Below are 144,179 nucleotides of genomic sequence, written 5' to 3' on the forward strand. Positions count from 1 at the left end.
TAGAACTGGTTCTATGTCTGCTGCTCTTCAGATCTACTGGTTGTACAGAGGTGGACTGTCTGTGGACTACTGTCACTGAAGGATAAATATTGAGTAAGTCCAAAGCTACAAAGGATGCATTTTAATCCTAGGAGGGCACAGTTCAGATGAGATGCCCAAGGCTGTAGCAACATGTCACCTTGAGTAATATAGATGAAAGCCCTGGCCTATCAGCTTTAGCCCCTCAAAGGTTAGCTGAGTCATAATGAAAATGAAGGGTATACTTACTATTGAAAAGAAAAAACTGTTTATGGTGGCCCCGGGGTATTACCTAGCATTATGAGAAGAAAATGAATAAAGGAAAATGAAGGCTGCATATCAGGAAACAATTTCTCTAAGTGAGCATTAAAAGGCTGCCAAATAGCTTCCCAAGAGACAAAATAGAGATAATTTAAAACTCATTAAAGTTATTTAGAATAGAGTTGGACATGATGACCTAATGGTATACATGATCAAGACCCATAGTTCCATAAAATACCATCACTTAATCTTTCAAAATGGTAACAAGACTCTATTTACTTAGAAACTTAAGGAATCAATATGTAGGATCTACTTTCATCACTAAAGATAGTTACTATGGTAGAACAATTAAAGTAGACCAGTTTATCAGTGTAACAGCTCTAGGGAAACAGAATTGCATGTTGCCCATGATATAAAACTTTTTTAAATGAACCAAACATAAAACAAAGGCAGATGGCGGAGATGGGAACTGCAGTTTTGAATTTCAAATATTGATAAGGAATACCTATATGAAATTACAAATCTTAATGCAACAGAGAGCTATATGATAGGATTTCTGATCACACAATGCACGCCAACAGTTTCTTTTCAGATTTTGGTAGTAATTGCATGGATTCAAAGACAGATATCTTCATCTGTCTGCACTTGTTTATACCATTTTCAGAATTCTAAAGGGGATTAGCTGAAAATGAGTTCTTCCTGTTGGTAACACTTATCCTGTGTTATGAGACTATCATCCTGTGTCTTTTCCTGCTTGCTATGCTGAAGTGAGAAAACTCATGATAGAGTGACAATTCAACAAAATGCAAACTTCTTGTAAAATGAAAAACCTAAAAGTTCAAGAGTGAAGATTCCCCCCCCCCAATGCTCAGAAAAACCATTCTGGTCAGGGGGTGGAGTATTACATTGGGATATAGAAAAGATCCTGTTCAGTAGTAAATGTTATCCTGGAGTTGATGATTATTTTGGGGGGTCTGTACATTTAGTAATAATTAAATGAAATTAAATGAAATTATCCTTGTTAGAATCCTATGAATTGTCTTAATTCTCAACTGCTTTTCAATTTACCTATACCATCCCCATGCTCTATGAATAACTGTTTCTGATAGCTAATCACTCTTTTTGAATACCTACCCTGTAAACCTTTCCCAGTTCTTCTGTCAGCTTCTCTATTTAATTTTGTTATTTACACCTTATGTTTACATAGTGGGCTGGCAAGAAATAACAGAATAAGAGAATAACTGAGTTGGAAGGGATCTTGGAGATCACCTAATTCAAGCAGGGGACCCTACATCATTTCTGAAAAGTGGTTGTCCAGTCTCTTAAAAGCTTCCAGTGATGGAACACCCACAACTTCTGAGGTTGTGAGATGAGTTCAGTCAATGGCTTATTCTACCACATCCTCATATACATTTCCAAATGCATAAAAGTAGCACCATGGATTATTATCCTATTTTCAGAACAAATAGATTTATCTTGGTGACGTTTCGGCGAGGTCCCACTCGCCATGCTCAAGCTGGTGCTTTCAGCTTCAGGCTTGCACTGGCACAAAGCTTGCACTGGCACAAAGCTGAAAGCACTAGCTTGAGGATGGCGAGTGGGACCTCGCCGAAACGTCGCCAAGATGGTCTTAATCTTACACAGGAAAAGACCCGAACACACTTAGACCTACACACACACACACACACACACACACACACACATGTATATGTATATGTATATGTATATGTATATGTATATGTATATGTATATGTATATGTATATGTATATGTATATGTATATATTCTTAAGTTTTCCCGGGTACTTACATGTATGTTATTCAGCTTTGTTCGGGTATTTTCCCACGTCATTATAGTTGTGCTTTTAAAGTTGTAGCAACATTTCGGCAGAATCTCATCTGCCATCATCAGACTTCTGTATTGTGTTTCAATACAGCTTCTGTATTGAAGCTTCTGTACAACTTCTGTACAACTTCTGTACAGTTGTTTCAGTTTTAAATTTGGGGCTAGCCTACTGCTGTGCCAGAATGGTTTTTTCTTCATCCTGATTGGTTGGGAGTCTTGTTCTGTGTTTATTGGTCTTGGAGTTTGCTGTGTTCTGCTTGATTGGTGTTTTTAATATCTTCTGTCTGTTTTGTGGCTTTTGTGTGTGTGTGTGTGTGTCTTGATTGGCTGGCAACATTGTGTTCCTGTATTGGACGCTTTTAGTGCAGCTTGGCTCCGAGTGAATGGACAGCTATCATTTGTTAGGAAGCTAGGTTTCATCTGGGTGCCTGGTTGGGGTGAGTTTGAGCTGGAGTATCAGGGGGGATCTGTTTGTGCCCAGGTGTTTACCTGGGGTTAGGGTTAGGATTAGGGTTATAATACCTCCGGCCTACCAGCCATTTGGAAACCCACCCTCATGAACAAATGAGTACCTAACATGAAGAATGACACCAGACCCACATGAACGAGGGCCACACAAGATGCTACCACCACATTTCCATGTAGAAAGCAGACTCACACCCACACAGAAGATGAGACATGACCACGGACCAGAAGCCGTACCGCAGCTGCATCACTACCCGCTTCAAATCCCTCGGACCCACACATGAAGCGAACTGATACCCAGCATGAAGATGTCGCACGACCACGAATGCGAAGCCAAACAGCAGGATCACAGCTCACCAGCACAAATCCCCCAGCAACTAAGACTAACCTGAGCACAACCAAGCCCCCACCTGAACAGAACACACCCCCCGCCAATCAGAACACAGCCAAACCCCCAACCAATAAGAACACACCCCCACCCAATCAGAACACAGCCAAGCCCCCACCCAATCAAGTCACAACCCGACTAGCAGTTAAAAGGAAGAAGCAGCTGCAAGCTCACATTACTCTGAGAAGCACAAAGCTGAAGACACAAGCCTGAAGATGATGAATGAGACTTCATCGAAACGTCACCTAGATACTTCCAATTTTACGCAGGAGAAAACCTGAATAACGAAAGATCCACATACAAATACCCGCAAAAACCTAAGAATATATATATATATATATATATATATATATATATATATATATGATGATGGCAGATGAGATTCTGCTGAAACGTTGCTACAACTTTAAAAGAACAACTACAATGAAATGGGAAAATACCTGAACAAAGTCGAATGCCATATATGTAAGTACCTGCGAAAACTTAAGAAAACAAATATATATATATATATATATATATATATATATATATATATATATATATATATATATATATATATATATATATATGGTGTTCGGCTTGGTTCGGGTATTTTCCCACGTCATTGTAGTTGTTCTTTTAAAGTTGTAGCAACGTTTCAGCAGAATCTCATCTGCCATCATCAGGCTTCTGTATTGTGTCCGTCTGTGAGTCAGACTTTTACAGTGGTTTCAGATTTGAATTTGGGGCAGCCTATTGCTGTGCCAGAATGGTTTTTTCTTCATCCTGATTGGTTGGGAGTCTTGGTCTGTGTTTATTGGTCTCGGAGTTTTCTGTGTTCTGCTTGATTGGTGTCTCTAATATCTTCTGTCTGTTTTTGGCTCTTTTTGTATCTTGATTGGCTGGCAGCATTGTGTTGCTTTAATGGAGGCCTTTAGTGCAGCTTGGCTTCGGGTAAATGGACGGCTATCATTAGTTAGGAAGCTGGGTTTCATCTGGGTGCCTGGTTGGGATGTGTTTGAGCTGGAGGTATCAGGGGGATCTGTTTGTGCCCAGGTGTTTGCCTGGCTTGTGGTGTGGAGATTTTTTGTTTGTGAGTGCAGGCTTCCAAATGATTGACAGCCTGGTGGAATCATCTCTTCTATTCATGCTTTCTGGTCTTTTTTTCAATCTCTATGGCTTCTCTGATGATTCTGTGATTAGGGTTTTCTATAGTGGCCAGGGTTTTGGTGCCATTGAAGTTGATGCTATGACCTGTGGCTTCCATGTGTTGGACTAGTGAGGAAGTGTGTTCCAGCTTTTTGACTGCATTTTTGTGTTCATCCAGGCGGGTGCTTATTCTTCTATTGGTCTGTCCAATGTATGTGGCCGGGCATGATGCACAGGGGACTTCGTATATGCCTTGGTTTTCCAGGTCAATTTTATCTTTGGGGTTGCTAAGGATGGCTGCTATTTTTCTGTCTGTTTTGAAGGCAGTCCTGATGTGATGTCTGTGTAGTACCTTACTAATTTTGTCTGTAGTACCTCTTATGTAGGGCAGGACAGCTGTTCCATAGGTCTGTTCATCTTCTGGGTCTCTATTATGTTTCAGTGTGTTTTTGTGGATCAAGCTGGTGATTTTGCTTTTGTGGAAGCCGTTGGCTGTCAGTACTTTAGTCAGGGTGCATAGTTCAGTCTTAATGTGTGTCTTGTCTGCCAGGCGTTTGGTTCTGGTAATTAGTGTTTTAGCCACGGAGTTTATCTGTGCTGGGTGGTGGTGGGATTGGGCGTTGAGGTAGCGGTTGGTGTGGGTTTTCTTCTGGTATATGGTGTGTCCTAGTGTGCCATCTGTTTTTTGTAGATTAGTACATCTAGGAATGGTAGTTGTTTGTTTGTTTCTGTTTCCATGGTGAACTTGATTTTGGGGTGTGCGCTGTTTAGGTGTGTTAGGAAATTGTTTAGGTTTTTCTTGTCCATGGGGCCAAATCACGAATGTGTCATCGATGTATCTTAACCATAGTTTGGGTTTGAGGATGGCATTGGCCAGGGCTCTGGATTCGAATTCTTCCATGAACAGGTTTGCAATGACAGGTGACAGTGGTGATCCCATGGGAGCTCCTTCTATTTGTTTGTATCTTTGTCCTTTGTATATGAAATATGTGTTGGTTAAGCAGTGTTCTGTTAGTTCCATGAGGTGTTTAGCTGGTTGGTATTTATTTTTGATGATTTCAAGGGTCTCTTTTATCGGGACTTGAGTGAATAGTGAAACCACGTCAAAACTTACAAGCAGATCTTCTTGCTCCACGTGTAGATCTTTGATCATTTCCAAGAAGTGGTATGAGTTTTTTACATGAGAAGCTGCTGTTTCAGCATGGGGCTGTAGCTCTTTTGCTAGGTGTTTAGCTAGTCCTCACTAGTCCAACACATGGAAGCCACAGGTCATAGCATCAACTTCAATGGCACCAAAACCCTGGCCACTATAGAAAACCCTAATCACAGAATCATCAGAGAAGCCATAGAGATTGAAAAAGACCAGAAAGCATGAATAGAAGAGATGATTCCACCAGGCTGTCAATCATTTGGAAGCCTGCACTCACAAACAAAAAATCTCCACACCACAAGCCAGGCAAACACCTGGGCACAAACAGATCCCCCTGATACCTCCAGCTCAAACACATCCCAACCAGGCACCCAGATGAAACCCAGCTTCCTAACTAATGATAGCCGTCCATTTACCCGAAGCCAAGCTGCACTAAAGGCCTCCATTAAAGCAACACAATGCTGCCAGCCAATCAAGATACAAAAAGAGCCAAAAACAGACAGAAGATATTAGAGACACCAATCAAGCAGAACACAGCAAACTCCGAGACCAATAAACACAGACCAAGACTCCCAACCAATCAGGATGAAGAAAAACCATTCTGGCACAGCAATAGGCTGCCCCAAATTCAAATCTGAAACCACTGTAAAAGTCTGACTCACAGACGGACACAATACAGAAGCCTGATGATGGCAGATGAGATTCTGCTGAAACGTTGCTACAACTTTAAAAGAACAACTACAATGACGTGGGAAAATACCCGAACCAAGCCGAACACCATACATGTAAGTACCGCGAAAACTTAAGAAAACAAATATCAAACCTCTACGGGAGGAAATAAACAGCCAGATCAAAACCTACGAGAAACTGGAAATTAAAAGAGCAGGAATACTATGTGACCTCCAATTCCTATGCAGCTGCAGAGACAACAATACTACACCAACCTGCTTCAAATTAACATTTCATCAAAGCACAGCAGCCACTAAACGTATCCTGAAAAGAACTGAAATGGCTTTACTAAGGAACGAGCTCCACAATAAGAGATTCCGATTAGATCAGTTAAACAAAGATTTGCTAGCACTACACCTGGAACTGAGCAGCAAAATCCACCCTCTACTTTGGGACAAGATAAAACAACTTACAACTTGGAGAGCTGATTCTGAAGGCATTTACAAACAAGAAAAATTATTGAAAAAACTAAAGAAATTAGAACATGACAAGAAAACCCCAACAACTCACAACAACACCTGAAACAATTAGTGCACAACGTTTCCAACAGAGAACTCACCAAAACAGAAACAGATGTCCTAACCAAAGGATTCAATTATGCTATAGCACCCCAAAAATCCCCACAGAATCCATCATATGTGCAGTAGAATCCAGCCTAACTAAATTAAATACAGATGAAGCTGATAAAATAAGACACCAAGTTACCAACATCTTATGCACAAGCAAACCACCAAAAAGCAACTTACAGAAAAATGAAATCAAAGCACTACAAACCCTGAAAAGAGATAGCAGCATAATCATCCTCCCAGCAGACAAAGGGAATGCCACTGTAGTAATGGACAGAAAAGACTACGAAACAAAATTGACAGACCTACTCCAAGACTCCACATACAAACCCATAAACACAGACCCAACCACATATCTGGAAAAATTAACCAAGAAGAAAATTATAACCAGCCACATAAGCAAAGAGATCCAACACGCGATCATACCCAGAGAGAAATCTTCCAGATGCCCCAAACTATACGGCCTCCCAAAAATACACAAAGAAGGCATACCTCTCAGACCCATAGTCAGCTCCAGAGGAGCACCACTACAAAACCTAGCTAAACACCTAGCAAAAGAGCTACAGCCCCATGCTGAAACAGCAGCTTCTCATGTAAAAACTCATACCACTTCTTGGAAATGATCAAAGATCTACACGTGGAGCAAGAAGATCTGCTTGTAAGTTTTGACGTGGTTTCACTATTCACTCAAGTCCCGATAAAAGAGACCCTTGAAATCATCAAAAATAAATACCAACCAGCTAAACACCTCATGGAACTAACAGAACACTGCTTAACCAACACATATTTCATATACAAAGGACAAAGATACAAACAAATAGAAGGAGCTCCCATGGGATCACCACTGTCACCTGTCATTGCAAACCTGTTCATGGAAGAATTCGAATCCAGAGCCCTGGCCAATGCCATCCTCAAACCCAAACTATGGTTAAGATACATCGATGACACATTCGTGATTTGGCCCCATGGACAAGAAAACCTAAACAATTTCCTAACACACCTAAACAGCGCACACCCCAAAATCAAGTTCACCATGGAAACAGAAACAAACAAACAACTACCATTCCTAGATGTACTAATCTACAAAAAAACAGATGGCACACTAGGACACACCATATACCAGAAGAAAACCCACACCAACCGCTACCTCAACGCCCAATCCCACCACCACCCAGCACAGATAAACTCCGTGGCTAAAACACTAATTACCAGAACCAAACGCCTGGCAGACAAGACACACATTAAGACTGAACTATGCACCCTGACTAAAGTACTGACAGCCAACGGCTTCCACAAAAGCAAAATCACCAGCTTGATCCACAAAAACACACTGAAACATAATAGAGACCCAGAAGATGAACAGACCTATGGAACAGCTGTCCTGCCCTACATAAGAGGTACTACAGACAAAATTAGTAAGGTACTACACAGACATCACATCAGGACTGCCTTCAAAACAGACAGAAAAATAGCAGCCATCCTTAGCAACCCCAAAGATAAAATTGACCTGGAAAACCAAGGCATATACGAAGTCCCCTGTGCATCATGCCCGGCCACATACATTGGACAGACCAATAGAAGAATAAGCACCCGCCTGGATGAACACAAAAATGCAGTCAAAAAGCTGGAACACACTTCCTCACTAGTCCAACACATGGAAGCCACAGGTCATAGCATCAACTTCAATGGCACCAAAACCCTGGCCACTATAGAAAACCCTAATCACAGAATCATCAGAGAAGCCATAGAGATTGAAAAAGACCAGAAAGCATGAATAGAAGAGATGATTCCACCAGGCTGTCAATCATTTGGAAGCCTGCACTCACAAAAAAAAAAATCTCCACACCACAAGCCAGGCAAACACCTGGGCACAAACAGATCCCCCTGATACCTCCAGCTCAAACACATCCCAACCAGGCACCCAGATGAAACCCAGCTTCTAACTAATGATAGCCGTCCATTTACCCGAAGCCAAGCTGCACTAAAGGCCTCCATTAAAGCAACACAATGCTGCCAGCCAATCAAGATACAAAAAGAGCCAAAAAACAGACAGAAGATATTAGAGACACCAATCAAGCAGAACACAGCAAACTCCGAGACCAATAAACACAGACCAAGACTCCCAACCAATCAGGATGAAGAAAAAACCATTCTGGCACAGCAATAGGACGTCATTGTAGTTGTGCTTTTAAAGTTGTAGCAACGTTTCAGCAGAATCTCATCTGCCATCATTAGGCTTCTGTATTGTGTTCATCTGTGAGTCAGACTTTTACAATGGTTTCAGATTTAAATTTGGGGCAGCCTATTGCTGTGCCAGAATGGTTTTTTCTTCATCCTGATTGGTTGGGAGTCTTGTTCTGTGTTTATTGGTCTTGGAGTTTGCTGTGTTCTGCTTGATTGGTGTTTCTAATATCTTCTGTCTGTTTTGTGGCTCTTTTTGTATCTTGATTGGCTGGCAACATTGTGTTCCTTTATTGAAGGCCTTTAGTGCAACTTGGCTCCGGGTAAATGGACGGCTATCATTTGTTAGGAAGCTAGGTTTCATCTGGGTGCCTGGTTGGGGTGTGTTTGAGCTGGAGGTGTGTTTGAGCTGGAAAAAAACCATTCTGGCACAGCAATAGGCTGCCCCAAATTTAAATCTGAAACCATTGTAAAAGTCTGACTCACAGCTGAACACAATACAGAAGCCTGATGATGGCAGCTGAGATTCTGCCGAAACGTTGCTACAACTTTAAAAGCACAACTACAATGATGTGGGAAAATACCCGAACAAAGCTGAATGCCATATATGTATATATATGTGTATGTATGTGTGTGTGTGTGTGTGTGTCTATATATATATATATATATATATATATATATATATATATATATATATATATATATATATTCATTCATTCATTCATTCATTCTTGGTATTAATCTCTACTCATCTGGTATTAATTAATAGTATTAATCTCTACTCATCTCTACTCATCTGGGAAACAAAAGGAAATTTTATTTATTTATTTGATTTTATTTATTTGATTTGTCAATTGCTTACAAGATAATAGGTATAAGTTTAAACATGAGTAAGAATACAGGAAATAGGTAAGAATAAATAGGACAGGGATGGTAGGCATGCCCCTTACAGACCTCTTAGGAATGGGGTGAGGTCAATAGTGGATAGTTTGAGGTTAAAGGAGTGGGGATTAGAGGATGTAACAATAAAGTCAGACAATGTATTCCAGCATTGACCACTCTGTTGCTGAAGTCATACTTTCTGCAATCAAGTTTGAAGCAGTTTACATTGAGTTTGTATCTGTTGTGTGCTCTTGTATTGTTGTGGTTGAAGCTGAAGTAGTCATTGACTGGTAGAACATTGTAGCAGATAATTTTGTGTGCTACGCTTAAGTCTAACTATAGGTGATGTAGTTCAAGGTTGTCCAAGCCCAAAATCTCAAGCCTGGTGATATAGGATATTCTGTTGCAAGCAGAGGAGTGTAGTACTCTTCTAGTGAAATACTTCTGGACTCACTCAATTGTATTAATGCCCGATATACAGTGTGGATTCCAGACTGAAGAGCTGTATTCGAATATTGGTCTAGCAAAAGTTTTGTATGCTCTAGTTAGCAATTTGATATTTCCGGAGGAGAAGCGTCGTAAGATTAGATTTACAGGTCATTTGATTTGAGAACTCCAAGGTCCTTGACAGAGTGAGGATTGTCAATGAGGTCATATCCGCCTAGTTTGTATTTGGTGTACTGATATTTTTTACCAATGTGTAGGACAGAGCATTTGTTGGTTGAGATTTGGAGTTGCCAATTGTTTGACCATTCAGGCACATAATCAAGGTCACTTTGAAGGACAGTATCATTGTTGGTGATGTTGAATAGTTTTATGTCATCTGCAATGAGGATGCAGTTGCTTATAAGGTCGTCGCAAAGGTCATTTATATAGAGTATAAAGAGTGTGGGTCCTAGAACGCTGCCTTGGGGGACACCACTGTTAACTGGAGCAGGGTTTGATATAGCACTCCCTATTTTTACTATTTGTTGCCTGTTTGACAGGAATGCAGTCATCCATTTATGAAAGGATCCAGAAATGCCGTAAGAGTTTAGTTTTAACAGTAGTTTGTCATGTACCACTGAACCAAAGGCTTTGCAGAAATCTATGTAAATTGCATCTATAGCTTTACCCTGGTCAAGTAGAGTAGTCCATATTCTTTTGCAGTGTAGGAGTTGAAGATTGCAGGACAATTTTTTCCTGAAACCAAATTGTTTTTGGGAGAGTAGGTTGTTTGACTCTAAGCGGAGGGTGATGAATTGGTTAATGATTGATTTCATGACTTTGCATGTGACACAACACAGTGAGATTGGTCTGTAGTTTTCAACCAGGCTTGGATCACCTTTTTTGAAGATAGGGATGACTGAAGCTAAGGACCACAGGTTTGATAAGGAGCTGGTTCTGAATGATATCTCATATATAATGCTTAGGGGTTCTGCTATGGCAGAGGAGAGCTTTTTTAAGAAGTATGCACATAATCCATCAGGGCCAATAGATAGTGATGGTTATATAGATGTCCTGGACATAGCATATAACTGATGCTTGAGCAGGGTCCACAGTATTGTTGGGTCACTACATATTCTCTTCATGACCTATTACCTTCTGGGAGGAGGCTTCATGGTATCTGAAGCAGACCATCTCAATTCAGTCACAGTTTCATTCCATATAGTAGCAACCTCGTGAATTCTCAAATTTCATCTATCTATCTATCTATCTATCTATCTATCTATCTATCTATCTATCTATCTATCTATCTATCTATCATCTATCTATCTGCAAGAAAACAATCATTCAAATAGCATCAAAGATCTCAGTTCAATCCTGAGCTACATACAATCCATTTGCTATTAGATTTCACCTAGTTCCCTCTCCCTCCCTCCCTCCCTCCCTCCCCCCTCTCCCCCTTCTTTCTTGCAAAATTTTTGTTCAAGCTCAATTAGCTTATTGACATTTTCTCAGAGCTGAGAGTTTCAGAATGGTGTAAATGCACTGAATGAATGATGATGAATGTTTGGCCTTTTCTGTTGCAACAGTATGATTGGTATGTCTGCTATTCTTTGTCCACACAAGGGAAAGGGAAAGGAAAGGCAGGAGGGAGGGAGGGAGGGAAGGAAAAAGAAAGAAATTCTATGCAATGTGCTTTTTAAGTTTTTTATTTGCACTTGTCTGTTTCTTTTGTGATGAATACATTATTGTCCCTCTACACCTAAAGAAAAATTTCCTCTGTAAGCTTCTGAGATTCAAAAAAACTCAGAATTATGTGTGTTATTTGTTAGAAAATCTTTTCAAGTGTTTCCCTTCAACAATGTATTGAGTGAAGCATCTCTTGGAAGCCACTTTGAAAAAAATGAAACGAGAATCTGGATTACACAGCATTGTGATACTTTGGCAGCCTCCTCTGGCACTTCTAGTAGCTAGAAAAGATTTCTATATAATATATATTGAAATCCCTTCGCACAACACTTATGACAGAACTGAAAAAAAGTGTAAAAAGTGCCTCAAAAAGCAAATAGTATTATGCCTCAACAATGAAAGCTACATCAACCTTGTACACCAAATTGTTTCTTTGTGATACAGAATGGAAGAGGGATCAGTAGGTGTCCTATTTTATACCAGTTTTGTATATAAAAAGATTAAAACTAGAATACCCAAATGTCACTCCCTTGGAAATAATTCATGCTAATTATTTATAATATAATTTTTAGGTGCTCTTTTGTATGTTTGGTAGTTATGAAGAAGACGCAAAGTGTTCCCTGATTTATTTCCTTGTTTTTTCTTTGCATTTTGTCCCATTTTATCAGTTAACTTTAAATATTTAAAACTTTAAATGTTTTAAATATTTGCTGATGTTCAATAAATAAACAAACCTCAAACTATTTTTTTCACTAGCTGTGATTTGCGTGCTCTGTATCTGGAAATAGGGATGGACTGGGAATATTCTGAGTGCAAACTTAAATGGAAATTAAGTGCCCCCTTTTATGTGTGTTGCACATAAAAAATAGATGGCGATTTAATTGTGCTGTTTTGGACCTCATCTTAAATTTTCAACCAGATGCTGCAGACATCCTTGTAAATTCAAAATTCAAAATTTGTTCTAGTACGTCAATGGAATGGAATAAAAAAATCCAATCTGGCATTCTCTTGACTGAGGGCAGTTGGAATCTTGTAGTGTTTTGCCCTTCCAGAGTTTCAATGTTTTTTCAAACAGCTTTAGATTGCTCAGGAACTTCTATCAGGTCTGTATCAGGTTCAAATAATATTCTTCTTTCAGTATTGGGAAAACTGGCCAGTTTTCTACCAAATAGGAAAAGCATTCGGTTTCCACAATGATCCAACAGAGGCTTATGGAACTTGTGCAAATAAGATAGACAATAACAACCTTTCACTTTTCTTTATGTGGAATTGAGCCACCTTTCAAATCATTTTAATAGTTTTACTTTCTTCTTTCTTGACCTATACCTTTTTATTCCTGCAATAATCAAGAATAGGGTGGGTTGACGTGACTAAGACTAGAAATACACTAAAACTTTAGCATACCTAATAGTTTTGTGTGAATGTGTATGTTTCATTTTCATCTATCACAAACCCCAGTTTTCTTTCTGATTCAGTCAACTCAGACCTCATTAGTACAACTGTTGTCACGATTATCCCAACCCAATGCATTATTTGACAACCAGAAGCATTATTGTAAAAAAATTGTTATTTCAATATGCATAGTATTCTGCATCAAATCTGGTAATATTTTGAAGTTTACTCTGAATCTGTCATTTAATTTGAAAGTAAAGATGAAGTCCTCACTGACTGATTAGAAATAGAACGATGAATCAAAGTATTGGGAATGAAATGCCAACGAACAATACTATGGGTTTCTTTTGTGAGGTAAATTTTGTCCTCTCACTGTCCGCATAACATTTTGCATTGCCAAGTATTTCATTTCACTGCCTGTGGTTAATGCATTTTAAGTATCCAATTTTTTCCCAGTAGTTTAGAAAATATTTTCTGCAGTTGACAGAAAAACCAACAAAAGAAAATCAACATCTCTCTCTCTCTCTCTCTCTCACACACACACACACACACTATCAAATCAATGGCAGGAAGCATTCAGGGACCTCAAACTGTTTTCTTGAATCAAATATAAGTTCCTAAAGGGCCTAATTAGAAAGGCAATAAATCATTCAGTTTCTTCATTTGTGAAATTCTACTCATGGCAAAAGCCTTGTTTGTTTCTATCTGAGTAGCTTGTCTAGAATGAGGGCACTGAAGTCTCAAGGTGGAAATTTGTATGCACCATTTGCTCGGCAAGTCACAGAACAGACTGTGAATCCCATATGCAGTGGTAACCCTCTCTTTCTTCCTCTTTCCCTTTAGGGAAGGCAAGCATCTTGGATGGTAGCCCTATGGAAAATGCACAGAACAGAATCAGCAAAATAAAACTAGTAAAGAATTACAGAAATATGCAATTGTTCGTGGGTGAAAACACTTTTTCGATAAAGGGGGAAGGAACTATTTGCTCAAAGATAGTAACCTTGATTTGCTCTTCTCTTTGAAGTTAAGAAATGGGCTGGGCCTTGGGGGATTGGTTCAGACTTGCATATAAATTCACAGAAGTTGCAAGCCCTCACCAACTGTGAGTAGGGAGAGGAGGAAGGATCGCTCCAGGGACACTAAGGTAGGTTTTCTTGAGGCCAGCAAGTTTTAAATTGATTTCTTTAGGGTCCCTGGTAAGCACTACTGAGTCTGGTCTGTATTCCCCAAACCGTATTTTTAAATCATTCTAAAGGCTGAATTGGCTTGTGCTAAAATGCCCTGTTGAATTCAGTTCAGACCTTCTCAGCAAATGTATAAAGTTAGATATATTTTTACCCCACCTCTCCAAATGGATCTCTTTACACATACAGATATTGAATTACATTTGCAGTTCCAGTCCTTTTCACTGTTCCTTCTGCTTTTAAATAATCAGGGGAAAATAGTGTTGCCAGCAAACCTGACTTCACTATTCACATCTAACAGGTGGCTAAGGCTTAGGATAAGATTAGTCCATGTATGAATCATTGAAGTTTCTTATTTCTTCTTTGGATGTCTCAGACTCATGAGCAACCTGACCATTTTGTCAAATACCATAATAGCATCTTACTACTACCTGAGGAGTTTGATTTCATATACAGTGGAGGGAGCGGCATGTCTAACCTTTGATCAAAATTATTAAAAGAATTGGGGTTGTAATTTCTATCCATTTTGTGGCAGGAAACATGAAAAACTATACTGAAATTTTGGAAGGAAGGAAGGAAGGAAGGAAGGAAGGAAGGAAGGAAGGAAGGAAGGAAGGAAGGCCTCAAGGGGAAAGAAAGGAAAACCTTGGCTACCTTATTATTTCTAAGAGAGTGACACTCACTTAATTTCATGTGAAGAAATCTCCTGGCTTTTCTATTGTGATATCAAGAGAAATTGTCTGCAATCTACAGTACTTTCTTCTCTATATCATATAAACTAGTGTATCTAGTCTCTCTCTCTCTCTCTCCCCACCCCCTCTCTCTCCTTACATTTTCTCAATACCTTCTGGTATTTTTTTTTCTTGTAGTTTTTTTTAATGGTTTAGCTTTCTCTTCGTTACTCTCTTTTTCTCACCATATACTCTCTTCTGTTTTACATACCTGTAAATCATTCTTATATTACATGTTAAAGGATATATAAACTTATATATTTAGCAATATAATGTTTTAATCACTTGTACTGTAATGATTAATGATCTGTATAATCTTACTTGGGACTAAATAGTCCTAAATTCCAAGTAGACAACTATAGAAAGAATGAATGAATGAATTTATGTATTTATGTACTTATTTATTTATTTGTTTGTTTAATCTAATAATATACATATAGATGTATATGTACATATATATCTGCCAACTCACACATAGTGACTCTGTATTTGGCGTTTTGTTTGGGAAGGAAGTTTAATAATGCTGTCATAGAAAACCAAAGTAAGATATAAAGGAGGGAGGGAAGAATGGAGATGTGAAGAGAGAAAGAAGCTGAATGTGGCCAAGGAGCAAGCAATAATTTATCAACTAGTTATAAAGTTCATAATATTTTCCATTTTTTTAAATAGTTCAGAAATAATCCAGATGGCTATGTAATGGTTAGAGTGTGCATGAAAGCAAAGATTCTCATGAAATCCTCTGAAATTCACAGCTTGATGTTGGATCGTCAATACTTCTGATCCTAACTTCACAGGTTGCCTTTAGTTTCTTGGAAATATGTAGAGTTTATAAATTTAAGAAAAACAGAGAAATATAGATAACCCTGTTTTATGGCCACAGCAGATCTAGGTGGGATATGTATTTTGATTCCCAGTGCATGTTATGCTGCATTAATGAAAATTAAATGCACAGAAGACTTTACAAGAAAACTGACAGATCAGTATTTTTTTCTATTCATAGAGATAGCCTCACATTACTTTTCACTAGAACATGATGATACTTCGTCAGCTTTTTTTTTCCACCTACTTTTTACATTTTAAAAATTCTCTTGTGCTATAAACATTTTGGATACAAGAATGTAATTTGTTTAAAACTTTGATGGCTTGCCAAATCACTGTGAAAAACATTTTTGTTTAATGACTACTAGTGGGTGCCTAAACATTTTACAGCTGAAAGTACCCCAACACTCCAATTAAAGTCATTATTTAGATGTGTGAGATAGCATGGAATGCTTATCCCACAACTAAGGATGTGTCTGTGTTTAAATAGGTGTTGAATAATATCTAAGTGCTCTTTAGCTGTGGATACTTTATGTTTTAAATCCAGTTGAGGCTTGGAATAGGAAAATAAATGAAAGGTTTTAATTGAATGTAAACACATAGCTAGTGATTGAATAAAAAGTTAAAACTTAGAAAAGTTTCAGCAGAAAATTTAAAAATCATTAGCACTACAGAAAAGTTTATTTAAAAAACAAATGAACACCATTTCACACTACTAATAATAATGGCTGATCACCCTGAAATTGTGTTTTCCCAAAAATAGCCCTAGTGCTTATTTTGGAGCCCCCCCAAAAAAAAAAAAAGATTGGTCTTATTTTGGGGAAAACATGGTAATGCAGCTTCACTCATGTACTCACACATTTCCCCCTAGTCCCTCTGCCACTATCACACCCATGAACTCCCTCATTGGCTTTACCCCCTTGAATCCTTTCTCAGTCCCTTACATCTTTGCATACCCACCCCAACCTGAAACCTTTATGCTTCCCATGCAACCCCATGTAGCTTCAGATACCCTCCAGGATTCATATCATACCACTCACACATCTTCTCAACACCACATGCACCTTCTCTGACCCATACCATACTTCTTATGCACCCCTAATACTCTTTTACACCCTCCCTGATTCACATTGCTCTCCCTGCAACCTTGCAAATCGTCCCCAATATGTGCCACACTTCTTGTGCATCTTATTACATGCCCTCCCTGACTTGCATTGCACCATTCCACCAGTGTCCTTGACCTGTAACACATCTCATGCATCTTTTGGGAATCCCCTTGCTCTCTTTTCTACTCAACAGAAGCCACTTACTTGCCTGCTAGCATAGGGCTTGCAAACTCCATCCAGTTCCTCCATTGACTTTAGTTGTGGGAAGCTGGCACAAAGTGTGCTTACCTAATGATTACCGGATTCAGTTAGCAAGAGTTACCAGGGCTGGAAGGATGTGTGTGTGTGTGTGTGTGTGTGTGTGTGTGTGTGTGTGTGTGTGTTGAAATGTCTAAATGTGTTGAGACTACAATACATACATCAAAGCACAGTTTAAATGATGGGCAAATTAATGATGGGGAAATTAATTGTGTATAATGAAATATTTATTAAGTGACTCATCATCTAGGAAGAGACATTTCATTCTAAAAGTTAGAGTTCATGCACTTTTCATTGTCTACTGTTATGTGGATTGGAAAACAAGGTTTTCTTCTTAGTGTAGTTGTATCAGATGAAAATCAGTTAGCTAATAGACACAATTTAATTTAAAGTGCACTCTGAAAACAACAAAAGATATTAGCAAACAGCTTTAGCAATGTGCATTTTTCATTCTTCCAGCTATTAAAGAATATGTACATGGCATACATCTGAATTTAAAGGTCAAAGCTTGAAGAGCAGGTCTTCAAGAGTGGAGGATACATTTTTCCATCCAATAATCATTTTTCCATCCAAACAACCCACAATTGTACAGTCTGAAGAAACCAATTTCTTTTTGGCATGCAAGGTGTGCAGATTTCCTCTGAACATCCTCTTTATGCATGTTAAAGTTATATTGCAATGAATCCAACATGTTAAGCTGCATTAGTTAATCCTGAAATGCATACTTGGAAGGCAGTTTATATGAAATCCATAAGAGATTTAGTACACACTGTACTTTTCATCCTGAAAAGCAATATGAGATGTTTGTTGATTAACAATAAAAGTATGTCCAAACATGCTAAATTCTCTGAACCTCCTCTGAAAGTGAGTGAGAGCGAGAGAGACACTATCAACTGGATCTCATTCACATTTAGAAAATATCTCACATATATCCTAACATGCAGGCACATACACACAAACATACACGCACATATACGCAGATACTTTGTTTTCTTTCCTGCAGTTCAAAGTGAGTCTGTACCCATACATGTTCTTATTACAGCCAATCTGATTTTTATTTTGAGGAAAATGCTAGAGAGATAAACCACATATTTTTTTCATTGGTTGGATGAATTATTGATTGATGAACCAAAAAAAAAAGCATTAGAAAGTTTATTTCACTAAAGTTGAAATATGCAGGCATGTCACTCATATGGCAATCTTAAAAAATAATAGTTCTGCTGTGTAGGCAGAAAGATAGCTATGAATTGGGAAGAGTTTTATTAAAGTTCATAGGAGTGTCAATATCACGAAATCTCCTTCCCATCTGTACTTTTATTACTCTCTGAAATTTCAGTGGATTCTTTAGAACCAGTTTTCAGATTTAATTAAAAAAAAGATGACAAAGTAATATTGAAAATATTCCAATCACTACATCCAATTATAAAGAAGATGAAATCAATAGATACAATTTAAAGCATGCCTCAAGTATAATAAAAGAAAATAATTGGCAACCCATAGTATAAGGAGGAGGCTCACTGTTGGTATGAAACAGTTAGGGAGCTGGACAAGTGCTAAATGAATATATTCACCAATAGGGTTTTCAACAGAAGCTGACCTGATTTGTGATTTCATTTATTCACTTCTTGTGGCCTTTGTGCATTCAAATTCTGTTTGGCAGCAAGGACTATTGAGAAAGAAAAATATTTTGAATAGATATGCAGAAGTGAATTCAAGTTTTAAGCCTTCTCAGGCTTGGAGGCTTTTATAACTTGCAAATATTTTTTCTACCAAAGCTCAGCAAACCAGGTCAACCAATTCAGGATTTTTGTGTTTTCAACTGGTTGTGAAGATGAGAGCATGATCAGTGTACATAAACATCAACACCCATCAAACTAACCAAACTAAAATTGCATTAGACATCTAGAAGGAACCTTAGCTATGGTTTTGTGTTGAGCATAATGGCAAATTTTGCATTAGCAGTTAACAAAATTAAGCACAGAATCATACACATGAAAACATAAATACTAACATTCCCATACAAATATTTTTGAGAGGAATAAGGTATCAGGAAAGCTGACAGAGATAGTATAGCGAGTAGTTTTCCTTTATCTAGTCATGTATTTAACAGTTTGTTTCCTCTCAACATTTCATCCTTATATCATCATGTGAAATCTAAACTAATCACATCAGAATCATTTTTGGTTACATGGGAAAAATTAGAAGGAACCATTCTTATCACAAGATGCAAACTGAGCTTGAAATGGAAGACTTGAAGCTATGTCACTTGATCTGGAAGGTTCAGTTTCAAGGTCAGAACAAAGCCAAATGTTTTATTCTGACTTATGTCAAAACTCTTGAAATGTGAGTCTGATTTTGATTTCATGAAATTACAAGTGTTTTAGAGATCAAAAAGTGTTGCCCACTCCAATAAAACAGGATTGCAGCATGTCATTAAACTTTAAGGTTAATTATTAAGACAGTTCCAGTTTTACAATTTAAAAATTGATATTATATATTTCCAAATTATGTACAATTTTGTCTTTCTTGTGGAGCTTATAGGACAACAGATCTCTATTTCTCTATTTTTAATTAACCTAAGGGAGAAATTATTTCAAAATAGTATAATTTCTAAAAAGCATAACTCGTTCCACCCCAATACTCATCAACCAATAATTAATACAAGATATAGTTTCTTATTGCCATTTATTTTCTTTCAAATCTCATGGCTGTCAATTATAAGTAACAGTTCAGTTAATATTCTTTTCACTTTCTTTTCAGTTGAGAATATCTATCTGACCTTACTTTAATAAAACACAATGAAAATCCTTTGATTAAATTTATCATGTGTAAAATTTGAATGCTGACAATGGTGTGTCTCACAAATATGTTGTTTGATAGATGGTGCTGTCCTCTTTTTGCACATATTCATGAGCAGTTTTGGATGTTTAAGTGTTTTGCAAATTGTTGACAATTAAAGAACAAGTGTTACAATAGACTTTATTCTGGAGGGACAAAACTCTTCATGCAGTTTAATTTCTGAGTTAGAAATATAATTGCTTAATTGTATTTTGACTCAGATTATATTGTTATCAAAAGCAGCTTGACTAGTGTTTTGATATCTCTATAATGAAAGAGTGTGTAACACAATGTGGAAATCTGAGATATAAGTGCACATGATTTGCATTGAATGTGTTTGTTCATTCAAGATTATTCAATTATCCAATTAAGAAATAGCTATATATCAGGGATGGTGCAGTGAGCGTGTATGCGTTCATACATGCAGTATGAAGCATGATGGTTTTCATGACTTCTTAAGTGCCTTCCAGCTTTTTGGTTCTATGAATTACCCAGGAATCAGTTTAGTGACAAAAAGATAGCATATTATCTTTTGCTATGTTAATAATAAGGCAACCTAATATTTATTCATTTATATTTATTTATTATCAATCACATTTATTTGCCACCATCTCACAGTTCTGGTGACTCTGAGAGGCTTACATAAAGATTAAAAAATATTCTGCAATTATAAATATAAAAGTTGATTAAAATTTCAAAAATTAAAACAAGTTTAAAAAAAATAAGAGTTTGGAGATGAGAGGTTGGTTGCCTTCTCTGTTATTGTACCAATCACCTCCAGGCCAGCAACTTCTCCTTCAGGACCCCATGCTAGCCAGCATAACCAGGTTTTAAGGACTTTTTCATAGAAGTAGATCTTACCTCCTGTGGCAAGATTTTCCAAAGGGCTGGAACAGTGGAAGAGAAGGCTTTTTTTCCTGGATCCCACCAGCCAAAATTCCTTGATTGCTGGGATCCATAGTAGCCTCCTCTGCCAGCATTAGTAGGGCAGGCCAATCTCATTGGGGAAGGATGGTTCCATAGATATGTGTGACTTAAGATGGAAGAAATATCTGAAGGAGGCGAGGTGGGACAGAGGGACATTGAGAGTGCTGATCCAAAGAATAGCCAACAGTTGTACATGACTGAATGGCTGATGATGAAGATGATTGTGTGTAGCTTTTTGTTGTTGATTAGGATGTTGGTGGCTGGCTATTAAGTTATGCCTTGTGTTGCTTCAACCTACGGCTCAAAGTACCTGATAAACTGGTGGCAAATCAGCACTCCTGCTGATTGACAAGAAGCCCATTTCCCAGGCTTTCTTTGTTACACCTACATGGAAATTGAAACAGCTATATACAACTGTTGAAAAAAAAAACCCAGCAACCTCAAAAACAATGAACAAATTACAAATAAAACACTGTGAAATGTTTTATTAAAAGCATAAAACATAATCAGTGGCAGAATATAATGTACATTCTGCACCAGTTTAAACTTTATGGCTATTCTCCAGAACTGAATTCTCCACTATTTGCCAGGACAAAAGCAAACAGTTTAATAGCTAACTGTTAACTCTAAAGTGAAAAATGCCCATTATTTCAAGCAAGTTCACAAGCCAAAAAATAGCAGGGAAACAGCAAAAGAAGCAGATTATGGAGACATATGGCTTGAGGTCATTTCATCAGATTTGGAACAGTTAAGTCCTGATTTGCCAGCTACTGCTCACAAGTAGAGTTTTCAGAACTGAAAATTTACTGACCCTGAAGTGCCTGTAAGAGATTCCTAGCCAATTAGGTCCTAGGAGAGAGAAAGCAATAGAGGAAACTGAATTGTACACACAGATAGCAAGGTTTCTTTATCTCCTTAAAGCTTTCAGTTGACAGGGAGCAAGACATAAAAAGTGAGGTACATGTTTGAGACACAGAATGCTTTGCCAAGCAATTTAATTCCTTCACAGATTGTCACAGATTGCCTCTTCAAAAACAGAAAGAGGTCAACATATTCCAAACTTAGAGATACAGTGATAGCCATGGGAACTGGGAAATAGGATTTGAGGCTGTCAGAAACAGGTGTCCTACCTGGATCCATATGCAACATGTTAATAGAAAGGTTTGAAATTTGTGAGAAATATTCTTAACTGTGCTGCTCTTCTGGTGAAATAAACCCATTTCTACTTCAAAACTTAGTGATATTTCAAATATCAGTGATAGTTCTTTCTGTGTGGGTGGAGAAAGGGTACACATGGAGGGGGAAAAAACATAAACATTATCTGCTAAGAAATTGTCTTTTACATATTATCCCAAATCTCTGCTTCCCTCTCAAAAGTCATATTGTAAATCAGGTTTCAAAGAAAAGAGAGGAAGGGGAGGGGAAGAAGGAAAAACAGGAAGGAAGGAAAAATGGTCTTTCCAGGGAAGATATTTTTTGGGGGTAATTGTCACCATTTAAATATGAATAGCTTAATAATGTCCATATGTCTGCCTCATACATTTTCCTTTAAGTATGAGGCTACATATATGGGAGAGAAAGAAATTTTTGGCTTGCCTCCTGATATCAAGCACCCGCTAGCTACCTAAACTGAGAACAACTGAAGGAAACTAAAGGAAAGCTTAGACATAGGTATTATTTATATAGCAAAAGGTTTTGAAATGAATGAGAACCTTGAATTGATGAAAAAAATGCATGACTTTTTGACCTACAAGAAAAAAACCTTACAAAATAAAGAATAAGGTTGCAATTACTGTAGTGATGAAACTTCCCTGAATTACATAATTATTCCACTATATGAATGTTAAAATATGTGCTTCTTTGGTTCAGGAGTGGGAGGGAAATTGGAAAAAGAAATCTGCAATGCAAAATACTTTATAGAGTGAGATGACAAAATAAATTGAATAAATAAATAAATACTTTACCTCCAAGGATAAAAACTGATTAGGTATATTTCAAAACCTTAGCACTATTTCACAATTATATTAGTTATACATGTGTCTAAAAGACATTTAATATATAAAGCTTTTAGCAAGCAATCTGGAAGAGGAAAATGATGTATCTCCCACATCATTCCCGAACATGCTTGGCAAATTGTCTGAAAGAGGCCTCATTTTCATCTTCAGGCTACCCCTCTTCAGCGTATGATATGTAGCATATAATCCTACAGAACTTGTCAAAGCCACCTAGTCTAAAAGATCTAAAAGTACAGAGAAGAGCAACCAGGATGATTAGGGGACTGGAGACTAAAACATATGAAGAACGGTTACAGGAACTGGGCTTGGCTAGTCTAGTAAAGAGAAGGACTAGGGGAGACATATAGCAGTCTTCCAATATTTGAGGGGTTGCCACAGAGAGGAAGGGGGCAAGCTATTTTCTAAAGCACTTGTAGGCCAGACAAGGAATAAAGGATGGAAACTGAACCAGGAGAGATTTAACCTGGAAATAAGGAGAAACTTTCTGACAGTGAGAACAATCAACCAATGGAACAGCTTGCCCTCGGAAGTTGTGGGAGCACCATCACTTGAGACTTTCAAGAAGAGATTAGACTGCCATTTGTCAGAAATGGTGTAGGGTCTCCTGCTTGGGCGGGGAGTTGGACTAGATGACCTACAAGGTACCTACCAACTCTGATTATCTGTTATCTTTAAACCTTCAGTATATTCTGAAAGGGCTGGTTGCCTTCAGTATGTACTGAAGCATTGACCACCAGATTTCAGTGGTTGGAAAGAAACATTTATTGTGAATGAGAAACATTCCCGATTGGCCTCCTTTAGTGCATGCTACCAGCAATGTTGTAGTACATGCCAAAGCCACACAGTACTGTCAAGGAAAGCTTCTGCTCAGCCTTCTTTTGCAACTTGCCAATAAGATTGTTGGACTTGGTTGGTTTGGTTCTTTCTCTTATCAAAAACAAACAAACATGGTGAGAGAATCAAGAAAGAGGGAAGACATAAAATATCTTCCATTTTTAACATTATTTAATGGAATTGGCAGTTGGAGGGACCAATGCCCAGTTAATGCAGGAGGCTGGAGGCGCAAACTACTGCAAGCTACTGACCTTGCTTGAAGTTTGGACAAAGTCAACTCCCGTTGATGTTAAGAGGAAACAGAGGGAAGGTAGAACAACTTTCTAATCCAATTAGGCATGCATAAGTGCACAATCGTGCCTACTGTCCCTGTCCTATTGTCCCCATTTATTCGTACCTATTTCCTGTATTCATACTCATTTTTATTCTTATATCTATTTTCTTGTAAGCAATTGACAAATCAAATAAAGAAATAAATACATAAATTTCACATTTGTCATAGAGTGAAAAGTTCTGGAACTTTGCTAAACAGTTCTTAATATGGTGAATATTTTCATACAAGGTATAACAGGGACCAAGGGCTTTGTAGAAAGGATGCTCTCAGAACTGGACCATGTTAAAAGAAAAACCCATGTATTAATGAACACAAATTAAACTGTCAGACATCACTTACAGCAAGGAGAGATATATCACTGAACAGTCAAGAGACATGAGAATAGTAACTCAAGAGATTAGCTGCAGTTGGGGAAAATTTAGTCCATGGTCAGTGGCTGCAACATTCAAAGGTGGATGTTCTTTGGCATCAGAATGTCTCAAAGATGCTTTTTTCAAGAGGCAACTGGATTTCTGATTTTTCTTTGAAAATGTTTAGCTTCTCGTCCAAGAGAAACAACCATGACCTGAATGACTGAGAATCTCCATAGACATTTGGCATCTGAAGCAAAAACTCTTATGTATGTTGCTTAATTGGAGAAAAAAAATTGGGGTGGTGGAGCAAAAGGATAAGGAAGAAGATATTTTTACTTGTAGAAAGATTGATTTTTCTCCCAAACAGTTTATTTCTTTACAACAGTGGTTGTCTTTAGATTTACGGAGAATATGGTAAAGGATTTTTCCTCTTAAACTTTCGTTTGTGGTGGGAATTGTCTTAAATTCAAGTATTTTCTTTTCAAATAGATAGGCTTATTAATTTAAATAAATAATTATTTGCTATATTTCATGACCAATAGAATTAGCTTCCTGAAATGACCATTTTACTAACCTTATACACATACATGAATGACATAAATACATACATACATAAATTTGTATATATGTGTGTGTGTATGTGCTAGCTTATAATTAAATGCAGATAGAATGTTGCTATATAGCATTTATACCTGATTTAGAGTACAGATTTCAGAGTAGACTTGTCTTAAGAATAACAATCTTATTGTTTTTAATCATCTTCCTTTCAAATGAATGAATAAACGCCTTCTCTATGGTACTTTTTAAATATCCTTCATTAACTTCTAAAAAATACAAGACAATTGTGAATGTTAATGATCCATCACATGCAAGAAAAGTGCTTGCCAAATTGATGATGACATACCAAATCTAAGATTTTTATTGAAAGATAATTTGAAAGGAACGTATTTGATATAAACTCCCAACATTGTACGTTTTACATTAGACAGTTTAATGGGCTCTGGCATTGAAGAGAATATATATATGCACAACCCATAGAAGTCAGCACATGGCTACAATTTTCCTATTCTTTTAAATTTAATCAGAATATGCAATTAGCCTAACTCCTTTGTTACAATTTTTAAAGATCTGGAAATAATTTATTGCCAAAATCTCAAAATTACACTTGTTTCTTTGGTGCTGGGCATCAGATAAATATGTAATGTAGTTTAAATTGATGTTTTTAAAAACAAAGCAAGCTTAATTACTGTTCATAGAAACTGATATTTATGAAGTAAAATATGTGAATGTTCTCATCAAAATGGCAGTGTTGAGTCTCCCTGACTAGTATAGCAATGGCCTACCAAATTAAATGAAAATTTATTAGAAATATAGTTTCTGTTAGAAGAAAATTCATATGGGAAACTGGCTTTTGCGAGACTTTCATTCTCAATTTAATCTTTATTTTGAAAATGTAATTGATGTGTGGCATAGAATACCAGTCTAAATATAAGTATTCCTTTGCTAACAATTAATAGTCTACAAACAACCTATTGATTAAAAAAATGTTCACTGAATAACTGAAATTTTCTGTTTTGAAGGACATCAGCATGAAAGATTGTATAAAGTCAATGTGTACAAACTTCTGAGTTTTCCTGACCTGATACTTCTGATTTTCTTTCTCCTCCTCTTAGTTTGGGGTTTTAGTCTCCTTTATTTCAACCTTATTTACTATCACTTCATTTTCCTAATATGTTTGATGCAGAGGTGATATTCAGCAGGTTCTGACCAGTTCTGGAGAACTGGTAGTAGACATTTTGAGTAGTTCGGAAAATCAGCAAATACCACCTCTGACTGGCCCTGCCCCCATCTATTCTCTGCCTCCCAAGTCCCAGCTGATCAGCTGGGTCTTCTTTTGTTGCCCTGCACAGAAAAATGGACATGGAAAGCATATTAGTGGAAGGGGAAGGGAATGGGATTTTGCAGTATCCTTTCCCTGCCATGCTCACCCAGTCATGCCACACCCACCAAACCATGCCCACAGAACCGGTAGTAAAAATTTTGAATCCCACCACTGGTTTGATGTTGGTTTATTTAAATAAATATAATTTCAGCAATCCATAATTATATCAAGTAAGTGAATAGTATCCTATGCTATTCAGATGACACCACTATTCAAGCCTCAGTTTGTAATTTCAGCAATTACAAAGGCAGGTGGAAGTTATTTCAAAGTTCTAGTAGTTTGTGATAGATAAGGATATATCACTATGAGGATTAAAGCAAAAACTACATACACTTTATCCACAAGGACATACAAAAACAGTCATCAATTCATTTTCAATGGAAGCAAGGCCTCTGAGTTTTATGGCTACATGTTGGACTCCTAAACTTATCCATTTAAATGGCAACTCTTAACCATATCATTAATTAAGTGGCATTAATTAAGGAGAAGTTATTACATGTGAATGATGACTGTTCTAGACCTCTTTGGAACTACCCATACCATAATTTGAATCACATTGATTAAATTGTCAGGTCTTGCACACACCTAGTTATTTAAAGATCTGAATATAATTTGTGTGAGTGCAACCCAGAAGTGGTATTCAGCAGGTTCTGACCAGTTCTGGAAAACCGGTAATGGAAATTTTAAGTAGTTTGGAGAACTGGCAAATACCACCTCTGACTGGAGATTTTACATTATCCTTCCTCTGCCATGCCCACCAAGCCACGCCCATGGAACTGGTAATAAAAAAAATTGAATCCCACCACTGGTGCAACCAAACTGTGAATGCAATATAAAAGTGAGTTCAACCCAGAGTTCACAAATACCTTTGTGTACTAAAATAACCACATCACAGTTCATTGCTTCCCTCTCATTTAACACAAGTTATGCAGAATCATCTGCCAAAAGAATTATGCCTGGAGTCTGATATAGACCATGTAAAATGTTTCCTTTTTAATTGACTTTTGTGAAGCTGCCTTAAGGATAATTTTTATGCAGAAAAATATTGTTACTTATATACAGGTTTTAATGTTTGTTTTAAATGTTATGGGCTATTCAAGGTACTGAGTTCTATAATGTACTTGTCATTTTACAGTGGATTGTAGTGAGTTATTTTATCATCTTTTGTTTTTGCATTTAATAATGTCACACTCCACCTGGTTATAGATCATCAAAAATAAAACAATAACAGGAGAAAATACAAAAAGAGCAGTTTATAAGAATTGCCCATTGTTATGTTAAAACTTGTGTGCACAAAATTGGAGTAAGTCCTTCGGGACTGAGGTAAGCTATTCTTTCTAAAAATGGACGATATTGTGCTGCATGTTAATTTGGATTAATTTTCAAATAACATGTTTTCTGAAGAACTATTATCATTAGTATATTTTTAAACTATCTGGTTAGTTTCCATATGATGAAATTTAGATCTAGACTAGGATGAAAAATGGCTGTATTTCTATGCACTTTTGACTGCAAAGAAAAGTTCAGAAGTGACTTACTGTGGATTATACAAAGAGTCTCACAGGAATAAAGTGGTGTCTACATTTAAAAGTAATGTACTAATCTCACTCTTCATTCAGACTTTAAACCAGAATTCCCAAATGAGTTTAAAAATAGATCACAAATGTTCGAGATCAGGTCTCAGTAAAGTGGTAGAAGACGAAAAACCTGAACTATGAATAAAATATGAACTGAGACCCTCAAAGTTCATAGTATGTGATACAGTATTGAAAACATAAAATATTTGAGGATTAGGCCTCACCATTGTATTTTATTATCATTATCTGGCTCATAGCACACCAGATTGAACTATGGTTACAAAGAATAAAGTGTGGATAACTGACATGGCAATTCTAGGAGACAGTCTAATAGAAGGCAAAGAATTATTTATTTATTTATTTATTTATTTATTTATTTGATTTGCCAATTGTTTACAAGATAATAAGTATAAGTGTATACATAATTGTGAATACATGAAATGGGTATATATAAGAAAAATAAAAGAATAGAGAAACAATAGGACAGGGACGGTAGGCACGTTGGTGCGCTATGCACGCCCTACAGACCTCTTAGGAAAGGGGTGAGGTCAATGGTAGACAGTCTAAGGTTAAAGTTTTTGGGGTTTGGGGAAGAGACTACAGAGTCGGGTAGAGTATTCCAGACATTGACCACTCTATTGCTGAAGTCGTATTTCCTGCAATCAAGTTTGGTGCAGTTTACTTTGAGTTTGTACATATTGTATATATAGTAGTAGTAATAGTAATAGTAATGGAACAACGTATAACTGGACAAAATATTTATTTACTAAGCAGTTAAGTTGTGCACATTGGAAAATGAAAGAAATGCTTCTGGTTTTTATGCTAGGATAGCACTTCTTTGATAATGCAGCCATATCTTTTTAAGAATTTATTATAAATACAAAAAAGTATCATTGTTAAATGTATTTTAGGTTGCTATGTTTTATTGATATTGTATTTTTGTTTGATTGCTATATGCCACCCAGACTATATTATTTATTATTATAATGTTTCTAAGCTCTTTTCCTTTCACAGAGATACAAATCTTTTCCTCTAGTTTCCCATCAACTACACATTTTATTTCTTATAGCCCTAAAGGTTTAGCCACCAGAAAGCTCATAGAAACTAAGTGCACTTTAAAAACTAATGAGAAACACTTGGTAATAATCCAGAACTTCAGAAAGCAGTAATAATAATGATATACACCTCCAAGTGGTGTCCCTGGATCATTACAAAAGGTCACATATACTATGCTGATATTCTGTAACATACTAGAGTCTAGAGAAGCATTTGATACATATGAAACCAACACCAGCTAAAGAACTGGCAGTTGTGATTTCACATATTGTATATATAGTAGTAGTAATAGTAATAGTAATGGAACAACGTACTAACTGGACAAAATATTTAGTTACTAAGCAGTTAAGTTGTGCATTGGAAAAATGAAAGAAATGCTTCTGGTTTATGCTAAGGGTAGCACTTCTTTGATAATGCAGCCACATCTTTTAAGAATTTATTATAAATACAAAAAAGTATCATTGTTATTAAATGTATTTTGAAGTTGCTATGTTTTATTGATATTGTATTTTTGTTTGATTACTATATGCCACCCAGACTATATTATTTATTATTATAATGTTTCTAAGCTCTTCTTTCCTTTCACAGAGATACAAATCTTTTCACTCTGAGTTTCCCATCAACTACACATTTTATTTCTTATAGCCTAAAGGTTTAGCCAGCCAGAAAGCTCATAGAAACTAAGTGCACTTAAAAACTAATGAGAAACACTTGGTAATAATCCCAGAACTTCAGAAAGCAGTAATAATAATGATACTCATGCAACTTCAACAGAAAGATCTTTCCATGCAAACAATCACAGCATAATTGTCAGGATTCCGGTAGTTACCCCAATTAAATCATAAGTCTTGAGCCAAACTTCCAAAACTACACAGGATTTATTGGGAGTTAACAAGTTGGCATGACCTGGGTGTAGCCGACTCTGAGACACGTAATTCACTGTCACCCTTGACCCTGGTTTTCCCCCACCCCTCTGGGTGTATCATAATTCATATTCTCCAATGAAACATGTCCATAGCCAAGAGTCATCAATCATGTTCTCCAATTAGATTTTTGCACAGCAGAAACTTCAGTCACCTAGTTTCAATCTCTGAAAAACTATGAATGGAATGTACTTTTGATTGCAAGCTGCTGCACTGCACTTTCAAACCACTCCCCCCATTTCTGTTGGTAACTATAAAACGGCTATAGAAATGTTTTATGAGTTGACAATAATCTGTACAACCAGTGAGAAAGTTAATTTTGCCCTACATCAAAAACACATCAGAAAATACCAACAGGTTACTTACTACAAGCCCTTGGCATCATGGTAACCTATAAACCAACAAAATATATCCATAGAATCTTATGCATAGACAAAGACTCAAAAGCTAAAGAAGACAAAACAGAAGGCATTAATAACATACAATGTAAGGGTCATGAAAACCATTATGTAGGACAAACAGATAGAAGATTGACAGAATATATCCATGAAACTCAACTGACAGTCAAAAGACATGATGAAAAGTCTTAAATGTTACACCATTCTGACAAGTTCAATTTTAATTGGGGAATGTCTGCAAGGAAGGAAAGCAAGCTTAGAGAACATGAAGAACCTAAAAAAAAAAAAAAATAGACCAAGCTAACTCCCAAAATGCAGAAAGTCCCCTATAGTCTTGGCATTCTAGCAAATCGCATATTAGCAGACCCTCCATCGCTAAATCATTTTGAGCTGTGGTTGCGCAGTGCTTAGAATGCAGTACTGCAGGCTACTTCTGCTGACTGCCAGCTGCCTGCAATTTGGCAGATCGAATCTCACCAGGCTCAAGGCTGACTCAGCCTTCCATCCTTCCAAGGTCAATAAAATCAGAACCCAGACTGTTAGGGGCAATAACTTGGTAAAACCACTTAGAGAGAGCTGTAAAATCACTGTGAAGCAGTATATAAGTCTAAGTGCTATTGTTATTTTTTAAAAAAGAAAGAAGCCATCAGAGATCAAGGGAATACTAACTGGCCCTAAGTATATCCTTCTTCATCACACACCTATTAATTAAGTGATAAATACCTGGTTAACCAGATAAACAGAAAACAAGAAACAATTCCACATTCAAAATTGGTATGACAAACTTCCAAACATAAAGCCAGAAATCTCTGCTCACCATGACTTGATAATTCTACGTAGCCAGGAATTGAAATGCCTTGAAGTAGAAAAACAAGTTCAGAAAATACTGGAAACCCAGTCTTAGCTACCTCAGAATTTTAGATATTTGTCTTGATTTAAATATAATATTTAAAATATAGACTAAAGACCACCTCCAAAGCACAAATATTAAATGTACATAATGTATATAAACTATGAAACAAGATTAACCCTTAAGATAACATAACACTTCTTTTAAAATATAAAATTGAGGAAATAATCACAGTTTACACCATTTAATTTGAGCAGTGCAGACAATCTGGCTTTGAGAATACTATGGAAAACAAAGATATTTTTGAATCTGGACTCCTGACTTATACAAACTGGCAATGATTTCACAAAAATGGATCCAAAGTACCTTAAATTTCGATGAACCCCTTCCACCCTTGTGTTGGTCAAATTATTTTTAGAAGCTAATTGGCCAAGCAAATAAAAACAATCTTTATTAATATTTCTTCTATCAAACAGGAATTATATTAAAAATAACCTTGGCACACAATTTAACAAGTTATAAATACTAAGAGCCTTAGTCTTCTATATGAGCAATTGCTATTCCCTTAACATCTAACTGCAGTAGAATGAGAGATTGAATTCTTCAGATACTATTAACAAACATTCAAAGTAGCATGCAATCTGATCTACAGTAAACAATCACAACCAAAGCACCAATAATTTCTAGTGATGCATGCATGTTAATGGTTCTACTGCATAATCAAGTGATGCAATTAAAATTTTAAAAGGCTATGTTGGCTCACACTCTTCATGGAGTGACACAGATGGAAAGTGGGCTATTTGCTAAATGAACATGGAAAAAGTTGGTGAGCCATGAAAGTGTGTAAAGGGCCTATTACTAACAGTGTTGGGCATAAGCATTCCACTGTTATATGTAAAGCAATTTGACAGGGTGCCTTTTGAAGCATTTGAAATATTGTTCAGTTGAAGGCAACAACAATTTTAATACACTAATATTTTTCAAAAGGGAATCACCATTATAGACAGCAACACTCTGTTCAGTTCAGTAGAACTGAAGAACTGTATAGCCTCTTAAATCTCTCTTTGTGGAAGAAAAAATGCAATGTAATCAGCTGTATGAAGCCCAGGAATTACATTTTAATGTTGCATATAATTACCTTACTACTGTTTATGCAAAGCAGAAGAAGAATGCATTGCATTTGATTAGCTACTGAAAAAAGTTTACCAGAAAGATTTTTTTTAAATTTTTAGTAAAGAAAATTGTGTTTAATTTAATTCAAAAGAATGTTGGACAAAGAACACTGAACTTTTGAATGAAAATGTTAAAACCAGTAAAAACTTTCTTACAACTTTCCTTCCTGTTCATGTTTGGTCATTGTAAGTTCTGCAACCTCTTATAAGCAGTTCAATCACCAATGTAGCTTGATTAGCTGTTTCTTATTCTATTTTGTAGAATAAGAGAAAAATTGTATAAAGAATATAGATCAGAACATTTCTAGATCTTTAAATTCCTATTAAGGCATTGCCAAAAGAAAAGCCATTCAGATAGAGTGGAAAGTCATATTTTAGGATTTCACACAATTTTAATATCATGAACCTCTTTTCTGACTGTTCACATCTTTATTGTGAGGTTTTGCATGATGGTACCTCTCTAACTGGTTCTAGAATGCTGGTTTCCAAGGTTCATTGTTCAATTTTTAACATTTATTTTAATCATTATATAAATTTAAGGATAAACTGCTATACACAGTATTGAAATCTGTAAGGTTCCAAATGTTGTGATGCAACTGATATTGCCTATCTAAATTATCTCATACAAAGATGATTAGGGGACTGGAGGCTAAAACATATGAAGAACAGTTTCAGGAATTGGGTATATCTAATTTAATGAAAAGGCGTTGTATAGGTGCAACATGGGTGTGGTATGATAGCAGTATTCCAACATTTAAGGGCAGTCACAAAGAAGAGGGGGTCAACCTATTGTCCAAAGCATCTGAGGGCAGCACAAGAAGCAATGGATGGAAAAACTAAGCAAGGAAAGAAGCAACCTAGAACTAAGGAGAGATTTCCTGACAGTGAGAACAATTAACCAGTGGAATGGCTAGCCTTCAGAAATTATGGATGCTCCATTACTGAAGACTTTTAAGAAGAGATTGGACAGCAGGGGTTTGGACTAGAAGGCCTTCAAGGTCTCTTCCAAGTCTTATTATTGTTATTGTCTCTCTTCTCTGTGAATGTAATCATCTTGCATACACACACTTTCAAGAATGCTTACATAGTTTCATGTTAAAATTTTCAATTTTAGAAGGAAAAAATAAATGAAACCAAACTTTAAAAAATAGCCAGTTACAAAGAATACCTATTTTGTATTCATCTTACATTATTATTTTTTCCCTCTGAGAAGAATATATTACTGGCAAGAAACATAGATGATTAAGATCATGATCCCATAAAATTACTAAAAGACAGTTGCAAACCAATTCAAACTTTTTCATTTAAATTACTATATTTTGATTAGCAAATGAACAGTCATATTCAAAGTAAAATATTTTTGCTTACCATTATCTGTTTCATTCTTCATTTTTGCATGTCAGCATAAGAATTGAATTTCATATCATAACAAAGCAGTTAAAGTAGAAGACACCTTAACTGCTTGATTAACATGTTCTTCATTGTATGCTTGAAAAACGTCATGTTTGATGAATCCTATGAAGGAATTAATGTCTAGATTACGAAAAATCAAGTGAGTCACTGTGAATACTTCATGGCTTGAGAACATCTGATCATAAGAAACAGTTTCTATTTATTTATTTATTTATTTTTATTTATTTATTTATTTTTGTCAATTGCTTACAAGATAATAGGTATAAGTAAAAACATAGTTATGAATACATGGATACATATAAGAAAAATAAAAAAAAAATAAAAGAAACAATAGGACAGGGACGGTAGGCACGTTGGTGCGCTTATGCATGCCCCCTACAGACCTCTTAGAAAAGGGGTGAGGTCAATACCCTGTTTCTCCAACAATATGGCCTCCCCCAATAGAAAGTCCCAGCATGTTTTATAGGCATGAAATGAAATTAAGCCCCTCCCCCAAATTAAGGCCTATATTAAAACATGCGAAATGGGGGGGGAATGGTGGGGGGCTTGCCGTTAGGAAGTACTTTTGTTGCACACACGGATATGGTGCTGCCTGCGTTGACCCTGATACTAAGTGCCTCACCAACGCCGAGGACAACATCCAAGCCGTCGCTGCCCACCCAAAGATGCAAGGGGGGGGGAATTAAGTCACCCCCGAAAAGACGGCCTAGCCATTTTTTCGGGGCTCAAAAAAAAATAAGACCCGGCCTTATTATATGAGAAACATGATAGTAGACAGTCTAAGGTCAACGTTTTTGGGGTTTGGGGAAGAAACCACAAAGTCAGGTAGAGTATTCCAGACATTGACCATTCTGTTGCTGAAGTCGTATTTCCTGCAATCAAGTTTGGTGCGATTAACCTTGAGTTTGTTTCTACTGTTTGCTCTTTTGTTGTTATGGTTGAAGCTGAAGTATTCATTGACAGGTAGGACATTGCAATGTATGATTTTATATACTATACTTAGATCGGACCAAAGGTGGCATAGTTCTAGGTTTTCTAGGTCTAGAATTTCGAGTCTGGTGGCATAAGGTATTCTGCAATGAGTAGAGGAGTGGAGAACTCTTCTTGTGAAATATTTCTGGACTTCTGTTTCTGTTTTTGGTAGTAGCAGTAAAAGCCTGTGAAATCTTTGATGATAAGTCAGCCATGACATAGCCAAATGCCATGTAAATTTGTGGCCAAAACTGAATGAACATCAATACCCTCTAGTGGTTTCTGTGCAATAAAATAAATTATAAATTAGTCTATATATTGTTATGAAAGTTAAAATTCAAGACACTATATCCAAGATTAACATTATTGATTAACATGTGTTTATATATTTCCTTTCTCTTTAGTTTTTTTCTTCATGTTAATGTCTTTGCTGCTACTGAAATGTAAATGTTAAATGATCTTTTACTTTGTTTATGTTACTGTAATAATTACCTTGTATTATTATTATGATTAGTAATAATAATATTTGTCTTGCTTGGTGGAAGGAAAAAAAAAGAAGACAAGAGGCCAGAATCAAGGTGGATGGATGGATTTTGTTACAGTGGTAATGGATGCACCATGTGAAATTCTGAAGGACTAAGTAGGAACAGATTATGTTGTAGGAGGTCTGACTATGTGATTGCTAATAATCAACACTGATAAGATAATCAGTTAATCTCACTCAACAGCAGGATCTGGCTGGTTACATTATGCATGTCTGTTCTATGCCTAAAGGCGTGGGATTAGAACCTGGAATTCCTCATGCCTAACCTAGGACCTTAACCATTACACTGCACTCACTCTATCAATCATCTAACAGATATAAATAAATAATAAAATTGTATAAACCTTCCTTCCATATTCAGTACAAGTAATTCAAACATTCACAAAGAGAATTCCGATATTTTAATGTGTACTTTGAAGTCTGACATTATACAGATATCATAGTTCAAGATATAAATTATGTTTGTGTTTTATTTTTTTCTATAGCTATCTCATGTGGGAAAGGCCTCAAAAATTTCCAGGAATAAAAGACGTTGATTGATTTCATTTGTGTAACTCTATGCATAACTAAATTAAGGGGAGGTACCGCCATTCGTCTACTGATTAAATTCAGGGTTTTTCCCCCTCATATCTAATTTAAAACTGCTGTCTTGCCAATAAACATTAGGGATGGGCAAATTGTATTTAATTTGCATCAAATGTTTGAACCGATTCAGAAAATCTAGCCAATTTGGGTCAGACAGAATCTTTGAAAATGGATGTGTGCATAGACAAAGAACATTCAAATTGGCCCAGATGTTCTCTTTTGAAACCAAACTCCCCAAGTCATCTTGAAGTAGAGGCTTCTAGGATTATTACAGCCACATGCATGCATTATGTCCTTCTTGATATGATTTTAAGGCATATGTTATAGAGCTGGCAATATATATGTGTAACTAACCATACATGTTGGGAACTGATTTATGTATATTTATAATATGCTGGATAACTTTGGGGGATTTTTAGCCTATGGTTAGATTGATTTCTAGCCTCAAATCTTCTGAAATATTGATTCAAGACATTTTTCTCATTTATTTAATAAAATAGAAAAAGAAAAAATAACAAAAGAAAAAGAAAATAGAAAAAAGAAAGCCGTAGAGTTGGGGTGACTGAATGGAGCTGAGTGTTTACTCAACAGATGCTCTTCTTAACACCACATGGAGTTTGCAGCATTTTTTTTTCTCTTTGCGCCCTAGGAGAGAAACACCTGTTGCTACCTAGGATTGGATTCTCAAACCTCTGAGTGGGAGGTGAGTATCTTCACCACTAGGCCATCTATCTATCTATCTATCTATCTATCTATCTATCTATCTATCTATCTATCTATCTATCTATCATCCTATCATATCTCTCTCTCTCTCTCGTAATTCTTTACTGACAATGATACACCCCACCATCCATCTCTCTCTCTCTCTCCTTCCCTCCCTCCCTCCGTCCCCCCTTGCTCTGTATGGGTGTGTGGGTGTGGGTGTAGGTCTCAACCTTCCAAGTGTGAGGTCAGCATCTTCACCACTAGGCCATCACACCATTCATTATATATACCACTTAGAAGGTTGAAAGTGAATACATATACACACACACTCACACATACAGATGTGGAAGAATATATCACTTTCGGTAAAGAATTACCAAATTTCATTGTAATCATCCATACATAACCTATATATGCCAGAAAGTCATTCCTAAATTGCAAGTAATATTGAGTCTTCAATGTACTCAGTTAATTGGGGCATATATTTATTTTCTAATGCTAAAAAACCCAATATTTTAGCAGTGTACTTCATTTCAAGGATATATAAACAGAGAAACATTTTTAAATGTCAGTGTGAAGTAGGATGGATTAGCTCTTTACAATATTCATGTTTTTCCCCTTGCCATTCAATGTTCCAAGATTCATTATGTAAATAAGATCATAGTTTTTGACAAAAGAAAAACCTTGTGCACTTGCCATCCCTTGGCATGGGGCAGAAAATATTAATAAAAGCTATTATAGTTTTATTGTGTTATTCAACCAATTCTTAACAATCAAAGTGCAAATTTAATTATTAATTAAATTTATATGCCACCCCCCCTCACTATTCAAAGTGACTCTGGGTGACCTCTAAATCACACAGAATAAGGAAAAAAATAACAAGTAGATACAGGATTTTAGATCCCATTGTTCTTTCAGCACCTAGAAATGTATCTATTACATTCACATTCCAATTCATAGAATTGGCAAGAGTCAATCACAATGTGAAGAATATGATGTTCTGAATAGAAGAGGAGAAACTGTGACTTATTTTAAGGCAGGTTGATGGCAGTTTGTACTATTGCAATTATCAAAATCTAGACTATAGAACCTGCACATAGAAAATAAAATATTACCTCCCTTTTCACCAACTTATTTTTTAATAGCAAATTGAAGACAGAAATTTAGTCTTGTTAACAAGAAAATCTTTTGAGGGCATCTGTTTTATTTTACAGGTAACAGTTGGAAAGGTTGGGAAATTCACTTCCCACTGAATCAAATAAATTTTGCAGCAATGGAGGTTTAACAGTATCTAAGATCTTGAAACCATGTGCCAAGATATCTCTCATTTCTAAAATGTTCACTTCAAATTGGAAAGGTTGGGAAATTCACTTCCCACTGAATCAAATAAATTTTGCAGCAATGGAGGTTTAACAGCATCTAAGATATTGAAACCATGTGCCAAGATATCTCTCATTTCTAAAATGTTCACTTCAAATTGGAAAGGTTGGGAAATTCACTTCCCACTGAATCAAATAAATTTTGCAGCAATGGAGGTTTAACAGCATCTAAGATATTGAAACCATGTGCCAAGATATCTCTCACTCTAAAATATTCTTGGTAGGAAAACCTTTCTTATGAAATATATCTCAAACAATTCAAATTATCCCTATTGCCATTGTAGTTAGCATACTAAACCTCTCCCCTACATCTTCCTAGTGCTATATTAACATTACTCATCTATTCCTTTTTTGGCAATCTTCTTGCTGTCTTTGGCTGTGGAGAAGTTGAGAAAGATATGTTATCGTAACTATTAGGCAGCAAGCCCCCCCTCTAAAAATTTATTTTTAAATTACCATTTTTAGCCCATCTTGCTGATGTTTTAATGACAGGGAAGTAATTAAGTATAAGGCCATCATATCCTATTCTTAATAAAAATCAAGGAAAAATCATTATAATCCTTAACTGCTTATGAACGAATCCTTCTTCTCCTAGTGTGTAGGCTGCCTCTTTTATAGTGAGGCAAACAATTTAGAAAAACGAGGTAGAGATATAATTCCTACATTCTCTGATTCTTTCTTTTTCTTCTTAAGCTCACATGCAAACTCTGAGGTTCTATATTGAAAACAAGTGAGGTTTGCAAAGGAAAACATACTTCCCAAAGAATTATGATCCTTCTCTTTAGGGTTTCAGCCAACTAGTGCTGAATATACTTGAGGTAAAAGTATAATTACTTTACTAAGTTAGAATGCAGTATTGCAGGCTAATACAACTCACTGCTAGGAGTTTGATCCTCACCAGCTCAAGGGTGACTCAGCCTTCCATCCTTCCAAGGTCAATAAAATGAGTACCCAAACTGTTCGGGACAATATGCTGACTCTGTAAACCACTTAGGAAGGGCTGTAAAGCACCAAGAGGCAGTATATAAATCTAAGTGCTATTGCTATATTCAAAATTAGTTTAATATAAGTGTTAGCCTTCATTTGAACATGTAGAAATTCTAGCAATAAACTACATTACTCACAGGATTTGTTGTGAATAGGTACGTTTATTTTCGCTCATTTTCCTTCAAACACGGCAACAATGGATATACCGGATAAAGTCAGCGCTGAGATCATTCATCTCTCAGTGCAATTTATCATGCAGCCCCACCCCATGCAGCTAACTAACATCTGCCCTCCCCATTAGTCCTACACGCCTCCACCCCGCAATTCTAAATGCAACTAATTACCAAACAGAATGTGATTTCAATTCCCGAGTTGTGCCGTAACTTCCCCAATGATTGTTTGCATTTCGTTTCGGGTAAAGAGAGGAGTTGGAGTGATAAACGTTCTCCCACCCCATCCTTGTCACATGTTCATGCCGATATGAGATGGGTCAAACCGGGATGGGATCTTCAAAAGTAGGAGACACTTTCCAATCAAGTTAATATATTATAAACAGCAGGATCGGATGTTCATTCCCCAACCAAGATAATGTGTTGGGCTTCACTCCAGGAGATAAACTAGTAGACTCTTTGAAGCCCGACAATAAGCTTTTTTTTTTTATAAAAAAAAAACAATTTTCATGGAATGGATGAAATTGTGTTTTTGTCCTATTTTTCACTGATTTTCAGATAGTCTCCATGGTTTATACCTTCCTGGACTTCAGTTAAGGCCAGAAGCACATCTGGGCTTTTAGTTTTTGGTTTGTTTGTTTTTAGATCAACAAATTTAGACAGCCAAAGAAGCTTAGAGTACCAAAGAGACTGGAAAAGTAAAGAAGAAACCTAGCATTCTTGGTGCCTCTTTGTAGGAATAAAACTTTTAGGAAAATTGGACAGAGTTTGCCACAAACTTAATAGAAGCAGGTAGAGAACTGGAGAAGTTTGGAACATATAGATGCAGAGAGGATCAAAAAAAAAAAAAAAAAAGAAGAAGAAGATATAGGAATTTTGAAATAATGCATCAGTCTGTCATATTTCCTAATCCATCATTCCATTTACATGATTCACAGTCCTAAATTGAAATATACTAGTTGTTAATACACCTGAGAGATTTTAAGGCTCCCTTTAGGCATACAATTGTCATAATTTGTGCTTCTTGGATCCTTGTTCTACTAGATCCATCAGACTGCAAATCTTCAAATTCCAGCTGTCATAGGAACTATAATAAGAAGCCATCAAGTCAGGAGGAATGGGAAGAGATAATATTTACCAGAATCTAGTAGAATATATGAAGGTAACATACACCTCATTACATCAACATGCAAACTATGCAATTCAGATCATTTGAGTCACACAACTGATGCAAATTATATGTTATTTTGCTGTTTATATAATGATATCACCAACCTCTATGGATATTCATGACCATACTTGGTTAGGTGAGTACAATATTTAATTTATTTTGTATGTTCAAAGTCTACCGTTCTAATTCTGAGAGATAGCCAAATCTTTGGAAGACAATAAAACCACTGGTCAGATGGTAGGTGGGAGTCATCATTGGAAAAAAAAAAGAATGTGAACTGTGATTGCCATAATTTGTACATGTAATAAGAGGATTGATAATGGAAATTGTGATTAAGAGGCTACAGTTTATGATAGAAATCAGTAAGAGGACCTCTATGGCAGGGGAGATTGACCTACTTGCTATTGAACAGAGCTTTGGTTATGCTTGGTTATAGAATTGAAAGAAAGTTCTCCCAGAGGATAAATTCACCATCAGATTCAGATTGGGACACCAGAAATCATGGCCAAGTATAGCCAAAAACTGCAGTAGGCCAGAAGGAAAGAAGAATTCAGCACAATGAATTGGATTTGCAAGATGGTATTCTCTAGGTTAAAACTGATGAGGTTGAAATTTTCCTTTTCCTACCCCACCCCCCTCCATCATCAGGGAATAGGAAGGCAGGAGAGGTATAGATAAGAAGGATCCTCATGTGTGCTGACTCTTGTAGGTCTTTTGAGACAGTGAACAATGTTGGTGGATCTTATATTGTTTGATTACTAAGGTCATTTCAAGTGCTAGATATCTTGTTTTGCAGAATGAGTGACTACCAGACTAAACGCTTCATGGCCCTACATGTAATGTGTTATCCTGGTGAGAGCAATGGGATAGAGTTTGTGGGGATACAATAGGATTGATACTGCAATTGTCTTATGGGGATGAGGCACTGGAGAACAAATTGAAATATACAAGACATGAAAGGGTACTGGGTGGGCCATTACAGGTAAAAGGGAATCTGCATATTGCTTCAGGATACTTCTGAACTGGAGGCTCAGGCCTTAGCTTAGGCAGAGAAATTGTTCAGTATCTTTATCTCCAGAATGTGTAGAACAAATCTATATCCACCCATGACATGGTGATGGTAATGGATTTGGCATGTATTAATACAATTAACATTTTCAAAAATATGCTTCTTCCCCATCTCATATTTTGCAGGCACTGGGATCTCTAGCAAAGACTCTGGTGGTAATGCATAGTATTGTCCCAGAAGTGACTGAATAAGAATATTCATGTGTGGAACTGGTCCAGAGAAGCAAGCTAGAGATGCTACTGTTTTAATAACTTCTTAGCTGCTATGGGTTGTTTTTGGACATTCTGAAACTTTCAGTTGGTAACCCTTATTGTTTTGTGCAACTCCATACTAATTGAAGAGAATATTTAATCTCCATACTCTTGGGAAGGATCTGATGCAGTTTATAGCTATATAATGACCATAAGATTGTCACAAACAATCATGGCCAACACACATTAGCGTGTCCTTTATTATCTGCATATCCTATATTATCTGCCACTCATGGTCCTAATGACATAATCATTCCTTAGATTCATTTTGTGTTACACTCTTTATTTTCTAGTAAAATTATTTTTTGTTTGATCTTTACCAACCTAGGAAACAATAAATCTTTGCTAAAGAGAAACCATTATTTATTTCTTTGTGCCTTTATAAATTTAGTTGTTCCCATTTCTGCATTAATCTGTGAATTAAAAAAAAATTCTCAAACTGTATATAATAATAAACATACATTTAATTTAAGTACCCCAGTGGATAATTTTAAATCTGTTTTCTCTCAAGACATATATATAAACTTTAAATATTTGCATATTAAAAGATAGTTCAATATTTTTGAGCCACATTTTGTAGGAGAATATTAGTGAGGTTTACATCTGCACATTAATCTAGAAGGTTCAGATTAAGGTTATTTTGTATCAGAATGCACAATGATCAGATCACTTGAGAACTTAAACCTAATCTTCAATACAGAGATAATAATTCTGATTAATTTCCAGTTGTTGTAAGGATTATAACAAAATAAACTTTGTGACTTATGTGATTGTTCTATAGCTTTATATTCATACCAAGGTTGTAGATGTTCAGATACTGTGAAATGTGTCCGTTGCATATCATCAATGTCTAAAATTTGGATTTTATCCAAATCCTGATCCTAAGCAACCTTATTGTAACAGATTTGGGATATATCTAAACTGAAGCAGGTTTTACCCAATGGGGACTGAATTCAAAAGTTAAATTTTCTGAAAGTGTGCATGTGTGTATCCAAATCCTGATCCTAATCAACCTTATTGTAACAGATTTTGGATATATCTAAACTGAAGCAGGTTTTACCCAATGGGGACTGAATTCAAAAGTTAAATTTTCTGAAAGTGTGCATGTATGCATGTGTGTGTAAACCTCTTTGGAGGGATAAAGGAGGAAATGCGAAGAGGGATATATAAAAGCACAGTAAACGTATTTAGAATGGCTTTCCAATAGTAGTAATTTTGTAGAGAGATTTTGAAGTTTTAATGTTGCAATTGTTCCAGAATTCACTGTATTTTGCTTAGTGTTCTCTCTGTGGAACAGCCATGTTAAAATGTACATTGAAGTCTGTACATTTGAGAGGATATAGTATTAGGGTATATACTTAGGGGAATGATGGATATTCAAACTATCTTCTATGATTTCTTTCACATATTATTACATTTTAAATCTGCCTTTCCCCTAGGAATGCAAGGTGGTTTACACGGAGATTTCCCTTCACTTTGTCCTGTCTTGTTACTGTAATAGCAACAGTTGTTGAATTGGATTTGCCTCAGGAGACGACTGACACAACATCACTGTGGCTTCAAATGATTAAGGAGGGTTTGAACATGGTCTCTCCAGACCTACACCATTCATCACAATCTTCAATTGCTTCTGTACTTTTGTATTTTCTGGTGCAAAATAAAAAGCAAACCTTCAAACTCTTGGTATCATAATGCTTTACTTACCTCTCCTTCTGCCATCTTTCAATTTGTTGTCTTAAGACCATTCCACAGTGTATGTCACATTGTCAAATAGGCATTTATACAGAAGGTATCAGAGAAAGGAATAGGAAGCAAATTGTTTTTTCCCAACATTTCACAATCTCTTTTTTACAAGAACCTCTATTATTAGTAGTCTTAAATTTTGCACCAGAATGGAATGGAATGGAATAGAATAGAATAGAATAGAATAGAATAGAATAGAATAGAATAGAATAGAATAGAATAGAATAGAATAGAATAGAATAGAATAGAATAGAATAGAATAGAATTCTTTATTGGCCAAGTAGGAATTTGTTTGGTGCAAATGCTCTCAGTGTAATAAAAGAAAAGATACATTTATCAAGAATCAAGAATCATAAGGTACAACACTTAATAATAGTCATAGGGTACAATAAGCAATCAAATCATACTAGGAAACAGTCAATATAAATCATAAGGATACAAGCAACAAAGTCATACAGTCACAAGTGGGAGGGGAATGGTGGAATTATTTGTTTAGCAGAGTGATGGTGTTTGGGGAAAAACTGTCCTTGTGTCTAGTCGTTTTGGTGTGCAGTGCTCTATAGCGTCATTTTGAGGGTATGAGCTGAAACAATTTATGTCCGGGATGTGAGGGATCTGTAAATATTTTCACAGCCATCTTTTTGACTCGTGCAGTATACAGGTTCTCGATTGAAGGCAAGTTGGTAGTAATTGTTTTTTCTGCAGTCCTAATTACTCTTTGAAGTCTGTGTCTCTTGTTGGGTTGCAGAACTAAACCAGACAGTTATAGAGGTGCAGATGACAGACTCAATAATTCCTTTGTAGAACTGTATCAGCAGCTCCTTGGGCAGTTTGAGTTTTCTGACTTGGTGCAGAAAGAACATTCTTTGTTGTGCTTTTTTGATGACATTTTTGATGTTAGTTGTCCATTTTAGGTCTTGTGATATGATAGAACCTAGAAATTTGAAGGTCTCTACTGTTGATATTGTGTTGTCTAGTATTGTAAGAGATGGTAGTATGATAGGATTTCTCCTAAAGTCTACCATCATTTCTATGGTTTTGAGTGTGTTCAGTTCCAGATTGTTCCACTACACCATGAGACAAGTTGTACAAACTGCTGTCTGTATGCGGATTCACTGTTATCTCAAATGAGACCAATCACTGTAAACCAATGACCAATGACCAATCACTCATCTGCAAACTTCAGTATTTTAACACAGGGGTCCCCAACCACCGGTCCGCGGAAGAAGTCCTACCAGGCCGCTGGTTGCTGGGCGCTATATCTTTTGATGAAAAAAAGTGCTTCCGGTGAGCTTTTCCGGTAGAAAGCTCACCGGAAGCACTTTTTCATCAAAAAGATGGCGGCGCCCAGCTGATGCCGTAGTACCCGGTCGCGGTGCCCAGCTAATGCCGGTACTGGGCGCGGCATAAAAAAGGTTGGGGATCACTGTTTTAACAGATGGATCATTTGAGATGCAGTCATTGGTATATAGGGAGAAGTGGAGAAAGCACGCAGCCCTGGGGGCGGGGCGGCTGTGCTAATTGTACAAGTATCAGATGTGATTCTGCTTAGCTTCACCTGCTGCTTCCTGTCTGTTAGGAAGCTTATGATCAACTTACAAGTGTGTTCAAGTACTGCTAGTTGTTTTAATTTACTTAGAAGAATGTCTGGAATGATGGTATTGAATGCTGAACTGAAGTATACAAAGAGAATCCTTGTGTAGGCATTTGGAGATTCAAAGCCATATTAAGAGCATGATCTCTCGATCTATTTGCTCAGTATGCAAACTGCATGGGATTTAGCAGTGGATCTGTGATGGTTTTCAGGTGGGACAGCACAAGCCTTTCAAAGATTTTCATAACTACAGATGTTAGAGCAACTGGTCTGTAGTCATTCAGTTCCCTGATGGAGGGCTTCTCTGGCACTGGGATGATAGTAGAGCATTTGAAGCAAGAAGGAACATAGCACATCTCTAGTGATCTATTGAAGATTCGGGTGAAGATGGGGGTCAATTGGTCAGCACAGACTTTTAAGCAAGGAGTTACCTTGTCTGGCCCTGGTGCTTTTCCTGGCTTTTGTCTGTGTAATAGATCTTCCACTTAATTAATTAATATAGCAACAGATATTCTGTATGCCTGTCAAGCTTCCAAGTAATACATCCCCAGTAACAAAAAGTTCAATGCAGGTCATTCCTTCAAAGACCATTTTATTAGGAAAAAATCAAATTGGCATGGTTTTGGTGTAAATCCACCTCTGACCGTACCCCAGATTTCCACCCAGTAAAAAGCAAACTTTCAAAACTACCCCCCAAAGTCACATTCCCCAATTAGCTCTCAGTCCATCTGATATGGTGCCTCCAAACTCCACCTCCACTCACCTGCAGTCACATTCTCAGTTGCCTTGGGAAAAAATATTATTTAGACACCATCCCCCTTATCTCTACAACCCTGCTTCCTGCTACCAGTCTGTAGCGAGCCTGAAGCAGTGTTAAGCCCCTAAATAGAATGCCTAGAAAAGCAAATAATAAGAATAAGAAATGGCTACACTAAAACATGACTATATTTATGTCAGCTCTAGGGTTGACAATGCCATTTTTATAATAGCAATAGCACTTAGACTTATATACTATTTTATAGTGCTTTACAGCCCTCTCTAAGTGGTTTACAGAGTCAGCATATTGCCCCAACAATTTGGGTCCTCATTTTACCCACCTCGGAAGGATGGAAGGCTAAGTCAACCTTAATAGCAATAAAATAATGCAAAATTATGCCATTTTTTATCATAACAAACTATAAAACATTGGTTCTGCCCATTTAGTTTGGCAAGCTTCACTCAAATGGTATAGCTTTTCAATTAAATATGTTTACACACTCTCATACCCATGCAGTTACTGATGGAGGAAAGGGGGAAAAATCCAAATACATACTTGATAATTTGTAATGTTTGTCCCAGTTAAATAATTATTTCAATTTATATAGGAGAAGTCATACAGAAGAAAATATCAGATTTTCAGTATCACTTTCTTTTATATTATTACATGGCTCTGAGCAGCTTCTTGAGGTAACTGTCTCAAATGGTAACATGGATTTGTTTATTCCTCTACCACAAGTTGAAATTTAGCTGAAGTCATGTTTTGGATCTAAAATTTCATTACCATCTAACAAGATCCCCTTAGTGGCCTCTATGCTACGTGATGTTGATTGTAACCCAATTCCTGTTGGATTGGCCTGGAATGGTATTCAAGTCAAAACACACATCATTCTAATTGATATTAAGTGTTGCCTTCATTAGTGAGCTGAAAGAAAGGTCAGAGTTTGAATGGAGCAGTAGAAGAGATGTGATTCCTTTCTTAATCCCAGAGCAGCTCCTCAGAGAAGATGCCTTAAAGGGGCAGAAGGCTGGCCCCTTAATAATTGTCAACCAATGCTGTGGTTGAAAAGGGGGGATTTGATAAAAAATGGTGGTAAAAATGCATGCCAACTAAGTTTGAAAGAGATTTAATATAGATGATTGATGGCATTAAAATCTACTAAATGGCTTGGGCTTGAGATGGGCCCACTTGCTTCCACTTCCAAGACTTGATATCCCCTTCTGTTTGATCTATGATCTGATAACCTGCCTTGATTTGGGGATTCTTGCCTGGCCATGCAGAAAGTGAATGTGTAATTCAAGTTCATCACTGATCTTAAAAAAACCAAAAACTTAAATAGGGCGATTTTTAAATTTTTAAATGTATGCTAATACTTCTAAATGTACGTAATATTGACCAAGAACTATAAAATATTCAAAACCTTAAAGCAAATGACAAATTGAGAAACATTATTTAAATAGCACATCAAAAGTTAAAACTATGTATTTCCTTATATTGCTTAAGAGAAATTCATCTTTGGCTATTCCTACTCTTTAAATATATATTGAAAAAAACAAACAGAAGTCAGTGTTAATTTTCTATATGCCATGACTTTTGTGATCCATTGTAATTCTGGACTTGCCTGGAATATTTAAATATAATCAGGTGTTCAAAAAACAAAAAAGCAGAAAAGTATCCTGGTATCTCAGTCAAGTGGGCTGAGTTTAAAGTTTGTTTTACCCCCCAATGCCTTGGTGTACCTTTTGTTACTTGAGTTGGTTTTAGTTCCTCCAAAACAAGAACTCAACAGAAGAACTGCAACAATGCATTATCTCTTGAAATGTTTCCTGCTGCTGCTGCCTTTTTAAAATAAATTTGAACATAAGGGATCATTGGCAAGAAAGGATTATACAGCACTGGTACGTTTTTCAACAAGGGTGATCCATAATTTGCCTAGTTGATCATGAGGCTGATTTCTGTCACTATAGAAAAGATCAATTTAAAAAGAGTTTTTGCTTGTAGTTATCCAGTCTTTCTGCCCACACCTTATAAGACAATATAAGACAATTAAGATAAAATTATCTTAATTGTCTTATATGTTTAGATGTGTCCACCAGTGGTGAGATTCAAATATTTTTACCACCAGTTCGGTGGGCATGGCTTGGTGAGTGAACTTTGTAAGTGTGCACACACTTTGTGTTCACGTGTGTGCCAAATGTGCACTTTGTGCAGGCACAGAGGTGTTTGCACAGGCGCAAAGACATTCCAACTCACCTCCTGCAAGCCTGCCCTCTCGTGGTCGCTTCAGCAGCTGCTGCGTGGCACTCTGTTGTGCTGCCCAAAGCAGCTACGCTTCAAATTCAGAGGATAAAGATAAGAATGGAAGCCCAGGTGGGTGGGCAGGCCCAACAGCAGAATGGCAGAGAGAACCAGTTTGGTCCCTGCTGCTCATCACCCCTACTGGATTAGCAGAATCGGGCCAAACCGGTAGAATACCACCACTGGTGTCCACTGCTTTTCACTAGGGTGATTGTTATGGTAATTCCGTTACTTCTGTTCCCAAATGTATTTATTTATTAAAATTATATAGTAACCTATCTTAGATACCATAAATCTGGGTAGCTCACAAAGCAACAGTAAAAAACATAAAAACAATAAAAATGCAACAAAGGGTCAGGACATTCCAAAGGCCATTCACCACCATTCTTCCAGCTGTATTGGGTTCCAGTGTCATTCTACCCAAGGCTTTCTTCAAGCCTTTCTGGAATGAATCAACTTTTATCTTGTTTCCTCAGAATTAGAACATTAGTCTCCATTAGAAAATTAGGTTCATTTACAGAATATCCTTGAAACAGACATGAAGAATATATGTTTTAGAAACTATGGACTCATGCCTATAGAGCATTTACCCTTAAATTAATGTAAGTTAATAAATCCACCTATATGCACACACAAAAAGGTTCTCTCTGCATAAGATAATCTAGTGTTTAATTTTTATGTGTGGAATATAATGCTATCATATCTTCTTTGAAGACTCCAGCTACGTTTAAATCACCGAACATTCTCACTGGCTATAAATCCTATTTATTTTACTGAGGGAGCTGTAAATCATTCTATTAAATACATGAACACAGATTTCACACCTGTTTAGCTTTTACTGATACTTTGTAATGCAGATTTAATTTATGGTCACGTGTCCTTTCTTAGTGGCACCTATTCATTCTTTCTTGCAATACCAATAAACTCAAGAGAGATTAGCAGTCCAGAAATAAATTAACAGAATATTTTCATCCAAAACTTCTAACGTTGGATTCATAATATGTTAAGGTTCTGATAGAGTCAATCTGTCCATTGCTGGTTGGGAGTTACATCCATTTCTATAATGAATGTGTTTCTGTTTCAGTTATTGTGAAGATTGATGTATCTTCTTTTACTTCTTTCTGAAACTGGGATGGCCTCTTGTCAATGTCAAATCTGAGCCCAAATCTGAACTAAGATTGAAGAAAAACTTCCTATATAAACAAAATCAGAATATTTTGACTAGAAATTTTAAGGCTGCTGTTGTAGTACCTGTTCTGTACAGGATGAAAGTTGGGTGTGGTAGTGAAGCAGTTGCCTTTAAGACTCTGTTTTTAACTGTAGGGAAATTTTGTCTAAATTGTTTACTGAGTAATTAGCACATATTTCCTCTTGCATCGTCATGCTTTCTCCCTTTTTAATGGTAACTAAAAGACTGATCTTGCCATCAGAATCATTTCACAATCCTGGTTTGTCATACAGTTACCGATGTATCACCTTTCATGTCTGAAGTATCATCAGGTTTCAAATCAAATTCTGATACTTGGAAGCACTTGAATACTTGCCTTTGAAGCAAGGAAGGCTGTAAGTGTGGATTTGGGTGTTTTTGTTTTTAATGGCAACCAATAAAGGGAATTTAATGACAACCAATAAAGGGACTGCTGTGGTTCCTTGCTGGGGGAATTTGCATGAATTATGCTCTGTCTTTCTGAATAGTCATGTGGAACCTGAATGTGAAGAAATCTCTCTATTTCCCACACTTTGGTACAATTTGAAATGGAATTCTGATCCTGGCCTGCTCTGTTCTTAATAAATTCTCTTGTTATTTCTAGCCAATTGTTGCAATTATGTTTTTGTTGGCCCTCCAAATTATATTTCATCTCCAGATGGTCTTCAGTTTGATTTGTTGGCTTTTTTCCCCCAAATGCAAAAATAGAATGAATATTATACAATTTCCAATCTAACCCCAACCCTCATCTACATATATTTCTCCATGGATAGATTTTAAGATTCTAACCCAAGGGACATATGATATCTCAATTACTTCATTGTGCCATAAAATCCCCAGGGAGTTCTTATTTTTCACTGTACACTTAGAATTTGCTAACAGTAGAAGAGCTTATTCATTGGGAGACTGACATTATTTTCTAAAATGCTTGACATTGCAGACTTGTTTTTCCCCCCTAGTATGTAATGAAAGGTGTTGGATGATTTATGCTACAGTCTGAAGCCTGATAATATTCCGGCCTCTCTAAAATTCCTCTTCATGGTGTCATTATTTAAAATGGGCTAATAAAAAGAATCATAGGCAATGTAATAAGGCAATGTAATAAGGCAAGAATTGGGGATCTGTGGCTCTACAAAAATTGCCAAACTATTATTCCCAGCATTTCTCAACACATGGCTGGGAAGGATTTTTTTCTAATAATAATAATACTGTCACATAATTCACCTCAGACTTAACAATTGTCAATAAAAAAGAAACAATGGATGTGGGAGTACCTGGAGATAGCAGAATAGAAGATATAGAACTGGAGAAGAGGACAAAATACAAAGACCTGAAAATAGAAATAGAATGACCATGGCAAAAGAAAGCAAAGGTAGTATCTATTATGTGCAATCCCAAAAGAACCGGAGCACCACTTTGACACCACTGCCATTGACAAAATCACCATCAATCAGTTGCCGCTTTATTCAGAACAGCTTACTCCTGTAAGGATACCTTTAACACCATCAAATATCAACACTTGCCTATCCCAGATCCTTGGGAAGGATAGTTTATAAAAATGTCTCAACTTCTGGCTGTGTGATGAACCATAACAGTTTTTGAATAGCCATAGTTTTTCCTGTTCTTTGATAAACTCATGGATGTGATGCAAGAACATTAAAGGAACCAAAAAATAGATAAAGTGGTCATGAATGAAGGCTTGGTTATAATAGCTAGCAGAGAATCAGCTAGGATTCCTGTTAGAATTATAGCTGGTTACCTTGTTCTGGATCAGATCATTATATGATATAACACAGCATTGTCTATGGTGACTGGCAGCTGCTCTTCACGGTTTCAGACAAGGAACTTAATCAGCTCTACCTAGAGATCCCAGCAACTGAATGTGAAACTTTCTTAATACAAAGCACATAAACTTTCAGCCTTCCTCATTTAAAATAACCTTTTTAATCCCCCCCTTCTTTTGGTGGGGCTCAGACAATAACAGCTAATGACTAATTGGGTCTTTGGATGTTTGAATGCTGCCCATTTTTGTCTTTTGATGCAAATTGCTTTAAAGTGAACTTTTCAGTGACTCATATCATAGCCACCTGGCTGACCAATACCAGAGTGCTAAAAATGGCACTCAAACCATTTCCTGACCCAATTGCACTGATTGCCTGTTGCTCACTTTTAATAAACCTCAGGCTTGCAGTGATGGAGAGATGACAATCTATCAAGGCACTCTCTCTCTGAAGTGTCAAAGTGGCTGAGAGGCACCGGCAGTGATATTTGCTCATTTATCATAAAGCAAGAGGCAGGAAAAGGACCAGGAGGCATGACAAGGCCAGAATTTTCGCCAGTGTAAATTGTTCACCCAAATAGTAATGAAGAATTGTGATTCATGTCATTCTGAAGCTGAAGCAGAAATAAAGCAATTAGCTGTCCAATGTGGGTGGGTATGGGAATGTGGGGGCAGAGCCAAGAATATATTCCTTCTAGTCTCCTCGACTGCTGATCCTTCCCTGCTTTCAATTTATCTGTCAGGCCTGCCATCTTCAGTACACCTCACTTCACTATCATCCTGCCATAAAACACAGGAGAGAGAAGAGGCTGGGGAAGTAAGAAATGGGTTGGGGAGGAAGGGAGGGAATGACAGGGTTTCAGGAACCAGAGGTGTCAATCTGGAATGAATCAGCCAATCAAGGAAAGAGCCATGAGAATGGAATGTAACACTCCACCAACACGGCGCCAAACCTCAAATCCATTCCCAAAACATCTAAAACAAATATTATTGGATACTTATTTTATTTATTTATTTATTTGATTTGTCAATTGTTTCCAAGATAATAAGTATAAGTGTATACATAGTTGTGAATACATGAAATGGGTATATATAAGAAAAATAAAAGAATAGAGAAACAATAGGACAGGGACGGTAGGCACGTTGGTGCGCTTATGCACGCCCCCTACAGACCTCTTAGGAAAGGGGTGAGGTCAATGGTAGACAGTCTAAGGTTAAAGTTTTTGGGGTTTGGGGAAGAGACTACAGAGTCGGGTAGAGTATTCCAGACATTGACCACTCTATTGCTGAAGTCGTATTTCCTGCAATCAAGTTTGGTGCGGTTTACTTTGAGTTTGTATCTATTGTGTGCTCTTGTGTTGTTATGGTTGAAGCTGAAGTATTCATTGACAGGTAGGACATTGCAATGTATGATTTTATATACCATGCTTAAGTCAGACCGAAGCGGCGTAATTCAAGGTTTTCTAGTTCTAGAATTTCAAGTCTGGTGGCATAAGGTATTCTACAACGAGTAGAAGAGTGGAGAACTCTTCTTGTGAAATATTTCTGGACTTTCTCAATTGTGCTAATATCAGATACGTAATGAGGGTTCCAGACTGATGAACTGTATTCAAGCATTGGTCTAGCAAATGTTTTGTATGCTCTGGTTAGTAGTGTGATATTACCAGAGAAAAAGCTACGTAGGATTAGGTTAACAACTCTTAATGCCTTTTGGCTATGTAGTTGCAGTGGGCTCTAGCACTCAGATCATTAGAGGTGAGTATTCCAAGGTCCTTTACAGAGCTTGGGTCATCAACAAGGTCTTGACTATTCAGCTTGTATTTTATTTTCTGATTTTTTGCCAATATGTAAGACAGAGCATTTATTTGTTGAGATTTGAAGTTGCCATTTGTTTGACCATTCGGATACATAGTCAAGATCTTTTGTAGGGTAGCAGTATTGTCTGTGGTATTGAACAGCTTTACATCATCAGCAGAGAACGCAATTGCTCTTAATAAGATCACAGAGGTCGTTTATGTAGAGTATGAAGAGTTGGTCCTAGAACACTGCCCTGAGGGACACCACTATTGACAGGTACTGGATTTGATAGGACGCTCCCGATTTTGACCATTTGTTGTCTGTTTGACAGGAATGCTTCTATCCAGTTATTCAGTTGTCCAGATATACCATAGGATTTTATTTTTAGGAGTAGTTTGTCGTATACCACTGAATCAAAGGCTTTACAGAAGTCTATGTAGATTGCATCTATTGCTGGTCGAGTTGTGTCGTCCATATGTTTTTGCAGTGTAAGAGTTGCAGATTACAGGATAGTTTTTTGAAACCAAATTGTTTATTGGAGAGTAGGTTGTTTGTCTCTAAGTGGAGGATGATGGATTGGTTAATAATTGATTCCATGACTTTGCAAGTGACGCAGCATAAGGAGATTGGCCTGTAATTTCGACTAGGCTTGGGTCTCCTTTTTGAAGATGGGGATGACTGTGGCTTGTGACCATAGGATAGGCAAGGAGCTGGTCCTGAAAGATTTTTCAAAGATTATGCTTAGAGGTTTGGCTATGGCAGTGGATAGCTTTCTTAAGAAGTAGGCACATATTCCATCTGGTCCAATAGATAGAGATGGTTTTAGATTGTGTAGTGATTTTTCAACATTGTCTTCTGTGAAATCGATATGTATTAGGTCATTGTTGTTATCTGTGAGTACGGCTAGGAAATACTGGGCATGATCCATTGCTGTTTAGAAATACTGAGCGAAGAATGTGTTAAAGATGTTGGCTTTAATGGTGTCGTCGTTGCAGTCTTTACCATCAGGTCCTATCAAGGGAGGGATGGACCTTGAGTCTTTTAGTTTGTTGTTTACAAAATTGTAAAAAGCACGGGTGGAATTGGTGCTTAGAAGGTTTTCTTCTTGTTTAATGTGATAATTGGTGCATTCGGTCTTTATCTGGTATCTACTGATGGACTGATCATGAGGGGGAGGGCCAGGGAAGTGGGGAAAATGCAGGCTTTGTGCGGGAATATTCAGATCCAACTTTGCTTATGTTGTAACCACTTAAACTTAGTAAAAGTGAACCTTCAACCTCACCAATGGAATCTAGGATCTTTCTTTCCTAAGTTCCCAAGTCGGACTATGCCTGACATTATCTTTTTTTCTCTGAAGCTCAGCAATGCTTCACAGGAGTTGTATTCTTCTTCCATTTTTATTTTCAGTGAACATTTTGGGGGTCCTTTCATATATTCTAGAGGCATTCTTAGAAATGCAAATATTACAGGAAATTGGTATTTCACTTGGTTATGCCAGTTTTGTAAAAAAAAAAAAATACATTGTTAAATAACATCTGTCTTAAATTGTATTGAAGCAAATGAATAAAGCAAAATCAGAAAGTTCACAGAACTTGGCACATACAATTGTAGGTATTCATTGGCTTATTATTCATCCTCCCATGAAATTTCCTCCAAGGAGATATTAGAGAAGTAAAAGAAAGAGAAAAAGGCAAAGAAGTTTGGTCCAAGAAGCCACCGACTAGCTCAGAAAATGTAGTAAAACCAATTTCCCCTGGAATCTGATCCTAACCCAATAACAAGCTTTTGAAGACCATGGCAGTGTTGTGCTATCAAATCCAGAGCTAAAGTGTAAAAAGGTAAATATATGCCAGTCTGCTTCAAACAACACCTGGAGAAGAGTTGTATATTTGGATATACCATCTACTAGAAAGAGTTTATAGTCCTTCATATCCCTCTTCCTGCAATCAGCTTCAATGGGTAGCGTTCTCTGCAAGCAAAGAGTTTCTTCTATATTTACCTTTGTCTGAGTTAAATGAGATATTGGGGCAATCTGTTCTGGAATAACTGTGTACATTGTATTTTAAGCTTGATGTGAATAGCCATAATTTTTGACCATTGCTAGCACATTTTATTCATCTAATATTGGCCCTGTACCTTATATTGATTTTGACTTCAGATTGTCAAACCATATCTTCTCCCTACTGAGGCTTATGGCTCCTATAGTGGAAATTCCAGAGATTCTGGGATAAATAATGGATTGTTTCAAACACTAGGGAAGTTCAGTCTTATTGAAATATGCTTATAAATCCCCGCAACAATAAACTGAATATTTTAGGAAAATCTCCAGCAGGGTTGTGGGAATAATAAACTTTGGCCTGGGCTTGAGTAATGATTAAAATAATGATTTATACATACATGCCTGTTTAAAGGTCACTAAGGTAATGCAAAGAAAAGAGAACAATAAGGACAAATACAAACAAGGAGGCAGCTTAAACAACTGCAAACAAGCCTGTACTATATCTAATTATTAATCCACAATGTAATTTTGCTTACTATGCACTAAATCTCAATAAAAGGAAGCACTAGAATTTATTCTGGGCTCCCATCCCGAGTATACACGCTTGTGTCTCATTCTTTCCATGGGAGACCACCACAAGTGGTGACCCCGACGTGATCCACTGCAGGTGGTACGTGTCCGGACCTCCGTGTTTCCTCACCTGGAATAGGTAAAGTACGTACTTAACTATTGCTAGACAATAGGAGTTTTTTCAGGGAACATGGGGGGAAAACTCTCTCAGCCACAGGAACGTCATGTTAGTGAGCTGCTGAAGTTAGTCAGGACAAATTTCTTTATCTTTAAACCCTCTGGGGGGGGAGCAAATAATTCTTTCAAAAGGTAATGTGAAAGAGCTGCTGCCAGAGATCTGGCGGCAATGTCCCTGGTATTCAGAGAAGGGATCTTTAAAGTTAGACACATGGAGGAAAATTGGAACTATCCTTCATGAAGAGCCACGAGCAACAGCTGAAATTTTGATATATTGGAAGGTTGTTATGACTGCTTTAGAGACCCAGCAACAGCCTCTTTTAAAACCTTTAGCAGAACCTCCTCCTTATGAAGGAGTTGTGTTGCACCCCCCAACTTCTAAACTGGAATATGCCTTCTCAGCCCCAACAGCGCCTAAGCTTGTAGAGGAGAAAATCCAATCACAAATGGGGAAAGTTCAAGCAATGATGCATCAGGCTTTCAATGAAGGGAAATTAGAGCCTGATGAGATTCCCCAGATGAATTTGTTTCCAGTTAATAGGCAAATGAATGCTCAAGGCAATCTGCAGGCTGAATGGGTTCCGATTCCTTTGACAGTACTTAGGGAAATCAAGAAAGCCGTTAAAGATTATGGTATTCAAAGTCCTTTTACAAAGGGGCTCCTGACAAGTTTGGCTACCTCACCCATGATTCCTAATGACTGGAAAGATTTAATGAGAATGATATTGAGTTCTACTCAGTATGTGGTTTTTGATTCAGAATATCAAAGAGAAGCTATCAGTAGGGGATGGAATTCAGGAGGGCTGTATACGCCAGACCAAATCTATGGGGCAGGCTTGTTTGAATCCACTGCTGATCAAGCTGCTAATTTGCCTGATCACGTATTTCCAGTGGTTATGGCAGCTGTCCTTGGGGCGTTGTCCCGCATCCAGGATGTGGGAACCCCGGCACAGTCTTTTTCTCAAATTAAGCAAACAGCATCTGAGTCTTACAACGATTTTGTGGAAAGGCTACAATTGGCTATTACCAGACAAATTTCTAATGAGGAATCAGCAAAGGAACTTTTGCTGAGATTAGCAGTCGAAAATGCAAACACTGACTGCAAGCGTATTTTACAGCCTTTGGTGGCTAGAGGTGAGGTTACTCTGGCTGATCTGTTAAAGGCATGTGCAGTGGTGGGTTCTCAGGCTTACAACATGGAGACTTTGGCTATGGCATTACAAAAAGGGATGAAACCTACAGGGAATTGTTTTAATTGTGGGAAGCCTGGCCATTTTAAAGCCCAGTGCCGTGCCCCTGGGGCGGGGGGGAATGGCATTTAACAAAAACAAAAATAAGGACGTCCACCCAAAATCGGTCTGTCAAAAATGCAAAAAAGGGTTTCATTGGGCAAATCAATGTCGCTCTGATCAGAACCAAAATTCAGGAAACTAAATTTGGGGCATGCAGCTAGCCCCGCTCCCAAGGCTGTCACAAAAGCATCGCCTGCAATTACTGGGAGTGCAGGTTTGAGTTTAAAAATGTTGAACTCAATTAATGTGACTTTTCCTAATCAAGTGTACGTTGAGGACACTCATTTGCATGGGCCACTGCCAGAAAAAACAGTGGGATTGGTACTTCCCAGGTCTTCTGCATCAAAAAAAGGGTTTTTTGTTATTCCAGGAGTTATTGATCAAGATTATAGAGGGGTCATTAAGATACAATTGTACACTGATACTCCTACATCATTAATGGCCGGTGAATTTATTGCCCAGTTATTATTGCTTCCATACATTCCTATGAATCCTTTAATTGGGATCCCACGAACTGGCGGTTTTGGGTCCACTGAAATGGCCAGTTCTCCAGTTGCTGCAGAATTGCTAGCGCTGACAAAAAATTTGACTACAGACCAACCAAAAATGACAATTGAAATTCAGGGAAAATCATTTTCTGGCCTTATAGATTCCGGAGCAGATGTCTCTGTGATATGCCAAAAGGAGTGGCCAAATGAATGGGCGCTTGAGGACTCTCCGGCTGTTCGTGGAGTGGGTGGTATGCAGTTTGCAAGAAGTAGTGTAAATTGGTTGAAGGCATTGCATAGAGAAACTGGTGAGACTGCAAGGATTCAACCTCTTGTGTTTCCCCTGCATATAAACTTGTGGGGTAGAGATTTGCTATCACAATTTCACACAAAAATTGTTATTGGATAATGGAAAAATTACAATTGTTAACCTCTCAGCCAGTCTGGATTGACCAATGGCCACTTCCAAAGGAAAAGCTTATAGCTTTACATCAATTGGTAGCTGAGCAACTACAATTAGGCCACACTGAGCCAACTTCTAGTCCGTATAACATTCCTTCACATAAAAACAAAAACAGGGGAAGTGGATGGATATGGTTTGCCTTACATACAAAACATTCTTAATATTACTTTATATACTTTAAATTTTTTAAACATGACAGGATTTCCTGCTGCTACGGCAGCCAGTAGGCATTTTGCTTCCTCTCCTTCTGCAGGTACGCCAAGACCGAAAGTTCGGTATAGGAGACTGCCAGATCCAACGTGGAGAGGACCTGTCCCGCTGATAACTTGGGGCCGAGGATACGCTGCCGTTGAAGATGAGGGGACAGTTTTTTGGGTTCCTGCTCGCTGTGTGCATCCTTATCATCAGCCAAAAGGGCAAGGGGATGGATTTGGGGGAATGAAAAAAAAACACGTTGATCCAGGACATGGAGAAGCTAGCAAACCTTCATAATAAAACTGATTGTTGGGTATGTATGCACATGCCAACTCACAAAACATCAGGGCTTCCAATGGTTGCAGTACCTCTGGCCGAAGGTGACTGGTATAAGGGACAATGCTATGGTTGTTCAGGGATGTGGTCTAACAGTTGGACTACAAATAACATAAATACCTTACACCTTGGAAGCCGAATCCAAGAGGTGGCGGGTATCTGCTGGACCCACAATGAGACAGTAAAAAATATGACTTACTTGGGAACATATCCGTTTTGCAACAAAACAATTGTTATTAGCAATGGAAGTCGGGTTTATTCGGGTGACATGAAAACTAAAAATCTCACTTACTTTGTACATAACATTTCTCGATATGATATCACATCTTTGATCAATGAAAATAGGTGTCCATATATTCCTGCCACATGTTGTCCCACCACGAGAGAAAAGCAGTTGTATAAATGTGCGAATGAGAAATACGCACCATCTTCCACTTATTTGGCTATGTTAATGCAGTCCTTTGCAAAACTAATCTATGCTGAGCCAAATAAGGTTGGTCATCTCCTGGGAGCAAATTTATGGTTGCTGTGTGGATGGATGGCCTATGATCGCATGCCAGCACGATGGAAAGGAGTCTGCACCTTTGGGAAAGTAATCCCATCTCATTTCATTCAAAAATCATTGGGGACTGCTCATATCCGCAATGCGCGTTCCGCAACGGAAGTAAACTCAGTTTTGACTCATGACTACTGGACACAGATATCAAGGGGAGTTATTCCTCCTTTAGGAGTCATGATGAACTATGGAGATTTACATCGTTTAAACAATTGGACAGTCACTATGTTTAAAGACACCATTAAAACGCTAAAGCTGCTTGAAGAAGAGCAAGGAAAAATCCTTGACTTTGTCCTGCAAACCAGATATGCGGTGGACACTATTTTGGCTGCGCAAGGGGGAGTTTGCGCTGTGATTCATACGCATTGTTGCATGTATATCTCTGATTATTCTCCAAACATTACAGCTACTATACAGCATATGGAACAAACCCTGAAGGAGAATCCATTACAATCGGAGGGTGAGGGACTGGACATGTGGTCTGCACTTTGGTCCTGGTTGCCAGATGGTTCATGGATTCATCACCTAATTGTTGGAGCGATATTGCTTATTATATTTTCTCTCTGTGTATGCTGTTGTATTCAATGTCTCCCTGGACTTTTAGGAATGTGTCAGGTGAAGCCTACGGAAGGAGAATTGCTGTTGCAGATGGCGAAAAGCTACCGAGGCATCCGTGATCATCAAAAAACTAAAACAGGGGAGATGTGGGAATAATAAACTTTGGCCTGGGCTTGAGTAATGATTAAAATAATGCTTTATACATACATGCCTGTTTAAAGGTCACTAAGGTAATGCAAAGAAAAGAGAACAATAAGGACAAATACAAACAAGGAGACAGCTTAAACAACTGCAAACAAGCCTGTACTATATCTAATTATTAATCCACAATGTAATTTTGCTTACTATGCACTAAATCTCAATAAAAGGAAGCACTAGAATTTATTCTGGGCTCCCATCCCGAGTATACACGCTTGTGTCTCATTCTTTCCATGGGAGACCACCACACAGGGTAGTAAACTAAAGAGGATCTTCAATAGGCATTTGGACTCAGATCCTCAAATCATTTATAAGTGCATGCTTTCCATCAATTATCCCATTGCTTTTACATGTATTTCAAGGGCAGGACAGCAGCTTCAAATTGCCAGTTTATGTAATTAGTTAAAGCTTGAGTAATCCTGAACAAATTTCTCTTTAAGAATAGTTTATGCCATATTCTGCTTAATAAAATTTTCCATTTACTTTCTACTTTGCATTTGCTAAGTTCTGCCATGAACTCCTGGTTTTCATCATTTCTCTCAATTTCAGGGGTGTGTGCAAGTAAAAACCAAGATTACTGAATGTAAAGAAGAGTCTCTCCCCCTCCCAAAAGGTCAAGATAGCAACTGTGACAATGTGCTTAAAGGTTTGCCCCTTTTCTTTGTGTATTACATGTAAAAATGGGCAGGACTTTAGTCATACAGTTGTGGATTCCATGTTGTCTTTCTTTAGCCCTGCCCTGAAGATGAACCCTTGTCTTTCAAGGATCAATGTATCAAAATAGCCACAGGCAACTCATTTTGCTATAAGTTTTATTTTGGTCTGATGGAAACCACCATTATAAATATTACTAAGTCTACATGTTCTGAAAATAGTTCCTAATCATGGTAGCACTCAAAAATATGAATAGTTGAGAAAATGGAGTGTTACATCATTTCATATGAGGACATCTCACTTTAGTTGGTAGTCCATTCACTATCTGCTTTAGAATTGTGTTTTTTTATATGCCACAATCTTTGGAATGAGTAAATTCACACTATGAAATGATGAGTTTCACTTATCAGTCCTCACAATGAGAAGAAAATGGGATAATATCTTACCCAATTCTACCCTGATTTTATGAAAAGAGCTTGATTGTAGTTTAAGCTGGTACATGTCTGGGCACCAGTTTTGTATTCTTGGGAGCACACACAGTATGTTGAAGGGATAATACAACTTTATCTGTGCAACATTTACACACAAGCTGAGCTTTTTCAATGCATCTACAGTATGTGGCCTTTGACAACTACATCTGATTTAATATGGCTGAGATTTAAGCAACTGGATCAGATAATACCTATATTATGCTAGTCACACAAATGATATATTGCATTTCTGAACATCTCATTTAAAGTCCTAGTTTTAGCTTTAAAATCTATGCATGACTTTAGTAATGCTAAGTTACTCCAAGGACCACTTCCACCTGCCCTCACTTCAAAATCTGCAACGGATGGTTATTTGTTTGCCCACCACTGAAAACAGCCAGATTGACAATCATAAGGGTCAGACACTTTTTGGTAAGGTACCCATATTGATAAAAAAAATAGCAGTCAATCTTCCATAATTCCCACCCCAGTAGGACTTTATGAAAGCTTGAAAGATGTATGTGCTTCCAATTGTCTTTTTTCAAGTTGAATTTTTATACGAACTTAATAGTATCTAGATTTAACATTTTTTTGGGGGGAGGAAATTTGTTTGTCATTAGTAAATTTTTATTTCAGTTAAATATATTTTGAAAGAAATATATTTCTTTCTTTCAATATATTTTGGCTTTACTGCCTAGAGGAGTTTTGTATGCTGAAAAGTCATTTTTACATTGCATTTATCAATTAATGTAAAACATCTGCTCCCAGCAACTTCAATAAGTTATATGAAATTGTCCTTTCAGTTTAAGGAATTTGATATGGTGAGGTTGGGGAGGGAAAATAGTGTCCGTGCCAAAAGCCTCCCATATTAAAACACAGTAGATCTAGCTTCTCTTGTGAAATAATTGCAGTGAATGGATAGTGATTAAGATCAAGGACCAAGCACAGAAAAGGTACTTAATCTAGGAAAAAGAAGCAGAGAACCCTTCATAGTGACAGACCCATGAATATGATCAGGAACTATGAGGCTAAATTGTAGTTTAAGCTTGAGAAGTTATAAGTTAATTTCTGTCTGATTAGCTAGAATATCTGTCTATGAAATATGCTGTGTAGAAAAAACAGCATTTTGAAAAATGGGCTCTTGTCTTTTTGTGAGAGAAAAGGGTTCTGTAAGAAACTCTAGAACTTGTTCCAACCTATGGGACTTTGTGGGAACTTGGAAAGGCTTGGCTAGTACTTGAAGTGGAAAAATAACCCTGACTTTATTAGGACTGCAATGCTGGCAGGAAAATGAAAGTGGGCAGCAATGCACTGCGATGTTACTGGACTGACCTTAAATAAGCTTCACTGTGACTGCACAGTCCAAATAATATTTTATGCAAACAGAATCTATAGTGTAAGCAAATATGTTTTTATGCTGGGTTGTCACAGGATTGTGGTTGCTCATGCAGTGCTGAGAAAGAATGAATTAGGCAAAAGCAAGAAAAGAGTGTTGGAACTGACTATATAAATCACATCATTAGTTTGGGCCTATTTTCTGACAGATGCAAGTAGAGCAAAGTACAACTAATGACTTTTCTCCCTTAGAGGGCTAAAAATCTTTTTCCTGAGATATTGCTGATTAAATCTGCAAAGCCAAAAAGTGCTGGGCCTTGACAAATGAAGTGCAAGGGAACCAATCTCAACATAAATATTGATTTAAGCTTCTCAAAGTAAGATATGGAAAACTGTCCATAATTCTAATTACAAAAATGGTACAAGTGTATCACATAAACTCACTAGGTGACCCAGTCAGTAGAAATTGTGTGGCATGAAAAACATTAAAGTGAGACTTCTATGTACTGATTTTAATACTAGATCCAAACAAGATCTAATTGTGAAAGTGCAGTATTTATATATACTTGTATATATAGAATTAGGATATTCTTGTCAGTTACTATTATCCTTCTCATCTTTTCTCTTACCTATTTCCTTATCTTCTTATGACTATAATTTTGTTGCTTGTTTCTTACAATTTATATTAATTGTTTTATTTAGTATCCTAGTATAATTTATGTTGATTGCTTATTTAGTATCTCATGACTATCACTGAGTATTGTGTCTTATAATTTATGATGAATGTATTTTATGATGATGATCATGATTTAATCACTTGTTGCTTGTATCCACACTTAGCTTATGAGCTTATGTACTGGAGACAAATTCCTTGTGTGTCCAATCATATTTTGCCAATAAAGAATTCTAATATAACTTTGAAAAAAAATCAGGTATGTTCATATACAAGGAAGTTGCATGAGAAGTGGAAATTGTATCCTATTTTTGAAACCACAAGCTGAAATAGAAAACGAAATATGTAACAAGAATCACATGGTCATGATAAGAGGCAGCCTTTGACTTTGATAATTTTTATTTGGTTTTGTTTTGTATAAACTTAATTTTGGTTTCTGAAACCAGTTTTTAAAATTAATGTTTTGAAGGTCTGTTTATTTTGTTATGCTGAAAGAGAATGGAGGAAAAATATCATAAAATATATATTCTACTGCCATATTAATTTAATTCAGTTATTTTTTTTCTGGTGGAAAAAAACCCAAACATATAAAGCTATTAGAATTTCCAGACAGAATAATTTAAAAACCTTAAATAATATCCAGGCATTAGTATTATTATTTTCTGCTTGCATACTTCAAGCCACTTTATATTAGATGTGCATAGCCTTTTTTGAGTTGAAGTCACATTTTAATGTGTATTTATGTATGTATGTGGGAAAGAGAAGATGATAGTAGTAAGGTAGATGGATTCCATTATAGGTTAGGAAAAGATTGTCATGGAGTTATGGTAGCGGGGACCCACAATGGGTCACCCTAGAGTTTTTTTTGCAAAGACCAAGTCGCCTACCTTGAAAGCACGACACTTGCTGCTGGACCCCAAGGGCTTTTCTGGCGTGTAGGTAAGGTGTAGGCGATCAAGGTGTGAGCAAAGTTTCCGGCCCGTCAGGAGTTCGGCCGGGGTTCTGTTTGTGGTGCTGTGTGGGGTGATGTGTTGGAGGAGAAGCATTCTGGTTATCTTGTCATCAATGTCCCCATGTTCCATCTTGTGTAAGGTCTTCTTTATGAATTGGACCATTCGCTCAGCCCTGCCGTTGGCCGCAGGATGAGTCGGCGATGTTAAAGCATGGCGGATGCCCTGGTCTGCTAGGTACTGTTCAAATGCCAGGGCAGTGAATTGGGGGCCATTATCTGAGACTAAAACGTCTGGCAACCCGTGTGTAGTGAATAGTCTATTCAATTTTTTAACGACTGCTTCTGTGGTGGTACTTTTCATTTTGTGGACTTTGAGCCAGTTGGAATAGGCATCCACTGTTATAAGAAAAGTGTGTCCTTTGGTGGGTCCCGCAAAATCGATGTGGATAAGGGACCAGGGACCACGAGGTGCTTCCCATTCAGTTGGAGTTGCCTTTGGTGGGGCAGCACGAATTTCCTGGCACTTGTTGCATGTGGCCACCCAGGCTTCTATCTGCTTATTCATACCTGGCCACCACGCGTAGCTTCATGCTAGTGCCTTCATTCGCACTATGCCTGGATGACCATCGTGCAACAGTTTTAAGACTTTATGTTGTAGCTTCTCAGGGATGACGACTCTGTCTCCCCACAAAATGCAGCCCTTTTGAGAGAACAGTTCAGTCTGTCGGTTTTTGAAGGGCGCAAAGGTGTTGTTGGGTTCGTTGTCAGGCCAACCTCGTTCCACCCAGGTGAGGACTCGTGCCAAAACAAGATCCTTCTTTGTTTCTGCGGCGATGTCTCTGGCAGTCAGTGGTGGTGAAGGAAGAGTTTCAATTTGGAGTGCAGTTAGGGTTGGAGCTGGATCATCTATGGCTTCTGGTAGCAGAGAACGACTCAAGGCGTCAGCGTGGGGAATGGCTTTCCCCAGGCGGTGTTGCAGTTGATAATCATATGCGGCTAGAAACTCTGACCAACGTGTCATTCTTGGTGATAAGATGTGGGGAGTTGGTTTGTCTCCCGCTAAAATGCCAAGTAATGGTTTGTGATCGGTGATTATGGCAAAAGGTCTACCATATACATATTCATGGAAACGCTTGATAGCAGACACAATAGCGAGAGCCTCTTTATCGAGTTGGCTATAGTTTCTTTAAGTCTTTGATAAAGTCCTTGAAAAAAAAGCAATAGGTGCCTCATTTCCATTTGGCAGGACGTGGCTCAAAATAGCTCCCACCCCAAATGGTGAGGCATCGCAGGTGACAGTTAAAGGTAAAGTTTCATTATACTGCATCAATACAGCGTCTGAGGTTAAGAGATCTTTTACTTGCTGGAATGCTCGTTCTTCCCGATGTCCCCAGACCCAGGAAGCCTTCTTGTCGAGTAGTCTGTGTAGGGGCTCAGCTACTGTCGTCTTCTGGGACAAGAAAATGTTGTAAAAGTTAATGAGTCCCAGGAAGGCTTGGAGGTCTGTTTTGTTCCTAGGTCTTGGGGCGTTTTTTATTGCGGTTAGTTTTTTTTCAGTAGGGTGGATCCCCTTTTTGTCAAGAAGGTACCCAAGGAATTCAACCCTCTCAGTACAAAGTTGACACTTGTCTTTCTTTACTTTCAGGCCGGTGTCTTTAAATTTCTGGAGAACCATTCTGAGTCGTTTTTCTAATATGTCTTTAGTGGGGGCGGCTATTAAGACATCATCGAAATAAGGCACGACCCCTTTTATGCCTTGTAATAGTCTCTCCATCAGGCTTTGGAAGATGCCCGGTGCTACACTCACTCCGAACTGGAGTCTATTACACTTAAACGCACCTCTGTGCGTGACTATAGTCTGGGCCTCTGCAGTCTCGGCATCTATGGGTAGTTGTTGGTATGCCTGGGCTAGGTCCAATTTTGCAAATATTTTCCCGCCGCCCAGGGAGTGAAAGAAGATGTTGGACCACGGGTACAGGATAAGCGCTCTGCTGAAGCGTGTGATTTAGGGTGGCTCGGTAATCCCCACAAATTCTTAACAATCTGTCAGGCTTTATGGGTGTTACAATCGGGGTTTCCCATCGGGCGTGGTCAATCAGTTCTAACACGCCTTGGGCTATTAATTTATCCAATTGTTCATCAATCTTTGGCTTGAGTGCAAAGGGCACTCGATGAGGCTTAAGGCGTATGGGCGCAACATCGGGGCTGAGGCTAAACGATACGGGGGATCCCTTGTACTTGCCTAGCTTCTCGGTGAACACGTCCTGGAACTCCTGGACGAGGCCCGCTTCCCAGTCGTTGCTTCCGGTCTGGTGGATGCCAGCTAGTTCAATTCCCAGTGGGGTGAACCACTGCAAACCCAACAAGCTGGGCCGGTCTCAATCGACGATGGTAAGAGGTAGAGTTGCGGTGTGGTCTTTGAAGGACACTTGGACGTGGGTGGACCCGACAACGGGAATTCTGTTTCCTTGGTAGTCCTTTAATATGATTCTTTGAGTGCTGAGGTCCTGGCGATGGATGGTTCCATTGGTGGCTCAGGCGGTCCCGATTTACAGGTGGGCTGCCTGTTGTCTGGCGGAAGTTGCTTTCTCTTCGGATTGGACTAGACCCTCGCTTGCTTCTGCAGACCTTTGCGATGTGGCCCCGCTTCCCACAGGAACGGCAGAGTGCGTCGAGGAATTTGCAGTCAGATCGCGGGTGATTGGCTCCGCAACCTGTGCATTGACGTGAAGGTTTCTGGCTCCGCTGGTCTCGCTGGTCGCGTTCTGACCTGAGTCGGTTGACCTCCTCTTCCTTGCTATCAGACGAGGATTCGAGGTCTTCGTGGTGAGCAGTTGTTGTGTGTCTCTCGGAGAAAGGCATAGTATCACTGGCGAGTTGGCGGTGCGTTGCGTTTGTGCAGCGCATTCGGGCGGCCGACTTCCTGGTTGCTTCTGCTGCAGTAGCATCGGCAATGACATCTGCGAGGGCGATGTCCCCTTTAGCCATGATCTTGCTCCGGGTCGTGGGGTCTCTTAGACCCAGAACAATTCGATCCCTCATGGCTTCCTCGAGGTTTGCGAAGCCACAGAGTCCCCCTAGGTTCCTCAGGTCAGTGATGAAGTTTCCAACACTTTCGCTCTCCTGTTGGTCCCTCTGGTAAAACTCGTGTCTCCGGATGAGTGTTGGCACCGCGGGTGCATAATGGGCCCGAAGAATAGGCGCGAGGTTATCCCAATCCATTGTTTTGACTTCCGCTGGTTTTGCAAGTGCCTTAGCCATTTTAAAAATGGCAGGCCCGCAATGGGTTAGGAATACAGCTCATTTCTTGCCAGGCGTAGCATCTTTCAGATTGTTGGTCTCCAGGAACATCTGGAACCTGTCCATATACGAGTCCCAGTCTTCGTTAGCCGGGTCAAATGGAGCGAGTGGTATAGCGCTGCTGGTCATTCTGCCACTGTTGGTGCACTCTTAGCCACGTGCTCTGTTTGGTGCTTCATCTAGTGCTCAGTCAGCTCTATCGTCTCCGCATCCCACCCTCGTCGCCAGTGTTAGCTCTGGAAGAGTGGCCGCAAGGAACAGAGACGAGACATCGAATAGTGACTCAACTCTTTAATAGTGACTTCAGAACAGAGCAAAGAGCTAGGGCAGCACCAGCTCTTTTATAGAGCTGGCTGCTGTCACAACAACCAATGATTTGAGTTTACCACTCTAAAAAGCATCCAATCGGAGGCGACCCACTGCCAGCCAATCAGATCAGCCAGAAACGACCAATCATGATTCGCTATTCGCGGGCCAATCAGAAGTGCAGGATTACGAGCCTGCTGTGGAAGTAAAACTATTCGGATTTTAAAACGAACACATTTCCTTAGTTCGTAACACTTAGGTTCTATTGTTTCAAGAAATTTGGGACATAACCATTCTGTCCAATCTTATTTGATAGATAGCAATGTTTGGAGGTGGGCAATATGATTATATTGTATTAATTAACTAAATAATATGATTGAGCAAAGTCAAGTCTTTTCTGATTTAATCTTAAATCTAGGCAGGTTTTTGGGGATGCCTAAGCAGTTTCTCATCCTCAGTGCAGAAGTGGTTTTCCATTTATTTCTTCCAGTATGAAGGACCTGGTCCTACCTAGCTTCTGAGCTCAGACAAGTCCACCCAGGGCTGCTGCTTCCTGAAGCTACCAATATGATTAGTTAGGATGTATTTCATAATTTTTGTCTTTGAAAAGATAATTTAAGAAGAGCTTTCAGCCATATCCAAGGCTTTGAGGACCACAGTTAATGTTACCTTGCAGCAAGGAGATCAGATACATTTCACAGAGGAGAAGAGTCAAGTTTTAAAGTTGTAGAAAATGTTCTTTAAGATGGCACTATCAATATTATCTTTCAGAAGTTAATGTTAAGTTTAGTTCAGTTAGGCAATCTAAATACAAGTATTAATAAAGTTCATGCCAGTAAATTATTTGAGAAATGTATCTGCCTATTAACTACATGTGAATTCTTTAAAATCCACAGAAATGGAAAATAATAGTTGGCTTATATCTGTCTGTTATCTACAGCTGTCCGCATTCAGCATACCTGGACCTCCTGCCAACCATTTGGCCCTACTTGGGTGACACCTAAGATACCTCTACTGATTGGACTTTCTTTAGTGGTGCTGCATTTGTTATTCATTTCTCTTGGAGATGTTACCCAGATGGTAGCAATGATAAAGGTAAGGAGAGAGAACTTAGCTGGAATGCAAGATATCAAATCATCAGAGTCTCTGTATTAAAAATAAAATTGCATTGAAATAATATCTATATTAGGTAATGTTTAAGATGAAAATCTACATGCTGTATTTGAAGAGATAGTGAAAAAGAGAGTTAATGCCTGGAAATCTTCCTTTTAATTTTATTGCAATGTTTGTTAGGTTTCAATCTTGTCATGGACATCTACTACAGCTATGGCAAGACCATGCCTCAAATCTGACAAGTATCAAAAGCCTACAGTTAAAGCTTAACACCAATTTACTTTTTAGATGCCAATAAATTAGTCCTAGAAATCATCATCCCCCAAAAAAATTCCTGCACCACAGAGTTTATTAAAATACTGTGCAAAACTTTTAATTAGGGCATTCAATTCATTATTCAAAATACATAATTCCTACTAACTACATAATGATTGCTTTATACACACAGTGGAGGAAATATAATGATAGGAAGATAAAAATTCACTGTTTAATTGAGTGCTGGTTGAGTAAAAAGTGTATAACGTTATGTTTTAGCTGCTTTTTTGTCACTTTGGACTAAATTTTAATTATAGGCAGTTTGACTTTGAAGAAAGATAGGTTAAATACAATAATTATTTATTTGTTATATTTACATCTTTATTATAATGTATTCTTGCTTTTTTCATGTAGTTACTACTTTGCAGATAGCAAGCGTGGGGTCACCACTTACTTTATGAGGTCAGAGCATCAATTCTGCAAGGGTGCTGGCCAAAGAGACAATAAGTTGCCCTAATTCACTAAATGAGCTTTATGGTCAAGTGGAGATTTGCACATTGATTTTCCAAGTTTATTCTAGTCACAATGCATAATTGCTTTTCCTGTAAACTCTTCTTCCTGTGAATAGTATTTTTTAAATGTTTGTAGGACTCATCGCTACTGAACTATGAAAATAAGTGTAAAAATAACTTAAAATTTCAGGAGCCAAGCTAGGTAATTAAAACATACAGGAATTAATCTAAAGCTTCAGTGCTTCAATTACTTTTCCTGTGTGGTTCCCCCCCCCCCCCATAATCACATAACATTCTATTAAAAAAAGAATAGTTACAGCTTCTTTAAACCCACAAGTTAATGGTGAGAGGAAAACATTTTGTTCTTTAAAAAACCTTGGTCTTCTTTTCTTGATTTCATTCCTCCTAAGAGCAGCAAAGTGGAGGGACTCAATTGTAGCAACAATGGGGATTCACTTAGAAAATTTGAAGAACGAGGCTGAGGGCAGATCATTCTGGAGAAAATCTATGAAGTTGTTAAGAGTCTGTACCAACTTAATGGTAAATTGCCATCATTCTGAATCTCATTTTAAAAGTTAACAAAAGCCCTGTAGCCAGGTACAGTAGACCAGTGGTCACCAACCAGTGGGCTGGGGACCACTGGTGGTCCATGAGAAAATTTTGGTGGTCCACAGAGAAATGTCCCTCCCCAAAGCACTCCCCCCAAAGCAATTAATCCAGGCTGCACAGAAACACAAGGTTGTGCCGCCCACATGGTCTGCTCATCTGCTGGCCCCCACCCTTTAGATGAGCACAAACCTTATCTTATGTCATGCCCCTGATGGAGACTGACTCTGAGGAAGAGGAGGAACAACCAACAGGGAGTGGTAGTGTGGTTCCAGAGCTGGTGGAGGAGGCTGGGGAAGGGCAGAGGCCAGCTGAGCAGTCAGAGGAGGATCCAGGCCCATCCCCTATCCATCCTAGGTCATGCAGGGAGGAGAAGATCAGGGAAAAGTGAGGTCTACTCAAGAGGAGATTACCATGATCCTCCTCGTGGCTTGCAGGTGGGAGCTATGTATATAAGTTTGCAACTGCATAGTTAGAATTTGCAGGAGTCAATTTTAGTGTTCACCTTGAAAGAGGTTTATCTTTGTTGGCGTTCTTCCCATGGACTTTTCTTGGTTATTTCCCTGGAGTTTATGATTAGTTCTCTTGGCTTGCTTTGGAACTCTCATCAATGAGGTTTGTTTTGGTTTTCTGTTTGCCTCATTAGTTACTTTTGTGACTTTAAACTGTGCCAAATAAAACAGTGAAGTTAAGTTGAAGGCCTTACCGGACTTTAATATATATTTTGGGTTTTGGGTTATTTTGAGAGACTATGGGCCATCACATCTTGAGTAGAACCATGTGAGCTGGAACTGAAAGGTAAGACCAATGGCGGGGGAGGGAAATCCACCCTGGGGTGGCTTGCTGATGTTGGTGGGAAAGTCAGTCCCATATTCCAGAGCTGCAGTAGTCACAAGACTGGCGCTTTGGTCATCCTGGAGCAGCTCTTCCAGTCCATGGCAGGCCAGTGCACCCAGATGCAGGAGCAGTTGATCTGGGATGACCACAGGGCCAGTCCTGTGACTACTGTAGCTCTGGAATATGGAGCCGACTTTCCCACCAATGTCAGCAAGCCACCATCAGTCAAAATTCATATTAGGGGTCCACGGGATTTAAAATTATGAGTTTGGTAGTCCCTGAGGTCCAAAAGGTTGGCGACCCCTGTAACAGATGACATGGAAAAAAATGAATTTCCTCCCATTCCAGCCACATAGGTGATCTACTGCTTTTTCAAATTTATTTCAAGACAGGGGAAGAAGAAACAAAAATGGGCAAATAAAAAGCTATATTGTAGAGATCTTCTGAAATCCTTGTAGGAAATGAACTGGGAAAAATGGTTGCTTGCTAATTGAGGTTGGATGTGGAGTATTTCATTGATTCATCATGGAAATCAAATCTGTATATAAAACAGAATTCAGGAGACAATGGTCAGAAATGAATTCTTGTCAAGAAGTCATCCAAGAAGGAAATCCTCAGAATGTGTGGCTGTTCCAAGTGGACCTTCATCAAATCTCAAAAGAGACAGGAGCTCCTTCATAACAGACAATGAAATGAACAATAAACGAAGCAACGTTGTCATTCCATCCATTGCAGGAACATTGGAAAAGCTCAGGAGGATCTTCAGCCAACACAATATATGTGCTCACTTCAAACCCAAGACTACACTAAGGCTTTAAGGATTTAAAAATCCCTATCCCAGTTGTTGTACTATTGAGTTTTTGAATCTCAGCGTCTCACCCAACTTCTGTATATCTTTCAGTTTTGCTTTGACAAACATAGAGAATCCAGGGTCTTGGAATCCACTATTCAATTCAGCTTGTCCATCCCAAGGATAAAACACAATCTGTGTCAAAATTGAACAGCCCTCTCTCAACAGAGCAGGAGGGATATAACATCATCTATCTCCAGTCTACAACAGTCCTTTCAACAGTTCCAAGAAAGCTCCACACCCGTTTGCACTACTCAGGTGACCCTGGTGACACAGATAAACCTCCAGGTGGCCTTAATGACTTGCTAAAATAATGCAAATGACCAGCTGTCCACAAGAAGTATAAATCCTTCCATTCCCCACTGTTCAGTCAGAGGTGAAGGAGCTTCTTGAATGAGAAATGAAATGTCTTCAAAGAAAAACCAGAAAATCCAGTTGCCTCTTGAAAAAAGGACATTCGGGACAAGAAGTCATACCTATTCTTGGTATTTTCCTGAGGTTTTGTATTTCAATTTCCATTAGCCATAGCCAATATAGTCAATGCCAAGGAATTATAGGAATTGCGCAGGACATTAAATTGTTCATCTCAGTTTTGAGTGCTTTAGTTTAAAAATCCCTATCCCAGTTGTTGTACTATTGAGTTTTTGAATCTCAGCGTCTCACCCAACTTCTGTATATCTTTCAGTTTTGCTTTGACAAACATAGAGAATCCAGGGTCTTGGAATCCACTATTCAATTCAGCATTTTTGCTGAAAACTACATAGCAGCATTAGGGATGAATGAACACTTCTTGTGTTTTATTGTTTGAACTGTTATTTCAGTATCATAGAATATTTAGTGTACTAATTAAATAATGTTTTGTTGTCTAAAAAAAGGACATGGAATCTCTTTAAAAGTAGAATCTAATGTCTTAGCCAGAAAGACTAAATGTCCCATTTTTCAGACTGATTTGTTGATGAATTGGTTAAGCAATTTGTTTATGCTTTCATTCCCACAATTCTTAGAGCTCATTATAGTGAAAAATAAGCACTGTATGTTCACTAATTAAGATTTCCAGGAGACTAAATACAGTCCATTAAAATTTAGCCATATCCTGGAGTCTCTTTAGTGATATTCAGTAAACATGCTTAGAAAAATTTTGCATAATAGGAAAATAACTGTAGCCTACCTGCAAACCTTCTTTGGATTGAGTACTGTAAGTAAAATAGAGATAGCATTTCCATTTTGACTCCGCACATGGATTTGCCAAAAAAGAAAAAAGAAAACCCACTTTTATTATGTTACTGAAGAGTGTTTTTCTGATGGCATAAGATGTAAATATGGCTTTTTTTCCCCCTTCTCCATGCAGAAGCATTTCTTCAAAAGTTGAATTATGTACATTAAAAAGAATGGAAAATTATTATTCATAATAGCACTCTTGCAGTCTGGGAAAATGAGGGTCTAACCTTTCTCACAAATACATTTGACTTTTATTTCATAGACACAATTTGCCATTTTACATAATGTAATCTTTCATCTACTGCTTAAGAAGATCATTTTAATTAACTGGCATGTACATAGATATGAAGGAAGACATAAGCAGCATCTTCTGTAATGTAATGCCATATGCTATTCTCAACACTTGCCAGCCATTTACTTTATTCTGAGAGAGGAGTCAGAGAGAGGACCTTGCTAATTGCATCTCAAGCATTGGCAACCACACTAACAGTCTTGGCTTCCTCTCCTCTCCAGTGAAAACTTTCTATTTCCACCAAGCCAGCACAGATTTTGAAATAAAGATATTATGCCACGCTTTTGGTTCAGGCTCCAAGACAATTTATTCTTTGAATGTCTGCGCCTGTTTCTCTCTCTCTCCCTCCCTCCCTCTCTCTGTTTCTCTTTATTATGGAAATTATTTGAACTTAAATAAAGCTAATAATATTAATCCTAATGATATTAGTTAAAAGATAAAAGCATTATATCATTCTAGGCTTACCAAATTATACAAATAGTATTACACTATATTGTTAAAGGAGAAAAATGACTTATTTATTATGTATTCTCAGCTTTATTTTTCCTCTTTTGACCTGGGTTAGATTTAGCTTTTTGTTGTGCTTACAGTAGACTCACTGATTTTTGTTAATACACAATGAACATAATGCATAATACATTCCATTGAACTCTACTATAAATCACCAACACACATTAATGAAATATAAAAAGGAAGTCTATATTTCATGGCTATAAATCTGAATGTAAGATCAGTAGTGATGATAAATATGTATGTATCAGGGGCAGGATTCATTTTTTTTACTACCGGTTCTGTGGGCGTGGCTTGGTGGGTGTGGTTAGTTGGGTGTGGCCATGTGACTGAGTGGGCATGTTTTGTTCTTTTTTGCTTTTTTTGCAGCCACCTCCCACTTGTTTTTCGGGCCTTCTGCGCCTCAGGCAAGCCTCCTAGGGGGGGCGTTTTTGCTCCCAGAAGGCTCCCCTACGGCTCAGAAAGGCAAAAAATGGAGGTGGGGCTGTGCCTCTCCTTCCATTTTTTATCTTCCTGGGCCTCAGCAAGGGGAATCCTGATTGTATGAACAGCTGATTGTCAGGAGGGGGGAAAAAGAAATACCTTAAGGGGTGAGCGTCAGGCGGGCGGGGTGAGCAAGCATCGGGAGGGTGGAGCAAGTGAGCCAGCAGCAACCAGGCGACTGGCTCGGGGGCATGGCCAGCCAGAACTTACTTCCGGTTCAGCGACCCATGCTAAATCCTTGCTACCAGTTCACCCGAACCTGTGTGAACTGGCTGAATACCACCACTGGTATGTATAGTTATTAGGAAGGATATATTGAACTTGTAGTTATTCCTTCCAATGTCAATGGTTCGGCTTCTAAAATACATTAAGCTTTACATAAGATTTTCATCTAGCTGAAATACAGTTATCAAGTTCTTTACAATGAGAAACACAAAATTCCTGCAAAGAAATGTAACTGTTCAAAGTTATCTGGGACATCATTCAAAGAAAAGGAAAGAAACATCTTGCTCCTCTTTAATTGTCTTTCTTCTCTTACTTTGTGAAGATATCTTCTACAGTAAGACAAAATATTGGTAAGATGCATGTCAGTACTACTATTTAATCAATGTAAGTTGTCTTTGTATAGTTTTATTCTTTTAACTTTGTGAGTCACTCAGAATTACCTCATGATGAGATAGGTGCCAAACAATTTTAATAAATAAAAAAATGATATATAAAGAAATCCAGTGTAATGTTTAGTTAATGAAGGAATCAATTTGTGTTATTTTCAATTCAGTACCTCCCATAGCATAGAGAAATTTGGTACATGGCAAGAGAATATAAATGAAGAAGAGAAAATACAGGTAGTCCTCAACTTACAACCACAATTGAGTCCAGAATTTATGTTGGTAAGTGAAAAATTTGTTAAGTGAGTTTTGCCCCATTTTATGACTTTTCCAGTCACATTAAGTGAATCACTGCAGTTGTTAAATTAGTAACATGGTTGTTAAGTGAATCTGGCTTCCCCATTGAGTTGGCCTGTTGGAAGGTCGTAAATGGGGATCACATCATCCCAGGACATTGTAACCATCATAAATATGAACCAATTGTCAAGTATCCAAACATTGCAATGGTCATAAATGTGAAAAATTGTCATAAGTCACTTTTTTCAGTGCTGTTGTAACTTCGAATGGTCACTAAATGAACTGTTGTAAGTTGAAGTAGTGGTTCTATTCAGTTTTGCTTTCACTTCAGCCTATATTTTTCTTAGTCATGCCCATTCTTTAAAAGAACAGATTGAATTGATATCTTTGGAAGGAATGTCATCCCCAAAATAATAAAGGTTTCCCACTAATATGATATTTAGCTATAATGAATTATCTGTAAGATAATTAACCATTGTAGAATAATTTGAGAAAGAGGGTGGAGATTGATTCTAGATAAGATTAGCCTGAATAATTTGAGGAGGGGGAGAAAAAGTGATGGCTTTACATGTAGGATTAAATTCTAAGATGAGAGCAAATACAAGTAGTCCTTGACTTATAACAGTTCATTTAGTGACCATTTGAAATTATAACAGCTTTGAAAAACTGACTTATAACCATTTTTTACACTTATAACTGTTGCGGCATTTTCATGATCACGTGATCAAAATTCAGATGCTTGGAAATTGACTCATATTTAGGGTTGCTGCAGTGTCCTGGAGTCATGCAATCACCTTTTGCAACTTTCTGACAAGCAAAGTCAATGAGGAAGCCAGATTCACTTAATTGTGTTACTAATTTAACAGCTGAAGTGATTCACTGAAAAAATGTCTCCCTTAACAACAGAAATGTTGATCTAAGTTGTGGTCATAAGTCAAGGACGACCTGTATAAGAAGACTTATAGATTCACAGACTTTCTTTGCCAGCTGTCTTGAGAAACCTGTTTTAAAGGGTGGAATGTTTGTTTTTAATAAACGCACAAATAATAATAGAGAGTGTAAGTCAGAGGCTTGAAATGGGAAAAAAAAAACAATATTAAAAACATATTAAGCTAGAAAAACCAGAAAGCCACCAGGAACCACTTTTTCAATGGCTCCATCAACACCCTTCATTATAAAAATATTTCATTCAGGACCGAAGAGCAAGCTTAAGATAAGACTCCAAATGCTTTGACTGAAAGCACTTTGCTTTTTTTTTTAAATGTAGCCAATGAAACAGTGCCTTTATTCTGCAAGATTTAAACAAGAAGCAACTTGAAATTCAGCAACCCATCCAGGAGTGCAGCTTGGCCTCTTCCCCTCCCACCCACCCCCACCCCACCCACCCATTCTCCCCCCCCCCCAAACCCACTCACTTTCACAGGGGGAGGCTGGGTGAAGGGGAGTAATGGGCCTTCCCCTCTCAAAGATATTTTTATGATGCGATAGACATTCATCTCTTTTCTCTCTTTCGCTACTCATTTTTTTCTGTAGATAGAAAAATGAAAGCAATAAGCAGTTTCTTAGAGACATAGTAGCAATAAGTTTCTGTAAAGCTCAAAGTAGTTCTAAATTTCAGAGCTTTAGATGACTCTAAATGTGGTTTTGGTCATTTTATAGGAAATTCCTTCTCCCCAGAGAGCCACAGAATCTCTTTGACCTGAGATTGAATTCAAAAACTACATGATATCCTGTCATGAATAACTGGAAAAGCATATTAGAGAGAAGGAAACAGAAGAATCCAGTAGCAGGCTGCAGTATATTTGCCAACAATGAATTATTTGGTCCTATATAAATATCCTGCAGGATTTGTAATATGTGAAATGATAATAGTTATGAATTTGACAGATGGGGAGGAAAAAAAAACCCAAGCCAGGATCTGAACATCTCATCAGATGTATAGCATATTATACCAGTTCTACAAATATGTATGAAATTTCAGAGTTCTTGGATTGCTCATTGATGGAATCTTGCCAGACCAGTTGGGAAGTATGAAATTCCCATATTGGATTCATGTAGTCACTGAAAAATAAAAACTTTCACTCCTGTCTTTTTCAGGAAACATTTCCTAAAAATAGGAAAATTGAAAATACTGTGGATGCTTATTTATTTATAACAAATGGGAGCGAAGAAGTCAATTATGAAATGTTAATTTGAGGAATTTGTTTAAAAGAGAGTGTTTTATGTTTCTATGAAGTCAGTATGCAATTTTGAACTACACGTTAAATTTATGAAACCCAGAGAACGATTAAGTATTGGTTTTACAGAAGCCTCTCTATTGGGTAGCTTCCCACTTGGGCTGCCATCTTATATTACCATTTTAGTTAATATGTATGAATCTTCTTCATGTCCTGTCCTGAATCCAATATATACAACTGTTCCCTACATGTTATCAGATATTACAATGTGCACAAACCCAAAAAGAACATATTAAATCTCCATCATAAGTTCAGTTCTAGTTATATAGTATCCACAGGTATCCACATTAGCCTGGAGAGAGAAGGGATTCACTGCTAAATATGATATATGGTGATATGTCATGCCTTTGTTGGAGTCTGATTCTGAGGGGGAGATTGAGCAGCTGACAGGGAGTGGGGGTGTGGCTCCAGTGGCTGTGGAAGAAACAGGGGAAGGGCACAGTCCAGCTGGGCATTCAGAGGAAGACCCAGGGCCACCCCCTCTTCATCCTAGGGCATGCAGGGAGAAACAGAGAAGGGAGCAACGTGGCTTATGGGAAAGAAAAGGGCCCTGATCCCTTTCATTAGTTGCAGATGGAAGAACAGGATATAAGGAGGGCGTTTACACCCAGCACCTTGCTGGAAGCAAAGTGTACATTATCTTTGTCAAAGCTTATCTGGGTTTTGGCATCCTCCCAACTGTGTGTGCTTGTTATCTTTTGGAAGTCTTCAATTTATTATCCTGGCCTGTCATGTTAATTACTTCAGTGTGGTTTGTGTTGGTTTTTTTTATTTCTAATTTATCTGTACTTTGGGTTCGGACTGCATTTCTTCCCTTTGTAGATTGTTTTTGGAAGAGTTTGATCTCCAGCCAAGGATAACTGGATATTGGGGGCCAAGTTAGAGATATTAAAGGGACTTTACCTATTTTTGTGACTTTGTTGCTTTTGTGCCACGCTCCAGGTCATCACATAATATGTGTAAAAGAGGATTCTTGCAAGGGTAATAGAACTAATAACATTTCAGAAGAGATGGTGCTCTACCCATTATACCAAAAATGCTGGAGGACAAGAGCCAGTGTTCCGACCCAGCTCCCAAACACGACAGGCATGCTGTTTTTAACTAAATTTTCCCTTTATTAGAAGCACCAGCAATCCCGGCAAAGAGTCTCTCTCTCTCATCACACTTGGAACACTTGGAAGTCCTGGAAGGTATGCTCTCTCTTTTTCCAGCAGCGGAGACACACACACATACTCCAAAGGCACGCCTGACTCGCAGTGCCACAAATTAAACAAAAAAATTCTGGTACGGTTCCAGACAGGATTCATAAGTTTGGACTTTCAGTGGCTGACCAACAGGGAGTCAAATTGTCAGCCCTTATGGGAGGTCGCTGAAACTGGTTTAATAAAACACTTCACTCACAGTCTTGATGTAACAATGTGTGTTTATTTTGGCTTCCTCCACCAGCAGCAACAAACGGAAAGTCTGAGTAAAGCCAGCACTGAGAGTGTCTGCCTCTCAGCACCGTTTATATTTCCCATTCACCCCCCATTAATTAGCTAACACCCGCCCTTTGCAAAACACCCAACATCCATCTACAACAATCTTGCGCGCAACCCCCCAACCCCCCAAATAACATCTTCCCCCTCCCCGAGTGTCATCCTTCCACCCCGATCCATCTGATATCTCCTATGTGGAATGCTGACGAGCTGAAACAACATCCCAAATTATTTCCCGGCTGGTAAAGGAGAAGAGTGGAGGCATTGTGCTTAGAGCTTTGCAAAACACCAAACAACTGATAAGGCATTTTCCCAGCCGGTCGCACCGAAGTGGGGAGGGGCGGTTGTGCCTGGCTTCGTCAGCTGTCATCGACATCGACTTGGGACCTTCAAGGTAGGTAGCTCTCCCCCAACCATAGCGACGTGTTGGGCTTCATTCCGTCAGCAGCGTTGTTGAAGCCTCTCTGAAACAAAAAATAGGCAATAATTATCTTGTATATACAATTTCCCCCTCCCCGCCCGCTTTCGTGGGGTATTTCTTATGGAACCCAACCGGGGAGCGGAGACATCTGTACATTGTATCCATGTTGCATTTGATAGTGGATACCCCTTCCAGCTAATGAGATATTGCAGGATACCCCGTCATCAACGTGAATCAAGTATCTTGTCAATTTCGTAATGATCATCACATACTGGTCCTGGCAGAATCGCTCTCAGTTCTTGTTTGGCCATATTAGCCAGTTTTAATAGAACAATGTGGAATATAGGGTGAATTCGTTTAAAACAGGATTGTAGTTGAAGCTTCACTGTTACCGGATTTATGATTTGTAATATTTGAAATGGTCCAATAAATTTTGGTCCTAATTTCTTCTTATTTAAACCCATCTCCAATATTATATGGCTTTTGGTCGGATCGTTTCTTGTTGCTTTGGATTGCATATGCTTCCTGGGCTTTTTTTAATGCGATTCTCACTGATTCCCATTGTTTTGCTATATTGGTTGCCCACGTAGTGGTATTGGGAGTTTCTTGTGTCTGCAGCTTGCGGCCATTCCGGTATGGGTGTAAATTCCATCCCATTAACTATTTGAAAAGAAGAATAACCGGTGCTACTATGAACCGTGTTTTTGTATGCGACTTCAGTGTATGGCAGTACAGTTGTCCAATTACTTTGTTGATAATCAACATAACATCGGAAATATTGTTCAATGGCCACATTTGCTCATTCGGCTGCACCATTGGTAGCCGGATGGTAAGCTGTACTTAACCCTTGTGTCGATCCAATCGCATCGAGTAATTCACGCCAAAATTTGGATGTAAACTGCACTCATCTATCAGATATAATCCATTTGAGAACTCCATGTAATCGATATATTTGTTGTATGAATAATTGTGCTAGTTTTTTAGCCAATGGTATTCCTTTACATGGTATAAAATGTGCCTGTTTCAAAAATAAATCGATAACAGTCCATATAACTGTGTACCCATTATTTTCTGGTAAATCCACTTTGAAATCCATTCCCAGTGTTCACCCATCACCATTTTAAGATATTCAGTTCTGTGGGTCGCTGGAACCCCACCTAATATGGACCCGTCCACCTGTTCAAATTTAATGGGTACGTCCAATTTGATGATTTTTAAACTTAGTTTGTTCACCACCCCTTTAGTTATCAAACATCTCCTGCACCCAGAATCAATTAGTGCCCCCACCTTGATTCCTTGTTCAGTCTGCTTATTCCATAGAAAAACGGGCAAGATAAAAGGATGGATTGGTTTACTCACCATCAGATCATCGGGTATCCCACCTTCCAAATCATAGTTGGCTGGAACTGTAGTCGGTGTACTGGAACTGTTATCCTCATCGTGGTCCTCCGGTGATTTGCTTCGAACACCCCTCACTTTCTCCTGTCCATGCCAATCACTCCTGGTTGATCTGGTTCAGGCACTTCCTAGACCAACCCGAGGTATTCTCTCCAATGTCAAAGGGGGTATAGGGCATGCTATAGCTCTATGCTCCAGTTTATTACATCGGAAACATTTCATTATTCCTCTACCACTTGGATTAATCGCCCCTTTAGTCTGGGGTTTTGTTACTGGATCCATAGTTTTATGTGTTTGGACATCACTTTCAAGTTTAGGTTTCGAGCGTCGGAATCCATCATCTATTTCTATTAACACCTGATACCATTCGGTGAGCCTAACATGCGAGCCCCTGTACAGACAGGCTTGATGCAACTTAGGGTCCAGACCTTCCTGAAATAGATGTATCAATAGACTTTTGGGTAATAACAGCAGTTTGCTAATCACCCTTCGAAATTCATTGACATATTCTCTGGCCATTCTTCCTTTCTGTTTTATGGCCAGAAGATCTTCTTCGGCTTGTTTATCAGCCATTGTATCCTCAAATCTAGTTTGTAAGACGGTCAAAAATTGCCGTATATCTCCTAACTCCTCTGCCCTGTTATGAAACAAATCGGCTGCCCATTTGTATTCCTCCCCCACCAATACTCCAGTTATTGCAATGATCATTGACCAAGTGGAAGGATAACATTGACCATATAAGTCAAAATGGTTCAATACCTGACCAAGAAATACAGCTACTTTTTGTGCAGACCCATCAAAAGTAACAGTCAGGGGAGGTGGTCCTCATCTTCCTGGTGCCTGCCCTCCCCAGTGAGGCCCATACTCCATATATCATCTTTCTATAGAGCCAGATCTTATGGAATAACTTTTGGATCCCACACTCCTCTCATCTAATCCTCTAGTACATAAATCTGACTGTTCCAAGCCTCTTCCTACATCAGATTCCTTGAATCCCACTGATTTTGGTGTGCCCAAAGAACTACTATCAGGAATGAAGGCTTGTTTACGCCCCAAAGAGCCTCGATCCATGGACCCTCACAATGTCATCTCTCTGAACTGCTGACGTAAAAGTTCCAATGTGTCACTACGTGGAACCATCCACTGGCTGTCTTCTGCTCCAGGCCACCTTTTCACTTTCCAGTTCAATGTTCATTCCATTTGGGGCAGCCCTTTTGGAGTGTAACTCCGTTCACTCAAATGCACTTTTGGCCACACGGCTGGCTGCACTGCCGGCGGAACATCCTCCATCTTTTCCCCCATATCCTCATGGTCCTGTCTCCACTCGTCCCTCTCTTCAACTTCCTTGCAAACCTCTTCCTCCAAAAAATCAGGGTCTTTACGTTCCGCCATGATGATCCACCAATGGAGTAAATAGTAAGAGTCTGCACTAGCTTTCTGTCAGCTCCTACGGGAGGTCACTGAAACTAGTTTGATAAAACACTTCACTCACAGTCTTGATGTAGCAATGTGTGTTTATTTTGGCTTCCTCCACCAGCAGCAACAAAGGGAAAGTCTGAGTAAAGACAGCGCTGAGAGCATCTGCCTCTCAGCACCATTTATATTTCCCGTTCACCCCCCATTAATTAGCTAACATCCGCCCTTAGCAAAACACCCAACATCCATCTACAGCAACCTTACGCGCTACCACCCAACCCCCCAAATAACATCTTCCCCCTCCCCGAGTGTTGTCCTTCCACCCCAATCCATCCGATATCCCCTATGTGGGATGCTGACCAGCTGAAACAACATCCCGAAGTATTTCCCGGCTGGTAAAGGAGAAGAGTGGGAGGCGTTGTGCTTAGACCCAGGATATCACAGCACAAGACCAAGGATACCACAGCAATAAATCTCACAAGGTAATCACACAACCCATTACCCAAGCCATTACTACACAGGAGGCTAATGGAAAAGAGATCAAAACACAAACAACCCAGGAGATTACAATGCAGGGCCCAGGATACCACAACAAAAGAACTCGCAAGCCCATCACACAACCCATTACCCAAGCCATTAAAACACGAGAGGCTAATGGAAAAAAGATCACTACAAAACAAACGACTTAGGAGATTACAGCACAAGATCCAGGATATCTCCAGAACAAAACTCACAAGGCCATCACACAGCCCATTATACCAACATCAACTCCATCAACCAATCAAGAGGCAGCAGCGCAGCCAACCAGCCCAGCACATCAGCCCCCACCACCAGTATTTATAGAGAGACGGCAGCTCCGATCACACACTGCTTGCACTGGCATGAAGCCGAAAGCACCAGCCTGAGGATGGTGAGTGGGACCTCGCCAAAACGTCACCAAGATACTCTTAATCTTACACAGAAAAAGACCCGAACACACCTAGACATACATATATGTTCTGTCTCGCCTGTATCCACAAGTGAGAATCCAAAGTTCAAATATGCAAGCAAACAAAACCAGACCCAAAAGAGTTAACTGCTTGTTTTCACAGTCCTTGGCAGTCTTCCTGGAATCCGTCTGGCAAGTCTGAACTGTCCATAAATCACAATGCCGCAGCCATACGCAATTCTTTCACACCAAAAACACACTTTGCTTCAAGCGAGGGAGAGGCGTTAACACGCTCCTTATATATCCCCTGAATTAATCCTTGGCTGGACGTCTCTTTTCTAATTGAGATTGACATCTCAATCTTCTCCTAGTCCTAGCATCCAGCCAGCATCCGGCAGTTTCATCATCGCTTGAAGCCTCTGGCACACTTTCCTGATTAACAGTTAACACCTGAGGTGCAATCAGGGAGGGAGTTCCAGAAGAGGAAGACGCCTCTGAAACTTCTAATAAATCAGGCTCATCTCTCAGATTCAACTCCTCCTCCTCCCTCAGACTCCTCTCAACATCGCTCAATAATGCAGGCTCGAATCTCAATGCCAGATCTTCTTCACTCGAGCCTACATCTGCTGACTGACCTGGTTCAAACCTCGGAGGCACAACACACACATATATATATTTGAACTATTGAAGAAATCAACATTTATTATTTATCAAATATATGTTGCAAGTTATTTTTTCAAAACATTTTGGAAAATTCATCTGAATATTCTACCTTAAAAAAAGAAAAGAGCATTGCCATCCTAAAGCAACTAATAATGTCAAAGAAACATCACTGAAGGAGTTTAGCCTTCACATCACACTCAAATACATTTTTTGTGCCACCAAATCCTTATGACATCGCACCAGTGACATTCAGCAATACACTTTGAAGAAGGGAAACTGACATTTTGTTAAAAAAAATTAATAAAGAGAGGAAGAGGAAAAAGAAGTTTAGTAATCTCATTCCAGAACTGTATGACCTCTGTTGCCACTATTGTCTGTGTTTATAAATTTTAAAATCGATGCTAACACTGAAGTGAAGCTTTTATATAAAAAGCCTTTTCTCTCTATCATCTGTCTGCCTATCTGTTTGTCTGTCATCTCTACCTACCCCCCCCCTCTCTCCATCCATCCATCCATCCATCCATCCATCTATCATCCACAAGAATTACAGTGGCACAGTGGTTAGACTGCAGTACTGCAGGCCACTTCTGCTGACTGCCAGTTGCCTGCAATTTGGCAGATCAAATCTCACAGGTTCAAGGCCTTCCATCCTTCTGAGGTGGGTAAAATGAGGACCCAGATTGTTGGGTGCAATATGCTGACTCTTTAAACCTCTTAGAGGGGGATGTAAAAAGCATTGTGAAGCATTGTAAAGCATAAAAAACATTGTGAAACAGTATGTAAGTTTAAGTGCTATTGTTATCTATCTATCTATCTATCTATCTATCTATCTATCTATCTATCTATCTATCTATCTATCTATCTATCTATCTATCTAATTTATCTCACTTTATATGCTGCTTCAAGGGTTAAGTATGTGCAGAATAAATGTGAAAAACTTAAAGCTGGCATGCCAATATGTTTCCCCAAGTTTCCCAGAAAATGTTCCTTTATTCTGCCAATTGCTGCTATTTCCTGTACATGGTAATGTTTTTTAGGATTGAATATTGGGCCCTTTATTTGTGTGCCCTATTAATCAATGAAGACATATTAGGTAATTACATGGGAAATACTGAATGAAGCAGAACAAAGACTGTTATGAATAGTATACGTCCTTAAAACATCAACTGGAGAGAAGCAAATGTTTTGCCCAGTCTACATTTCCTAGTAAATCTTTCTGTACCCCAGTCAAATACATAGATCAAAATGGAGGTCTCTTTCAAACTGACAAACTGTATGATGGAGCCAAAAGACCATTGACAGTTTTACCTGTTAGATCACCGTCTATCATCTATTTGTGTGTATCAAATTAAAGGAGAACCTAACACCTGTCTTGGTAAATGATTTCACTAATTGATCTTACAAAGAGGAAGGTTTTCTTAACATTCATTCTGGAATGTGCCTTATAGTTAATAGTACTGAACACTGGGAGAATATGTTCCAAAATGCCAACATGAGCAATGCAGCAAGAAAATCTAAAAAGTAGACCAAGTGTTTCAGTTGGCAACTATTTAGTTTCAAGTTAATGTGAAGAGCTTAACTTGGATAACAATGTCAGGATAACATAGACTGAATTAATGAGGACTATGGTTAGTATCACTTTCTAGTAGGATTTAGGAACAAAGAATAACAATTGACTCTCCCCTTGTAAAGACCCAAAGGCATTTATCTCAAATCTTTCTTGCCTTGGGCAATACTCAAGGCTACATTTTCTCTAACATTCTTTTTCTGATGTTTTACTGTTATCTTTCCACTGGAAATGTGTTAATTATTCCCTGTTCCCTTTCACTACAATGCCAGTGGTTATCATCAGGAATAATAAAATTTCTTACAATCCAGCAGGTTTGGAGCTGGCATAATTAATTAAATTAAAATAATTATCTTATATTATGAAGATAATCATATTAAAATGTTCAGCTTATTCCCAGGAGGAACTAGCATTTTAGTGATATTTCTGCTATTAATCTTACTAGTAGTTATTCTGACAGAGTTGAACCCTAGTACCATCATTCCTAAGTAATGTTCTGTATGATATTGAGAAAACTGTTCATTTAGGTGGTACTGTATAAATGGAGCAATATCTATAAAGTTATCAATCTTTTTACCTGTGTTACTGAAAAAGGTTTTCGATGTGCATATTTTATAAATGGTCAAATTATATTTTAATTCCTCCCCTCCCCAAAAAAAAAAAAGAAAGAAAGAAATTCCCAGCCAAGGATGTTTGCAAAGGGTAAAAAGTAAAAAGTATCAAGATGGAAGCCAGGGCAATATGATTGAAGCCCTTCCCCTTTTTATGTGTGTCATGTATACTATTTGTGTGATGATATCATTATGGATGATTTTGGAATTAGGTGATTTAGAAATCAAATAAATAATGTAACTCAAGACCTTAGATAAACAATTTGAATATGTTTTATATATGCTTAGGGACTGCTTGTTATTCTCATTCTGTAATTCTGTAATCTTTATCTTTATCCAAAGAATTCTTGGGCCCCATGTCCAAGATCCAGCTAGGTTAATCCTAGAGTTTTCACGTCAATAATATAAGCTAGCCCTACTGCATTTAAGAGGGTTTTTTTGTGTATTTTAATTCCTGGTGTCCTGGATATGTGGCCTAGAGTTTTGTGATAATGGGCTGCTTGGACATACTCACAATGGACTTCAAAGAAATCTATCTGGATCAGAGGTACTGTCAGGAACACTGTGCAATTATTTATCTGATGATAACAGAAGGACAAGATATAATCAGCTCATTGGTCTCTAATTTAGGGCCAGAGTCATGCAGAGCAACTCAATGCTTGATTTTAGAAGTAATCAAATGGTTACAACATTTCCTTCCTATAAAATGTATATAAAGCAAAGAAAAATATTTCTTCCCTCTGTTCCTTATCTAGAAGCCCACCGCTCCATTTTTGAAGCTATTTGCTCTGGGTGATATTCCTTTCACCCATCTCTAATTAATACTTTACCTAATCTTCTATAATACTGTTAATTGTTCACAAACAGACCATTTTGTCAACACTGTGCTAACAGGGGAAGTTTTATTCTCTGTATACTTTAGTGCTCTGACATGGGACAAACTTTGGCAAGCTGGTCCAGACTGCTTTGTTTCCATGTAATTTAACAGCAAGACATTATTTTCTCATAAGAGGTGCTTTGAATTTTTACTACCAATGAATAAATTAACTAAAAAGGTTAATCTGTCTACATGTTTATGAAACATTATGCAAATTGCTCTCAAAATAAAAGGTTTAATGATCATTGAAAGTAATTGAGAACCATGGTGCATTTCTCTCTATTTTCACTCAAAAATAATTAACTAAAAATTATACAAATTACATCCCTTCTGCATTTTTACAGATGTGTACATTCAGAGGTATTCTAAATATACAATGAGGACAAGAGGTGGCTGGTATCACTGGCTGGGTTTTGTTCAAGTTTCAAAGACTCCTGCAATTCATTTAATAGTTGAGCAATCATGAAAATAATTAGTGTGATTAATATTATAACAAATACCCAAATGAGTAATAATGTTATGTCACTTATTAAACAAGTTGGAAAAATGTTTGTCATCACAGCTTCAAGCAGAAACAAGCTTAAAATATATCTTTCATTTCAAAGCAAAGCAGCTGTTCTAGTTACAATAATGGAAAAGCACAGAAGCCTTATTAAAGCTTCATATCTAAACACACTTACTTCCAGACTGATTCTACTGAATTAAATGGGATTAAGTTGCACAATAATATGAATTATGTTTGATCTGCTAACATGATATGTCATGTACATTTTCATTGTGTATAGTAAATATTCAGACTACTCTATATATATCCAGGAAGTAGATGCTATGGAAAGAGCTGGAACCCAGCATCTCTTTCAAACTACTATGCCTTTTTTCAAGCTGCTCCTTGAGTTTGAAAAATGAGTCAACTTATTAAAGCAGCTGTTATTCCACTTGAGTTTGAAAAATGAATCAACTTGATTAAAGCAGCTGATATTCCTATAAGGTAGACCAAACTAAGTAACCAATGCCATATAGGTCTAACATTACTTCAACTGGAACAGCTAAAGTAACAGAATGTTGCAAGTAGGAATGTGCTTCCTTCCTCCTGAACTTATCTTTGTGTGAACTAGTAAGTGGCCTTAGATGTTTTCTCAAATTAATTTCCCTGGAATGGACTTAAGCTGCACTTGCTTTGGTAACGCCTCTTCCTCTTGTTTGTCGAGGCCATTCTTTATCACTTGACAGAAGCCAACTTTTTAATGCAATTCAAACACCTTTGTCTTTTTTCCCCCCAGATTCATATGAAATCCTTTGAAAGAGGAATTGTTCTCATGTTCATGAAGATTTCAAAACACCTCACCTAGGTCAAAGATGCCAGCCTAGAATATATCAATTATTATAAATATTTGTTGGAGATAAATGTCTACAATGTCATGGGCTCTGCAAGTATCAAACACGAGACCACCAAAAAGAGTAGTCTTAGATAATTAGATAAAGTAGTCTTCCATATATGAAGCAGCATGATAAAAGTATTCATGGACTGCTGTGATCACAGATTTTCTGCAGCAGTTAGCATTCTCATGTATCTCACTGTCCTGCTCAAAAGCAAAGTAGATACTATAAGATGACATGTGTTTTACAAGATATATCTAAATGCCAATCAGTGTGCTAAGAAGGTTTCAGATTCTACCACCCAAAAAATAGAACATAAATTCTCTCATAACATTAGTCCTTACCATTTTGCTTGCATATTATCACAAAATTCTGTGGTCCATTGACTCTGTCCAGAGTGTCTAAAATATACTGAGACTAGGTTTTCTGAAGGCTTTGCTGGCTTTAAAATTTTATGGAATGCCCTGTTTTTTTTTAAGGAGGGAGTGCGGATTATTCCTGTTTATTTTTTAACAAATGCCTATTTTTTAATGAATGAAGACCATTTTTTAAATTTTACAGCTTGATACTTTATATTGCTGAATTTTATGTTTATTATTTGAATAAATAGCTTTCAAGCTGCCCTGAGAAACCTTTTCTTCAAAATATGGCATAAAATATTTTAGTTAAAGATATAAACATAAAGTAACCATACCACTGAAAAAGTATGCTTTATAAGGTAAATTGGACATTATCCAGTTGAAATTATGTGGCTTTCTTTCTGCTGAACTGGAGTGGTGAAAACACAAGCTCAGTTCTTTCACTGAAAGTACCGGAAATTAACGGGTGAAGCTTTCCTTGAATCATTCACAGAGTTTTGTTTAAAATGCAAATAAAGAAAAACCATGAACCATAATTCAAGCATACTGACTTAGGGAACATATGTGGAACATTTCAAGACAGAATCCCAGGTAGAGTGAATCTGCTGCACTTGCTAAAAGGAAGCCTTATGGGATATATTTAACTTTGGGGTAATTTATGCAGCGAGTAATTATATCTTTATAAAAAGCAAATGTACAATTATGAGGCATTCTGTAGAATGCATTGATCTTAATAAACAAAACTAAACAGTTCAGTGTAATCTGGTTTGCAACAAATTCAATTTGGCATTCAGGAATAGTAAAGAGTGTGAAAATATCCCCACTGGTGATTCTGAACATCACAAAATGTCCCAACTATCTTGTCAAAAGTTGCCATTGCTTTAAATTTGACCAAAAATTAAGGGTCTTTGGAACCAAGGTCAGAAAGCAATGTTCTTATAGTAGAGAGAAGGCATATGTAAAATTGTTTGGTGGGTAAAAAATTGATATGGTGGTTTTATCATTTTATTTATCCTTGGCTTTAAGGAAAATTAGATATTTTTTCTAGTCTTGACTCTCTTCCACATGTGAAAACAGGTTACTGGGGCCTGAATGCTACCACCATAGAGTGTAAACATGCATCCAAGATGAAGCCAGGCTATGCAAATATATATAAAGTGGGGGTGTCAAACTTGATTTCATTGAGAGCTGCAAGCCGCATTAGGGTGGTGTTTGACCTCAGGAGGCTGGGGTGGGTGTGGCCAGGGTGAGTATGGCCAGCTTGATGTCACTTATGTCAGAGAGAACCTTTGGATGCTCTGCCAAATGAGCTACTGTCTCTTGCAACCCTCTGCCAGTGAAAGTGGAATTTGGGAGGGCAACTCTCCTGAGCTCCATTTTCACTGGCAGAGGGTTGCAGGAGGCCATCCTCCAGCTGAAAACGGAGATTGGGAACTCTTTTTGCTGGCAGAGGCACTATGGGCTGGTCATTCACTGTTTCCAGGGTGGCCCCACAGGTCCAATCTAAGCACCCCATCAGCCGGATTCAGCCTGCAGGCTTGAGTTTAACATCCCTGACATAGAGCATCTCCATGCAACACTGTAAGGACAGTGATTTGAATTTTCCCTTGGCTTAAATTCAAGTGACACCAACTAAAAGCATCACTAATAGCCATGAAGAACACATGCTAGTGTCCTTCTTGTAAGCATTAGCGCTCCATTGATAACGAAGAATTGGATAATGGTATGTGCCTCTTTCCCTTATGTGCCTTTATTTTCCCTTACACAGAATTGTAAATTCCTATGTAATGGGTGAATAATAGAGGATTAAGCAAATATCTCACTCTTGCTGTGTATAGTAGGGAACCTTAAAAAATAGATACGTACTCCTTAATTCTGAGATGCTCACATCACCACTTAATCTAAAAAAAAATACTCTTTAAACTTGATGATCTCATCTTTGGCAGGAATTTATAAACTTTAATTTCAGTGATCACATTTCTAGCAGATATAGGTGACATATTTTAATATGAAAAAATAATCATTAATATAAAATGTAAAATTGGTGTGGCCAGCTAAATTTCTCAGTTATTCTTTTTTTGAACAAAGGAATGTTGGTTGCATTAATGTAATAGGAAGATAGATGACTTTATAGAATTAGAGATATTGATCTATTAAGGGGAAGTCTGTTATTGATGAATGCATTTTTAAAGATATTTGATCAATTGGTTCCATTTTATTTCAATTAAGATACAGTCAATCATTCCTTTGTAAGCTTACCAGATCACAACAGTTGCAATCAATAAAACTATTTGCAAAAGCAGTGTACTTCCATTTCATTTGAAATCAACATAATCCCTTTAATATTATATAAAACTCTTGTAGTAAATACAAGTTCTTTGAGAAGTTCCACAACATTAGAAGAAGATTATTTGGGACTTGAAGCTGATGAATTTCATCAAATCTCTGTAGCGTAGAATTTATCTATTTCAGCCAATCATCAAGAACTAACCAGTAAAGATAATGCCAATCTACAAAAACAGAAAGAAGGCAAGCTTTGGTTATTGCAATATAAATTAAATAGTCAGTTGCCAGGCATTTATATTGAAAAGTTCTTGATTGGCTGTATCAATTTCTAATGAGCTCACTTTAAAAAAAAATACTAGTAGTATAGCCATTATGCAGAAGCTGTTAATTTGAAAACAGCCTTTGAACTTATCCTTGGTGATAGGTTAGTGAAAAATATATATCCAAAGGCCATGTGATCACACTTCTTTACAGAATGGAAGATAATCACTGATGGCAGCTATCAAGAAGAGATCACATATAAACAAGTGAAGTAAGCATATATTATGGTCCCTTGTTACTTTTATATTAACTTCCTGGACAAGAGTTGGAGAAACTTAAATGTCTACCTCCTAATAAATTGTAATAAAAGAATCTTAATAGTTTGCACATCACACTTTAAAGTCTGGTAACATAGTATTCATCTCTACAACATCTGTTAGAGTAAGAAAAACCTTAGGGATTCTTGTGCATAAGCATACCATTTCATTCATTAGATTAAGCTACCAGAGGTGGACTGTCACAATCAGAATGAGCACTAAGTGACAGCAAAAAGCTGGGGGGAAAATTCTTTGCTGTTATAATATAGCCATCTAAATTTTTATAGCCCAGATCAGGTACATTAAATTTATACCCACTTCTGTTCTAACACATTAGGACCACTTACACTACATGTCACAACCATATCAGCACCATAACTATTTTTTAAAAAAACTGTAAAATAGTTTATAGTAAAATTAGGAGATAATTATGTAGTTTCGCGCTCAGTCTATTGTTGTCCTATTTGGGTTTATTCCTCCCTTTATTAGTAAATTTCTGGGGAAAGAAATAAAGTTTAAAGACATGACTATGATATTTAGTTACATTTTAAAGGTTGGCATTTATTCATGTATGATGTGTTAGGAATGAAACCTAGCATCAGCTATATATAACAAAAGATTGCCCTACCAGATGTAATGATTATGTCACCTATTTTGTGATATGTATCTATCCTTTTAAAGTTCTGATGAAATAGAAATACTGACCAATGTTACATATTCAAGATTTGATGATAAATGTAAAACCTTTTTGCTTTAAACATGCTTTTGTCCCCTTTTTACAATAGAAACTCTACTTTTTCAGTGCTTTTTTTTTTTTCTATTTTGAATATAGCACATTGCAATAGTTGAATCATGAAATAACCAGGGGAGGAGTGATAATCACAACAGCCTTGCAGTTGTGAAGAAGGCACAGGTAGTGCATGAAATGAATCCATGCAAAAGTTGTCCTGATCATGATAAGTCCAAGGAGACCATGAAGTGGCACACCAGTCTTGAATGGGAAGCTATGCCTCATTTCAAGGCCAATGGTGAAAACATCCCCAACCCGAGGAATCAAAACAGCCAAGCAACAACCACTCGGTGTTGGCAGGATTGAACCAAATTCTATTTCTCATCTAGAAATGATGTGAACAGCTTCCAGACAGCCACTGGATCAGTTCATTCACAACTTCACCTGGTCAGCCCAAGATAAAGATTTACTATATTTTATAACAAGTTGGATTATTTATCCTCACACTGCAGGAATCTATAAAGAGGACAGAGAACATTCTTTTTTCATTATTTTCTACTCTATTCTTTTGTTTGAAGATATCAGAAATTCACTTGAGACAGATAAACTACATTTCAAGTGAATTGTCCAGTTATTCACAATTGCTCCACTTCTCCTCGCTTCTGTTCTTCTTATTCTCCAAAAAGGAAAACATTATTTATTCTTTATAATGCCCATCAATCATGCTACAAGGAAGAAGGAATGCTTAAGAACAGGTACAGTTTACACATTGAAAAAGATGTATAAAACTGGTTTCAACTGAAAATATAAATTCTCTAAAATCTAAAAGATCTAGTATTTTAAAGGAAAAACCTTTAATTCCCAGGTGAAGGATACATGATCTGAAGGAAAACCAGTTCAGTCCAGTTAAAGGTTGAATTATATCAAGATTAGAAGAATTTGTACACAACAAGATTAACATTTAAAATAGGAATGCAATGGAATGAAAAGTGGAATATAACCCAGATTACATGTATGTCTCAATAAAGATATTTTTATTTATTTATTTATTTTATTTATTTTATTTATTTGATTTGCCAATTGTTTACAAGATAATAAGTATAAGTGTATACATAGTTGTGAATACATGAAATGGGTACATATAAGAAAAATAAAAGAAGAATAAGAGAAACAATAGGACAGGGACGGTAGGCACGTTGGTGCGCTTATGCACGCCCCCTACAGACCTCTTAGGAAAGGGGTGAGGTCAATAGTAGACAGTCTAAGGTTAAAGTTTTTGGGGTTTGGGGAAGAGACTACAGAGTTGGGTAGAGTATTCCAGGCATTGACCACTCTATTGCTGAAGTCGTATTTCCTGCAATCAAGTTTGGTGCGGTTAACTTTGAGTTTGTATCTATTGTGTGCTCTTGTGTTGTTATGGTTGAAGCTGAAGTATTAATTGACAGGTAGGACATTGCAATGTATGATTTTATATACCATGCTTAAATCAGACCGAAGACGGCGTAATTCAAGGTTTTCTAGTTCTAGAATTTCAAGTCTGGTGGCATAAGGTATTCTACAATGAGTAGAGGAGTGGAGAACTCTTCTTGTGAAATATTTCTGGACTTTCTCAATTGTGCTAATATCAGATACGTAATGTGGGTTCCAGACTGATGAACTGTATTCGAGTATTGGTCTAGCAAATGTTTTGTATGCTCTGGTTAGTAGTGTGATATTACCAGAGAAAAAGCTACGTAGGATTAGGATAACAACTCTTAATGCCTTTTTGGCTATGTAGTTGCAGTGGGCTCTAGCACTTAGATCATTAGAGGTGAGTATTCCAAGGTCCTTTACAGAGCTTGGGTCATCAACAAGATCTTGACTATTCAGCTTGTATTTTATTTTCTGATTTTTTTGCCAATATGTAAGACAGAGCATTTATTTGTTGAGATTTGAAGTTGCCATTTGTTTGACCATTCTGATACATAGTCAAGATCTTTTTGTAGGGTAGCAGTATTGTCTGTGGTATTGAACAGCTTTACATCATCAGCGAAAAGAATGCAATTGCTCTTAATATGATCACAGAGGTCATTTATGTAGAGTATGAAGAGAGTTGGTCCTAGAACACTGCCTTGGGGGACACCACTATTGACAGGTACAGAATTTGATAGGACGCTCCCAATTTTGACCATTTGTTGTCTGTTTGCCAGGAATGCTTCTATCCAGTTATTCAGTTGTCCAGAGATACCATAGGATTTTATTTTTAGGAGTAGTTTGTCGTGTACCACTGAATCAAAGGCTTTACAGAAGTCTATGTAGATTGCGTCTATTGCTTTGCCCTGGTCGAGTTGTGTCGTCCATATGTTTTTGCAGTGTAAGAGTTGCAGATTACAGGATAGTTTTTTTCTGAAACCGAATTGTTTATTGGAGAGTAGGTTGTTTGTCTCTAAGTGGAGGATGATGGATTGGTTAATAATTGATTCCATGACTTTACAGGTGACGCAGCATAAGGAGATTGGCCTGTAATTTTCAACTAGGCTTGGGTCTCCCTTTTTGAAGATGGGGATGACTGTGGCTTGTGACCATAGGTTAGGCAAGGAGCTGGTCCTGAAAGATTTTTCAAAGATTATGCTTAGAGGTTTGGCTATGGCAGTGGATAGCTTTCTTAAGAAGTAGGCACATATTCCATCCGGTCCAATAGATAGAGATGGTTTTAGATTGCGTAGTGATTTTTTAACATTGTCTTCTGTGAAATCGATATGTATTAGATCATTGTTGTTATCTGTGGTACGGCTAGGAAATACTGGGCATGATCCATTGCTGTTTACAAATACTGAGCCAAAGAATGTGTTAAAGAGGTTGGCTTTAATGGTGTCGTCGTTGCAGTCTTTACCATCAGGTCCTATCAAGGGTGGGATAGACCTTGAGTCTTTTAGTTTGTTGTTTACAAAATTGTAAAAAGCACGGGTGGAATTGGTGCTTAGAAGGTTTTCCTCTTGTTTAATGTGATAATTGGTGCATTCGGTCTTTATCTGGTGGCATAAATTTTTGTATCGGCTTTTGAAATTGGCAACGTGACCAGATTTGTTTTTCCGCCAGAGTGATCTCTTTTTGGATTGAAGTTTCCTTATTGTTATGGGTAATCTGCTTTTTTGTTTTGTTTTGGGAGTTGTTGTTGGTACATATAGTTTGATGACTCTTTTGACTTCAAGTAAAAATATGTTGTAATGGTCTTCAACAGTATTGCATCCAGTGAATAGAGATTGCCAATCAAGGGATGAGAGATCGTTGTCTATAAGATCATAGTTGCCTTTTTGAAGTTACAATTGGGGATTACATCATTGTGGTGATTTTTGTGTGGGCGTATGTTGAGACAAAAGTCAATCATATTGTGGTCACTCCTGAAAAGGGTTCTTTAGTTTGTATTCAGTAAATTAAATTCAAACTATTGCAGAAGATGAGATCGAGGCAGTTGTTTAGTCTAGTGTTGTTGGTTACTAGTTGTTCCAGTCCCAGATTTGTAATAGCATTGTAGAAGGTTGTGTGTATGATTTCAGTTGTTACAATCATTTAGGGTCCAGTCAATATGAGGTAGATTGAAATCGCCAAGAAAGATAAAAGGGTATGGGCAGGATGCAGCCTGTTGTGTCCCTGACTAGCTAAGTCTTCAACCTGGTCCGCATTTTGAGCAGGACCATCTGACTGTTCCCATTGGTTGGTGCCGCTTGACAGCAGACTATATAAGGAGCTGTCAAACGGCATCAACTGGGGAGTTGGGGCTCCGGCCCAGCCAGCCGGCTGCCAGCCCAGCTGGGCAGCCACGTTAATCTGTTACTGCTTCAAATAAAGAAACATTATTCTTCAGCTCCTGTGTCTGCCTGGTGTGTCCGTCCAGACCAATACAACACTGGCGACGAGGGTGGGATGTCAGAAGAGACACCCAGGCAAGAAGCTAAGTCACTGAAGAAAGAGCTGAAGCCACAGAATGTCTGGAGCTGCAGACAGTCTCTGCGCGCGCCAAATTTAAAGAGCCTCCTCAGCTGAGGAAAAGAAAGTCTCCTGAGCTGAGGAAAAGAAAGTCTCCCTGAGCTGAAAAGAAAGTCTCCCTGAGCTGAGGAGAAAGTCACTGCCTGACAGGCACTCTAGCCTCCCGTGCGAAAGGCACCCCCATTGGCGCTACCAAAAGCGCAGAAGTCTGAAAAGCCTCCCCAGCCGAGGAACAGACGATTTTCGCCTCAAGGCCCGTGAAGGCCGGCGAAACCCCCGTGGAGGGCATAGAGCCGCCTCCTGTGCCAAGGGATTGAAAGAGCGAAAAAAAGCCTATTGCAATAAGCCTTTAGCAGAGGTCCAGACTTTCTCCTCATAGGCCTGAAGGCCGAAAGCGAGAACTATGCTTCCACATTGATTGATAACTTTGGGACTGTTTTATTTTTTCTTTGGAATATTCTGGTTGTTGTAAGAAGAAAGAAGGGAAAAGCGAAAAGATTTATAATGGCTCTTTCTATTGAGGAACTGAGGAAAGATTATGAACAAAAAATGGTAAAGCTGGTTTGAAAGAAGCCTTCCTTTTTTAGAAATGGCGCTTATTAACTATCAACAAACATTACAACAGATGAAGACAGCAGAAGAAGAAGAAGGAGAGGAAGCCATCTTTAATAAATCTCAGAACTCAACCAAGAAAGAAGGAAGAGGGAAAGGAAGAGAAATAAAGGACTTAAGATTTAAAAAAACATTTAAGAAAGGGAAAAATACGGTGCAAAATCAATATAAGGATAGTAAACAAAAGGGAAAAGGAATACGACAGAGAAGGGAAGCCAGTAAGGCAGAGGCTAGAAGAAGGGGGTAGAAAGTTTTGTTGGGAGAAGAAAGAAAGGGAAAAGGTGGAGAAAAGCTACAAAGTTTTGAAATTAAATGGGAAAAAAAGGAATCTTTTTAGGATAAAGGATAAAGTATAATTTCTTCCAAGAGATTTTGCAAGGTACATAAGATGATATTGTAGTATTGTATTAGAAATAGAAAACTTAAATGGCTTAAGAGTTGATAAGAGATTAAAATTTTGAAATGTTAATAATGATTGGTTTTAAAATTTAATAATATGAGGGGAGGTTTAGAATATTGAGTTTTAATTAAAGAGTTTAATAAGATTATGGTATTGATGTTATTATAAAATTTTTATTATAGTATTTGTTTTTAATATTTAGATCTATTGTTTAACTATGTATTTAATTATTCTGGATGTATTATTCAGATAGAATGTACCAAGCAAAATCGGATTGGGTATTGGGTGGTATTTTAAAGATTAACTTGATTAATTTAGTGGGGAGATAGAAAGGCATCATACTCTGATTAGTGATTTCAGGAGAAATTTCTTTTTTTTATAAGGAATGAGACAAAGGTACAATAAAGAATGGACAAAATATACAAATATAATGACTCAAATTAAGATGATTAATTAAGATAGAATTAAGAAGAGTGAAATATGTGGAGAAGTTAATATAGAAGACTTAGAATGGTAAATAAAATAAGTAATGACACAAGATGAGCATGAATACAGTTGAAGTCCATGAAGAGAGAGATACCTGGGTCCAAGTTACTTTACAAAAAGATTTTTTTTATGTTTTGTGTGTTGTTTATATATGTTGTTGTTTTTTGGGAGAATTAATAAAACCTTGCAGAAATATAGAATGAGAATAATGGTAATTAAGTCAGAAAGAAATAGATGAAATAATAATAATAAAATTGAATAAGAGTAAAGAGAAATAAAGAGAAATTGGATAAGAGGTTTTTGTATGTTTATATGGAAATGGTTTAAAACAGAATTATAGTTCATCTGACTTGTTAAATTTATAATGGAAAAAGGTTTAAATATGTAATGGATAATGATGACTTGTGTGTTTTGAAAATTAATAAAACTTGTTTAAAAAAAAAAGATCATAGTTGCCTTTTTTGAAGTTACAATTGGGGATTACATCATTGTGGTGATTTTTGTGTGGGCGTATGTTGAGACAAAAGTCAATCATATTGTGGTCACTGCTGGAAAAGGGTTCTTTAGTTTGTATTCCGTAAATTAAATTCAAACTATTGCAGAAGATGAGATCGAGGCAGTTGTTTAGTTTAGTGTTGTTGGTTACTAGTTGTTCCAGTCCCAGATTTGTAATAGCATTGTAGAAGGTTGTGTGTATGATTTCAATTGTACAATCATTTAGGGTCCAGTCAATATGAGGTAGATTGAAATCGCCAAGAAAGATAAAAGGGTATGGGCAGGATGCAGCCCATGTTAGTAATGTATTTAGCTTGTTTACATGTTCGATGTCATAATCAGGTGCTCTGTAACATAGTAAGAATCGAATTGTGATATTTAAGGATAGTTCACAGATGATGGTCTCAGGAAGAGCAAGCTCCTGGGTAACTTGGATATTTTTAGATGTAAGGACTTTTTATAGAAGATAGCAACACCACCTCCTCTACGAATTTCACGATCTGATCGGTAAACATGATAGTCTCTTACTGTGGTAATGGAGTCAGGAGAGATGCATTGAGCCATGTTTCACAAACAAATATAATGTCGAATTTAGCCATATTTAGTAGGAGGAAAAATTCAGGTATTTTATTCACGAGGCTTCTTGCATTGAGTAGTTTGCATTTAAGGCCAGCAGTAGTTGGAATTGAGGTAGTTAGGGCGTGCATGCCTAGTCTTGGGTGATGGTGGATCGGTTGAGGTAGGGTTGTGGTTGAGGGTTAAAGCTGAGTTTCGGGTTGTGTGGCTTACTTTTGATACAGTCAGCATGGTAGTCAATGTACAGGTCCTTCTCTCCATTGTCTAGACGTTTTTTGAGTTCAGTGCGGAGTACACGGGAGCGGGCACGTTGTTGTATGGTTAGGTCAGGGCGACAACAGAGGTTCTTATGGTTGGTGTTGGTTTTGGCGAGTGAATTTATAGTGTAATGAATTTACGTTTGCTTGATTCATTTTTGCAAATGACCCTGCACAAGCGTGGGGCCACAGAGCCGTCTCTGTTTTTGAGCTCTCGGTCGATGCGGGAAATGTCAAGTATTTCATCAGAGGAGATGGTTGATGCTTGATAATCTCTGATGATGTTTCGGACAGTTGTGATGTCATCATTGTCATTGATGTCCTCTAGACCAAATAAGATGGCGTTTGGATGTTTCCGTTCACGCTCAACAGCTTCTCTGATGAGGATTGGGATATCAATATTTGTCTGGGTTGTGTTTATTTGTGGATTGGGTTTTGTACTGGGTTGTGGTTGTTGGGTAGAGATGTGGTTAGTAGCTATTGGATGTTCAGGTTTTTGCATTGTTCTTGGTTGGGTGGCCAGGAAGAATGCGGCATGATATTTGTGACTAAAAAAGACACAATTAAATATATAATGGTATATTATTAGACAAATTACTAACTACCTACAGAAACTAAATAATCAAATGGATGGTATTTAGGTTTAGAACCAAATGTTGCACATCAGCAGGTAATTTGGGCTGTAAAAAGCCTCCTATTCAGAAGTGAACCTCAATGGAGTTAACTTCCAAGTAAGTGCCTATAAAATAACTGCCTAAATTACTTAAATCTCAAAATTAGACTAAAAGTTGAAGCATCAAGGGACTCTTAAAACACAGTTTGCATGCTGAGATTGTACATAGTAAGAATTACTAATATAACGTCTGCCGATAAAAATTGTACATGCTCACTGTCAAAGTAATCATTCCTTCAAATACTTAAGATAGCTGTTTCCTACAACTCATTGGATTGTTTAGAAATAAATAGTACAACTTCATATTAAGTTTAGAGAAAGCTTTTAAAAAGATCAGCAAAAGAGTGGGATTTACATCATTTTCAGATTACTAGATTTATTTGAAGCTTCAGCTTATTTTATTTGTAATTAACTATGCCCACAGCCCAGATTTCTTCTAATAGAGAATAGATGTACTTGTTAATGAAAAATAATATAAAATGTCTAAACGCAAATGCAGGGAACAATTGCGTACAGCCACAGAAAGAGGTGGAAATGAAGAACTTAATTTTATCTTTTAAAAAAGAGACACCGAACATTCATTGGTGTTCAATGTCAGACTGGAGCCCAAAAGCAGCTTCCAGCTTCTTAAAACATTTTTAATAAAATATGTACAATTGATTGAATATAGAACAACAGAATAGATGAGATTTCAGTTGCCACCTTAAGCTAACTCATTTGATTCCCCTCAAATTTCAGATTTGAGGCAATTCCATTCACATTGTAGGATGTTGCCCTGCAGGGAATATTAGAAATACATTTTCTATTCCTCTATTTTTGCTGCAACATTACATATGAGAAATGTATAGTTCTGCTCCTCTGGGTTAGAGTTTGTTCAAGGTACAATCAATACCCCAAGGGCTAGCAAATGCAAGTCAGGAAATAGTTTGCCAAGTTTTGTGGCTTTGACAGAAATTTAATTTTACTGTCTTCTACCAGGGGCTGCTGTATTGTGATTTGAATATTTGGTTAGAACATTTCAGAAATTGAATGACTGAGGTTTGTTCTTTCTTTCTTCATATTAAGCATTTAATTCATTCTTTTACAGTATCTGAACAAATAATGCTTTTAATATTACAAAATTAAGCTCTCTCCCCCCTCCATTCAAGGCTGCTAAAGTGATAGGGCAGTACCCTGTATTTAATAAATAAAATAAATTATTAATTCCAGCTGTAGAAAAAGATTTCATAATTTAGTTGTGTAAAACCTAATTCACTGAAAGATTGAAAATACAAAATCCTGCTCGTTTAAAATCTCCTCAGTTCAAGCCTTCACTATTAGCACCCATTATCTTTAATCCAGAGTGTATAACTTCAAAACTGGATATTTAATGATTCATAAAATGTCAGTACTTGATAATAAGCTTCTTCTGTTGAAATGTGCATAATAACTATTATCTACTGAAAAGATTGGTGGATATTAACATTTATCCTAGTTGCAAAAGCTGCTACTTATGGGGAGAACTATGTTTTAAAAAACTGAAATGCCAGCAATTAGTGTCACTTATCTGTACGGACAGTTTCCTAGCCTTTGTTGCATATTTTTGAAATGCACTACTTTCCCATAACGTATCATCATAGGTAAAATACAATCAAACAGAAAGAACAAGGCAGTGTTGTGGATATTAGGATTTTTAATGTTTTTATTCTGTAAGCTTCCCAGAGTTGCTTCAAAATGAGAAAAAAATTATTAAACAAATAAAATAATAAATTGTAAGATAGTATTCCTGAAAAAATAGTAAGTCTTAATAGTAAAGTTCTTCATTTCAGTCCAAGGCAGAGAAAAATTCCAGTTTTAAATAAACTAGAATCAGTTAGTATAGCCAGGACATAGTTGAATGACTTAATGTCCTGATTTGATTAATTTTGGTTCTTGTGTTTGGGAGAAAGCTCTTTAGGGTATGTATGTATATATGTATGTATGTATGTATGTATGTATGTATGTATGTATGACTTCTGGTTTGTCGGCTTCGCTAGTGGCAGGGATTCGCGATACTGCGCGATCCCTGCGGCGCTAGCCGTTTTGGTGCCTCCGATCCGGACGGGTTTGGAGGCTAAGGCTGCCCTGCAGGGGCAGCTGAAGATAGGGGGGATCCGGAGAGGGGTTTGGGGGTGTTGCAGACCCCCTCCCCGGCCGGCAAAACCCCCTTTTCTCAAGACGGTGCAGCGGCAGTCCGTAATGGCCGCCACAAAGAATGTGTGATTCTTAATAAAGTACAAAAGAACAAAATCTTGGAAAAAAGTCACCCTCCAACTCCCACCCCCACCCCGATGACAGCAGATCACACTAGCCATTTGATGGTCTCCATCCCCCTCTGGGTTCCCCAGGCCCTCTGGCAAAACCAGGTCTTCAGTACCTTCTGAAAGAGTGCTGGAGTGGGGGCCATTCTAATCTCTGGGGGAATGATATTCCAGAGAGAGGGAGCCACCACAGAGAAGGCCCTTATTCTGTGTTCCACTGGGTGTATATCCCTCAGGGATGGGACCCTCAAAATTCCCTGCCTCCCTGCTCTAATGGGTCGGGTAGATGTGACCAGCAAGAGACATTCCGTCAGATAACCTGGTCCCAAGCCATGAAGGCTTTTAAAGGTGACAATCATCATCTTGAATTGTACCCAGAAGCAAATTAACAACCAATGCAGCTCCTGCAGGAGAGGTGAGACATGTGCATACTGGGGTCTGCACAAAACCATGCGGGCTGCTGCATTTTGCACCAACTGGAGCTTCTGGATTGCTCTTCAAGGGCAGCCCCATGCAGAGTGCATTACAATGGTACAGGCCACCAATAAGAGTTTATTGATATAATCTCTATGATGCCACAAAAAATAAAAATAAATGTACTTATCTAACCCCATACCTATCACTATATATCTGTCATAACATATTTATATCTATTTGTGTACTGTATCTAATCCACACAACTCCTATGAACAGTCCTGTTCTTCTTGTCTGCCTGAGCTTATAACAAAGCCCTTCCCTTTGAGCCACCTGCAAATGGTTGTTTTGAGCTGTGGCTAAAATGTTGGCGGGTGAGTGGGAGGGAAGGTACTTACCAGATGCCAGCTAGGCTACAGGCTGTCAAAATTTCTGCTGGAGTGAAGCTGATGGGCTTTGCTTCCCCTTTCAGTTCATCTGCTGTTTGTTTACTGAGATCCACACTGGTATTTGTATCTGTTCCTCCTTCCCCATCAGTCACCTACTAAGCTATACTTCATCCTGATGGTTGCTCCCCTCCTTCAGCTGCAAACTTTTCACTCTGCTCTCCAACACACACCCACACTTGGGAATTCTTAGCATTTTTTATTTTTATAAGGGGAAACTAGGTCCAGAACTGCTCCCATTGCCTTAAAGTCCCAAGGAGAAAACAAAGGGAAGGAAGAGATCATGCTGGTCATTGGAATGCTTTCCTTCTACAGAGTTCAATTCTTCAAGTGAATAATATATTTCTGCAGCCTGCACAGCTGACAGAATTACATTGTTATTCATACAAATGGCCTTATACTGAATTAAACAATGGGATCATATTACTTTTTATTGTTGATTTCAACTTTAAAATGGTAGCTCAGACCCACCATGCACATCCCCCTTGAATGGCCCAGACTAAGGCTGCATAGCAGAGGTGGTATTCAGCAGGTTCAGACCAGTTCTGGAGAATCGGTAGCAGAAATTTTGAGTAGTTTGGAGAACCAGCAAATACCACCACTGACTGGAGATTTTACACTATCCTTCCCCTGCCAAGCCCACCGAGCCATAGAATTGGTAGTAAAAAAAATTGAATCCCACCACTGCTGCATAGGCATTGGCATAGGGGTCAAAAAAAATTGGGGAATGCCAAAATGGAAAAGACTTCCAAACATAATTTTTTTAAAAAAAAATATGAAAGCAGTAATGGTGCACACTGTGAGCCCACATGCCTACTCATGGGTTAAATATAATTTTACAGCATTGTTTCCATTTTACATGTTACATGTTCCATATTACAATAATGGGTGCTGATATGAGTAAAATTTCTTACTGTGTAAATAGGTTAAGAATGTCTAAGAAAAGGGAAAAAAACTGTCTGAGGTTGAAAATGAAATTACAAAGCTTAAATGATCAAAGAAAAAAAAAGAAATACAAAAAATCAAGAAGGCCCCTTTTGAAATTCCTAATAATAGCAATAGCACTTAGACTTATATACCACTTCACAGTGCTTTATATCCCTCTCAGAGTGGTTACAAAGTCAGCATATGTCCCCAACAACTGGGTCTTCATTTTACCAACCTTGGAAGGATGGAAGACTGACTCAACCTTGAGCAGCTCCTGGCAGTCAGCAGAATTAGCCTGCAATACTGCATTCTCACTAGGGGTGGGATCCGACAGGGTTAACTACCAGTTTGGTGATTTGCGAGGTTCAGTGATTTACGATGTGCTTTCCTGCACGCTGCCAGCGCGCACCTGTAAATCGTCATCAGCACACTGCGTGCAGAGAAGCAGCCTTTGAAAAAATCCCCTTTTTCCTGCTTTTTTAACTGCAGATGTGCATCACACGGCAGCTGAAGTTGAAAAAATCAGGAAATAAAGGTCAGGTAAGAGCCCGGGTTTGGGGGGTGGGGCAAAAACATCAGCAGACATAGAACCAGTTCTATGTCTGCTGCTCTTCAGAGCTACTGGTTCTACAGAGGTGGACAGAACCAATAGAAACCCACCCCTGCCACCACTCAAGAATACCAAAAGATGAGCCAAACAAGAATATAATTTTAACTGGTGAACCAAAATGTTTAGAGCTGGTCCTGCCCTGTGCACTGCGTGTGAATTATCACTGTTGCACACATGTAGCCAGGAGTTGTTCAATAGAATCTTGATGGGAGAATATTATAATATAACTCTTCCCAAAGCATTGGAGGAAGTACATTTGCCCCAGGAAGACTTCATGTTTGATAGAGCAAAGCCTTGATTTGTTTTCTTTTAAAAGCAGAATGCATTTATGTTATACAATGTTATGCAATACATTACAATATGTTATATTGTAATATAGCAAAGGCCCTCCATCTTCCCACCATCCAATTTCTCCAACCCTACCCTACATTTTCAAGGCAATTTCTTTGTATTCCTTTCAAGGGTGGCATATTTTTCTAGCTTATTCTGAATATGCAATCTTCTAGAGTCCACACAAATATAGCTTTCAATATAATCATAAATAACGGCTGATACATATCTATTGTGACACAAAAGTGGGCACAATTATGTTTCCTTCATGGTACTATTAAAGTTAAGAGTTGAGAATATATCAGGTGTTTTATTGAAAACATTTACATCCACAGATAAAATAAAAACCGTTCCCCATAATGGTGACAGTTGATAATTCCTACCATAACTTTTGCGCTTTGGAGGCAAAATAAAAAGCAAATGCTTTTCAGGTCAATAATTAAATTGATTACTTTGCTTTGATTGAACTGACAAAAGTATTATCCTTTAGAAAATATATTTGTAGTGGGGGGGGCCATGAATGTTTGCTAATATTGAGGGTTACTGTGCAGCACTCTGATGCACTAAGTTAAAAAATAGAGAAAAGTGCCATGTATAATAAAGCACTGTCTGTAACCCTTCCCCTTCATCCACCGTCTCTATAATCATCTTACATGAATAAATCTCTTGATTTCAATGGAATTGTCAGAAGTGAATTAGAACTATTGTCTTTTAACAGCCAGTAAAATCAATTAGAATTTGAAAGTCTTCAAATGAATTATCAGAACTAATCTGAACAAGTCTTGGAAGTAATAATGTCTAAGTAACTTAACAGGCCTACTTCTTTCTAGATTTCTAAGGTTTTGGGCAGAAATCAAGTCATATTTCTGTTCTATGAAAGGGAGGATAATAAATGTCAAAATGAAACAAAACAACCAGTGGTGAGATTTAAATAATTTAACAACTGGTTCTCTGCCCTAATTATTTCTTCCAACAACTAGTTCACCAAACTTCTCAGAAAGTTAACAACCAGTTCTCCTGAAGTGTTGAGAACTGGCTGAATCCCACCACTGAAAACAACTTTATAAAGGCTGTCTCTCAGTAGGAAATAATAAGTTTAAGGTACATTTTATGGATTCATTACTTTGATGGCAACATTAAGCCATAGAAACTATATTTCCTCTTGGTTTTGACTTTCCACCTCTAATTCATAGCATTTTCTCTAAAACTAGAACCTTGGGTCCATTTCTTCTTTTGCTATTATAGTTTTACAATTTGACCTGAAACAAAACATTACAAGGTGGAATGTTCCTCTCTAATGCTCCAACTAGTCAGACATTTTAGTCCATAGCTCCTTACATTCCTGTACTTTGACAATGAATAGTGGTTGTTTGAAGATTTTATCAATTATAAAGTTTTTCCCCTCTCATTTAGATTTAAATATATTCAAAAGTCCTCTTCTTAAAGAAATTTAATAAAACCAGTTAGTAAATCGTTCCTAGGACAAAGATTTACCCAAACAGATAACATAGTAACAGAACTGGAAGGAACCTTGGAGGTTTTCTAGTCCAACCCCTGCTCATAAAGGAAATCCTATACTATTTCAGACCAAGGGTTGTCCAATCTCTTCTTAAAAACCTCCAGTGTTGGAGAAGGTGGGAGATCATGAGTTTGAATCTTTTCTTAGCCACGAAAACTGGTTGGATAACTTTCGGCCAGTCCCTCTCTCAGCCCAATCCACTTCTCAGGGTTGTTATTGTGGGCAAAATAAAAAGGTATGTTTGCCACTTTGAGTTATTTGTAAAAATGATAAAGGTGGGATACAAACAAACAAACAAACAAATAAATAAAGCAAACTTATTGAAACAAATATCATCTTCATTCAACTGGTTTATGCTTTTTAAATTGAAGGGTTAAGGCAGGGGTCTCCAATGTTGGCAACTTTAAGACTTGTGGACTTCAACTCCCAGAATTCCTCAGCCAGCTTTGTTTCACCAAGTCTTTGCCAAGGTTGGAGACCTTGGGTTAAGGTAATAAGAACACAATAAGATCCAACAATAGGATGAATAGAAAAATCTAGAATATATATCAGTCACAACAAAGTACATTTAAAAATATTCTATAAGTATAAAAGATAAATGTGTAATTCCAGTATAAGATGTTCCCATAGCAGATACAAAACATTCTAAATTTACAGGTGAGATCCTCACTGAATTCTCCCAAGTTTAAATGTATGTTTTGCTGTTCAGTACAGTCTTATACTTAAGTAGATGAGTCCAGAGAAGACTTCACAGTTCACTAAATTGAATATAAGAGTCAGTCAAGTTTGAATGCTCTCTGGTTGTTTAGTCCTTCCTCTTTAATACTTCCTCTTTGCTCTCTGGTTGTTTAGTCCTCCCTCTTTAATACTTCCTCTTTAATGCTTCTTTTGCTGTTTCAGGTATTTATCAAAAATAATAGATAATGAACCAATTTCCCATATGTGAATGGTAAAGTATGTAGGCCTGATCCAACCTCCCCTAAAGTTAAATAGAACAATCAAAACTTTAAAAGCTAAAAATCTCACCACTGCATAAACTAAGAAATTTTTTTTTATTAAAGTTGTTCATTAATAATTAAAATAAATATTTGTAGAAAGATATAAGAACTTTGCATTGTTGCTCAACTAGCTGCCTGAATTGGCCAATTATTGTACCTGATGATTTAATTCACTTAAATATAATTATTTAATAATAAAAGAAAGAGCTGCAGGCATACCAAAGATGTATGTTGTATATGATTTGAATGAGGTCAAGCCCCATAACCCTCTGCAGAGTTTAAATCAACTGGGGATTCATTTAAATTACTGATATTGATTGAAGCAACAGAGCTGCAAAATGGCTAAAAGGAAAATGTAAAAGTAGTATCAGAATATTACTTTTTTTTTCTTTTTAATGTGGATGAGGTTAATGAGGGAGGGAGGGAGAGAGAGAGAAAAAAAGAAAGAGAAAATAAAAAGGAAGAAAAAAACCAGTCTTCTGACATTTTTTAATGCAGTAGACTACAAAAAGAATTGCAGCCTCAACTTTTGCTTTTCATTTCTAAAAATTTCAAGTCATGTATGGTATTTAGCTTTGTTTGGGTATTTTCCCACGTCATTATAGTTGTGCTTTTAAAGTTATAGCAACGTTTCGGCAGAATCTCATCTGCCATCATCAGGATTCTGTATAGTGTTCGAACTATATGAAACGAACACTATACAGAAGTCTGATGATGGCAGATGAGATTCTGCGAAAACGTTGCCACAACTTTAAAAGTACAACTATAATGACGTGGGAAAATACCCGAACAAAGCTGAGTACCATACATATAAATACTGCCGAAAACTTAAAGGCCTCCATTAAAGTAACACAATGCTGCCAGCCAATCAAGATACAAAAAGAGCCAAAAAACAGACAGAAGATATCAGAAACACCCATCAAGCAGAACACAGCAAACTCCGAGACCAATAAACACAGACCAAGACTCCCAACCAATCAGGATGAAGAAAAACCATTCTGGCACAGCAATAGGCTGCCCCAAATTTAAATCTGAAACCACTGTAAAAGTCTGACCCACAGACGGACACAATACAGAAGCCTGATGATGGCAGATGAGATTCTGCTGAAACGTTGCTACAACTTTAAAAGAACTACAATGACGTGGGAAAATACCCGAACCAAGCCGAACACCATATATATATGGTGGAGATTTTTGTTTGTGAGTGCAGGCTTCCAAATGATTGACAGCCTGGTGGAATCAATCATTTGGAAGCCTGCACTCACAAACAAAAAATCTCCACACCACAAGCCAGGCAAACACCTGGGCACAAACTCAGATCAGGGGTTTGGCTGTGTTCTGATTGGTTGGGGAGTTGGAAGTGTTCTGAAACAGCACCTCCATGTTCTGATTGGCTGGAGGTGTGTTCTGTTCAGGTGGGGGCTTGGTTGTGCTCAGGTTGGTCTTAGTTACTGGGGGATTTGAGCTGGTGAGCTGTGATCTTGCTGTTTGGCTTTGAGTTCGTGGTCGTGCTGCATCTTCATGGTGGGGTCAGTTCGCTTCATGTATGGCTCAGAGGGGTTTGAAGTGGGTAGTGATGCAGCTGCAGTGCAGCTTCTGGTCTGTGATCGTGTCTCATCTTCTGTGTGGGTGTGAGTCTGCTTTTTACGTGGCATATATATATATATATTGTATGTGGATCTTTGGTTATTCGGGTTTTCTCCCGTGTAAGATTGGAAGTATCTAGGCAACGTTTCGATGAAGTCTCATTCATCATCTTCAGGCTTGTGTCTTCAGCTCTGTGCTTCTCAGAGTGATGTGAGCTTGCAGCTGCTTCTTCCTTTTAACTGCTAGTGGGGGTGTGACTTGATTGGGTGGGGGCTTGGCTGTGTTCTGATTGGGTGGAGGTGTGTTCTCATTGGTTGGGGGTTTGGCTGTGTTCTGATTGGTTGGGGGTTGGCCGTGTTCTGATTGGCTGGAGGTGTGTTCTCATTGGTTGGGGGTTTGGCTGTGTTCTGATTGGTTGGGGGGTTGGCCGTGTTCTGATTGGCTGGAGGTGTGTTCTGTTCAGGTGGGGGCTTGGTTGTGCTCAGGTTAGTCTTAGTTGCTGGGGGATTTAAGCTGGTGAGCTGTGATCTTGCTGTTTGGCTTCGAGTTCGTGGTCGTGCTCTTTATCATGATAGGCTATAAAGTTTGCCATTCAGGAATCCCACATCAGCCCAGACTTAGCATGAAACTAATCAGTGATAAATTAGATATATTATCATAAATGGAATAATTTTAGAATGATTTGATTTCATTAGTGAACTTAATAAAATAAAATTGACTCAAAGCTGGTTTCCTGCATGAAAGGCAGAGAAGCATTAGTTGCTGTGGTCCAAATGAGATTCCCCACTCAAAATCTCAAAAACATTGGGGAAAGAAAATGAAGGGCCATTTCTCCAGGAGAACTAATGGAAAGCTATTGGGAATGGGACCACAGAAATAGGGATAGGGAAGAATAAAACCTCTTACCAGTGTTCTGAATTGGACCACTCTGCTTTCAATGTACTCTTTAGAGTATAGCTCATATAATTTCCATATAGCATAACATTCAATCTGGCCCTGTGCTCCATAGCAGAGGATCTGTGTGCATTTGTGGGGATCCTGGGGAGTTTGTTTCTTTGTGAAGAATTGCTGAAGAAGCTTATTGGATTAGAAGTGAAACATCTTCCAAGAAAAACCAGAAAGTCCAGTTGTCTCTTGAAAAAGCACCTTTGAGACAACCATGACCTGGATGACTGAGAATCTCCATAGACATGTAAAATAGAAGGGGAAAAAAAAGAGAAGTATCCAGCTAACACAGTGTCACTAATCTCTAAGTCAAGATAGTATGGGTGATCTTTGGAGGGATACTGACTCACTTTCTCACTCCAGATTTCCTGTCATTACAATAGGAAATTAGCATGTGAAAACACAACACAATGGACAGGATAGAAGAGAAAGTAGCTTGCTATCCTAATAAGCACCTTAAATGCTTGAATTGTTGTTTTGCAGAGGGGTGAGGGGAAGACTTTGCAAAGATGAAGGAAACTGGTGGGTAACACCAAGGTTTTTATTTTTGTCTTAGTATATTGGCAATGAAGTTACCATAACTCTTGAAGTACGGTAGTCCTCAAGTTATAACCATTCATTTAGCAATTGTTTACAATTGTTCAAAGTTACAGTGTACTGAGAAAAGTGACTTATAACTGTCTTCTTGTATACAGCTGTTGCAGCATTCCTGCAGCCTTGTGATCAGAATTTGGGCACTTGGTAATCAACATGTATTTATGATGGATGCAGCATCCTGGATCATGTGATATCATTGGAGACCTTCCCAGATGTTTCTGACAAGCCAAGTCAATGGGGGAAGCTGGATTCATTTAATGATTGCATCATTTACTTCACAACTGCAGTGACAAAAAAAAAAGGTCATAAAATGAGCAATCACCTTATTTAGCAATGGAAATTCTGATTCCAACTGTGATTATAAGTCAAGGGGTTGTACTGTGGAATCACCAGAAGTGACCATATACAATCCATTGGCATTTTGCTAACTATAAAATATAGTCCATTCATGTCCTAGACTGAATTCCAGTGATTGGCTTTCTGGAAATGTCCAAAGAAGCTTCAGTTTGTCCCTCCTTCAAACTGTGAGTCATTGATTAATTTCACACAATCTGAAGACTCTAAAGAAATCCCAAGACTAACAACTCAGTAGCATGCTTAATCTATACTAATGTTTCTTTTGGCTCATTTTAGCAAAGATTTAAAGGTTTAACAAGATTTAAAGCTTTAGCAAAAGGCTATGAATTGTTCTATAATTTAGCTTTGTTATCTTGTTTTATGGTAACAAGATTGCAATCTGAACTGTCTCCTTAGGATTCCAAGTTCCAGTCAAAGTGTGCCATTCACCACCACCATGGTATCATCAAAAGTTGGATAAAGGAAAAGGGCTGTCAGGAATACGTCACTATCCTAAGCCCAATTATGAATTAGTTGGCACAAAATATGTAAATTCCTTCAATATAAACACAACATTTGTCAGTTTGTTCCATAGAGATTAAGTCCACTGAAATCCAAAACTTGAAATCTCAAAAAACAAAAGAAAAGAGGCATAACTATAATATACAACACATTAACAGTAATATGTCTATCTAACTGTAATATGTATCTATCATCCCTCAAATTTCTTGTAAAAGATGAATAGTAGTTTCTGAATAGTTGGAAACTTTAAGAACACACAAAGTCATTAGAAGTCATTATGACTTTGACCTTCAGGTTATAACAGTATGAGTCACACCCCATCTAGGGTCCCTCAGGAGGAACACATACTTGACATCACATTTGAAGAAAAGTTATTCTTTAGAACCACTGTGTTGTTATTGTACTTCCCTCTTTTGTTATTATTATTTCTTAACCATAAGTTGAGTGCAGAAAAGGAAGAGACCATTATTTACAAGCAACTACATCTATATAAGTCGTAAGCTTTCTTTCTTTTCCTCTTCACAGGAGGGGAGGGGAGGAGAAAAGAAAGCACTTCAGATTGTCAGTAATGAAAAGATAGGTCCAACAAAACGGGCCAGCAGTTCAAACTGCCTTTAGGAGTCGAGAGAACAAAGAAATGACTCTGCTGGCCTTTAATTGGGTGACAAAGTTTCATGCCTGGAATGCAAAAACATTCTATGTTTCCTTCAGAGAACACAAAAGGATTTATTTTTATCAGAGCTGCAGCTAAAGGAAAATGCACTATTATATTCCAGCAGGTATTTATACTAAATTTTACAATTGGTTTTAAAAGTGCATCTTTTTAAACCCAGAAGCTGATTGAATCAGTTCAGAATGGAAATGCTCTCTCCTATTAATTAACTGTAGATGAAAGAGTGTAGGGAAAAAGAGAAGTTTGGTTTTTTGGCAGTCTTCTCATAGAGATCTAGAGCTACCTCAGTATAGTCTTCAAGCTGGAAGATGAGTTGATGTGCTATCTACCCCGGGTCAATGCAGGTAGCACCAACTGGGTGTGCACAAACTACCGCCCCCCACCCCCATTTCACATGTTTTATTAGACCTTAATTTGGGGGACCCCAAATGCCTCAGTGGGGAGGCCGTTGGAACAGGTAGCAATGATTTATATTTCTGGGTGGGGAACTTGAGAGAGAATCCTATCATTGTCTTTCTGAAATGGAGATGGACCCAACATTAGTGTTCAGCATTCTTACATCCTAAATTTCTTGGATTTGGGGCAGTTTACGGTTTAACATCCATTATGATAACCATGAAGTTGTCCAGTCCAGCTTGTCAGTAATACAGCTGTTAATTACAGAATGTTCTTAATGCATCAATTGGGCAGAAGGGCACAAAGCTGAATCTGGGGATGGGGCAGAGGCATATGCTACAGTCAAAAAAAGGAATGGATTCTAAAGCAATTCATTTCAATCCACTTCCATCCAGTTTTGACAAAACTGAAACTAACTATTATTCTAAAGCAGGTATTTCATTCAAAATACTTGAACCACTTGGATTAGAGCCATTTCTTTTTTGAGAATGTGTTGTGTATTTCATTTTGATATTTACGTTTGATCTGAGATGGATATGTACTGCCAGAAAACAGATATTAATGTATGGTTTTGCAGATTCAGAAGCTGAAATAGAATAAGACTGCAAAATGAAGTTTGAAAATTATTTCTGAAATGAACAGCTTTTTCTATGTGCTGAAATCTGACTGAGGACTTTGTTCCTGAAAATATTGTACTGGCAAACTTTCAGGAAAAAAAGCATAGATTTAAGGAACAATGGAATAGAATTGGGCCAAAGTATCCCCTTACCTCTCTTTTTAACCTGTTATTGATTATTTCTTCAGATCTCTGTTCTTTGAGTGGGCTCAGTTTTCTCCTTTCACACTTATAGCAATTAAAGTTGGCTTCTGTGGTAACTGTTTACATGCAAACAGGAATTCTCTCTCTGGTTTTCAGATATTGTCAAAAGAAATTGTTCCTTTATTATATAGATGAAACTGACTTCTGTTGGATTTTACTGAATGACTTCTGCATGTAGACCTTTGCTCAATATACAGAAGGTTGAAGTGATCTATTTGAGCATCACCATGAAAGATGACTTAGTGAAGGGAGCAAATGATATATGCACAATGTAGTAAGAAGATATTAATCCTAGCCATATCAGCTCCTCCTCTGGCAGAAAAATATCTTTAGCAGGCATATAAATTATTTGAAATGTAGGGTGGCAATATCAGCATTCTTCCTGTGATCTCTTAACAGATAACAGATAATCAGAGTTGGAAGGGACCTTATAGGTCATCTAATCTAATCCCCCGCCCAAGCGGGAGACCCTACACCATTTCTGACAAATGGCAGTCCAATCTCTTCTTGAAAGTCTCAAGTGATTGGTTGTCATTTTGTGCATATGCATTTTAATTGATACAATAGACTCTATAACCTAAGCAATAGATTCTGAAAAATTTGTAGAGAAGATTAACTAAAGAGGTCTATTGTTCAGTGCCTCAATACATGCTGAGTCCATTTATTATAAATCCTACTTTCCTGCATTTAATGAAAAAGTCTCAAATTAGATACTTAGTGAAGTTAGATGGAATTCTGTTTAGAACTTCTCATGAACATATTGGAGGTCTGAATATATGTTAAATTGCAGGAGAAGCCTAGATTTTCGTGACCCTCCATTTTCACTGAGTTTTGACATTTTTAAGACAATTGCAAATATTTCACAGTAATGCATATCATGGTATAGTTATGCTAAATATATTTTCTCAAAATGGCCAGAATGGCTTTTTCAGAAAAAGATATTCTATCACATCAGGTGAATAATATCAATCAGAGAAAGAGAGAGGAGCGGAGGGAGGGAGGGAGGGAAAGAGAGAGAGAACAACACTCTTTTAAGTCAGTGTTGATTCATGGTGACTTTTTTCAAATTTACTTTCTCTGAATTCATTTAATTTTGTAACAACAAAAGACTCTCTCCTGAGTAACCCCTGTTTGAAAGGAGCAGTGGTTGTTCCTTTATTACTATAAAACATGAGATGGCAGGAAGAAACAAGTTGGAATGAGGTGGAAAGTTGGAGAGGAATCATCATCATTAATCCTGGTGCCTTACTGGAAACCATAGATAGCAGCACTGAAAAGATAAGGCAGCACAAAATATAGTGCCAAAAACATTTTTAGCAGGAATAGAAAATATTATTTGCATTGTGTTGAGTGACGTTTTCCCACCTCAGTAGTACTGTCAATTTGGAGAGGGCTCAGAGATATGGAAACCACAACTATGAAATATACAGCAATATACATGAAAATAAGTCATGTAAATATGTGTGTCTGTTTTGATCCTGGTGACTACCTGGACTAATACCTGCCATTTCTTGGCAAGCTTTCATGTATGGTTTGTCACTGCTTTCTTTTTCCTAGGACTGAGAGAAAGTAACTGGAGCCTGTTTTCCAATTTCTAGCTTATAGGAAAAAAAGGTGATAAGATTCTGGAGAAGAGAGTTATAAATCTTAACAAAAGCCTTGGACAATTTAACAAAGTGCAGTGTGCTCTTTTTATTTATTTTTTAAGCTGTGCTATTTCTTACTTTAACAAACCCCCTTCTTACTAGTTTACTTTTCATAATGACTATTTGGATTTTTGGCCTTTTGGAAGTTGATTTTGTCTTTCCTTTTGTCTTTTGAAGTCAAATTTTTATGTTTGCATTTTATTTTAAAGGAAAAGCTTCAATATTTGATTTCCCTCCTTTTTTTTTTTTAAAGGGAGTAGTCTCTTTTGTTTTTTCTCTTTCCCTCCCTTGTATTTTTTTTCTATTTACCTTACATATTGGTAGTTTTTTATTTTTGTGGCTTTCTTTTTTTTCTTATGCATCCTTTTATACCTGAGACCTCTTAATTAGATTAAGGTGTTGAAGAACCTGAAGAACTTTTCTCCTTTTTAGTTTTTTACCTTTTACTTTTCCGCCTTTTTCAGGATTTAACAATTTTTTTCTTTTTTGTGTGTGTTTATGCTCTTTTCTTCCATTTCTTCCATTTTTGAGTTTTTACTGCTATCTAACCAATCGATTGATTAAGGTATACAAGAACCTGAAGAAATTTTTTATTATTGTTATTATTATTATTATTATCGCTACTATTTGGTTTCTTTTTTCCCACTATTTTTATTTGGAATTGCAATTGGTTATTTCACAAGTGGGTTAAGGTCTAGAAGAAGCTGAAGATTTTGAATTGTCTGAAATGAGTAGGAAACTAAGAGCCCCTGGTTCCCCAACTTCTACTTCTTCCTCTTCACCATCTGGAGGACAACGTTCAATGCAGACAATGTTACAGCAAGAAAAAGAACAGGAAAAAGTGACCCTGCAGATGATTATGCAAGGAATTCAAAATATACAAATAAGAACAGAGAATATTGAAAAGAGAACAGAGAACATTGAAAAAAGAACAGGGAAAACTGATGAAAAAGTGGAGAACATTCAACAAATGATGATGAAGTATGATGAGAGATTCCAAAAAATTGAAGAAGAAGATAAACAAAGAGATAAGAAGATTGGTGACATTGATATCAGATTAACTGTGGTTGAACAAGATAAAAGTGGGATGCTGAGATGGGAGATGGACAGATCAGAATTTTATCTCAGATTCCAAAACGTAGAGAAAGAAAAGGGACAAAACCTAGTGAGAGAATGATAGAAATTTTGGCTGAAGCTTTGAAAATAAAGAGAAGATGATGGATGGAATAGATGAGGTTTATCGAGTCTTCACAAAATATGCAATGAGAAATAGCTTACCAAGACAAGTTCACATTAGATTTACAAAGAAAGCCATTAAAACGCAAATATTGCAAGTGGCAAGAGAGAAAACATTGAAATATAAGCTTTGAAGATTGGAGATTGTGGTTCTGAAACAAGTACCCAGAAGAGTGAGAGAGATGAGAAGAGAATACCAATTTCTGATCAAAATGTTACTTAAAAAAGAGGTGAATTATAGATGGCTGATTCCAGAAGGTTTAATGTTCACATGGCAAGAACAGAGACATAGAATTGACTCAATTGAGAAAGCTGAATTATTTTACACAGAATTTTTTGGAGGGAAAGAGGAAGAGGCAGAAAAAGAAATCTCACTAATTGAATTCCAAGAGGACTGCCAAATGGCGATTGAAAAAGAAGAAGGTGCAGTAGGTGGAAAGGTGGAAGCCAAAGAACAACGTGAACCAAGATCTATGAGAGCTGCTAAACCTAACTACAACATATAACCATGGAAGAGAAAAAATGATTACAATTAATATAAATGGACTTAACTCAGCTGTTAAAAGAAGGAAAACTTTCCATAAATTAGAGAAATTAAAATTTGATATAATCTGCCTACAAGTAGTATATATCAAAAAGCAACATGAACAATTGTTGATTCAGCCAAAGTTAGGGAAAATATTTACTTCTTTGACACAATGCAAGAAAAGAGGAGTGGCTTTATACATTAAAGATATTATCCCAGAGAAATTGATCTGTACTGATGACGATGGAAGAATACTAATGGTGAAAATAATGGACAATAATATGAAAGCACTCATGATTGCAATCTATGCCCTGAATGACAATCAAAAAGAATTTTATAAAAAATTACACATGAAAATAATTGAACTGGATTATGCTAATATAGTTATGATGGGAGATTTTAATGGAATTGTAGATAACAAACTGGACTATACAGCACAGAAAACAACAAAGCAAAACAGAAAGACTCTCCCTAAATCTTTTTTTAAAATCTTAGATGAAATAAACTTAAAAGATACATGGAGAGAAAGAAATGCTAAAACTAAACAATACACCTTCTACTCAAATAGACATTTATCATGGTCCAGAATAGATATGATATGGATGTCAACAGAATTGTTAGCTAATATTCAAGAAATAAATATTGAAACAAGTACTTGGGCAGATCACAATCCAATGACAATTAAATGGAAAGGACAAAGAATAAGATCTAGATGGATGCTAAATAATACTATATTAAAGGAAAAAGACTTCACACAGTGGATGGAGAAAGAACTGGCTTTCTTCTTTACAGAAAACAAAAAAGAAGATACATCAATCCAGAACGTATGGGATACAATGAAGGCATATGCCAGAGGCTTGATAATAGACTATACAAGGAAAAGAAATACCATGAAAAGACTAGCCTCTAAGGCATTAGAGGATGAGTATAAAGGACTTGAAAAAGAGCTACAGAAAATGCCACAGAAAAAGGACATTAAGTTAAAAATGGATATAACCAAACATAAAATGGGTCTAATAGAAAAAGAAGAATTAGCACAGAAAATCAGAGGTGCTAAATAGAACTACTTTGAAGATGCAAACAAACCAGGTAGATGGTTAGCATATAAATTGAGAAAGGAGAAAGAATCAAGGAAAATATTGCAATTAATAGATGACCAAGACCAAGTTTGCTATGGTAGTAAAGAGAAGAAGGAAATCATATGAGACTTCTATGGGAAATTATATATGCAAGAGAATATTGATGAGGAAAGAGTTAAACAGTATTTACAGAATGCTAATTTACCCCAGATATCTAAAGAGAGTGAAACAATGTTAGAAAGCAATATAATGATGATGGAGTTAACTGAAGCACTCAAGAAGCAAAACAATGGAAAGGCACCAGACCCAGATGGACTTCTGGCAGAATTTTATAAAACACTACAAGAATTGTTGAACCTTCCATTGCTAGAAGTTATGAATGAAGTTATGTTAAAGAAGAAGATACCTAAATCATGGTCAGAAGCTTATATTACACTTGTCCCAAAAGAGGAGGCCGATCCATTACAAATTAAGTATTATACACCTATTTCCTTACTAAATGCAGATTATAAAATTTTTGCTTCAATATTGGCAGAAAGACTTAAAAAATATTTAAACAATTTTATCCATCCTGATCAAAATGGATTTCTGCCAGAGACAAATTAAAGATAATATGAGAGTAATCTTGGATACCTTGGAATACTACGAGGCACACCCTGAAAAACAAATGGTTTTGATATTTCTAGATGCACAGAAGGCATTTGATAATGTGAATTGGCGATTCATGTTATTACAACTGGAACAGGTGGGCTTTGCTAAAAAAAAATATCCAAGCAATAGAAGCTATATATCATAAGCAAATGGCAAAGATAATGATAGAGGGAGAAGTAGAGTCTTATATCAGACTCTATTGATATAAGAAAAGGAACAAGACAAGGGTGGCCACTATCACCTCTGTTGTTTGTGTTAACCTTGGAAGTGCTAAACAGAAATATTAGAGAAGAAAAGGATGTAAAAGGGATGAAAATTAAAAAGGAAGCATTTAAGTTGCAAGCATTTGCAGATGATCTGGTTTTCATTTTAGAAGACCCACTAGAAACAGCATCAAAATTGATAGAAAAGATAGAGACATATGGAAAGGTGGCTGGTTTGAAAATAAATAAAGATAAGACAAAGATCTTGACAAAGAATATGCTATCAAGACAAAAGGAAGAACTGGCAGACCTATTGAAAATTCAGGTTACGAATAAGATCAAGTACTTGGGGATATACTTGACAGCAAGATGCAGTACAGTACCGTACACTAGATTTGGTGAAATGGGAAAATTATATCAACAATCAAGATGAATATATTACCCAGAATTTTATATTTGTTTCAAACAATTCCAATTAGGCTTGGAAAAGACTACTTTGAAGATTTAAATAAAATTGTGTTGAAATATATATGGCAAGGTAAGAAAGCAAGAATAAAGGTAAAACTTTTGCAAGATGCTAGAATAAGAAGAGGATTTGGTTTGCCTAATTGGGAGTTGTACTACCAAGCTACAAATTTGATGTGGGTTAAGGAATGGATAACATTAAGAAATGCTAGATTGTTGACATTAGAAGGACATGTTGGGGTGGCATGCTTTTCTATGGTATAAAGGAACTAAATCACAGGGGCATTTTAGAAGACATTATATATGGGAGTCTCTGTGGTTAAACTGGGAGAAGACTAACAGACAATGTTATTTGAAAATTCTAGTCTGGCTATCAACTATTGAAGCATTTTCTTATCCTATCATATATAAAAAGGAACAAACAGTTAGATATGGTGAATTATTGAATGAAAAGTGTGAACTTAAATCTATACAAATATTAGAGGAACAAGGTATAAAGATGAATTGGTTTTCATATGCGCAAATACATTCAAGGTATGACAAAGACTCTAAAACAGAATGTTTCTATGATAAATCGACTGATTTAGGTAAGATTTTGACAGGTACTGATGAAAAGGTGATTTAAAAATTGTATGGATATTTATTAGAAATTAAACTAGAAGAAGAACAAGTTAAAGAAACAATGATTGCTTGGGGGAAGAATTTTGGATATGGGATTGATCTAGAGAAATGGCAAAAATTGTGGTCTCAAAATTATAAAATGACAATGTCAACAGCATATAAAGAAAATTTGTATAAGATGTTTTACAGGTGGCATTTTCCCCCGACAAGAATAGCAAGAATGTTCAAGAACAAATCTGAAAAATGTTGGAAATGTCATCAGCCACCTGGTTCATATTACCATATGTGGTGGACTTGTGCGGATGCTAAAAAATATTGGACTAAAATCCACACGTGGTTGGAAAAAAATGGCAAAAAAACATATAGATTTGAAACCAGAGATATTTTTATTGGGAATTTTATCTGAAATATATAGTAAAGAATTGAAATACCTGATTGTAAATGTATTAACAGTGGCTAGGATTGTATTTGCTAAAAATTGGAAAAATGAGAAAATACCATCACCGGAGGAAATCATTAAGAAAATATTGGAATGTGCTGAAATGAGTAGATTGACATTTGAAATCAGAGAACAAGATGATAAACAATTTTATAAAATTTGGGATCTATTCTATCAATGGTTAGACAATAAAACATGGTAATGAAATATGTAGTTTCTTAGAAAATAATAAATATATAAAGAGGTATTCTTTTCTTATTATATCTACAAAATGATTGTAGGATAGATTTGAGATGATAATATGAACTGTCATAAAACAATTTAAGTTAAATATGATTATTTCGTAAAACATGAATGAATAAAAGTGTAGTCAAATGATTAACAATGATATTAATGTATTTAATACTTGATTGAAAATATGAGAATATATACAATGTAATTGTAATTGAAGACTATGAAATGGAAGCACAAAACAATTTGTAAACCAACCGGCACACTGTATGTATATATAGGGAAGGTGGCTTGATGTTTTTATGTTTTGTTTGTCTATGTTCGTTTTAAAAACCAATAAAAATTTATAAAAAAATAAAAAGATAAATTAGTTTAGAATTAATTTAGAATGACTCACTTCAATTTGCTATGATCCCAAGCCAAATTGTTTAGATCATCAAACAATTGTCACTACATGCAGAATACTATTGGTAGTCCTTTGTTACAACATTTGGAACAAGCAATTTCATTGTTAAGTGAAGTGGTCACTAAGTGAGACTGTGACTATGCTTAGAATCTTATTTCATCTTCCCTTTGCTTTACAAACCTATGAAGGTCTTAAATCATGGGTGACAAACTTGTGTCATCATGGTCCGCGAGCCACCAGTTTGATACCGCTGTCTTAAATGCAAGAACTGGCTGCAAAGTTACTTTTTTCACCACTTCTTAAGTGCAAACAGTTGCTAAATGAGTCAATAACTAAATAAAGACTACCTGGCAAGGCAATTTGCAAATGACACAGCTACTCTAAGCAGTGGTGGGATTAATGTTTTTTTTACTACCGGTTCTGTGGGTGTGGCTTAGGGGGTGTGGCAGGGGAAGGATATTGTAAAATCTCCAGTCAGAGGTGATATTTGCCGGTTCTCCGAATCCATTACCAGTTCTCCAGAACTGGTCAGAACCTGCTGAATATCACCTCTGATTCTGCGGCTTCAGAGAAAGGTGTGTGGGTTTTTTTGTACCAGTATATGTCCCAAAACAGCTTTTTCAAGGGCTTTACTCTATTTATTATGCATTACAATATTCTGCCATTTTACTTTTCTGCCTGCATAAAGCCGGCTTCAGTGACATAGATTTAAGAGGCAGGCTCATCAGGTTCATGCTACACTAATCTCAGGGAACCTTTCCTGCTGAACTCTTATGTGAACACCATCTGTTTTACTACTTGTCAGACCATAAACATCCAAAGAGTTATGTATGACAAATGTTCATTTTCATAGTTCAATCAGAAGGCTACTTTTAAGAAATGCTCTTGATGAGGGCCTGATGATTATGAAAATGTCAATAGTGATCAAGATATGCTAAAAATAACCTTCCCCTTGCTCAGAGGGTGTCAAACCCTGTTATCTTGAATAGAAGAATGCATTTGCTTTCTTGGGATCCTTTGAACCAATGACCTTTTAGCCAATTTCATGATAAAAACAAGAGAAGAAAAATCACTTTTTAAAATTATATACTGTACATATAAAAGGGGAACCATAATTTGGTGTAATAACATATGCTTTGTATACCATAGTCCCAAATTTGGTCCTAGACATTTACTTCCAGTCACTGTAAACAATATTGAGCTAAAAGGACATATTATAAGATATATTTTGGTATATTTCCTTTCCTCCTCCTCCTCCTCCTCCTCCTCCTCCTCCTCCTCCTCCTCCTCCTCCTCCTCCTCCTCCTCCTCCTCCTCCTCCTCCTTCATTTTCAAAATAAAAATCACAGCTCCAAACACTGTTATCTGTTTTACCTATTTCAGATATACATGTTTGTTTTGCTACAACTGATCAGGAACAAACTAAGGAAAAAAAGCATTGGTCTATTTATTGTAGATTAGGGGTGTCAAACTCACATCGTCATGGCAGCATCACGTGATGTATCTGAACTCCCCCCCTTTGCTAAACCAGGCATGAGCGTGGCCAGTGCATGATGCATCTGGAGCATGAGTTTCACAGCCCTGTTGTAGATGTAAACAGTTTGGTAGAGTAGTATATAGGACATCTCAAAACTAATTTTCACAGTGAGATATAATATGGGAGAGCTGGTGGAGGTTCTCTTGCTATCTCAGAGTCCACAAAGTGATGGGTTAAAAAAAATCAAGATGGTAATTATTGTATTGTAATCAAAGACCCAACTCTTTTCCACATGCAAAACCATGTGGCTTTAATCCCACTGCCACCATTCCACAAGGATAACTCTTACTCTCTTTATCCTTTTTATTGTTCTCTAAGTAACACTCAAAATAACTTTTGCTGAACAATTGTTGCTGACTTAGAATTGAGGTGATCCTACATATCTTCTTGAGAACCTCTAGAACACCATCATGTCCACAATAGCAACAATACTCTTATCCCCAACTTCCTTAAATTGTGTTGACTTCTGTGTGAAACTCTGGGTGTTACTAGTGAGATAAACAAACTGTCTAATTTGGTATATAGCAGCTTCAAATTTGACTCAAGGTACCAAAAAGAGAGCCAGTTTGGTGTAATTAAAGCCAGTTTGGTGTAATTAAAGTTGTAATTAATTAAAGTGTAATCAAACCTGGGAGAGGCATAAAACCAGCTGGGTGACTTTGAGCCAGTGACTTTCTTTCAGCCCTAGGAAACCATTTCTGGGCAAACCATTTCTGAAAAACCTTGCCAGAAAATTGCAGGGACTAGCAAAATCAATGTCCAGGGGTTAAAAAGAACCTGACTCAAAGGTACACCTCCCCCACATAGATATACATACAAATATTCATATGATTTGTTTTCATATTCAGCCTTGCCAAAAAGGTCTTCAAAGCCCTGTCCAAATTAGCAATCCTGTAGGTGGGAAGGTACCACTCAGCAGGCTGCAAATATCTTCCATTCCAGCTAGAAATGGCTTTGGCACTGTGTTTTGCGCCACCTTATCTTTTTTGTGCTGGTATCTGTGCATTCCAGTAAGGTGTCATGATTAATGACTACTCCTCTCCAACTCTTCATCTCATACCAACATGTTTCTGCCTGTCATCTCATGCTTTACAACAATGTAGGAGCAACCACCACATCTTTCAAATAGGAATTGCTAGTTGCTACAAAGCTAAATGAATTAAAAGAAAGTAAATTTAAAAATTAAAAAGCAAATGTTTTTCACAAATTTATAGTCTACAAGTCATTTAGGGGTGCATTGAGAATGACCTAATATTGGAATACTCAGAGTATAAACTATTAGTAGTCCACCTAGCATATATACCGTATGTTGCCGGCGTATAAGACGACTTTTGCCCTGAAAAACATGCCTCCAAGTGGGGGTCGTCTTATACGGCGAGTATATAACAAACTCTATATTTTGAGTGGAAATGTTGGGGCTCGTCTTATACGCCGGCAAATACGGTACATAGTTTGTCTCCTAAACAAGCCTTAAACAAGCTTAAAGAAGGAACAGAATTCCGTTTCTCTCTCTCTCTGTAAATCCAAAAACAGCAACGCTTCAGAGCCGGCCGCGAGGCGGGAATGCGAGAGTTTCAACCGGCTTTTCCAATCCCCAGGCCAGGTCTTGGGAGGACAAGCGGGAGGAAAGAAACTTGCTGGACGGGTGGCGGCTCCCTATCCCACTTCCTCCTCCGCAGCTTCTGGTAGGCTTGCAGGAAAGCCGAGCCGCGCAGCCGGGGCCTCCTAGCTTCTCGGAAGGCTCGAGAGACGCCCCCAGGCAGCGCGGAAGGCAGGGCAACAGATTGTTTTTGTAATCTCTATCCCCCCTACTGTTCAGTCAGGCATATTCGATTCCAAACTCCTTTTGACTCCATGACATGGGAGCAACATGGCATATGAAATAAGATGAAATGTTCTATTTGATGAGTCATACATATATTTGTTTGTTCACATGTTAGTAATGACTTGATGTAACAGCAAACATAAAAAGAACATGAATGTATACCTCACCCTAGAAGTTTATGTAGCATATATAACATGTAGAGGTACCTACACTTTTTTCAGCTTGCATTAGAAGCTTGGTCAGTTCAATGGAAATCTGTTCCAATTAGATTGGGAATAGAAGATTCAAGAAAAAAAAAATAAGCTCATTATTTCTTCCAAAATATCATTTTGTACATGTCCTGACCATTTTGTTTAGTGGTAGCAAATTGATATATTTTCCAAGCCATATTTGAACAACTCCTCTCAACTGGTTTCATAATGGGCATCTCTTTCTTTTTCTCTTTCTTTCTCTCATTCTCTTTTTCTTTCTCTCATCCTTTGTAAGAAACTGTTGCCCTGATCATACAACCTCCGTATTTGTAATTTAAATGAGACCAGCTTCTTGCCCTACCCTTTCTTGATTGTTCCAACCAGCCCTCCACATTAACATCTGAACATTTCTGCAATCATGATTTCATCATCCTTCCACAAATTTCTGTTTTATTTCAAGGTCCACTCTGATTGAAGTGACTGATAGTGATATAATTACAATGACTTTCTAATTCAAGGATGCACCCCTTTATCCTTTCCCTACTTTGACATTTTATGCAAATGACATTTGTCTGTTCATTTGTTTTATCATAGTGTTGCAACATCACCATCTGTAGAACTCCAAAGTCCCACAGCAACATGCATGGCCAACATTTCTCATAATAGAAGGGTTCCATTACAACAATTTGTTCTGAATTATACCCAAATACCTCAGGATTCAGAAGTCATATAGATCAGTGGTCGCCAACTGGTGAGCTGCAGCCCACTGGTGGGCCATGAGAAAATTTTGGTCGGCCGCAGAGAAATCTCACCCCCAGAGCACCCCCCCCCAAAGCAATTAATCCAGGCTGGCAGAAACACAAGGCTGTGCAGCCCACATGGCCTGCGGGAACCCTCCCCACCCACTCACTCCTTACCTGGCAAACTTGCCTGCTAAATTGCTATTTTTCCTTTTTCCGACCATCATCTGTTCTGCTGTGCCAGGAGATTTAGATTAGCTAGGAAGCAGGAAATGGTTGGATTTCTTGCTTTCTAGCTAGTCTTTAGATCTTCAGCTCTGCTTTTAAGCACAGTTGAACCTCCCTTAGGACTGAAGGTTCTATTATTCAGTGCAGACTCACAACAAGCAAATTTGAGAGACTGAGTTAGCTGATGGCAGATAGATAGATCACTGAATGATTCTGTGAGCAACTCAATCTGCCTGTCTGCTTTGCCTGATTTTGGGTAAAAGTTGCTCTTTTTTAATAAAAAAATCAATATTTACATACATGGCGTGTTGTGAGTTAATTTTGTAAGTTTGCTTGCTAGCAAATTTTATGAGTTTACTTGCAAGAAAATTTTATGTGACAGACTGAGCTAGCCGATGGCAGATAGACAAGGTAAGACAAGAAGCAATGGATGGAAACTAGTCAAGGAGAAAATCAACCTAGAATAAGGAGGAATTTCCTAACGGTGAGAACAATTGACCAGTGGAACAGCTTGCCTTCAGAAATTGTAAATGTTCCAACACTAGTTTTTAAGAAGTTTTTAGGAAAAGATTGGACAACTATTTGTATGAAATCGTATAGGACTCCAAGGTCCCTTCCAACTCTGTTATTCTTTTATTCTGTTACCTTCCTTATACAGACCTTTTTTTAAAAAAAAGAAAAAAAGAAAGATTTATGCAATTTTAAAAAAGAGTGCCATACATAACTGTTTAACAACAAATTAAATATTTTTGACATTAACAAATTATATAAAAACAGTGTTTCAACAATGTGTAATCAATAATAATTATGTTGCCAAATTGAGTTGGGTTTTCTTCATTGGCATGAATGATGAATCTTGAAACTAATTTGCAGAGTCTGATAATATGATAATTCAAACTTGCATATTTGAAAAATATGCTTATGTATAGTATATATACACATGCTACCATTTCTGTAGCACATCTTACATGCAATATACTTAATGAAAATATGTACTTAATCTAATCCAAACTTTAACAAATATTTTAGGGTTGAGTGGATAACAGTTCAACTATACAGCAACACGGGGGAGAGAGCGGGGGGAGGGAGGATGAATAGGAGAGGGAGAATCAGAATATCAAGTAGATGCATCTTTTCCTAGATTTATACAAATAAGGACTAAGGATGAATAATTTTTCCTAATAGGTGTGTTTATTTATTTTGCCTTTTGCTGATTTCAAATATGGAGCTTTAAAGTTCTGAATCAGAATTTGGATGTTTCAGATAGCTTTCAAAATCAGAGTAATGTGAATGGGAGTCTTTTTCCAAATCAATGAACTGTAACCTAAATCAAATCTTAGGGTCATTGCACAGCCCGGTTTATTAAACAGAACAAGTAGGTGGATCATAGTTTAAACCCTAATCTTATTGATTTAGGGATTTCTTATGTTCTACTCTTCTGAATTCAATTACTTCTATTCTTCAAATGCTAATGTCTGCTTGTATGTGCATGCATTTCTGATGTAGTTTTATAAGAATGAGGACTGCTTTGCAACAAGTTAATAAAATACTTGCCTCGTGGGGCAAATTTACAAATTCTTTAAAAAGTGAAATGCAATTCAGTTTTCAAAATGTTATTATGTCATATAGATGTATAAATCTTCCCTCTCTATTTCTAACTATAATGATATAAAAATAGCAAAACATGGACTGTGAGGTCATAAAATAACCTTTGCCCTTTCATATTTGAAATGTTATTGTAAGAGGCAGAAGTTATCTCATTAATTTCATCATTTGCCCTCTTGTCTCTTTCTTGCAGAAACCTATGTGTCGTATCAATGTAGCTAAAAATATATTACATTTGCAAGCAAACAGAGAAATAAATTGGTTGATTTACCTCATTTTCTTCTTTGCAGAGGACAAAGGGCTTGAAAAACATCAGGGCTGTTGCATAAGTGACCGGATTCAATTTGCCTCTGTGGTAAACATTTAACAACTATCAAATGACATCTGTAATATCTTAAATAATGACTTGTTTCTCCTCTACATTCCATAAATTATTATAAACCCCCCCCCCAATCTCTCTCTGATGTTATGTGGGGGGGGGGGAGGGGAATGGGAGCACTACTCTTTATTCCAGTGTAGGAGGTTTAGGAAAGTTTTCTTATTCTGAGGATTCATTTTCTCTAGGTTAACACCACCACTGAGGAGAAATGGGTAGAAACAAAGCTAAGGGGCCACCTCCTTTCACATTCTGTTTTTGCAATTTGTGGGATCTCAAGGAAAGGGAAAGATTCCTCTGAACTAATCCCTTACAAAGAACTTTTAATATTAAGTTGAAACTCCTGAAAGGAAGAAGCTATCCAGTTGTTCAGTAATTCCAGTTTTATAATTTGTTCAATTATAAATTGTGAATAAGGTTTAGAATAATACTATTAATTACCTTTAAATAAAAAACCCATTCGGTGTTATAGCAGTGATGTTTGAACTGCAAAACAACATTTTGCATCCTTTGCTATTTTTTTTAAATACTACTTTAGATATCATTACTAAAGTACTTTACATTACTTTAGATATCATTATCATCATCTCAATTCTATTCTACCCAGAGTCCTGTGAGTTATATGATATTGAATGAGTACAGACTCTGTGTGTGTGTGTGTGTGTGTGTGTGTGTATACGTGCATGTTTGTGTGTTTGTATACACACACACACACATGCATGCGCGCGCACACACACACACACAAATGGGTAGTCCCATTAGGACTTACTTTGTTTAGCAATTTTTCAGTTATCATAAAGTAACTTTATGAAGAGTTCTCATATTTGTGAGCTTTGTAAATCTTTAATACAAAAGGAAGTTGAAGTAAGATTGTAAAATCATGATTTCTCACTTAGTGAGTGTTTTGCCCAATGACAGAATTGCCAATCTTAACTGGTCATTAAATGAGGACTACATATATATGGATGGAGTGGACATTATACTGATGTTATATAGAATTATTTAAATCTATGGTCTTGAAATCAGTTGGGCATGACCCTAAATAAATTCTTCTTTGAAGAGTTGCAAGTAGCTCTTGCTTAATTTTTAGTGGCAGTTTTAAATGGTATTTCAGATGCCTGCTGTGCTGAAATCAAAGCAGGACAAATCTTTTGCTTAACAAATGTCAAGTTACTGAACAGAAACTGAAAGAAAATTGCAAAACACACACACACACACACACACACACACACCAATCTGAGAAGTGTAGTGGCATGTAGAAAAGAGCATACCAGTAGTAAAATATTGTGCATTCTAATACATTTTAGTGGATCTTCTACAAGATTTTTTTCCAGTTTTCTTTTATGGGCCATTTATACGGCTTATTGTTCCAAATAGCTCATTCATTGATAGATCTGTGATACTAGTCAAACAATTGCATGATGAGTCAATTGATATATCCAAATATTCTGTGCAAAGTTAGTGATTTTTTTAAAAAAATTGCTACTAAATACTTTTTTCATGTTTCTATCTTTGTTTACTTCAAAAAATATGGCAAGTTGGAATACATATTCAATGACTCAATGAAAATGGATAAACACAGTAACTTTTATTATATTTTGCTATTTTTATCTATTATATCTTTAATACAATAGAAAAAAAAAGGCAGGCTAGATGGAGAAATAACCATTATTCTTAACCTGTCATGCTCTAGCCCAACTCTGGCTTTAGCTCTTGATGGGATTGGTGGCAGCCATGACCAGAGGCCCTGATGAGCCCTAGCATATGCACCAGTTAAAAGTTTGCCTAGAATAGGATGCCTTGACTACAGTACTCATGCCATTGTCATGTCACAAATTATTGCATTCTGCTCTACGGGGGTCTGCCAGAAGCTTTAATTAATCCAATGTGCAAGACTCTATCTGTTAATTGGAAATAGTGTATTTAGTGCCTATCCTACACTCATTGTGGTGGTTTCTAATTTCTGGATCTTATACAAAGTGCTACTGGTCACCTTTAAAATCCTAGGGTTCCAGATGCCTATAGGGCAAAATCTGTTCTATTCTATGAATTGTTGCAAAGGAAGATTAATAAGGGTGCTCATTCCGCATGTTTTCAAGAAAGATGCCCAATAATATGCCTTTTTAAAAAAAAATTGCTGCTCCTTACCACAGAATATCTTTTATTGAATTTGTAGACTATGGAATGCCCTGAATCACCTTGCATTTTGCAAATTGCTCAAGACCTGGATGTTCTGCTGAGCATTGAGTGCCTAATGATGTGTGGAATGCCTTTTAGATAGACTGTTCATAGATTCCTCTTGTTTTCTTTAAATACATATATGCCCTTGTTTTTTTGTAAACAGTGTTGAATCCCATGGAAATAGGTAGTATATGATAAATATAAAAATAAATTATCTCATGATTGACATTTAAATATCTTTGCTCTAGCTTCTAATAATTAGGTTCACATAATAGGTTCCTCTTAGGTATACAACTATGGAGATTTGCAGTTATCCAGGTCAGGGTTATCCCAAAGTTGTTTTTTGAAGAGGAAACTAGACTTTCTTTGTTTTTCCTTGAAGTCATTTTGCTTCTCATCCAAGAAGCTTCTTCAGCTCTTCTTTGGGTATTGAATAAGCTTCTTGAATGAGAAGCAAAATGTCTTTAAAGAAAGACAAAGAAAGTCCAGTTGCCTCTTGAAAAAGCACCTTTGAGACCTCTTAGCTACAGTTTTAAATATGGGTGTCCAAGAACTCTCCATGGAAGGATCTGCCCTTTTCCTACTAAAATGTTAAGCAGCAGAATTTATCTCTTCAAATTTCATAGCTAAATCAAAATGAATATTAACCAAAAGTACGTAAAATACAAATTCCTTGTGTGTCTAATCACATTCAGCCAAATATTTAGGATAGTAACCCACAATTAAACAGTAAACAGCTGTCTGTATACGGTACTGTGCATTCACATCAACTCTCAGTTATCTGAGCCTGGTATGGCCTGGGCCCATAACCAGTGTTGAGGTAATTCCTCGTTAGGAGAATGAGCGCACACAGGGAGACGTAGTGAGAGTGGTGAATACACAACCAGCACACAGATACACTGTATGGTAAAATGTTGGTTTTTTACTTCCAGTAAACAGTTAAGCAAAGTCTAAACAAAGAGTCCAAGTCTCTCATGGTTAAAGCAGTCAGTTTTCAGTCCAGGGATAATCCAAATAACAAAGTCCAGTATCATAAACAGTTCAGTAAAAGACTCACATCAAATCCAAGAATAACGATGATCAGTAACAGTCAATAGGAAAATGCAGGAATGGCAACACTCTTAGCAACAACAGAACAACCCAGGTTTCTGGCTCCAACTTATGGCTATTTGAGGAACCACACCCAATTACAATTTTAGCATTCCCTTAAAGAGGCAGTATTAAAATGTCTATCCTGGTTTATATATTTTCCAACCCAACTGTTAGGTGACTTACATTCCTAACATATCCCAAGAAATCATTTGAAAAATCTGATCTACAGTACTGTGCAAAAAGCAGTTGTGCAAAATGCTGTAAATTAAAAATGGAATTACATGAAGAGACTGAAGGATTCTTGAGGTGATTTACATTCACAGAAGATCTGTGGTTGGTTCTCCAGGCTGTTTAGAGCAACCATAAAGAAAAAGAATAGAATAACAGAGTTGGAAGAGATCTTGGAGGTCATCTAGTCCAACCCCCTGCTTAGGCAGAACCTTGGAAGTTCTTTCAAAAACTGTGTGCAAGTGTACCAAGAAGAATTGATGCTGTTTTGAAGGCAAAGGGTGATCACACCAAATATTGGTTTGATCTGGATTTTTCTTCTGTTCATTTACATTCCATTTTGTTAATTGATAAAAATAAACTATTTAATACATTTATATCTGAAAACATTCTTAATTTACAGCATTTTTGCACAATTGCCTAAAATGTGTGCATAGTACTGTAGTTTGATGCCACCTTGCTGAACTTCACTTGTAATGAGTGCAGTGTAATGATAATGACCAATTCATCCACATTCACAATTGTATTCCTTATAAATCAATGATTCAAATAAATCAGATTAGATGCCTGAAAGTTGGATAAAAAAGCCCACAATAGTGATTGATGTCTGATTGATTAATCAACACTATTTTTTTGCAAAAATTCCTTCACAACTAATAAATTCAAAATATATCATTCCCAACAACTACTATTATTAAAATATTTGTTGTGCTATATAAATTTTTTGGGTGAACTCTGACTCATTAACTTTGTTTTCTTTTTCTTTAAATGTACAGAACTTGTACTTTATGCTAATTACATACAGCATTATTTTCGGTACTAAATAAGGTATGCAATCTAATCTGACTTTTCAAAGGTGCAATTAAAAAAATGAATCATTCAGGAGACTGAAAAAATAATAGAATGAGAAAAGATTGGTTGAAGTATTGATGAGAAGTAGAATAAAATAAAGCAAGACAATCAATGTTTGAGCATCATGTTTATTCAGAGACTCAGACACAAAACAACCTTCAGAACCCAAGTTTTCTGTTTGGTTTCCTTCTTTCAGATACTTATGGCTGCTCTCCTGTTATATCTTATAACACTGTAATTTATGTTACCAGCTTTTCCTCCTTTAAAGTTGATAGAATTGTGCAAGATGAGCCACGATCCTGAAAAAAATGTAACATTGGACTAACATTTAATTATTCCATTGATTTCAGATGTGAACTGATCATAAATAAGTAATTTAAATGTCTCAATAAAATCTGTGGGCAACCCCCCAAATCTTTTGTAGAATTCCTTTGAATTTATCCAGGAGAAGGAAAATATCTCCAACACTTTTTCCAATAGTAAGAATCGTTCGTAGCCCCTTTCACCCTTTCAGCTGAAATTTTGAAAATCTGAGAGACTGCAGAATACAGAAGACAATTAACATATTATCTTAAACATGTTGCACCTAAGTTATTGCAAGACTACGAGATGTCACTCATCAGAATTTCTGCCAAATGATCCTGATTTTGAAATACAATCATGTATAAATTCTTTCATTATTTGTAATCAGAATTAATAGTAAAAATGGATGAGAAATATAATTGATTATTTTTACTAGGTTGGATGGGAAAAAAATCCTATACTCAATAGTTTGGGAGAAATTTGTTTCCAGCTTCATGGCTTGGGCTTGCCAACTGCTCTACCGGTTTTTAGTCAGTCTGGCTCCTTGGAAAAAACAACTGAAAAGAGTTCAAGTATTTTTGTATTGTGTTTATTATTACTAATTCAGTTGTGGTTAAATTCTGAAGCAGAAGTAATTTTTGTTATAATCTCACTGAAAAATGCATAATCTATTGTGATACAATAACATGAAAGAGTACTTTAGTATATGAATTTTGTTGTCCTGCAGACTTTTTTTTCCAGCCAAGTCAATCCATTTGGTAACAAGTATAGATGAATATTGTAATATTCAGCTGGTTCTCAAGAAACTTGATGGATGTCAACATATCTATCTGTCTGTTCTACCTTTGCTGCTAATCACTGTCATATACAATCAGAGTTTATCATTTATCATTTTAATTTTGGCAAGTTTCTATATCTGATAGCATTTTTATAGCATAAATCGAGTAAATTCTACTGTTGTCAGATTTCATTTTGCTCATTGTCTTCAGTTCTGGGTACTACATCTTATGAAGGCTTCAGATAAATTAAGACAGGTTTAGAGAAGGATAACAATATGATTTTGAATCTAGAAATGAAATCTTTTTATAAGATATAGGTGGAACCAGGAATGTTTATCCCTGAAAAGAGAAGATTGGATGTGAGGATAGGATCACATTCTTCACCCTTTCATATCTAGAAGGAGGACACTCAATGCAAAATATGAATAATATATGGTATTTAAATTACAGGAAGGTGTTTTCTGACTGAACAATAGACAATTCCCAGCAACAAGTGGAGTTTAACAGTGGAATCAGAGAGCATACAGACTCTCCTTTGCTGATTGGTTCAGATACAAGCTAGATAGCAACCTTAGGGATATGGTCTTCTGGACAGAGCAGGGAGTTGGACACAAGCCTTAAATGGCCTCTTTTGCCTTTATTATTTTATAGATTTTATATCATTCTAAATATTCTTAGAATAGTAAGGATCCTCCAGTTAATGTTCTCTCCAGCAACAATGATTGTTCAATGACTCAATATTCAAATACTCCTGCAGAGATTTGTTTATTCTGCAAATGGATAAGTTTGCTTTCCTGCTATTTCTTCTCTTCAAACTAAAACTGAATCGTGTGTCATTCCAGAACACAAAGTGGTTTTCCTTCTTCTTTCATTGACAAGAATAATCTTTGCCAAGTAATAAAACACCTTTTAAAGTAATCATAGGGCATTGTATTGATGGAAGTCCAGTATCTTTAAATATTTATCAATGCAATGGTATTGGTTGAGTGTGAAATAAACATTAGAGCCAGTAATAGTTTCCAGGAAATGGGGCACAAGAAGGAATGGAAAGTGGGAGAGAGAAAAACAAATCATAGGACTTCAGCATCCCCAGGAACAGGACTTTAATAAATAAATAGTTCATGATGTGCCAAAATTGAATTGCCAAGTGATTGACCACATCCTATGTTGCATAAGGAAAAGGCCACTATTGTTTTTACAACTGTGTTTCATTCAAGAGAGTTTGACTTCATTGTATAAATATTATGGAGCTGGCTCTTCAGTTTTAAACTTTATTTCAAATTAACTGTAGACAAGGCTAAGGGGAAACTATATACTTTGGGGGAATGGGAAAAGGCAGCAGTATAAAAAAAAATAAAGTATTTAAAATGTCATATTACTTGCAGGAATGTCATATTACTTGCAGGAATGTCATATTACTTGCTGGGCATATATCTATATCATCTATCTATATCTATATCTATATCTATACACACACACAAACACACACACATACATATACATATACATATTGAAGGCCATTGCCCCAAAGACAAGATACATGATAGTCATGAAGATTTGTTTGTACAAATTCCATTGTTCAGACTGATGGTGGTATTGAGTGTCATTTGTATTTCCTTTCTTATAGACTATTAATTACTTCCATTAAGATGGATAGAAAAGCTCTCATAAACCTTCAGAGTTTTCAACTTATATTAAGCAAATGCACTTTACAAGTAAATGTAAATAAGAAATGTATAAAGACAACTGTGTGTGTGTATGCATGTGTATACATACAGTATATTATGCTATATTTATGTTTGTCTATTTAATATCTATCTATCTATCTATCTATCTATCTATCTATCTATCTATCTATCTATCTATTGCATAACCATTGACTTCAGAGAGTATAAGCAAGGTTGTCATTATTTTTAATTATATTTATAACAGAAAATGTGTAAAAGAGGATTTACACACACATACAATCATAAATACATACAACTATACATACATACAATCATACATGTCTTTGAAGGGTTTATGAGCACACGGCAAACAAAAAAAAATAGTTGCCAAATGAAGTTTATGATCCCATGGTTCCCATGAAAAATGCTACATATGAAAAAAAGACTAGGATCTCCAATAAATGAGAAATGCAAATATGTACTAAATCACAAAACAGAAGGCAAAACTGCTTCTGTAAATTAGTCATGAGAACTACAAAAGTAGATATATGATCTTTACAACAAATCCCAATATTGTGGATTTGAGTCTAAATAGTTTAGATTCTGTCTGAAGACCTGAAGGGAATGCATTTGTTTCAAGAAATGAATCTCACATGGGTTGATTCAGAAGAAGTCAGCACTAAGAGAGGACTGATGACCACTGCTGATTCCCCTCTCCACTTCAAGTATCTCATGTGTCTTGAAGATCTCGAGAGGATAAAGGGAGGAGATTGGGTTACTGGGAAATGGTTGATGAAGCTTCAGAAAGAAAAGATCATCTGTGAAAATCCCTAGCCTCTTCTTTCCTCTAGAGAACAATTTTTGAATGGAACTCTGCTCTCAGATACCCTTGGTGCCAGATTAAAAACTGTAGCCCAATCTGCTTGCATTGACGAAATACATCAGTGCCCCACATTTATCAGGAATAGATGACATCTATTTTATTTTGAAGGGGAAAAATACTTTAAGTCAGTGGGAAATAACTCATTGTTTAGCCACTATGCTATCCAATTCTGTTTTCACACTAGTGATTTATACTGCTCTGGGCTACAACCCTATACTGCTTGAGCTGACATGCATAGTATTGCCACAATACAATATCAAGTTCTTCTGAATGTTTTAAAATGGATTCTTGGGTCATGCACTTGCAGTACTATGGCATAAGTCTAGAGACAAAAGATGCTTGCAACTATGAGAGAGAGAAGGCTAATAATCTTCAACTTGATGCTTTCATCAGCATCATTGAAATTCAATATTACCACTTGCTGGCTATCAGGCTTCCAGGCATATTTCAGAAGTCAAGTTCTTAACCCTGAAATGCTGAAGCTGTGCAGAAATAGAGTGCGTAAGGGACTGTAATTCTGCCAATTGAGCTTGCCTGATCATTACCAGAATGTTTTTAATGAAAACAGTTATTTAAAAGCATCTGGGTAGCACACCCTTGCTTTTGTTGATCCTTCTGAGATTCCTGTCTTGGAAAGGAATCTGGGCATCACACTTTGTTTTCCTTGCATTATATTGAGATCTCCTATCCTTATCAGTATAATGGTGATGGCTATAGCAGCACAACAGGGTTGCCTAATAGCTTTTCTTTTAATTTCCCACTATGCCTAAGATTACCCAGGCCAGGGTCAATCCATCGTGTATCTGATTGTCTTCAAGTTAGCTTTTGACTCCTGGTGATTGCCTGAAGTAGTCCCTACACTTCTCTTGGCAATTTTGGGGGGGGGAAATGGTTTGCCATTGCCTCCTTCATACAGCTGAGACAAAGTATCTGGCTCAAAGTCATCCAGATGTCTTTGTGTCTAGGGCAGGACTTGAACTCAGTTTCCTGGTTTCTAGCCTAATCTCTTAACCTTTGCAATCAAACTGGCTGCATAATTATTATTATTTTTTAAACTTTGTTTTTAAAATTCCAGACCTATTTCTGTGTGGATTTCTACATTTTCTACAGCTATTTTTTTTACTAAGCAATTTGTATTTCTGATATCATGCATTTTTTATACAATGTGCCTCTGAACTGCCAGTTGGAAGTGCATATGCATACAGAGAGAGAGAGAGAGAGAGAGAGAGAGAGAGAGAGAGAGAGAGAGAGAGAGTTCATTTCCCACTATCCTTATTCTCTACAGAGCAGAAATCCCTTAAAAGCCATGCTTCCCTCCCCTCTGCATCAGCTAAATACGGGGCTGGAGCAAATCATGAGGTTGAACTGTGCCTGCCACCAAGTTCATTTCACAGATAGCTGGTTTGATGGAATTAGGCCCCTCTCAGGAGAAAGCTTAATTGAGAAGCTCTGCTATGTGACTGATATCTCTGGCTCCTCTGACCAGTTCTCTCTCAGGAGAAAGCAAAACGTAAATTTTCTCTGAAAGCTCCTCTTGGTCAGCAGGACTTAATCTCATCTGAGAGCTTTTTCACTATGCTAGGCATCACCCATTCAGTGCTGCTTATTATGGGAAAGGAAATTGGATGGGGAGGGGATAGAGGTGTCCTGTAAACAAGGAGCAACCATGGTGCTGGATGACAGATCCTGAGTAATCCATACTGCATATATTATTACATGTGTCATTTATTAAGCAGTGCATCCAAGCTTGCATTAGAGCTTATATACATCAGAAGCCCCAGATAGAACAGTCAGCATTTGACCCCTAATCCTATCAAAGCCTCAGACCTTCAATGGAATCTATATAATCACTCTTTATTTTTAGGTTGTTCTTTTTTTTTTTCCTTTTGGGCTGCCGGCTTGAGAAATCTTTGGTGATACTTCATATATTCCCTCCCCCTATTCCCAGACCATTTATTAAGCTATGGAAATGTGGACCTGTGTCAGTGACATTCTCCTCTTGGTTTATTCTACTTCTGCGATGAGTTGTGCAATTTGTAAAACAGTTTGGATTTCTGCACATAAAAAGGCCATTTAAAAACCATTTGTAACCACCAGGTCAATCTTAGTACTGATAAAAACCACAATATTTACTTTGTAAAATGCTAAAAAGTCTTACCCACAAGAACAGAGAAATTAAAAGGCTGAAACCATATCCTTAAAGGTGATCTGAATGTGGTATGGGCGGTCTACAATTTGTCTGCATTTTCAAACAGCCATGAGATGGTAATCTGATTTCTTGCTTGGTAGAAAGTCCTGTTTGATCTTTTCTTAAGATAATAACATGTGTTTGGAACCTTCTCTTCTAAACTTCTTTTTGGCCAAATTTTGCACGTACTTTGTAGCTATCTCTCTATTAAAATATAAAAAAATCTTCATACATCAATAGAAACAAAGCATGCTTCATGCTAAATAAACCAGAGAAATGAACAGTGTTTGTGCCATTCTAAATTTCCCACATAAAGAAATGCAATTGTTAGGCAAGATGTATAAATAGTGACTTGTTATATTGATTTCACCAGGTCCATTGTTTTTAAATAAGAAGGGTTTGCAATGATCTGGTGAAAATTGCCCAATCTACATGGTCAGGCATTAGACTTGATGGATTCAAAAGGTGCCAACAGCTGCTCTGTGAAATAATTTATAGATTAAAAAGGCATTCCCTGGGCATATGGTGGGATCTACAAAGTATCAATCAATCATCCAATCCAGATTTCCTCCCAGAATGGCTGGATGACTAGTTGGAATGATAGGAAAATGTGTTCGCCATGGCTACTGAAGGAAAAAAGAAATTCACAATATTACTACATTGGTAGTATGCAGTAAATATGACCTACCATGTATTTCCAAGAACATGGTTCTTTAAAGGGTCTCCTACATAATTTTGGAACTCAATCTTTTTCATTCTCATATCATCTGAAAGTTAAAACATTTGTTGTTATTGTCATGTCTGACCCATCGAGACCCCAGGGACAATGTTCCTCCAAGGCCTTCCTGTCCTCAACCATCCTCCTGAGTCCATTAAACCTCATGCCAATTGCTTCAGTGACTCTATCTAACCACCTCATTCTTTGTCGTCCCCTTCTTCTTTTGCCCTCAATTGTTCCCAGCATTAGGGTCTTTTCCAGTGAGTCCTTCCTTCTCATTAGGTGGCCAAAGTATTTGAGTTTCATGTTCAGAATCTGGCCTTCTAAAGAGCAGTCAGGATTAATCTCCTCTAGGACTGATTGGTTTGATTGCCTTTCAGTCCAAGGGACTCGCAGGAGTCTTCTCCAGCACCATAGTTCAAAGGCCTCAATTCTTTGGTGCTCAGCCTTTCTTATGGTTCAACTTTCACAGCCATACATTGCAAATGGGAAAACCAAAACCTTGACTATGCACTTTTGTTGGCAGGGTGATGTCTCTGTTTTGTAGTATGCTGTCTAGATTTGCCATAGCTTTCCTCCCCAGGAGCAAGCACCTTTTAATTTCTTGGCTGCAGTCCCCATCTGTGCTGATCTTGGAGCCCAGAAAAATAAAATCTGTCACTACTCCATTTCTTCCCCATCTATTTGCCAGGAATGGAGAGGGCTGGATGCCATGATCTTAGTTTTCTTAATGTTGAGTTTCAAGCCAACTTTTGCACTCTCTCCCTTCACCTGCATCAAGAGGTTCTTTAGTTCCTCTTCACTTTTTGTCATTAGTGTGGTATCATATGCATATCTGAAGTTTTTGATATTTCTCCTGGCAATCTTAATTCCAATTTGTGATTATCTAGCCCCACCTTTCTCATGATGTGCTCTGCATATAAGTTAAACAGGCAGGGTGACAGTATACAGTATTCTTCATTTTGAACCAATCAGTATAGGTTTCTCAAGAGACAAATAAGATGATCTGGTACTCCCATCTCTTTAAGAACTTGCCACAATTTGTTGTGATCCAAAGGCTTTAACATAGTTAATGAAGCAGAAGTAGATGTTTTTCTGAAACCTTCCTAGCTTTCTCCATGATCCAGTGTATGTTGGCAATTTGATCTCTAGTTCCTCTTCGAAATCCTGCCTGTACTTCTGCTAGTTCTCGGTCCACATACTGCTGGAGCCTAGGTTGTAGGATTTTGAGCATAACTTTGCTAGCATGTGCAATGGTACAGTAGTTTGAACATTTTTTTGGCATTGCCTTTTTTGGAATTGGAATGTAAACTGACTTTTTTCAATCCTGTGGCCACTGTTGAGTTTTCCAAATTTGCTGGCAAATTGAGTGAGCACTTTTACTGGATTGTCTTTTAAGATTTTGAATAGCTCAGCGAGCATAATGTCACTTCCACTACAGTAGATTTGTTGTTGTTCAGACTTCCTAAGGCCCATTTGACTTCACATTCCAGGATGTCTGGCTTGAGGTTAGCGACCACCCCATCATGGTTATCAGGGACATTAAGCTCATTCTTGTATAATTCTTCTGTGTCCCTTCCATTTTGGTCCTTTATCATGCCCATCTTTGCGGGAAAGGTGCCCTTCATATTTCCAATTTTCTTGAAGAGATCTCTGGTCCTCTCTATTCTATTTTTTTTCTTCTATTTCTTTGCACTGTTCATTTAAAAAGGCATTCTTCTAACTATTCCCTAGAATTCTGCATTCTTTCTCTTTCTCCCATGCCTTTCACTTCCCTTCCCTATTTGTAAGCTTCCTCAGATAGCCATTTTACTTTCTTGCATTTCTTTTTCTTAGGGATGGCTTTAGTTGCTATCTCTTATACAACGTTATGAACCTCCATCCATAGTTCTTCAGGCATTCTGTCTATCAGATCTAATTCCTTAAATCTATTTGTCACCTCTCATGATCTGAGTCACAGTCAGCTCCTGGTCATGTTTTTACTGACTGTATAGAGCTTCTCCATCTTTAGCTACAGAGCACATAGTCAATCTGATTTCTGTGTTGACCATCTGGAGATGGTTAAAGTTAAAGCATAGTTGTACCTAACTCCTTTTTTTTTTACATCCTCAACTGTTATTGCTATAGTGCTGCACTGGGCAAAGCATGCTCAAAATGTTAGACTGCAATTTATTTATTCATTTTTAACAATACTCCTAGGCTAATGCATACACAACTCCCTCTACCCAAATACTTTACTGTTAACTTCAACAAAATGTAGACAACTCATGAAATGTTGCTCTTTATTATAAATTAATAAACATTGTTTAAAATTATTTTTTCAGCTTAAGTGATCCATTTTGGGATTCAACATAAACTTTTACTTTACCACAAAGAGCCATATAGACACAAAAAACAGGACCACAGTTGAAATTCCAATTAAACTGATTTGTTATTACTTATGCCTATGCATGCCTATCTATTCAACAAGCAGTTAACACTATTTTGGCACTACATAAGGGTCAGTGGAATTCAAGAGGTGTTGGACTTTGTGGCTATGTAGAGACTCTAGGTTGATTCCTCTTTTGTCTCTTTCCCCAGGTTCTGTCACTCCTCCTGGTACAATACCTTTTTTGAGATTCAAACATGTGGGTGACCACTAGGTGGCAGGCAAAATAGAGTTTTGTCTAGTTTCTGTTGCCATCTAGTGGATCATCAAGGTATTTACACCCAAGTTTGATATGCTGCCCAAGAAGGCCAGGACCATAATAAATGAAGAGAGCAGTTAAAATTCATTTGCTTGCTTTACTTTGCCATTTTCCTGCTGAAAAATCTTTCCTCTATGTTAATTTTCTCTGCATATACTGTATATGCACACATACAGAGCTAATCAGGAAAAGTAGCTGCAATATTATTATTTTTCATGGCTATTATTTGAATCAAAACTAAAGAGAAGGGTGCAAGTGTACATCAGATCTTGTTAAAAAAATATTTTAAAGATTAGTAGAACACTGTGCTCCAATTTAATAAGCAGGTTTTTGTTTTTTTTAAGTAGGTTTCAGATTGGGAAAAATTATTTGTCCATAGGGTGAAATACATTTTCTACATGTGCATTGGTTTAATAGTAGTAGTAAAAAAGCAAATAAAAAACAAATACAGATTTTGGGATTAACAGTATAAACTTCAGAAAGCCAGAGTTTGTGTGATCATTTGGGGCAAGCAGTAAAAATGGATTATTCATGTTTTCTTATTATTGTGCTATTTCCCGGCATAACAATAACATTACAAGCATTGGGCACACTTACAACATTCCAGGAAAAAAATCCTATTCTACTCTACCCTACCCTACACAATTTGTCAATGCATGCTTTTCTTCTTTGATGGTCTGCTTGACTTCTGCCTCCATCCCATCCCAATCCATCCCATGATCCATAATAATGTTTAAAAAGAAAACCAGGTTTTCCAAACAGGTTTTTTTTTTAATGTTTTTCTCTTTTTTCAAATGTGACAATATCTAACATACTTTCTTTAGAAAAACAAACACTTTCTTCTTCCAGGACTGGATGTTTTCCCATTTTTATCATGGTAAAAATGATTTGCACTTTACTTTTCTATATGCTCTTTTCAAAATTTTCATATGCAATTTCCCATTCTTCAATTCCATCTTTTCATTATTTAAATAATATTGTATACATTGGAGATGTCAAGCGATGTCAAGATTGACAAAAAGAATGCAGACCAGCCACGAATCAAGTGGTGGAACCAGAAGAAGATGGCGGGACCCCTCATCAAACCGGAGCAGTTCCTGCAGATGGTCAACGGGCCACAGGAAGCGTGGTCCATGCTGAAGAGCACTGTTCACACTGCCGGCTGCCAACAGCTTGGTTGTACCAAGCCAGGACGGAGACGCATCGAGCGAGATACATGGCTCTGGACACCGGAAGTACAAGATGCCGTGCACCTGAAGAAACGGCTCTACAAGGCCTTTCTTCAGGACAAGACCAGCGAGAAGCTCTGCGAGTACAAGGCGCCAAAAGGCAGCCAAAAAGCAGTAGCGACAGCCAGAAGCTCCCACTACGACGACATCTACGAGAAGCTGAACACGCGAGAAGGCGAGAATGAGATCTACCGCCTAGCCAAAAGCAGACACAGGAGTACCCTGGACATTGACCAGTTTCATGGGATCAACGACGAAAGGGGAAATTTGATCGTCAACCCCAGAGACGCCGCCGAGAGGTGGCGGCAATACTCGAGAAGATCTCCACTGAGGAGTTCCCACACCCACGAACCCCGCGAGGTGACCCGTCGAAGGCCCAGTCTCAGGCATTCACGCCAGCGAGGTCACCGGCGCCATCAAGGCCATGAAAAGCGGTAAGGCAACAGGACCAGGCGACATCCCTGCCGACTTCTGGAAAAAGGCACTACCGGGCTCGGCATTGTGGCTGTGCGAGCTGTTCAACAACATCATCTCCACAGGAATAGTGCCACCACGACTGGTACCGCAGCACCACTGTTCCGATCTGGAAGGGAAAGGGCAGCCCAGCGGACTGCTCCAACTACAGACCGGTCAGGTTACTGTCACACACTATGAAGATCTTGAGCGCGTCCTCGATAAGCGCATTCGGGACATCGTCGACATCAGCGTCAACCAGGCCGGATTCATCAAGAACTGCGGCACCACCGATGCCATCTTCGGTGTGCGGATGCTGATGGAGGCTCACAGAGAGAAGAAAATCCCGCTCCACACCGCCTTCTTGGACTTGGAAAAGGCCTTCGACCGAGTCCCCACGATCTCATCTGGTACGCACTGCGAGATCACGGCGTGCCCGAGCTACTCGTACAATGGGTCCAACTCCTATACAGATGTCACAAAAGCCGTGTAAAAGCGGCAGCTGGGATATCAGAGGAGTTCAATATCACCGTCGGCGTACACCAGGGCTCTGCTCTCTCACCACTGCTGTTCATTCTGGTGATGGACACAATTACACACGACCTGCACACGCCCGCCCCATGGACGCTGTTCTACGCCGATGATGTGTTCCTGGCCAACCTGCGCAAGGCTGAACTCGAGCACCTAGTCCAACAGTGGCACGACCGCCTCGAGCAGTTCGGGCTCCGGTTGAACCTAAAGAAGTCTGAATACCTGACCACTGACAACAAAACGACAGGCTCCATCCACGTGAACGGGCAGGAGCTACGCGCGCCTCCACCTTCAAGTACCTGGGAACTACTCTTGGGGAAGAAGGCCTACTACAAACTGAGGTGGCAGCCAGGATCAGCGCAGCGTGGGGCAAATGGAAGTCCGTCACGGGCATCCTCTGTGACAAGAAGATGCCGATGCGCCTGAAGGTGAAAATCTATAACTCTGTGGTGCGCCCGTGGCCATATACGGCGCAGAGTGCTGGCCGACGACCAAAGAAGTCGAAAGCAGACTCCAGACAATGGAGATGCGAATGCTCCGATGGTCGGTAGGCCTCACCCTACTCGATCGCGTCAGGAATGAAGAAGTGCGCAGACAGTTCAACGTCGTGCCCATCCCCACGGTCATGAGGCAGTCCCGGCTACGATGGTTCGGCCATGTGAGTCGCGCCAAGGAAGAATCCATCATCAAATCTACGATGAAGGTGATTGTCGGAGGAGCGAGACCGCGTGGTAGACCTAAGCAACGCTGGATGGACACGATCAAGGCCGATCTAGAGACCGCGAAGGCAGACCCGACATACGTGGCAGACAGAGAGGCGTGGAAGCAGTACTCAAGGACATTAGCGGACCTCGCCAGAGCGCGAGACAACGCTGAAGAAAAAGAAGAAGAAGAAGGAGATGTCAAGCGAGCTCTGTGACAAAGCAGTACAAAATTATAGTGGTATTTCTGTGATCTACTTTGTTTTACTTTAATTTATGATTATTTGGCAAATGCGGACATGACAAATGCCCAGTGAAACCCGGATATTGATTGCAGAAGATGGCACTTATTGATCTGAGAAGCAGATCCTGTATCTGTGGAAAAAAATGCGAGGAGGAGGAGGAGGAGGAGGAGGAGGAGGAGGAGGAGGAGGAGGAGGAGGAGGAGGAGGAGGAGGAGGAGGAGGAGGAGGAGGAGGAGGAGAAGAAGAAGAAGAAGAAGAAGAAGAAGAAGAAGAAGAAGAAGAAGAAGAAGAAGAAGAAGAAGAAGAAGAAGAAGAAGAAGAAGAAGAAGAAGAAGAAGAAGAAGAAGAAGAAGAAGAAGAAGAAGAAGAAGAAGAAGAAGAAGAAGAAGACAGTGTCCTGGCATAAAATATATTTCAGGCTGCTCTTGCCACCCAAAAATAATCTCAAAGATGCCTTTATATCTATTTTTGGAGATCATCCAACTAAATTCTACATTTCCATGACATCATAAGTATTAACAATTCCACTCCTTCCTTCAGCATCATCAGAATCAAGAAGAAGAAGAAGAATCAAGAGACACAAAGACTGGATTCAGATGGAATCTTGAATTGTGGTTTCTAGTAACCATTCTTAAGTACCCACTCAAGAATTTGGATTTCCAGACAAATAATGTTGCATCTGTTTT

The 144,179-nt window shown here is 37.6% G+C and overlaps 1 long non-coding RNA gene across 1 annotated transcript; it reads left to right on the forward strand.

Moving 5' to 3' along the window:
- Positions 1–14,228: 14,228 nt before the first annotated feature.
- LOC148133449 (uncharacterized) lies at positions 14,229–68,469 on the forward strand. Its single transcript, XR_015747396.1, has 3 exons — positions 14,229–14,263; positions 36,600–36,653; positions 68,321–68,469. It is a non-coding gene; the product is annotated as an uncharacterized LOC148133449 (long non-coding RNA).
- Positions 68,470–144,179: the final 75,710 nt, after the last annotated feature.

This window comes from Notechis scutatus, chromosome 1, assembly GCF_049901735.1.
Source record: "Notechis scutatus isolate UNSWTSFEM ecotype Mainland chromosome 1, rNotScu1.2, whole genome shotgun sequence".
NCBI classification, from domain to species: Eukaryota; Metazoa; Chordata; class Lepidosauria; order Squamata; family Elapidae; genus Notechis; species Notechis scutatus.